Source organism: Strix uralensis, chromosome 9, assembly GCF_047716275.1.
Source record: "Strix uralensis isolate ZFMK-TIS-50842 chromosome 9, bStrUra1, whole genome shotgun sequence".
Lineage (NCBI taxonomy): Eukaryota > Metazoa > Chordata > Aves > Strigiformes > Strigidae > Strix > Strix uralensis.
The window spans coordinates 14,391,916-14,497,012 of record NC_133980.1 but is presented as its reverse complement, the minus strand read 5'-3'; the positions used below and the strand labels follow the sequence as shown (position 1 = coordinate 14,497,012).

The 105,097-nt window shown below is 44.3% G+C and overlaps 1 protein-coding gene across 1 annotated transcript; it reads left to right on the top strand.

Moving 5' to 3' along the window:
- Nucleotides 1-35,624: 35,624 nt before the first annotated feature.
- Nucleotides 35,625-99,046, top strand: MB21D2 (Mab-21 domain containing 2). Its single transcript, XM_074877449.1, has 2 exons — nt 35,625-36,028; nt 95,366-99,046. The coding sequence occupies exons 1-2, from the start codon at nt 35,818-35,820 to the stop codon at nt 96,628-96,630; spliced, it is 1,476 nt and encodes a 491-aa protein (XP_074733550.1). The 5' UTR covers nt 35,625-35,817; the 3' UTR covers nt 96,631-99,046.
- Nucleotides 99,047-105,097: the final 6,051 nt, after the last annotated feature.

Genomic DNA, 105,097 nt, shown 5'->3' with positions numbered 1-105,097 from the left:
TCTTTTTTTCCTTTCAGACCTGGTTCAATGAGACATTTAAGAACATTATCGGGCAGGCCTGTGTTTTGCCCTGTTGATCTCAGTGAGCCTAGCCAAAGCCTCAAGTGCTTTTGAGCTTTCTTGGACATTTTGCAGACTCCAGCTCTGGGATGTTATGAAACTAAGGATAAATCTCCTTAATGTTTGGCAGACATTTTTGTTTCCACACCTGTTCACAGTCCTTTCTTCTCTTTCCTCCAAATTTTAGGGCTGAATTTCACAAATACCTTTCTCTCTTTTAATAGACTGAAGCAAAATCCATGGAGTAGAATACCCTGGCATCAAAACTGCAGACAGTAATGGAGGAGAGACAATAATTTCTCTAGTCTACTTGTTTGATGCTATTCCTGATCATTTTTGTCACCTCTGCTATCTCTGGACACCACCAGACACTGAGGAGGCTGCCTAAAATGAAATAAGGGTAAGAGCATGGTGAGGGGGCATCCGTTAGGGCCACTCTGCACTAATGCCTGGATAATCCCAGTGCTGCAGATGATGGTCACTGCTGAACTGAGCTGTGGTCCTTTAATTAAAGACTTTCTGATGCCTTAGGCTGTAGAAGAGATATCTAAGGATGTATTCAAAGAGACACCCTGCTTCTGTAGGTCTGACAACTAATATTTCTTTGCATGATCATTCACATGCTGTGAATACCTGAATAACCATTGTAAGTATAGATACTTTTACATGGTTCCTGCCTGACAGCCAGTAGAGTTTGAAGTAAATGAAATCCTCTAACAAAGCCACATTTTATGTGCTATGAAGAAAGTTTTTTGGGGAAAAAGTTTTCATTCTTGAGGAGTTCCTTTACCAGCTCTATTATTTGCTAAACCCAGAGGGTAACTATAAACAAGGGATTATCATAGTCTGGGTGTGTAGCTTACGCTCAGTTCTTGGGCGTATGCTGTTTAATATTCTGAGCAATAATGTGGAAGAAGCCATAAAATCATGACTGATGAGGTGTGCAGGTGACACAGATTTACGGATATATTAGATAAGGAAGCCTATAGAACAGTGATACGGAGATCTGTAGCACTTGTAATATGCATGCACATTCACTTAAGGCAAATACACAGTTGTATTTCTGTTATCAAAATACAGGCTATACTTAAAGGAAGATGATATGGCAAAAGTTTTCCAAAAGATTGGGTGTTCACAGTGTGAAATCAGTAGAATTCAATATCATAAACAGAAGGTCTGATCTGATTTGAGGAGGGAATGCTGAATCAGCTATGGAAGCTATAGTCAGCTAAGCATTTTTGCTCATTTGGAGTATGTTATTTTATTCTGGAGTCAAAGTTTCAAGAAACCTGCTGAAAATATCAAAATGATATGAAAGAGAACAGATAGAAGAAGCTTAGAATATTGAAAAACATTATATTGTTGGATAAATTATGTGCAAAATTAACTTAAATGTCACAATGCCTACAGAGAACGAGGCCAAAGTAAAGGAAGTAGGAAAGATAGATTGGAATTGTGTCATTATGAAATTACTGAGTCTTGGATTCTATAAATTGTATAAAGGTGTAAGGTTTCTTTGGTTTGTTTGTATGTGGTGGAATAATTTTCTTGTTAGAGCACACTAAAAAGAGAAATACTTTCTCAGGTTTGTAATGGTACCTTGAAGTTACCAATGAGGTGGGGCTCATTAGCTCAGCTGCCTCATGGCATTACCAGTGGCTTTTGTTAGTTCCTCATGCTTCAGCTGTTTCAGTACTTGCAGATGATCTACTCACTGCCATCGCTTTTGCTGCTGCTTTCTAGGAGCAGAGCACAGCAGAGCACAGTGCTTGCTTCCACCTTCTGTCTGCCTGAGCCATCCTGCCCTTCCCTTCGCTCTGGCCCAGGCTGCTCCTTCCTGTCATCTCACTGGTTCCAGACTCCTCTCTCAGATGGTGTTCTCACTTCTTGGACTTCTAAGCCCACATGCATTTTTCTTGGTCTTTGCCCAGGATCTGTCTACCTCACCTGGTTCTGTTTTTGCAGTTTCTCCACAGTCATATTTCCAACTCCTGCTGCTTGCAGCTTGGTTTCCTTTTCCCACTGCCACACTGGTCTCTGTTCCAATATGCCTTTCACATGGCTCTATGTCCAGATCTGAACTGGACACTGTCATTCTCCTACCTGTTTGTGCCCAGTGGTATTGGGGCAGCAGCTTGACAGTGAAGAAGAATCAGGATGCCAGATCTGGTTCCTCGTAATTTACCTGTTTAGTCCTTAGCAATACCTTGGTGCTGGGTAAATGAGGCTTTGTTCACATACGGTTGGTCTGGAGCTTGCTGCGTGCACTTAATGCAGTCAGAAAAGGAAATTCAGATCTGACCAAACTGTATTTTGGCCAGAAGTCTGATTCTTCATGAAGTTGAACAGACGTGGTGTCAAAAGCACTGTTTTGATAAGCGCACTTCCCCACAAGCAAATTATAAGCCCTTTTTTTTTAAAAGGGAGAGAGTACTAGCCTCTAATGAGGAAAAGTTCACTAGAATTTTAAAATACAGACTAAATTGAATTTTTGTCTCTTTTGGGGCTAGTTTCTTTCAAATGACCGGTGTTCTGCTTGGAGTACATCAAAAAAAACAAGCATGAGGCTCATAATCCTATGGAAAGTGTTGTTCCAAAGTGTTCAGTTTGGTTATATCATCATTAACGAAGCTGGTGAAGGGTCTGGAGCACATGTCATACGAGGAGCGGCTGAGGGAACTGGCGTTGTTTAGTCTGGAGAAGAGGAAGCTGAGGGGAGACCTCATCGCCCTCTACAGCTACCTGAAAGGAGGGTGCAGAGAGCTGGGGATGAGTCTCTTTAACCAAGTAATAAGTGATAGGACAAGAGGTAATGGCCTCAAGTTGCTCCAGGGAAAGTTTAGACTGGATATTAGGAAGCATTTCTTTACAGAACAGGTTGTTAGGCGTTGGAATGGGCTGCCCAGGGCAGTGGTGGAGTCCCCATCCCTGGAGGTGTTTAAGAGTCGGGTTGACATAGCGCTGAGAAATATGGTGTAGTTGGGAACTGTCAATGTTAGGTTAATGGTTGGACTGGATGATCTTCAAGGTCTTTTCCAGCCTAGACGATTCTGTGATTCTGTGATTAGTAACAGAAGACAGCAGTGGAGTTCTATTTTTAATTGCTCAAATTCTCAAAAGTAAGTAGTCATTCTGACTGCCTCCATTTCAAGACATTCAAGTGTTGAGCTCCTGATGGCCTCTGAAAACCAAGCTTCTTCAGGGTAATTTTAAGCTGGACAGTAGAAGTGAAATGTCCTGATCACCTGACACTTTAAAATAGAAGGCTTTCAATCTCTACCAGGTATATGTTGGTCTTTTAGGCAGCTTTTGACTAAGCACTACAAAAGGACGCCTTTTAAATGTTTGTCCATGCATAAAAATATTTTAATTCTTCCCAGCTAGTTAACAATCTCTGGTACCTTGAAAGATCCAAACTATTGTAACAGAAGTCTCACCTCTGGAATCTGTACATAATCTCATTTTTTGTAATGACTCCTGTGATTCAGGGCAAATTCCACTATGGGATGAATCAGTGGTAGCTGTAAATCTTCACATTGCACTGCATTGTGTAGACATGTCCTGAGTCACGTTCTTTAATTGCCTCAGATTGCAGCTGTAGAAAGTACAAAGATGAAAGGAATCCTCTACAGTAGTATGACTATTTTAAATGGTGCCCTTTGACAATACATAACTGAGAGCATAGTGTAAAGGAAAGCTTAGGAGTTTTCTGGTCCTCAGGTTAATGGAGCAGAGTAGGGGCTGAACAGGGGTCCTGTAGTCATTCAAATCTGAAAGTGATGGATGGTGCAATTTAGGCATCTTAAATATTTTTCAACATTTCCAGGTATGTCAAGGTAGAGTCCTTGGCATAGGAGAATCCCAAATCATTAGCCCTTCCTGAAACCTGTGGTAAAAACTAGTCTCAATATGGAAGAGACATACTCTGAGGTACATATGGATGAAAGATAGTATATAAAAGATTCTTTGGGAATATAAAAGGAGTCTATAAAAGACCATCTAGAAAATTCCCTCAAGTTTCTGACAGGGTTTTAAACTTTGAGGAAAATTAACTTTTTCTCCGAGGTTGTTTCTTCATCTCTTTATATCAGGATTCATTGAGTGACTTATGCAGTGATGGATGACGCTGAACAGTGGAATCTATTTATCTAATATTATTGCAGTGATTGTTAAAGAAACATCACAGTTTTATTGTCCAGCTATTGCCAGCAGCAAACTTTAATATCCCTCAGACTAAAACAGGTTGACAGTGAAAGGATTGCAACTGGTTATTCTCCTCTGTCAACTCTTCAACTTTGAAATATATGCCCCTTTACTGGATGCCAACTTGAAAGTTTACCTTCAGTTAGATAGCAGACAGAAGACCCAGGATTGAATCCTGGTTCTTACAGCCTGTTCACATAGTGATGAGTGGATGTCCTAGCGTACATCCAGATGTTGACTTGGCCATGCTAACTCTGATGCAAAGAAAATCAAAGAAACTGGTGGATGGAGAGCCAGAGCAGCTGGAAGCAATCTAGCCATGCTCACAGAGCACAGATCTGGTAAGTCAGGATGAGAGGTGTGCTAGCTCAAGGCAATATCATAGGGTGCTGCCCTTGCATGTCCAAATGGTGATTTTTAGCAACACCAAGCATTATCAGCTAGTTCAGGGCCCTGAGCAGCCATGTACAGTTTGGAGGTACAGCTACTCCACTGTCTGTCTATAGCATAGAGACAAAAATCCTTTCTTTCTCTCATCTTCATCTGTTAGGACTGCAAGGTCTTTCGGGCACTGCCCATCTGTCAAAGTACTTTTGTACTACACCTTTTCTGACGTGAAGTCTTATCTCAGCAGAGACACACAGTCTGTGGATGGCAATAAAGCCTTGTCTGACATGCAATTTTGCTGCAGCCTGTCATGACTCAATAAAATGCAATAGTTTCCAGTTTGCTAGCAGTTTACTCAATGACTTTGACCAAAGAATCCATTAGGACCTGACCCATTTTGCCTTACAGAACCCCTCTCTGCCAATGTGTCATCACAGCAGAGATCAAGGGGAGTGTCTTCACTAGACCTGCCCATTGGGGAACCAAAACAATCAATGAGAGCCCTGCCTTTGACCATCAAATCTTCCCTCAGTTCAACAAGACTGTGTAGATTGACAGGACAATGAACATGAATTATATTTTGGGTGAGGCTTCTGTCTGAGGGTGGGGAAGAGCACAGGTCATTGGGCGTGAAGAGCTTATTTTTGCAGCCAAATAAATGTCAATATATAAGCTGGGTTCATCTTGTTCAATGAACGTGAAAATGCTCGACCCACAAGATGACTCAATAAACAAAATTTCACTGCCTATCAAGAAATGATGCCAACAGGGAAGGAGGATGTGACAAAACTCATTGTCTAAAGATGAGGAAGGTACTCAGTGCTTGAAGCTAATGATGCTGACAGCTTCCACAAATTCCTCTCTACCCTGGAGATGACCCAAACCAGAGAGCAGGAATGCACAGCAGAAAGAAGAGCTCTTTCCTAAAGGAAGTGATGCCAGATGAGGCAGGCAGGAACCGGTCACTATTGTGGGGCAGAGAGCTGCAGCTCTGGTATGGGTCCATTCTGACAGCAGCATGTGTGGTGGGGCAACTCTTGGCCACCCATCTCTTTGCCGTAAGGATTCCTCATGGATTTCCTGTGTGGCAACTTCAGAGAGAATTCTCCTATCTATTCAGAAACTATAAACCTTGCCATATGGTTGTTATACAATAAATCAAGGCACATATCGATGTTATTTCTGTTGTCTCATGCTTACCACCCCACAACAGTTTTGTTTTTGCTTCATCCACAACACCATAAAAAGATCTAAAAGCTTTACATCTTTGGGCTTCATTAAGTTGGTCTCTGTTCAGACAGACTGGACAGAAGATGCATGTTAAACAAATCAGAAGGAATGTCTGAGTGCACCCAGCTGAAACAGATTTGTTTTCCAAGTATAAAAGAGGTTTTTTATCACTCCTGGCATATATATTTCAAAAGTGTTATACTGGAGGAACTCTTATTCTAAAGCTTCTTTGTAGCAGTAGTTGAAGGATTAAGGGCTGCTTGTTAGAATATATTTTTCTCTCAAAGAAAGTTGTAATCATAAGAAAGTGCTGGCTGTATAAGCCTTTGGCAAAGGATGCACATGTGTAGTCAGGAAATCTTCTATCTCTTGGATCCCTAGTGGGAGATGTCAGCTCTCTTAAATAACCTCTGTTCTACAGCCTTCCAATTAATGACTCTTATGTAATAATGAGATAGCAAAAGCAAACCACTATTTAAATATGGCATGTGAACATCCCAGCCTCAGCCAGCCTTGCTGATGCTGCAGTACAGATGTGTGGTGGTGGACAGCTTCCTCTGTGTCACTGTGGAGGAGAAAAGGCCAGAGGCATTGATTCACTCACAGCGGAGAAGTGGGGATGCACTGAACCAGCAATCTCTTCTGCACTAGTAGGTGAAGTCTCATGGTAACAATGATGTGAAAGGGATTCATGAACTCGGCCCAGTTCCAACTAGGCTGTGGTCTCCCCACATCCCTGACTGGCCCAGTTGGAATCTCTCTTGAAAATGCTGACGTAAATGATGGTAGAAGAAAGGAGTCCAAACTGTTGCTAGTCTGTAGCAGGCCAGCACATTTCCCAACAGCTCAAACCTGCATGAGTGCTCAGAGACCTCTTGCGGGAGACCCTTCACCAGATAAATGTAGCCATCATTTCTACTTGCCTCAGACTGCGACAAAGAACATTATCCTGAAAAGACTGTTGCCATTTCTCCTTCTGATCGTAATTTTAGACAAATAAAAGATTTTTCCTTTCCACTGGAGCTCATTTATCCAAGCAGCTTTTAATGTTCTAGTGCAGGCTTGTTTGCCTCCACTATCTATGATTTTAATTTAAGGACTGGTGAAGTCTTTCCCCCGGGACTTCTTCCAGTAGCAACCAAACCACTGATCTTGCTCAGTTGCACCGGGAGGTGGCGGTGTGTAATCCCCACTAACTGGGCTGGGACTAGCCGGATGGCAATCGGAAGGGACTATGGCACTGCCATGAGAAATAACCAGCCCTGGAGTTCATATCCACTGAAAGGCCACTCCCAGAACAACAACAACAAACCCACAAACAATCTTTTGGGATTTTAATATATCTCGATTCTTTCTGGTCCACAGGATGAAAAGAGCAACAATTTTTTCTCCTCCAGACAAAAGCCTTTGCTGTTTCTCTGGAGGCTGCTACTTATATCAGCCAGTAGCTTGCTCTCAGCCAGTGCCCTTGCTGGCAGTGGTGTCAGTGGTGTTTCTTAGAGAGGTTTCCTGGTTGGTGTCTGCCCAGTGAGCTGCATGTTTCCATTCAGGCTAAGACCCCACCTGTAAGGATTACTTCTGCTTTCCCACATATCCAGATTTGTGATCCTACTAGTCTGATCAGTTCTCAGTTCCTCCACACATTTCCCGATTCATTATTTTACTTGTCTGATGAGTTCTTAGTACCACAGTGCCATAGTGAAATAACATCTGTTTTGTCTGAGGTGTTACCATTACAATTTCCTACCACAGTTCAGCATTTATGTCGTAAAAGGGACTCGCCTTTGATGTGGCTTGTGATCATTCGGGACTTATCTGGAAATGTCAGGGTCAGACTAACAGCTGGAGACAGGGTGGAGCTCAGTGGAGCAGGCTTTCTGCTTCTTGCCCTCCTTCACCGGTCCCTACCTCTAACGTTCACAGTTAGCTTGTTGGGAACTTTCAAGCTTTACAAACTTGTAAATCACAATTGCATTTATCTAGAAGCATAGAATTATTACTAAGCTACTATATAGCTTCATCTTTGTACCTGCAATAAGGGAAAGTGACATTTCTACCAGCTAAAAAGTCAGTCTATTCAACCACAGCTAAATTTAATTTAAAAAAAATAAAAACCTAAAATGCACAACAAATTAAGGACCCTTGGAGCAAAACACATCTGAGCTCAGCTGAGTCATCAAAAGCTATTTTACTGGCTTTTTCTAAATCACAGACTCCAAGATACAGCTTTCAGTACACTACCCTGGGATGCACACTGACTACTCTGATGCATTCATGAGAAACAAACAGAGCACAGAAAATCTGAATGCAAATCAGACATAGCAGAGCAGATTGAATGGTGTCTCAGTCAAGACTTGTGGTTCATGCAAGGTAAAGTATTTGTAGAATGCTGTCAAGAATTCAGGAGTAGGTTTTAGACACCCACTGGTACAATTTGGAAAGTCTAGGTTCATTTTCCCAAATCTCATTATTTCTCAGCAACAGAAAAAAGGAACACAGATCTGGAAGGACCTCCAAAGCAACCAAACCCAGTCCCTCTGCAATCACGGCAACTAGGCAACCATTGAGATACAGAGTGTCTGAGTCCATCTCTGTTAGGAAACAGAGAAGACAAGGAATAACCCTTTCATGAAAGATAAACCTCACTCAACCAAATCTGTCTTCTCTGACTTGGGCACCAGCTGGGCTGTTAAGAGAATGCCATGGTATTTTGTTGCTAATTTTTGTCATTGGTACTAATTGGGAGCAGGGAGGGAGAAGCAACAGGGGAGGGCTTTTTCCTCGGCAGGGGGAAGGTAAAGGCTCCCACAAGTATCATCAGTGTATGGAAGTGCTTTTCTTCTGGTGAGAAACTATTCCTTTTTTTTCATCAAAAGACCACAAGCAAAGCCCAGCATTTTGTACTTTGGCAATGGCCAGCTTCCCTTTCTTAAGGGTAAGGAGAAAGCTGGTCACAATTTTTCAGAGGAAAAGAAGAACCTTGTTCATAGGAAATTCTGAAAGGAATTTCTGCAGGAAAGTGAAGGGAAGTGGTCTTATTCCTCAGCTCTAACAAATCACAGTGAGGTGATTCCTTCCAGCATTGTACACAAAACAGGGAAATTCATACCAGGCCTACAGTAGATTTGTGCCTGTCTGTTCCCAAGTTTTTACACAGAATCTCCTGTCACAAGGCATGACATCATGCTGTACACATTCATTTCTTCTCAGCAACATCCTACCAGAATTTGAGGTATAAATGGCTAATGATTCTAGTCACTGCTCTGGGAAATAAGTGTGTTCATCCCAGAAGGGCTTATGTTCATTTTTCTTCCTCATGCTGGTATTTTCTAGAGAAGTAAATGACTTTACATCTCTTATTCAGCATCTGCTTGAAAACCAGGAACAGACTTTGCTTGTCCTCGTGTTCTTAAGGCAGTGTTATATTCAGGACCAGGAACATAGTCTTGCCGTGCAGAGGAGAGCAGTAGTGCCTCCCGAAGACACTGGTGCAAATGGCACCCGGAGAGGTGCCAGCACAAACCCCTTCACAGCACTCCTGGTGCCAGTTGGGAGCGCAGCAGACATTGCAGGAGACTGAATGTTGAGCTCCATGGATGGTGATCTGACTGTTCAATCAGAAGCCACCCTAAGCTTTAAAAACTGGTGAGGTAGCCCCAAGCAGTAGAAATCAAAGATTCAAAATGCATTTATCAGCATCAGTATAACTAAATAATAGGGAAGAATACAGTTCTGCAGGAGATGGCTTTGGCATGCTGCCTCTCTCCTTGCTCCAAACGCCTGGCAGCAGGCTGGCTGGGTTACTTGAAGTGGGATTTGACTATGGCCTGTTAGCCAGAGCCTCTGCTGCTCTGCTTGACTGCACAATGTGAGTGTGTCAGGATAAGTTCACTGCAAGGGAAACTCCACTGAAGTCAAGAGAGTTGAACTAAGAACAAATCCAGCCCATCATTAGGCTTTTTTTCAGGGTGAATTAAGTGCTGATGCAAGCAGGCGCAGGTCCCACTGCAGTTGGCAGGAGTCTTACTAGAGACTCAGGCCTGCCTATTCTGTGCTGCCCTGCTCTAGGACCAGCCAAATCATTTGGTGCTTCTTGCCACATGACATTCATCTGCAGGGGGAAATAACATTAAGGACAAGTATTACAAGTGCTTATAGCTGTGGAGAAAACTTCAGAAATCTAAGAGGAGTATATGTCACTGATAAAATACTATTTTCCTGCTGCTGCAAACAGTGTGAGAAACTAGTTTTGAGACATCACGTGCAGTTATCACAACCAAGTTACTACTGTTAGTACCATAGCAGTGCATCTGTCTGTTCTGTTTTGCCACTGATCATATTACAGAAGCATCCAGCTAATTTATTTATCATCCCAAATTGCCTTCTGTGGCAGTCTGGCTAGCAGTCATTGCCTTCCCTTCCCACTGTTCCCACTGCCTCCAACTGGGAAGGCTTCTGCATCCCATGCTGAGCTACCAGCATGGACAGCAGAAGATGTGAAGCTGAATATGTGGGGTAGAGTCCAGTGAAATCTGATTTAAAATAAATAAATAAATAAACCCGGCACAGACACTTCTCTGAACATTGCATCATTTGTGGTAACCATTTATAGAGGAGAAATCTCCAGTTTTCAAAGGTATCTGCTACTAAGTTTTCAGGTTGCTGTGATCAGAAAGAGAAATCAGAGGGCCCAGCTGTAAAATGGATGCTCAAAGTACTCCATGAGGTCCTCAGCAGTCTCCCAGGTTTTTGAAGATTGTCTTCCAGGATTATTTTCTAAGATTTTTCCCTGGTTTTCTTCTCTTTTGGAAAACACTGGCTGAGACCAAATGTTCAGAAGCACCAACCTCACTGCAGGATCTGTCACCTAACGTACACCAGCACAACTGCACTGCCTCCTCTGAGGCAGCAGAAACCAGCTCCAGAAAATGTCTGGGCAGGCATGGTAGAAATGGAGATACCACTGGAATGGCATTTTTCTGGACTCCAGCAATAAATTTGGTATTCGTGTTTTTAGTGGAAGTGGCCATGACATTTTGCTCAAGATCAGTAATGCAAGGGGAGGTTTTTGTCCTTTGGTAATAATAAACCTGAAATACGGGTCACAAAACACACAAAAAAGCCCTTCTATTACCTGCTTTACAAAACCTAAGGGACTTCTCATGCAAACACTGGCTAGAACCATGCCCATAGGCTATATGAGCCTCTTGTTCACAGGCAAGTTCACCCCTTGGCAGTAGTATCTCTGAAATAGAACCTTTGCAGTTACACGGAGCTGTCACTGCAGTCACACTATGCTACATTTTTTTAAAGGGCAGAAATATATGTAAGTATTAATTTGTAAACAGCATTGACAAATCAGAGATGGGAAAAATAACTGATGTGTGCATGTGAATGGCTAAGATTGTACGTGCTGATGTGCAGTCTCTGACATTTGGGATTTCTGAAAGAATGTTGTTAAAAAGGGATCTTATTATTCAAACTAACTGTTCCTTCAGAGAGCAGGGCAGGAGGGGGTGGGAGTGTTCTCTGAATGCAGAGAAATTCAGATGGTAAGTAATGTGTGATGGAAAGATGGCAAGTGGAACCCAGCCAGGTTTTGACTATGCCAGTTCAGCTCAACACAAAAGAATCAGTGACCTGCTGGATTTAAATGGTCAGCTTTAGTGGCCTGATTCTACCTTTTATGTTAAACCCCATCAATGCTTCTTTTACACCACTTTACGAGCCCTTTGCCTGATTGAGGCCATAGAGAGTGAGCCAAGCATGCACTATGGCTCAGGAGACACAACACTGCTGATGTCAGGGAAACCCTGTCCACTCCTCCCAGCGCAGGATTTGGCCCTGGATGTCCACATCTGTAGGATAGTCCTGGGAGGTGGCAGCTTTCAAAGAGGTACTGGCTCATGTGTTAAGTATCTCTCTTACCCATCTGCAGCCCTGGTCAGCTGTTATGCTAGGAGACATATGGAGGTGGGCAGCAGAGCAAATAAATAGCAGAAATACATTTGCTTATACATGTGAACATACAGTACCCAGCATAGGTGAAATGCATGCAGCTTTGCCTGCAGGGAATGACAGGGACAGGCTTGAGTCACTGAGACCTGTTCTGCATTATCACAGGTGTGTTATATGACCACAGGCAGATTGCTTCACTTTGCTTTTTCATATTTTTACCCACCTGTAAAATGAGATGTCTGTGATCCAGTTGTGGGAAACTGGGGCTATGTACGTGTCCTGAGATGCTGAGTACAACTCCCCGGTAGAGCAGGCCACATTATCTTCATATTGACTTTAACTCAACTTCCAGTTCAGATGAGTAAGAAGAGCCTTCAGCTTCCAGTAACCTTGCCATTGCTTCACGCATTTCCCTTGCCCTGGGCTGTGCATGGATAGGGGATTTGAAGTTTGCCTTATACCTTGGCTTCTCTTTTATTAACTTACATGACACTCTTTTCCATGTTTGTACATATGTTGATGTAAGTGAAGAACAAGAAGTCTAGTACGATAAAGCAGTCATTTCAAAGGACTGTGCATTTAAATAAAGACAAGACAGCTGGTCTCAGTGCCAGAGAAATGAGACTGAGACTTAGGAGTCTTAGGCTGAATTCCTATTCTGCTGGGCTCTATACAGAGGCTGTGTTTTAACAATTTTCCTTCTACTGTCTGGCCTTGAGCAAGACAGCATTTCTGAGGCTACTTTTACAAAATGAGATAAATGTATTAATTCACCTATTTTATTAAGTCCGGACTGATTAATTCCCAATGAGATAGAGGAAACAAGTTAGGTGTTGTTTTACTAGCTAAGAGGGTTAGAGTGGCATGAATTTACATGCAGATTTGTACATATGCATAAATACACACATATACAACTTCTGCTCACAGCACAGAAGGGAAGGATGTGGCATATGTCTATTTCTACAAATAAGGATGAAGAAATTTTTTTAAGCTTTCCATAAATAAACTACAACTGGGAGCAGAGAAAAAAAACAGAATTTCATTATAAAAAGGATTAATTTTCTAAATCTCTGAGGAGAATAAATGGAGTTGTTCTAGACATGTAAATGAATGGTTTTACTATTGTACTTGCTATATTAAGTGTAGCTGGATCAATATGATAGGCTGGCTTGTAAATATATGCAGTTCTTGTCTGTGCTTTTATACGTTTAGTTATTTTGTGCTGTGTCCTGTTTTGAATGCAAATATATGGCCAGATATGTAGTTAATGTTTTTAGTGATTGGTCTAAAAAGCGCTAGAAGCTGTCTCCCCTGTATCTGAGTTATGGCTGAGTAGGTTAGAAGGATCCCCAGATTATGAATGTCCCCTAAATCCAGCAGGTCTCCCAGCAGCCTCGCTGTTCATGAAATCTGTCTTTGTCACAAATAGCAAATCTTGGGCTATGGAATATCACAATCTCATTATGGGATGTCATCCCACAGCACAAATACATTATTCTCAGTGGATTTACAAACAGCATAGCCAACATTGCCACCCAGACATGACAGATGTACTGGGTCCAGATTTACACCGAAACATGATTTACACTTGTCAGGGCAGTGGCAAGAACAGGCTGCAGAGAAGACTAGAAATACTGTCGAGAGAGTTTCTCCTTCATGGTTCCTTAGACACCATAATCCCTGTCCTGAAGCATGGGGAGGGGGAGGGAGCAACTCTCCCTTGCTCTTTCAATTACAGCTGGATGTAGGGAATAATATTTTGCTCAATATTTCTGTCTTCAGAGCCTGAGCTGTGCCTTCCACCTGTGGGAGCAAAGTGTGTTGCCCCCCAGCAGTAAATAAACCTTGTAATGTCCTTGTCAGCCCAGTCCATGGATCCTAGAAATGTGTCTTAGAGCGTGAGGGATAGTGTCTGTGTCTGTCCAAATTGCATTGACTTCAGTGCAAATGGAGTAAGGATTGAAGATGTACCCTCTGATGGCTCCATAGCAGCCCCAGAAGCACGTTCTTGTCTCCCATCTGATCTACCATTCCTTGCACCCACATCCAGTGAACTGTCCAAAGGGCTCAGGCCACCCACGGAGAGCAGGGAGAGAAGGTTGTGCTGCTCTGTGCTGACTGCCTACCCCTAGGCAGTTCCATCCTCACAAGCACATGCCCTTCTCCAAGGCTTTGCAGCAGTATGCAGCTCCCATTACACAATTGTTAGGAGCAGCAAAGCACTTCCAGTGCCATGTAGGGAATCACAGGCCTTTAGGACAACAGGCTAGAAGCTGAGCTCTCCAAAGGCAGAACCGTATGGGTCTCTGCTCTTGCGGGGCTATGGGAGTGGTCTGGAAATTCACTAAACTAGTTGCTATATTGGGCTGTCAAAGGAACCAGATTAGGCAGGAGACAGGGTTTTTGTCACCCAGAGGGCCTCAAACTGTACTGTGTGGAGTGTGTCTCAGTACCACCCCGCACCCCCTGGGGAAGCACCCTCAGTGGCTTTCCAGGTGCTCATTGCGTGCCAGGGCAAACATCCCATGGCCACACTGTCTGCTCCCTGCTTGAAGGCAGAGCTGTGAGCTTTCTTGATGCTTGAAATCCATTCTCCAGCTCAAGCTCTGTAGGAGCCTGCAATCCGGACCTGAGCTGCACAGGGAACCATCCTCACAGCGTGTATGTCTACATAGTTAGGGTACCCTTTCAGTCGGTTGTCAGTTTACTGATGGAGGCAGGCTGTCCAGCTTCCCAGTGAATGAGGAGCAAAATGCTAATAACAAAAGTAATACAAGCAAGAACAGGTAGGTTTTATTTAATCCAAGAACTGGCCTCCCTGAGAAGGGGAAACATAATTGTCTGGGTGTATGAAGGTAAATCAAACTGAAAGAGGGAAATCAGCTCCATCAGAGCCTAAAATGAATGTAAGCAGACCTCCAGGGTTCTGTGAGATGAGACAGATGAGAGGGGAAATGATCCACTTAGGGCTAGAGGAGTCCGGATATCATATCAGCATAGAGGATACTGCAGGAAAGGCCTTAGGGGATGTCTGCAGAGCTCTGTCACCCACAGAGCCAGCAGGGCTGATGGTACTCAGTATCATGGCAGTCTGTAAGGCCAGCAGGGACTCACTGTTTCTAGGACACAGGGAGGAGACTTTCACTGTTTCTTAATGAAGGGGGCAATCAGAACATCCTTGCACACGCATATGGGGCTGGAGTGTGGGGTGCTGCTGAGAAGAGGATGTACTCTGCTTTCTGGAGGTAGGAGCAGTGAGGGCTGCGCTGAGAGAGTAGGGAAGGAAATGAGATTGTCTGGGATGTATGCAGGATTTGGAGAAAGGAGTGCGCATCATGGAGCATCTCAAATGGGACCTAGTCCCCAAAAAGGGGGTACTCTTCAACCTTTGCTTAAGGCTTGGATTACTACACATCCCTAAAACACAGTACCCTTTCACATGAGCAGCAAGGCACAGTGAAGTGCTGAAGTGAGCTCTCGATCCAAATTCAAGGCCACCCTGGGTCAACGGTCCTCCAGACCAGCAAAATGGAAGCAGAGCAGAACAGAGTTGGCATATCTCCAACCAGTAACTTACAACCTAATTTCCATTTCACAACTATGGGCATTTTAAGCCCAAAGCCTTTCTGAGTAAAGTGTCTGTGAAAATCAGGGCCTTTCCAATCCAGAGAGTTTGTTTATAGCTCAGGTCTGCATGAGTCTAGTGCTTGAATTTCCCATCTGTGAAATTTTAATGGGTGAGCTGTAGAAAGAAGAGAGTTCTGCGTGCTTTTACAGTAAAATCATGGATTTATGTTTTAAATATGAGATATCCACTGTGCAAAATCACAGTCAAGTACAAGGTAAGTAAATGAAAAAGTGAAAAGAAAATGAAAATTAAATGAAAAAATACCTGCAAGAAAGTGAAAATCTGTTGAACAGATTACAGTTATGTTCCTGTGATCACCAGTGCAACTAGTCTGTCTCCTTGGATAGAAGTTAGGAAGTTAGATGATCACTTGTCTCTTCATTTCTACTGAGGATACCTTTTTTTGCAAAGTTCGTGCTATCACGGATTCATTCTAGGCTTTATGTATAAAAAAAAAGTGGAAGTGACTCTTGAAATGCTGAAGAAAAAATTAATACAGAGGAGAAATTCATGGTGTTATCTATGCAATGGCAGTGTGATGTCCATTTACAAATTATGCGTATCAGACACTACCTCTCCCTAAAACAAAGCAGGTTTGAATTCAGTGTATAATTACATTGTTTTTCTAACCCAGGGAAATGGGAAATCACATGCCCACCTGGGAAATGAGCACCTCTAACGATGAGGCAGCTGCAGAAGCACCACACAGACATTGCTGTATCTCATTAGGTCGGACTTGTGGGGGAAATTTCTAAAATTAAATCTCTACAGCCAGTGTTGCAGCATGATTGATATGGGTCCTGGCGCAGGGAACAAAGTGCAGCTCCTGTCCAGCCAGTCCCCAGTACTCAACTCTCCATTTGCCATCTTCTTGGGCCAGCGCCCAGGCTGCTGGACTGGGGGTCTTGTTGCTGTGTGCTTCATGGCTGTATCCTCCTACACAGCTTTGAAATTTATCTGAACCTGTTTCTTTTGACAGATTAATAAAATTGCTTCTGAATGCAAAGATACACAAGATACAGCTGTGAATAACAGCTGCCCTTGAGCCTAGTATTTCACCTCCTTGCCTAATCAGTTGGAAAGAGAAGCAGGAGCCTTCTTGATGGTTGAGAGACTGAAATATTGATGTTTCTGTGCTGAATTCATGTTTCACCATAGCCTAGGCATTTCAGCTCACCCAGGATGTACTGATATTTACCTTCTCAAATCCATTACTCTTTGGCTGTCCACGGGAGCAGCACCTCTTGAAATTTGGGTGATTTAAGTAGGTATCCAGGTATGAACTTCCTTTGATTTGGCTTCATAAAATGGTTCAGGGTTGCCCAGAGGGAGACACTCTGCTTTTGGGTTAGCAGCACTTCCACCTGGAGTGAATCAAGAATGGCTTTTTCACTTTCACTCTGCAACAGTCTTGCAGACTGCCTTTCAAAATCTCACTGACTAGCAGTCCTTGAGGTCATACACTACATTGTTACCAGAACAAGGGCAAAGACCCAGAGCAGGGGAAGAGTCCTGTGAAACTGCTTGGCCATATGGCTGTAGGAAATAGCTGCTACATTGCTCAAGGCTATTGCTTAGAGCCCAGTTTTCATGTCGAAGCAACTTAGGTCTCATCTACCTGCAGTGCTTTGCCAGGAGCCCCATGTATCCTCTTCTGTTATGCTCTCTCGATCATAACAACACTCTGTTACTTCATCCTGGGTTCTGCCACATGAGAATCCATCCATGGCGGAATGGAGTCAATGCATTTACCTTGAGGTCTTCAGCCCGTGTTAGATCAGCTCCAAAGTGTACTGGTGACTCTTCCTAAATAACATGTGTCTTAACTTTGCCAGGCAACCTTTCCAAGTGTCTCTGCTTAAAGTTAGTCTTCTAAACCCTCCTTTCAGCACCTGGCTGAAGCGCCAGAGCCTTCTGAGAGCTTTAGCTTGCTGACATTAGTGACACTGCAGCCATGTCTCCAAGATGTCAAAATACACATTTCTTTTGGAGCAGGAAACTGTTGGGCTGAATTCATTTGCAGCAGGAACAGTTTTGCTATGAAGCTTGTTGTCTGTAGTACAAGGAAAGGCTATGTTTTCTTTATGGGTGATAGGCCTGTGAATAAATACATCATGAGTGCCCATAAATCCAACATTTACTTCTGCTCTACAATAGAAGTGAAACATTTCATGACAGAAATACAGCAAGGCAAATGTCCTTTTGAGACTCTGGAAAATTTCCGAGGTCTTTCACTCTGTGTGTATGCCTGTGTTTTCACTGGCTGTGGCCAAAGCCTAGCTTTCAGCATTTGACTTTGAGAAGAGATGAGAAAAATGTCTGCAGAGTTATCCATCTTGGTCAAGGGTAATCAGACTCAAATATGGTGAGACTGCAGGACAATGCCTACCTGTCCCTGATGCCTTGAGTCTCACAACAAAAGGTTTAGACAGGTTGAAGTGTTCACGGAAACCATGCCAATCAGCCTGTGACACACGATACAAATCTGAGATTTCTACAGACCTTACACATGAAGGGAGAAAAATAATATAAACTTGTGATTTTCACTTTGAAAGTCTCCCTTCCTGCAACACCAATAGGAATGTGATGCTGGGTGAATGTGGGTGCAGGACTCTCCATCTGTCATGCTGGCCCATATTGCCTTGTTTCTGTGTTTCTTCACAGACTTATGCTGTGTGAGAGCTCTCTGAGGCAGAGATCCTCCTTTTCTTTTTTTTTTTTTTGGCACAGCATCTGACACAGTAAGGCTTGAATTCATAACCCGCTCTTGTGTGCTAGCATAAAACATTCCTGACATGAGCACTATTTAAGAACAAATCAGACTTTGAAAACTGCATGTTGCTCTTGCACTAGGCTTCTGTGTACAGATAACTCCATCCTTTGAGATCTCATTTCAGGGCAGGGTTTCATACTCTGAAGATGTGGCAAAGGCAATGATTTAGGGAATTCTCGTGCTCTATATCTCACCCCACCTACCCACTTGGTTTTATGAGTGCAACTGTTTCTGAGGTCCATGATAAGAATCAGAATAGGGAACTGATCCTTATGAAGAAGCAAATGGCTAAAGACTGAAACTGTATATTCACTGCTGACCTACTAAGCAAAGTCTCAGACCCTTGTACAACCGAGGGAGTTCTTTGCAGCAAGTGAATGGAAAACAGCAGTAGTACTGGCTTGAGTGTGGGAACCAGTATGATGGCTAAACACTTGATATGCTGAAATGCGATTTGGAAGTGATGCTCTGAAGTCTTGTCTTCCTTCCAGTTTCTCTTTCACCCCATTAAGGTAATAAAACCTCCTACCCATTTACTAAGAGCCAGCCATCTTTGCTCTTAAGGGAGTGTTGGTTAGGAGAGAGTAGAAGCACTGAACTTATTACCTGAATTGACAAAGGTACAAATCTGGGTCTACAGGGACCAGTCAGGTCAGGCCAGGCCAGGGGTGTTGCAAGACTGTTTCAGTGCTACACTTAGTTGTTCTGCTTCACAAGCACTGATCTACTTGTCTTTTCTTTCATTTCATGCAGAGCACAGAGTGCAGGGGGACAGGTGGTCTGGTATCTGTGATGATCTGAAGTTGATGACTCCTAGTTTGCTCATCTGGGCATCAAAGAAATCAGTCAGTTGAGGTAAGACACTGACATGCATTTTGCCCCAAAGCCTCTCCAGCTAGAGCTGTGAGAATGACTTCTGTTCTGCCACAGTGCACAGGGGAATTCTCATGTATATTTTAAACAGCATGCTGAAAACAAAGACGGATCTTCCTTGCTAAATCCAGATAAATTCTATTGAACTCAGTGAAAATTGCATCTGAAAACTCTGAGTGATAATAGGATCAGGTCTTGCAAGCTCTCTGTTATGTCTATAGAGTTAATTGCCACTAGCAAATTAATTTTCATTTGCTTCTGTCTAAATGAGCCATGAGAATCTAGCCATCATTACAAATAAGTGTACTAACACTGGTAGCATTGTCCTTTCCTGTCTACCACTTCTTTCCTGTCCTGAGCTGATTTGGACACAAGTGACATCAGTCGCTTCTGGAGCAATTGCAGCCAGGGTAAGTGGATGTGGCAGAGAAAGGAAACTGCAGGAGACCTCACGCAGCAGAGAAGCAGGGAGTCACTGCCACGAATCACACCAGGAGAGGACTGTGCACATCTGCCAGTCTAATGGAAGAAAGGATGTGGTTTTATGGCATCACTTGTAATACAAGAGACTGTAAATTCAACCATAATCTGAAGTTGACTAAAAATTTTAGCAGACTGTTGACATAGGGTGTGTCCATTTACCTCATGCTCTTACCTCACATATAACTACAGGACACCTGATGGCTCCTGGGTATGCATAAAATTGACAGGTCTTCTTGTGTTGGTTGTCTGCCTCACCATTTTAGCTACAGTTCCATTCCATCCTTAATTTTGGTAACTGAGAATGTATAAATTCTTGCATCTGCAGGGATTTGCACACACAAAATTGTATTTTAAATTTGGAGGCCTCTCTTCACGCTCTGCTTTCCCTGAAAAGTGCATGGTTGCTGACTTTGTTTCCTTCTGGGGTGGGGGACCCTCAAGTAGACAGATAAACAACTTTGAACCTTCTTTTCTCTGACAGGCTCACATGGATCTGCTTGAGGAAGCCAAACTGCAGTGGAATGTCCCATCACAATGTAGGCTGGTTAGAAAAAGCAAACTGATGTAGTTAGAGAAACCTGCCAGCAAGAAAATTAGATTTAACTTACCCCGACATCTTCACTGTAGGGGGCTATATGGGGAGAACTGGTGACAGCTACCCAAATTTTACAGTAAATCGTGCTGGTGTTATGGAGATGGACAGACAGCTGACTGGCTGACCAACCTTTTGGCTTTAATACACATTCATCAGTGTCAATTCCCTAACATGCTGCAAGGCAGTTTCTATTACAGCTTTCCTGCTGGAAATTGAGTAAATATACTTAAAACAAAGCAAACTAAAAAGTCACAGGCCATTGACAATAACTGAATAGAACTGAGAAAGGAAGAACAGGATAGCTCAAGGAGTCAGGAGCTAAATTACCTGCAGAGAGCAGAGATAGATAGGGATACACAGATCAGACAGTACCATAGTCACCAGCCACTGTGTATTACAGCCAAAATGTTGGTCAGCCAGCCATCTATCCATCTCCATACCACCTCTGCATTATGGATCTGCCCAGCTCTGCTTGCTTGTTATACACAATGCAGTGGGTGTCAATGACTCAGTAACTTTTGCTTATAATACACCTGGGCTGGCCTTGCTGAAGGCATGATTTATTGTAGTTTTATCCATAACATTTTGCAAACTGTTCTTGTGCCTCTGTTTTACTCTTCCATGAGCAGCTCTTAGAGTCTTTCTTCTGCATACTTAAAGTCTTCATTTTATTCTCCTCTAGTAGCATGTTGTTTACATGCCCTGATTGTAGTAATCAAAGAAACTTGAATGATGGCTGGTTCAATGTTTGATTTTCTGCATAAAGGTAGGCTCTTTCTTTAAATCTTGGAGCAACATTGTACGGGCTTCCTTAAATCTCCCCTTTCCCACAAAATGAAGAAACCAGTTTTGCACAGCTCAAGATGCTGTTTGAAGTCAGATTGTAGCTGTATATACATCAGTGGAAAATGCAAACATCTGCACTGAATTGCTATCGTGCTGGGCTCACTGTCTAGTTTCATCCACCTGCTTCATCTACTTCAGAGCTCTGTTGAACTCCTTTTATTTCCTGCATACATAGGGTCTAGCTGTCATACATTAATCTAATACAAACTATAAAAACACAGTACAATTTACAGCTAAGTTGCTGAGGTATCTAAACCTGTTCCAGTGGATTTCCTGATGTTGAAGCTGATGTTTTAGCAGAGCTTTTGTTATAGCTCTATAAAAGCATCTCTGCACTATGCCAAAGACAGTTCTAAGTCTGAGACAGTTTCCCTGTCATGCACTTGTTTCAGGGTACAGCCACTTGAAAAATACATGGTGGAAGGAGGGAACATGTTGGTGACATCTGGTCACCCAATATAATGCCTGCATTTAGGACATGTCATTGTGCACATAATACACATTGTTTCATTAGTGGAGATAGGCAAGCAAACCTATCCTGTTTAATCAAATGTGCATGCATACTATTGTTTTAGTCACAAGTGGGCCAAGATGAAACCATGGGGACCTTCCAAGGTCTTCTGTAAGCAGTAGCATTCCTCCTTGGCAAATAGATTGGGAAACAGTCCCGTGGACACCTTTCCTCATCATTTTCTCAGGTGAAAGGAGGCGATTTCTCAGCTCTGGTATGCCTTCTGGAATAGATTAGCTAGCCATTGCTCTGTAGTTACTCCTGATGCACTTTCAGGACTCTTGTTCCACTTTGGATTTCCTCTAAGCTGCACATAGCGAAACAATGCAGGAGAATGAATGAATGCTGTAGGAAGGTCCCATGGGACCCAAAATTTATGAAATTCAGGCTGGTGAGTGGGCTGGGATGCTGACCTGGGTCAGGATTGAAATCCTGGCACTTAGCGACATCTCTAGGAGCTAGCAGCTAGGGCTGACATTAAGTTTTTTGCTATTTCTCAGGCAGCAGCTCCCAGCCTCCAGTGTGCATTCTCCTGTACCAGAGAGTTTTGTGATGTTCTGTATCCATTTATTCATGTTTATTTTCTGTCATCTAGACTGTGTGCAAGACACAGACAGTGCTGTGGATCTGTTTCTTGTGGCTTTCTCCTACTTTGACCATGTATGCCAAAACAAGTATGCCAAGGAGTGTGCCCCCTCCATAGGCACCTCCACCCCTCACCATCTGCAACATAAACACCTACCTGGGCTTCTCAGCTCTAGAGCAGAGCACAAGGGGGAAAGGGCACGCAGAGGTATTGTTAGACACCTCATTCTTCCCCACACTTCTGGCCTGAATACCAGCTCAAACAACAGAGAACCAGGCTATGAGAGGGACAAAATCACATGGGAGAGGAGGCATGTACAGCCATATGCAGGCAAGGCTCATGGACAAGGTATCAGATTTGGTGTCTTACATGAATGGGATAGGAAATTTCCTTCTTGGTTTGCAACTTCTCTCCTACCCTTACTGCTAGCATTGCCTGCTGCCTTACTGTGTTTCACTGGTGGACAAGGTTATCCCTTCCTCTCCAAACCACACCATATGACTTGAGCTACCATTAAAGGAGGACAGACATGGGCCAAGCACTGCAGACCTGGATGGAGTCTGTGCCAGGCAGTGGAAGGTTTTCTCGTGCTAATGCCTCATGTTGTCAGCTGAGGACTTCATCTAACAAGGGATTCTTTATGTTTTAGTACCAGGAAGCAATGTGTAAAAACACAATTAAAACAAATACTTCTCTGAGATATGTTGTACAAGCCAACCTGGAGAGGACAACACTGTAATCTTTTTGGTGCTATTGTCACATATTGCCCATAAGGAATAATAAATATCAACTTCAAATTAACTATGATACACACACTGAAAGCTAAGTGGAGTGAATGAGGAGAGACCAGAGATAAAACAGGCTGCTCTCCAGATATTATTCTGAAAATTAAAGTGAGTGGATGGAAGATATACATCACAAAAATAATCTATTATGCTCAGTGTACTAGAGCAGAACTTTCACCCTTTTAAACTCTCATTAAAATGCAGCCATTTTTGTTTCAAAGGATTAATATGTTGGCTCTAAAGAGAGAAGAAAAATGTGATTCATGGTGTGCTTGGAATTAGATATTGTTAATTGAAAATAACCCTAGGCACTTACACAGTGCTTTTCAGCTCAAAATCTTTTTTTTTGTGGATAAAATGCATTCATGTAAACGGGCTGCTGAAAGACTTCTGTGCAGCAAAAAATCTCGCCAAAAAGTACTGTGGGAGCTCTTGTATGCTTACACTGTGCACTGAGGCAAACATTACCTTTGGGCAGAAGGCTTTTGAAAATGTGAGGTCTCACTGTCACATAGGAACAAAATACCTGTCTGTAAAAATAGCAGAAAATGATTTATGATGGTTTGGCTACAGCTGAATGACTATTTCTACAGCTAGCTAAAACAAACCCCCTGGAAACTCTGGAAAAAACACACTGGTGCAGTCTGACTTCTGTCACTCTGAACATGGAAAAACATTCATTGTGAAATAAGGACTCTGTAGCCATGTGCAAACTCCCAACAAAATGAACATAGAGAAGCAATTACTAGTGGTGGTTGTTGGCCATGGTAGACTTTCTGATGCTCTGAATCCTCCAGTTTAACAGGGGGGTTCAGAGCATCATAAAGTCCACTGTGGTCAGCAGCCACAGCAGGGTTCCGCAAAGGACTTCCCCAAGAGCTCAAAGGTAGGCAGACTGTTAAAGAACTTGATGAATTAGGGTCAGCATCACTTAACTCACTGGCACAGGAAACAATGCTTCTGCTTGGCAAGTGGGGAAACAGGCACACAGTGTGGTGTCTTGCCTAAGGTCACAGAACAATTTAGTCTGAAGTAAAATGAAACACCCTTGAGTCATGTCCTTTCCCCCACCCTCCCAGTGTCAAATGAAGAAGGAGCACTATTTGTGAGTTACGGTAATTTCATAAAGCATCAAGCAAAAGCCATTAAAATTAATAGAAGCAGAAACAGCTAATTCAGAGAGTGCTCTATTCTTCTTTGGTCTCTGGAGTATTACAATGACATTCTGTAGTGGTGCTGTGAGGATTTACGGTTTGCTTGCTTGTATAGTACTGGCATTGGCGTGTTGGAGTGAAGATTTAGCTTTGTAAGCCATTTGTTTCTGAACTCATTGTGACCTACTTTAAGTTTGTTGCTAAGTGGCTGAGATTTAAAGTGGCTGGGACAGTGATGTAATCAAAGTCACACTTTGGTACATGAAGGCAAAATAGGTCATTGGTATCAATGCCAGGCCAGGAAATTTTGCAATGTGCCACCAGATGAAATAAATCACTCTGGAATAAAGATGAAGAGGGCACCATGCACTGAGAGGAAGGATCTGCTTGAAATGGAGAGAGCAGGATGACATTTTTCATGCGGCTAATTGATGCAGTAATTCCAGCAGCAAGTCTCGTTACTGACGCGTGTATCTAACACCCCCCAAAACCCACCTGGGAAGCAGAGGTGATGAACGCTTTTGATAAGTCATTTACTGCAGGCTTCCATTCTTTGCTAAGGCAAGGGATGGCTTTATACAGCCCTCCTAGCCCCTCATGACCTTTTTGTACCATCAGCTGGAGTCTGCTATATATGGCTCCTGGAAATAGGAGTAGCTTCCTTTCACACTGTGTCTGGGAGACAGGTAATGAGATAGGGAAAGATACAGACACATGAATCAGTGAAGACAAATAAATCCAAAGTGCTATATTCTGTACCCAGCTTTGGCTTTGGCTTCTTCAGGGAAGAGCTAGCTATAAGCTGCATGTAAAAGGCCAGTGATATTAAAACACTTTGCTCTGAAGACATCTGGGAATGAGAAATGCCACACAGTAGAAGCTATTACTGTTGTCATTTTACTGTGTGCAGTTTGCTGTCAGCCTCAAAGAGTGGTGGAGGAGAAAGCTGGAGTGGAGGAAGCTAAAGGAAAAAACATTAGGGTGGGCAGAAAGGGCACTGCCTGGAGTGGGGTTATGATAGCGCTATGGACAAATCTGTCATACCAGAAACCCAGGGAAGTCAGCAAAAAAGCTCTTACTGTTGTCAGCAAGGTCAGGATTTCACAGAGGCCTGACCTGCTGCTTTATGTAGTCCAAAGTATAGGTCACAGCTTCACAAGGGGAGTGCCAACAATGCATGGCACAGGAGCAATTTTTGCGTTTAAGTTCTTCGATATGTCACCATGGCTTTTATGACCCATTCTTCTCTCATATGTGTGACCTCTTCCCAAGGCTCTGCAGTGAGTTCCCTGCAGAGGTCATTAGTGCCTCTCTTGGGGTAGCAAAGGTAGAGACAAGGGACAGTGAAACTTCTGCATTTCACAGGAGCTCAGCACAACATGCTAGAAATATCATCTCTGCCTCCTGGGCCTTCCTAGATATAGGTAGGCACAGAGCTGAGTTGGTCCTCAGATGGCTTTCCAAGCACATGATGGGAAAAACACTAGCGGTGTTTCAATTAGCACTCTGCAGCTCTCCAGACATGCCACAGTTCTCAGAGCTCTGAGTTCACTGCAACACTGAGCCTTCATGTGTTAATGGAGTGGGACCTGCTGCTGTGTGCAATGCCTTCTCAAAGTACACGTTCTCTGCCAGCACAGAGGGAAGAAGTGGCAAAATCACTGAAATTGTTTGGCTCTAGCAGAAGGTGGATTTTGATGTCCTGTTCACAAACAGGGAGCCTAATCCTTGACCCTTACTGTCTCCTGAAATTCAGTAAATTTCCCACAGAAATGAAGAGAAATTTTATCTGAATAAACCTCCAGAATTTATTGGCTTTACTTTGCTTAAGTAACCAAGGAGAATTTAAACTGATCATTTATTTTCCTGTGGAAAAATCCCATGAACTGTAGTAGAGGAGACCCTGAAAGGCTTTTATCTTAATTACTGCAGAAAATTACAGAGAATTAGATCCTTTCTAATGGTTTTCTGAATCATCCTTTGGGATTTGATAGCAGGAATATAATTCGCTATTGAATTGTATAGACTAGTGGAAAAACAATGCCTATAGAAAAGTGTTCACAATCTATTAATGTCTATAGGGCTTCCTTATAAAAGGTTTCTAAAAGCCTTTTATTTACAAATACTTCCAGGGGGTTCTATTATGCTGTACACCTCTGTTTATAATGCACACTCATTAGAGTAAGAAAAGCGAAAATAGACAGCAGAGACTAGTGATGTGGCTTCTGGGAAAAAGGACAGAGTGAAATCACAGGAGGCCATCCCCATAACCCCATGAAAAAGCATCACATAGCCAAGAAAGGCAAGAAAAAAAGCTAAGGTTTTGGTCCTGCATGGAGTTACTCCTGGCAGACCCTTGTTCCCACCTAAACTCTGCAGCTCTAGGGAGGAACAAAGGGCTTTATTTTGGATTACAGCTTCCTAGACTAACACTGTAAATGATAATGGAGTTTGATCATACCCTGGAAGCTTGCATGCAAGAAACCATGACTGCATGTGTAGTGCAGCAATAACTGATCAATTCCTTGTTTACTTCCTTTAGCTGTGCAGCCTGGTCTTTCAACTGCAGTTACAGACCCCTCCTGAGTAGACTGCGCTGTATACAGCCTGTTTCTTACTCCCCTAGCACTTGTCACACTAACAGAATAGGACTCCCCAAATCCTGCTCTGCACCCTCACTCCCACCTCACAGACACCACTTCTGCCACATAACTATTAGGAGAACTGGTCTTAGTCATGCAGTCATTTGCTACAGATCCAGTCTCACTGTTAACATGCTCAAGCTTCTGAGGAATTCTTCCATTTGGAGCATGGTGGGGCGCTGTCATGCACTTCGTGTATTTAGGGGTGATGCTAAGCTCCTCTTTGAAACTCCTGGTCAACAGGCTTTAAGTAATGGCTATGCAATATCTGCTTTGGGACTTTACCATTTCTGATGGGCATTTCTGTTCCTTCTGCTTATGCTTTTGCTCTGTTGTTATAGAACCTTGAAGGAAAAGACCTTGCTGAGTGTAGCTGTATGCTTTTCAACAGATTTGTTATTCCACCACCTGATGGGGGACGTGCTGAACAGTGCCTGACACTAGCACTCTCTGCCAGAGTTCCCCTGAGTTTAGGCAGTACAGCTAAGGCTGCCAGATGCAAGTGTTTGCAGAGCTGAGAACAACAGAAGTCATAGCAAATGTCTAGGCATCTATCCTCATTCACCTCTTGCAAGTTCACAACAGGGAAAATGGAAGAAAGATGACAGCAGCAATGTCAGGATTTGCCTGTGTCTGCAAAAGAGCTGAGGAAAGAGGAAACACAGTGACTTTATGTGACTTTCTTCCCTTTCAGAACAGAAGTCACAGAGGGATTCTAGCACCAAAGGATATTGTGGCTTTTTTTGAGAGAAATTACATTAGGAAAATGTTACAAAGGTCCTTCTGTGGCAGGTATCCCAACACTGCATACCCATGCATTGGAAGTCCACATGACAAAAGGTGTTTGGTAATCTCAGACTAAAGGATGTTTCATTTCCCAGGTACTCGTTTGTATTTCAGGTATTTGTATGTCAGCTCCTGGCACAAAACACTTAACAGTAGATACAGATCATTCCAGCAAGCAGAAGATGGCATGCCCAATACTGGAAGTAGAAAATAAATTATTTTAGTTATTAGATTTATAAGTTGAACTAAAGCTAGAAAAACACATTCATGCGTGTTGCAGTTCTGGCCAAGTCCTGGCTCACTAATATCTTTTGTGAAAAGCACAATTCCCTTGATTTTCCATAACTTTCCTTCCCCCTCGCCTCCAATTTTTTAATTATTTTTCATTTGCAATTGTCTGTCTTGGCAGACAGACAAGTCCTGTGTTCAGGACACAAACTCCTACTCCTTATTATAGATCACTAAAATGTTTTATCTGACACATTTGCAGTCTGTCACAAGCATTACAGGAGATTTTTTTTATTATAGATTGTTGCTGCCTTTTGTTTATCCCTCTCAGATCTTCCCTTTGTCAGATATGAACTCATCTACCAGCCAGAGCTGTGCTGAATGCTGCTTCTCAGAAACATAAAAACAAGCTCTTAAAAATCTGTTTGCAGTGGCCAGATGCAGAAAGGTTTTTAGTGAAGTAGGGCAGTTAAATACAGTACAGAGCTCAGGCCTCCTGGATATGATTTTATGTTAATGTATTTTTGTAGAAAGACACTCCAGAAAGATCTTCATGCTAATGAAAGGGAAATTGATATAGAAGTCAGTGGTTTGACAATCAGTTACAGATTGGGATATTCTAACAGGAAGCACAATGTGGGGAAAGGCATAGGAAAGGGACTACAGGCTTTCGACACATGACCAAGGGACTGTGTTTTCTCTTTGTGTGGATGCTGCCACAGGGAATTTTAGTATTTCCTTTTTCCCACTGCTTTATGACAACTTGTAAGAATGGTGTTCTCCTGGGACATAGGAAAGAGAGGCTGGACACTTTCAAACTTGGAAAAATATCCATCTTTTACAGCTACAACCACTACCCAATGGTCTGGAGAACTGTGACCTGTGAACTCAATGTGGGATTTTAAGTAACAAATTATACTGGGATTGGTACATTATGAGGCTCCAAATAAGTAGCAGGTATGTCTGAATCACAAGGACAGTTGCTATTTTACAGGGTTTGTGTGAAAAGTGCTGTGTTGAAATCTGCTCAAGAGCTGCAGAATGTGATGTGGGGTTAAACTGCTGCTGGTAGCCACCTTGTGAGCAGAGGGTTGGCACAGGAGAAATCACAGAATCGTCTAGGTTGGAAAAGACCTTGAAGATCATCCAGTCCAACCATTAACCTAACATTGACAGTTCCCAACTACACCATATCCCTAAGCGCTATGTCAACCCGACTCTTAAACACCTCCAGGGATGGGGACTCCACCACCTCCCTGGGCAGCCCATTCCAACGCCTAACAACCTGTTCTGTAAAGAAATGCTTCCTAATATCTCGTCTAAACTTTCCCTGGTGCAACTTGAGGCCATTCCCTCTTGTCCTATCGCTTATTACTTGGTTAAAGAGACTCATCCCCAGCTCTCTGCACCCTCCTTTCAGGTAGTTGTAGAGGGCGATGAGGTCTCCCCTCAGCGTCCTCTTCTCCAGACCAAACAACCCCTGTTCCCTCAGCTGCTCCTTGTAAGACATGTCCTCCAGACCCTGCACCAGCTTTGTGTAATTGGTTCTTCTCACCCTAGATCTATACATCTATACATCACTGCAGGTACAAACCCACTGGTAACTTTTCTAAGCTCCTGGGTAGGAAGAGAGTTGCTGAGTGAAGTCTCTGAGCATACAGTGAAATGAAACAGAAGTGCTAATGACCAGTTCTTCATTATGTTTATATCTGGTTTCCAGTACAATAGGGCCCTGATTCTCATTTGTGGCTTTTGATTATTACTGTAATATAAGTAATTAGCTACAAATGAACAACAACAAGTGTAGTCAAGCCATACACAATGCATGTAGATGTGTAAGGGAGAATGTCTTGCTGTTTGTATTCTCCAATCTGCCCCACCAGAATTTATTTATTATATATAGAACCAAACCCAAACACCAAAGCTGTATCCTCTCCATATAGGGGGAATTTGCATATAGATCAGGGGTTTCATGTTCTGGACATATCCCTGTACCAGAGCATTAGCTCCAGTGCAGCACTACAACACTCAACCCTGCTCAGATGTGAATCCAAATTTTACTATTTGAGACAACCCCAATTTAAAAATAAAACTAATGACAGAAAATTGACATAAGCCTAGGAAATGAGCAGCAGAAATATTTCCAAACATTGTTTACAGAGGCCCTGAGCCAACACACTTACAGCTATGAAGTTTATCAGATCAATTTCAAAGGCGTCTGTGTACAATCTAATTACACTTAACAACAATGAGATAAACAGATCACCAGTATATTTTCACAAAAAAAAAAAAATGGACACTGAGGCAAGAATAATAAATGATCTGGCTCGGGTCTTTCAATAGTCAGTGTCTGAAGCTGAAGTTGAGAATCAGGAGTCTGCTTCTTAGCCTTACTAAACCTTACTTCAAAAGCCTTGGTGGATATATGAGCTAGATATTTTTCTAGTTTGCGTATGCACTAAGCATCTGCTATTCTTTTAGAAAACGTTTTGAGCATCCTGAGTATAGGTACTTTGAGGCTGGCTGTGACAGATTCAATGCCATTGTTTCAAAAGATTTTAATGAGCACAGCTCCACTGCCATGTGGACGGCTCAATGCTGTGTTCTGCTGACAGGATGTAGGAGATCACAACTCTTCACAGGGGGAGGCATTTATTTTTTTTTAATCGGGAGGAAAAGTTTAAGTCTGTCAAGGAGGCAACACCCCTTTTTAAAACTGTCTCAAGATTGTGGTGTGTGCTGGATGCTATTGATCTGTCATAATCCTTTGCATACGGAAATTGTGGCTGTAAATCACCCAGATTTTTATTTACAGACACTAACTTAGACAAACTCTGTGGTGACTGGTGGGGAACAAAGGCAGGCAGAGCTTCTCATGGTCTCTAGGAAACATCTGGGACACACTAGGTGTTTGGAGAGGAACAGAGTTGAGTATAATCCATGCTGTTTTGGCTGGCAAATTTCACAGCTGGGACCACACATATCCCCATGTGGAGACAGCTCCAGGTGGTGAAATTAATGGGGTTCATGGGCCAGAATGGGACTGGCTTTCCTCTGTAAATAGGGTAAGGCAAGGGGGAGTCCTGGGTACAGAGCAGGAGCCCAATTCCTTGCCAGCTCCAGATCTCCAGAGTCTGGGAGTGCTCTGGTGGGGCTGTGTGGCTTCATTACAGTTCCTTCAAGTCTTGCCCATTTGAAGCATGCAACTTGAATAACAGAGCCAGGGAGAGATCATGAGGCCAAACTTCCTCTGAAAGACTCTTTGCCCTGAGTCTGCACTAAACTTGGCCTTTGTTGATCCTAGCCTTGTGGAGCCTGTAACTGCTGTTTTGAAGACATTCTTGGGGTGTCTGAAATAGAGGAAAAGTTTCTGGCACCACAATGAGGGGAAGTCCTGATGCAGAGAAGCACAAGGATTGCTTTGGTGACATCATGGCATGCTGTGACATTCTAATCCTGTTTGGGAACCCTAAAATTACTCACTCCAGAACCAGACGAGGGACTACTAGTGGAGGGAAAGACCTGAAGAGCAGCGAGCAGCTGAAATACATAAGGATATCACCAGAGCAGCTTAATGAAAGTGAGGTCCTGATAAATGTAAAACTAGGTTTGGTGCTACTCTGGGCTCCTTCCACCTGGGACTGTTGCAGATCTATGAATTAAGGCCACAAAGAGAGAGTGTGCAGGGAGGAGAAAAGGGAAAAGAGGAAAATCTTAGCCAGGGTTCAGCTATCAGTGGGAAGACCAGGGTTGGGTGCAGAGCCAGTGAAGGAGAGGGAGGAGGATGGCACAGCAGGATCCTTGGTCTGCTGCTGAGCTACTCCCTCCCTGTCCACAGCCCACTTCCCTGCTGTGTGCTGCTCTTCTTATCTGCACAGACAGCCTGTTCTATAGGCCAGGACCAGGTTTCTGCAACACAAGGCACAAAGGACCCTTGAACAGCTTAGAAGGTACCGCAATAATATGAAGGAGAAATTGCAGCCACCAGATTGGAAAAATAGAGCACTTCCAGTCAGTAATTTTGTTCCTGGTGAAGCCCCTTGCCCCTCTGAGCTACAGCTGCTTCAGTCCTAAGTACAGAAAAGGAAGATGTTTCTCAAGTCTACTTTTAGCCTTGGAAAATCTGGGTACAATTTCTATGAAATGAGGGATAAATCTAGCTCATTCTGCATCATACTTTAATTACAAGCTGCAGTGAAATATCTTAAGATGATATATCTGAGGCTCCATCTTATTTCTGGGTCTTCGTCCAATTAATTCCCCCTACCAGGTTGCAACACCTAAATGAGATGCACTGAGTGTCAGACCCTGGGTTGCCTGGTCTTTCTCCATTGGTATCGCAGGCCAATTGCTCTTCATAGCTACTATAGAACTGTTTCACCAGTCTTAGAATGGTGGTATTAATACTCACTTGCTGTCCAGCAGTTTTTTGAGACAGCCCATTCAAGTGTGAAAAGCATTTTGAGGTCTCAGGTCATGCTACAGAACAGTTATTTCTTCTCTTTCGCTTAATATCTCTGTGGCCTGTTCTATTTCTAAATGGTAGAAGTGGTGCTGAGCAGAAAAGAGGATATCTGTTCTGCAGGAGAAAAAGAAGAGGAAGTCTATTTTGCAGGAAAAAAAGAGGAAGACTCTTTGAAGGAAAGAGAAAACACATGGGAGAAAGGAAGAGTGCATGTGAGGGGGGAGTGCAGATTCCAGTGCAGGTGAGAAACAGTTTAGTATTCAGGGTGTTCAATCCCTATCCTAATTAAGGTGGATGTCCTCATTGTGCCCAGTATGGCAGAGGCCCCAGATAATTCTCACAGAAGGAGCTTTGAGGATGCTGCAATGTTTCCACAGAGAGTTCCATTTCAGAAAGAAAAAAGATTTGGTAGAAAAACTCCTGGCCAACCGTACTTGCAATCTCATTCTCATTTATTTGCTCAAGTAATCCCCAGTGCTTGATTTATGTAAGACTTGAATTAACTGTGTATTTATTCAGAGATCTTAAATTGCACTGATGTGATGAGGTAAAATTGCAAGCTGATGCAGTTTCAAGGGTATTACCAAGCATATGAGTGTGGCAGATCCCACTTGCCACTGAGAGACCCAAGCCCATTGAAAGGTTTCCAGAGAAGGTGGTAAAAAGCCTCCTTCTTTTGCAGGTACAGCTGCTTTTCATGAAGGAGAATTTCTCTTAGCACTGAGGTGGGGCAGAGAGGTGCAATACCTCTTAGAGACCCTTGAAGAAAATTAAAACTGTTTGCTTGATGCTGCTCTTGGTGAACAATGTTGGTTTGAGCTCAGACACTAAATGAAGCACATTCTGTGGTTTTGAGCAATTTCTGAATGGTACCACAAATGAAAGAAACTCCAGATGAGCAAGTAGCATGGAGGACTTAACCCCCTGATCTAACGGAAACTTTCTGCAAATATGAACGTGACTATAACTTCAAGCAGAGGTGCCATTAAAAAAGGCAATCAAACTGAAATCTCCATTGTTTTGGCATTAGCTGTTTCTGAAACACTTTATGTTTCCAATAGGTGTTTAGTGAATTCAGGCAATCAAAGCTAGCTATGAAGCTGTTACTGAATGGATATAAACATTTTAAATGAAGAGTGGGAAAAATGATAAAGTAAGTCTGTGATTGATGTGGGTGGAGGGTCAGTGTGACCATTAGGAGACCCATTGAAAGACAGAATCTGAGACAAAATGCTCATGAAGAAACTACTGGAAGTTCCAGTATTGAAATATGATGCAGCAAATAAGATGTGGTTAGGAAAGCAAGCTATCCAGTCCATGAAGGCTGTGGAGGACATCAGCTTGAAAAAGATGAGGCAAGAGTGTTGGGGATGATAAGTGCAGCTGATATCAAAAGGTCCAGCTGCTTCGCCAAGTGGTGCCAGTGATGCACACCTCATAGCTGCTAGCCGTTGGCACCGTGCGAAAGTGAAACAGGGACATCCACACAACTAGAATGGTTATGGCAGGCACACAGGGGACGTAGAGATGTTCAGAGATGGACAGGGCAAAACAGAAGGTCTTGAAGTGCTTTGGGGTTCAGGAGTTACTGTGACTTCTGTGGGAGCGGTGTTATCACAAGAGGGAGCTGTCCGCCTGTACGAGATTGTCACCCCGGACAAAAACAAGCTGCAGAGAAATAGCAACAGGGCTCTCAAAGCCTGAGAGGGGCAGGAGGCAAGAGGTCTTGAGTGCTCAGCCAGGCAGTGACCACAGCAGGCTAGCATGGGAGGGCATGGGCCGGGCCGGGTTAGCAGAACTCATCCTGCAGGGCAGGCAACCGACACTGAGCATTGCTAATTGCTCTCCTGCCAGTCAGATCTTGCATTGTGTTAATGCTATCAGTCAGTTGGGTTTATTTGTAGGCTTTGCTGGGGAGGGAGATGAAGGAAAGGTGCTTGGGCAAAGTCAAACATGGTGCCAGTCAGAGATTGATGTGACACTGATCACCAGGGCTCAGACGGTGAATGAAGTCGATGCGTGTCCGTGGGCTGCGAGCAGTATCTGAACACAATAGGGCCTGTGTACCCAGCAGAGGGCATGTGCATGCACACACACGCACTCCTACCTTTACCTTTGGGACATCATTTCTTAGATAATGAGCATATCAGTGCCCTCAAAAGCTATGTAAGTAGTTACAGGACAAAGCCAGAGGCATCAGCCTTTCTCCTTTGAATAGGCTGTGGTTTCTGTTACAGGGTCCAAACCTACCCTTGATTTTCATTGATTGTTGCAGATAAGGTCCCACTTCAAGAAGTGCTGAACTCCCACTTCTGATCAAGAGTAGCGGACCGGAGGAACCAAGCCACATCCCCGAGCTCAGGTCTAAACACTAGCATCTGTGTTTACTATGCATCAGGGAAACCAGCCTGTAACCTCTTCACACTGAGCTTAGTTTCACCTTCCTGGTTTTTTCTCTGAATGCCTCATGCCTAATCTTGGTAGACACATTTTACCGTAGTCTGGGACTGAGCTGAAAGCTTTGTTTCCTGCCAAGAATCTTGAGAGGATAATACATATCCAAGCAGTTTGCATCAGTGCCATAGCATCTGAAACGCCCTGTAGAAGGCTAACACAATATATTTGTACGCTCCCTGGGCAGGGAGACAGACAGTTCTTCCAGTGGATGCACTAAGGTAAATAATGGATTGTTCTATATATGTTCAATGATGGAACAAGGCACAGAAGATCAGGCTAAAGGGAGAAAAACACTCCTGGTTGGAAAGTGAGCAGGCATTAAAAATACACACAGAAGAAAAGCATGCAGTCTTGATGATGGGGGAACGGATGGAGATCAGAGGTCTGGGCTCCTTGCCACAGGCTGCTTGACCTCAGGCAAGTCTGAGATCCCGCTTCCCCTTCCTACCCTTTGTCTAGGTAGCTCTCAGGAGCTTCTGGGCAGGGTTGGTCTCACGTGCAGCAGTGAGGATACTTTATCTTGGACTTTGCTTCCAAGACATACGATAAAATTACTTCATATATATACACATGTATATATAGAACAATCTTCAGGATGCCTTGTGGAGCAAAAAAGGCATAACTGCGGAATGCCTCGGGAACATGTGGGAGGAGCAGAGTTCCCAGCCGGTTATTAATCCACTTGCAGGACAAGGCTTTTGCTGAAGTTTAAAATTAAATTGAAATTAAAAAAAAAAAAAAAAAGGTAATTTTATCCCGAGCCAGAGGTCTGGCTCCAGCCTCAGCACCCGCCCGCCGTGACGCCGGCAGAGGAGCGAGCCCCCCCGCGGCCCCCACTCCGCGCCGCTCCGCTCCGGCCCGGCCCCCCCAGCGCGGCGGCGGCGGGCGGCTCCGCGGAGCGGCGGGCGGGCGCGGCGCGGGCGGGGGCTCAGCCAGCGCGGCCGCTTGTTGATCGCGGCGCCCGGCGCCGCTCCGCGCCTCCCGGGCCCCGCTCCGCGCCGCGCCGCGCAGGCAGCCCCCGCGCCCGGGCTTGTCGCTGCGCTGCGGCGCCGCTTGCCTTCTTCCATTGCAACATTGCAAACCCCTCCTTTCTCTTTTTTTTTTTCTTTTCCTCCCCCTCTCTCTCCCTTTCTTTCCTTCTTTTTTTTTTTTTTTTTTTTTTTTTGCATGAAGATGGCGGCGCCTCTCGCCAGCAAGGCAGGGTCCGCCGGCACCACCAGCAAGCCTCCCTTCCCGGAGCTGGATTTCCGATCGGGAGCCAGGGTGGAGGAATTGAATAAACTCATCCAGGAATTCACCAAACACGACCAGAGGGAGTACGACGACCAGAGAGCCCTGGAGATCCACACGGCGAAGGACTTCATCTTCTCCATGCTGGGTAGGGCAGGGACCGTGCGGGGCGGGGACGGCGGCAGTGCCGGCCGGGGACCCCGGGGCAGGGGACCCCGAGGCAGGGCTCCCCGACGGGGCGGCACCCGCGGACCCTTTCCCTGCGCCGCGGCAGCGCCGGGCTCAGGGGTCCCCGGCCGCAGGGCGGGTCTCGCCCCCAGGAAACTAATTTCTCCCGTCCTAGCCAGCTAGCCTTCAGCAGCGATGTATTTATAAGCACAGAGGAAAGGCTGGGTCTCAGAGCTGGCCGGTGCCCGAGAAACACGCCGAGCCAGCAGGGCTGGAGGCGAGCCGAGCCCGACCCTTTATTGTTTTTCCCCCCTAACTATCAAGGCCGTAGGAAACACAGATGTTTTTTGCTGGACCGCTTATTTTGGTTATTAGAGCGGCTGATGCCTGTAAAGGAGCATCCTCTGAACTGCGTTTCTTGCTTAGGTTGCAAAACTTGCTGCGAGTGGAGCAAGTCAGATTGTGGTGGGGGAGTCCTCATCGGCGTGAAACTTTGAATCGTGGGCAGGGATCCGTAAACCAGGGTGAAACGTGTGTTAGCCCTTGCAAAAATCACCTGGGCTCTGGTATGACTAAGGCTTCTTAAGATTAACAGAGGAATGACTAATAATTCTGATTCTCTAGGTAGTCAGTTCCTGATAAATATTTACCTTGTTTGACTAAGAAATCACTCACACGAATGAGAGCCTTCAGGATACGAAAGGATGCTCTTTAACATGCTGGTTGGACCTTGAAATCAGTCATCCGAGTTTGAATCATATTGATTTACGTTTTTGCAAGTAAAATAAGAACATGGGTAAACAGCAGGTGTGGCCAGCGAATGGTTCTTTGTAGCTTAGAGGTACACATACACCCTCGAAGCATATTTGGCACAAACCGAGTGTATGGTCTACATGTACACTGTGAATAGCCTACATCACTTTTCTCATTCAGAAGCACAGAGCTATCCTATTGCAATAATAATTATTTTCTGTACCAGGGGTGTAATCACTATAATAGACCACTTCCTCTATAGCCTCTGTAGCCATGCACTTACTAAATGAGAATCTACCTGTCCAGCTGGTTATCTTGTAAGGTACCTGAATAAATATAATTGCCTGCTGTGGGATTTACACAATTTTGGGTGTGTATTGCTTTTTCACCAAGGGCTAGACAGGATATAGCGGACTAAATTTAGCTTGAGAACAAGGACAACAAGTTGAAAAGTCAGTAGCATGTATATTTATAGTTGCTGTTATAAATATTTTTCCCTTCCTGTTTAAAAAAAAAAAAAGATGGTGGTGAAGCCATGGTTGCATCAAAGCCTGTAGGACTTTTGTTGTTGAAAACCTGATCCTGTGGAAGTCATCCTCTATTATGATCTGATACTCATTTTTCAATCAGGGCTTTAAATAACTGGCTGAGGAAGCAGGGCTGAATGGGATGAAGCAAAGAAGAGTGGAGAGAAAACAGCCAGAGCAGCAGTTCTGGGTGTGTGGCTAGCAAGTAGAGAAAGCTTTATCTGATCCCGTTTAAGCATTACTAGTCTTTGCAGGGGACAGGGATCACAGCATTTCTTCCTGCCTCCTGCAAGAGAAGGCAATAGAAGAAAGACAGAAGAACGGGCTGGAGCATGCCTTGTATTTCTGCAAGTGCACCCTAATGCCTTGCTGTTCATGAAAACAGGGAGCCTTAGGCTGTTTAGAAATAATATAAATTAATGTGACTGTCTTTGTTAGTACAATGGCTGGGAGATGAGCATTCTTCAGTTTTAAATGTATGGACTAAAAAAGGGGTTTAAACAAAAGCTATATTTCTGTTTAAGTTATATCCAGCGATTTTCAATAAGACTTGTTTCTGAATAAAAGAAGAGACTTGAGGACCAAGCCCAGGACAGAAACGGAGATGGGTTGTCTGATTTGTCTGCATTAGACCCAGAAGTTGTGTTTGTGGATCAGACCCTTCTTAGCCAGAGAGGCTCTTAAATCTAAAAAGATTTAACTTATTAATAAATAGCTCTTTCCCCTGTGCCTGATCCCTCCCATACATACTGCTTTTATCTTACTGGGTGATGATAGGAAAATTAAACGTAGCTTTCCTGATTTAATTACATTGTTGTATAATTGGTGGATGAATGATAGGTGAGGAGACTTTGTGCAGATTCTCAGATGTTTGTACTCTGCATGGCTTGCCCTTTAGGTCAGATCTTTGCTTTCTATTTATATTAACTTTTTTTCATCTGTGTGGTCTTGCCCTGACTATTAGGAACTGAACTCTGGGAGATCTCAAGAGTTGGGCTATGATAAAATTAGGAAGAGATACTGCTTGTTATGCCTTTGTCCAAAATCTTGTGCCCCAAGCACTAGAATAGGACTGCAAATGACCTACTTCTGTGGTGGGGGAAGTGAGTATTTTCTGAATGTGGGCAATTCCTGGGCATCCCATTCCTAGTCACCAAGACCATATAGTCTTGCTAAGACCCTACACTGAAACAACAGGTGTCTTTTGGTGCCTTTCCTGGGTAACTTGCTGTACTCACACTGAGCTGTGCCTGATAATTAGTTGTCTCTTTGACATAGGTATAACTGAGCTTCAAAGGGGAAGGCTGGATTAATCAAAAAAAGGAGTGGAGAAAGACGACCATGTGTTCTGAGCAGCGGGCGTGACTGAGAAACCAAGTCTGCCTGCCAGTCATGAAAGGAGCTAATTACTCTCCCAGTGACTCGGTTTTGGTTTTTTTTTTTTTTTTTTATGCTTAAAGAGTGATAAAGTATTTTTTCAAGTGATGATATTATAGTCAGTGCTATTTTGATTTGTAAAACACTTGCTGCTGTTGTGATGAGAGGTGCATAGCACTCATAAACCTTTTAGGGGTACCTGACCTAAAGTGTATTGTTCCTCCAGTACAAGTACTTACAGGAAACCTCTTTAATAAACACTACCTGTCTCTTTCTGTTCAGCACCTAAGTAAAAAAGTGTTGTAATGCACAGATGTGCTAGGCTTAAAAAAGCCATATATTATGCTCTTGGGAACCAGAACATTGCATATTAAATAACCCCTGGAAATTTCTAGTGCTATTGCTGCTTCAAACCAGCTCATGTTATAAAGGATACTGACTCTTGTGTTTTACTTCTTAACAAGAGAAGAGAAAAGATTAAGTAGATATGAATAAATAACAGACTATACAAAGCTGTTTTCTCCACTCCAAGACTCCAAGCACACATTGGAATTCAGTCATCTAGACCAGTTTTCAAGCTCTTCAGGTTGGTATTTTGTTTCCCTTTACTATAATGAGACTTTTTCTTCTCTGTAGAGTCAGAAGAGGGATGCTCAGGACATTTCATGCCATTTTCTTTCTTCTCATTGCCCTCTCCACCTTCCACTCCTCCCCCCCCAACCAAATCAGGGGAAGGACTGGTTTAAATTGATGCTAAAGTGGGCTTTTTTTTTTTTTTTTTTTTTTTTTAAAATCCTCTAGTGTATCTTTTTGTCACTTCAGTTGTTGCATCTCACTTCTGCGGGAGCTGCTCACCAGGACAGGCCACACTTTGAGGATCTGCAGTCAGCTGCAACTTAGAGCTGTTGACAAGACCTCTAGAGAGCTTGTATCAGCACCTGATACAGGAGAGGTGGTGAGCCTATTCTGAGAGCATTTCCCTTTTCTCTGGTGTCTGCCCAGTGCTGAGCTGGGTGTGCTAGCAAGTGTTTGTGATAGAGCTAAGTCTCATAGTGGAGGCACAGCTGGCATCAGCAAAACATTTCTGCTGCCAATACCAGCTTCCCAAACGGAGCGAGTTACCCTGCTGGGCCCCTACATCTGTAGCAAGGCTTCCAGCTGTTGCTTGGACTGATGGGCCCCTAAAATATGTGCAGTGGAGGTGCAGATTGCCGTGCTGAGAACACAGGTGTCCTGACAACAGCTTGCTTTTATTAGCATCTTCTACAAGAGAATATGCTGGTACCTGAGGTCTGTGTAGCAGAACAGCATTGGTAGTGTGACTGTTGTGTGGGTTTGTGCAGGACTTTTTCTCCCTTTCCCTATCTGGCATAACTTGCTGATGAAACCATCTATTGTAGATTAGATTTCAGGCATTGTTGGAAGTATTACCTGTTTGTCTGTGATACATCACGGAAATTCTCTGGTTTCTCTGATGAAATGGCAACAGGATTGGAGTGATCTCTCTAGGGTTAAGTCTTTTGTGTGTGTGCGCCTTTTCTCAAGAGAGGCCAATCATGATAGGAGCACACTGTACTCTGAGGCCTATGTTAATAAAGGCTCCCTGCTGGCATTCCCTGTGCTGCTGAATGCATAATGCACAGCTGTTAAAAACAACCTTACTGTATTGCAGATTTCATTTCTGGCTTCTGTTGGGTCTTCTGTCCCTGCAGGCCACATGTTTCTGTATTTGCATTTGAGGTTGTGAGGGTTTTGGGGTGTTTTTTCTTAAGGGACAGGGTGCTAGGCTGGTGAAGTAACCCTAGTAAGGCATTGGTAGCTTCTAATTGGTTATAGCTACCAGAAGTCAACCAGTTTCATCTAACTGGGGATTCTTTCTGTGTTACTAGTTAGAAAGGAATGGTAGCCTCCTCTGTCTCTTTGTTCAAAGGAATTGCTGCTCCATTTATCTGTGCAGTGAAAGTAGATTGAAAATCTTTCAATTTCTTTTAAGATGCTGGTACTTCACTTGCTCAACTACTGTTTTGAAACATTAGGCTGTGATACAAAGTATTTAGTGTAATAGCTAGGAACATGTCCTAGGGGCACAAATTCTCACGGCAGGCTTGTCAGACTGCCCACCGCCTGTTCCTTCAGTCTGTGGAAATATTTGTAAAAGATTTGGGTGAATACTTGCCAAGCCCAATTATGCAATTATGTTTTAAAGGCAATTTTATGATTATAGTGGAGGATGGTAACCAGGATACGTGAGTTGTTGAGGTTTTGACTTTTCCTTTTTTCTTCCACATGATGTTGCATGAATGCTAAAACATTTGGAACTATTCTAGTCAGAAACCAGTTGTTCAACTTTCTTTCAGGCAGCTGGCTATTTTTACAGGTGAAACTAAATTAAAGACAAATACAACATTGCTCAGGAAGGCTGGAGGACATGTTTTATTATAGTTTTGGTAATTTATAAAATGGATGTGTACTCAGAGACCCAGAACAGCCCATAGGGAGAGTCCAGTCTAGAAGAGACTCAGGATGTAATAGTCCTGCCTGTACTTCTCAAAGGGAATCTCCAAGCTGTGCAGGTTTTTTGGATAGTTGGGATTGTCTGTCTTAATTTTTATTTGACAAATGACAGGTTCCTGCTGGCTTTAACCATCTCCTGTACAGCTAAAACTTTTGCATCTTTTCTTGAGCCTTGACATGTACACTCTTCCCCCTGTGCATGTTCCAGTCCTTTTGTTGCAAAGATGGTTTTCCCAAGCACAGCTGTGCAACCCTTCCCTGTGTTCCCTTCTCTATCCAGGTCAGACCCTAGCTGTTTGTAGTCTGCAAGATCACTTAGATGAGAAAGTACCAGGAAGAAATGTGGTTGAGGCCAAGAGATTAGCTCTCACCTCCAGTCAAGGGGGCTTTTGTTGCAAGGGCTGTTTCATTTGAGATGACAACGGCATCTCCAGGCATGTCTTTGTGAGACCCTCTGGCACAGACCTCTCATCTCTCTTTGAGTTTAAGAAAAATGACTGGCCATTGAGTCCATTACCTATGGCTGGGTGATGCTAGTGTATGAAACTAACTTGAGAAGCAAGAGCTGTAGCTTATTTCCTATGAAAATAGAGGCAGAAGAATTGAATGCATTATGTAGTGACATACCTCCTGAGCCAGGTTTTCCCTTAGCAAATTACAGCAGGGATGGGTTAAGTTCCATATCCTAAAAGAAAACTGTTAATTCTGCCCATCGGCAGTTTTGCCTGCTATCCTCTCAACAAGGAGATAAAAGTTCCCTAAGAGTAACAGTCCATTCCCCTGCACAACATACTGTATTACATTTAGACTTTCTTTAATTTGCCTGTCTTTGGGGTATGACACAAGTACTGGAGTAGATGGAGTTCTGGGGAAGCGAAGAAGGGTATCATCTGCCCTGCTTTTTAACTTGGAAAAGCAGAGGAGCTATCATGGGAGCTAAAGCAGAAGGCAGCTTTGGATGTTGTACTCGCAGAATGTCCCTTATTGAGAAAAGAGGAGTGTGCCTGCATGGGAGCAAGGGTGAGAGAGCTGAAAAATACCTTTAGGTGGATGTTTGAGTTGTTTGCCCAAGTCTTGTTCTGATCGCTAGTAGTGTGATACGAGTTCAGGAGACTGAACTGTAGCTTTATTGGAACTTGTAACCATGCTTCATAGGTTTCCCATTCTAACTATGGATTTTGTATCCAGTGAAGGTTTATGACTTCTGTTAGCACAATCCTGTCTTCTGTCTGACTAACAAAAATGAGGGTTGGCTTCTTTTTTTGTTAATGCAACTGAAAGACAACTTAGGAGACATTCAAAATAAGTCATGAAGCAGCAGCTGATGTTCCAATTGACAGATGCTGTATAGATTTTACTCTCTTTTTATTAAAGAGGACTCCACTGTTTGCTTTCATTTCTACCATTCTGTTGCATTCCCTTTTACTGCAAATAGTAATTGTCCTGGACTGAGTGGATTAATCTGCACCTTAAGTACTTCAGCCAACCTGACAGGTCCCTGAATCATGTACTTCTGCATTAAATAAACTTTCTGCAGTCCTTTCAAAGCACCATTTCAGTGACTTTCTGGTTGTAAGGGAATCACCGTGTGCTGTAGCATTCAGCTTGAGGAAGACAGATTCCCTTCTCCCCAACATATTTGGCTTTTGAGCTTTTAATAAACACTTGATGCTAAGAAAGTTACAACAATCCTGTTAATTCATTATATTTCACCTGTCAGACAGTATGATTTTAATCTAATTTAAAGCATTTAATTAGAAGATTGTTAATGCATTTTGTTATGAGCATGCTGGTGTTGAAAGTACAATTTGCATGCCACAGAGTGGGGGTGATTAATTACTTCAAGGTTCATAATATCCATGTCTTTGAAACAGCAGTGGTAGCTACTTCCACCTACACATGTTTAGGGCTGTCGGCAGAAGTTTGCACAGTACTGGGTGGCTTCAGCTTGTAGAACAGGAGGTGGGTGGCATCCATTTCATCCTAAGAAAATCTCTCCATAGGTAAAACACTGAGTCAGGACCTATGTTCCATTCTGAGCTGCCCCCGAATTTACACAGACCTGCGCAAGTTTCTGAATATAATATTACATAGTGGGACCTCGGTACTACCTGAAGCCTTCTTCATCTCAGGTGCTTCAGCAATTTGTGAAAGGTGGGGTGGTACCAGAATAGTGGAACATCGTGGTGTTGCTGTTCTTCATGATAGGATGGTTTAACCATGCAACCCTCTGAGACTGAAGCTGGAAAAGGAAGTCTTCTTTTGAGAGTCTAGCCTCAGAAGTATTTAAATAGTGAAGGCAAATAGTTGCTCTGTTATTGGGTGTCGATCTAGTGGCTTCAAGATCAAGTACAGTTCAGCAGCCTCTGAGAGAGAGATTACAACCTGACCCAGTTAGGCAGTCCTAGCAAGTAATCTTATTTTATACTGAAGGGATCCCAAAGCAAAATTGGGACAAATTAGTTTAAGGAATGCATCCTGGCCACAGTCCGCATGCTGATCTAATTTGGCAGAGTCAAGCAATGCTAAGCAGTAGAAGGCAGCAGTCTGGGACAGAAAGCAAGGGAAAAATATAAGATATGGTCAAAGCTAGAAATCCTGCTGGGATAGCTATAAGGAATTGTCAGAGAATAATTTTTTGTCCAATGACATCTTTCTAAGGTCATGATTTAGATGAAAAGTAGAGGTTTATGTGTGGGATGTCGTTGGTCTGTTTAGATCTTCTCTACTGTGGCTTGCAGTCAGACCATGTGGAATTTCTTCCACCCACTGACAGAGTGAGAGTTCATAAATGATTTGGTCCAGAACTGCTGAGCAGCTAGGGAACACTTGCAGTTGCATCTACAAATAACAAAGTCAGTTCTTGCTTTACTGCATAGTCTATAAGGCAGTGTGCTTTTTCTGTTCTAAAATGTCTTCTCTCAACTCTCCTGTTCATGTTGTGGGATCTTTTGACACGCTCCACACCTCTCTCAAAGAAGGATGTTTTTATTCAGTGGTGCATACATCACCTTGTTTAGAAAATCAGGTGCTGAGGTTGTAAGGAAGGAGTTGTATTAAAGAGCTATCAAGAATGCTAAGACAAACATTGCAATTAGCTTCTATGCTTTTCCCTTCAGCACTTATACTCTTTGCATTTTAATGGATCTCTTGAAGAGCTGCTGCTGCTTTGGGTGACTCCTTGGAAATGAATCCTGTGCTAATAGCTCTGGCTGGGCCTGATCCACAGGCAGATGCTTGGAGATTCATGTTTATTTTGTACCTCCCTAATTAATGTATAACTTAGTGGTAGAACAGCAGGAAAGCTGCGTTTGCTGACACTTCATGATATAATGATTTAATCCTTTGTGACACATTCCTGCTGAGTGTCAAAGCTGATAAGTCTAATCTCTGTCCCTAGCTCAGTGCGACAGGAACCTGTTCTAGAGGGCGTTTTGCAGGAGCTTGCAAGCTCTTGTAGGTACTTTGCGACCAGTTTGTGTAAACTTGTTTTGTACCTTGCCAGTCTTGAATGTGATTGTACAGGATTGCCTGGTGCACTGAGGAATCTAGAGCTGAGTGCAAACAAAGGAGCTAAGTGACTGCGTTAAAATTAAATAAGGCTTGTCCTGGGAGGAGGGGGGAAATACCCTAATCTCCCTCTAAATACACTTCTTCCTTTGCCAGCATTCAGAGCGGTGTGGTTATATTGATTCAGAGGTGCCTAAACCCACTGTGTTTTGTTATATATAATACTGAAGCCTGAGTATGGATGCAGATCTGTACACAGGGATAGCTGTGCAGCTACTCTCCAGAGGTTAGTCCTTGTGGTACGACCAGCACAGCTTGCTTCTGTCCCAGCATGGACAGTGAATTGCTGTTTATTTTAAACTTTTGGTTGAATGGTATTCATAAAACAATTTGCAGCTCTGCAAATAGAGGAGGGAATGTCACTGTAACAACACTTCAGGGGCTCTGTTGCCTTCTGTCTCTGAAATTTGCCTTTTGAAAGTTGCGTACAGTGTGCTGAATGGCAGATCAGGTATTGATATTGGCCCCTTGATATTAGGCCCTCAAAGCCTGAGTAGCTGAAATGTCTGTATTTCATAGACAGTAGAGCAGCTATGTGCTAAGCAATCAGTAACTTGAGGAAAATAAGAGGAATGCAAGTCTCTGCAAATGCAGCATGTCTCTGAACAAGCTGCACCTTCTGAATTAAATGCCTGGGTGTTTTTCCAATGTACAAGCTGTAATGCACATCTAAGTGCATTATTGAGAAAAAAGGAGCTATTACAATTTGACTGAGCATCTGTCAGAAGCTTAGTTTATGTGCTAAGTTGTCTATAAAAGCTTGACCCTGTAACCCCAATTTTTCCCAATACCCTGTGAATTTTGTGAATGTGCAAAGCATGCAGTTGAGACAGCAGTGTTATACTGAAAATAACCACTTTGACACAGGCTTGTAATATCAAAGAATTACTATGTCTGTGTAGTTAATTATCTGGCAGAGGGATTCATATGTGCTATGTAAGCACTTAGCAAAACTATCTGCACATTATCAGAGCTGCAGAGTTAAGTTAAAAGTTAGTCTGAAAAATCAAAGTTAAAAAAAAGTTGTTTTGATCTTAAACCCAAATTCTGGTTCTGGAAACATAGGGCACTCCTGAGTTACTTTAAAAACTAGACAGTCCCTCTCACTCCTTCACCCAAGCTGCAGACAGGAGGTTTAGAACCATCTTTTTATCTAAGCTGCTTCTTAACAATGCAGGTAAAGAAATTGGTGTCTAAAAATCTGCTCTTATGCTGAGACCAGTCTTGTAAGACATCGTCCTGTGTATATGAATCACTCTATTGTGCTAGTCTATGTCACTCTGAGTTCTCAACTTTTTTTAACTAACCCTTTCTTTACCTTGGAACGTGTATGTGACTTTATTTTATTCTATTTTCTGTCTTACTTTGCCCCAAACAAATAATCTAAGTGGAAAATACTTTGCTGTTCAAGGGCAGTGATGACAGTGCTTTGAATTGTAGGGAAGTGCTGTTGAGAAGTGATATAACCTAGGTTTGCAGGTGGAGGTCTCATCATCTCCCGGCAGAGCTGTTCCACTGTGGCAGGCTTCACTGGACCAAGGCCAGCCCTGCTCGGCGAGGATTGTAGGAGTCCTATGGAAGAGATTTCTGTCTGAGGGAGACAGGAGTGGGAGAGACAAATGAACAAAATCCCTAGACCCACAGCATGTCGATAGACCTCCTGTTGTTCTTAATTTGCCTCTGTAAATGGCACTAGTTTCCACTGTTGTGCACCAAGACAATCATAAATAACAATCCTTAGCGTTTATATACCACTTCACAATTTTCAGTGTTCAACACACATTAACTAATTCAGCTGAGATGCAAATATTCTGTGAGTGAAGCTACTCTTCTTGCTGCCCAAGGGAACCTTTCATTACAGCTGGGACAAGGCTTTTCTTTTTCCCCTTAACTGGAGCTGTTGGCAGGAATGTTCTATACAGGGACAGTGTCTTTCTTCCTGAAATTTTTAAGCCTTTGCATGTACCCCCGTTTGTACAGGAATTGGACTACTCCCAAGTCATATGTGGTACTATTAAGAAAATTATGCAGGAGACTTGCCTGTACATTCTGTGCCGCAAATATGCAGACCCACAGTTAACAGATTTGTAGTTTCAGTAGCTATTGAGTTAGCAAAGATGTTGAATGCATTAAGTGCATCTTTCTGTGCTTGCATAAGGCCTTGGGAGAACATCATCTCCAGTGGACCTCAAGGCTCAGAAGGGGAATAAACATCTGTCAGTTCTGACTGCGCTGGATCATCAGACCATGTGCTGAAGAGAATTAAGGATGCTTGGTGGATGGCTTTGGTCCATGTTTCACTAGATCCAGCACCTGCTAGAGCACCAATCTGTCTTTTGGGGCAGGAGAAAGCCTAACAGAAGGCCGATTGCCAGGTCAGAGATGTGTTTTGAGGGTGATAAAGGACATTATGTCCTATTGTTCATAATCCTGAATCCCAAACATGGAGTAATACATGCATTGGCATGAATCTAATTTGTCTGGCATTTGACTCACTTTCTGCCTTGTCATTTTGTGTATGTGTGTAGAATTGGTGAGAGAGAGTTTGATGCATCTCTGTCTGTATCTTTGAGCTGGGCAGGATTAGTTCTACTTTTTATTTGAGAGAATAGCATCGCTTTTTATCATTCCGTTAGGGTAACTAGAAGATCAGTATCTTTTTTTCTCAGGTCACGTAACCTGGGATTAGTGGTTTACCTTGGAAATAACTATTTGGTAGTCTTTGTAAACTGATGCCTGGTGTTGTAGAACTGCCCACATGCTTTGTATTTATAACCCTTTTTCTAATCCATGAAGTTTAATTATAACTAGGTGGCGGTGATTCTGGATTGCCTCTTTGTCTAACCTTTTGGTAACTTTCTTTTTTAGAAGTGATGCCTGCAGGTTTGACCTGAAACTGATTATGAAAGAACAGCATAGATTATAATTTTCATATAAATGGTTGTATGGACAGGAACACCATTAGCCTCTTAGTGACCTAATTATTCAGGGAGTTACCAGCACATTTTGAGATCAAAACTCTCATCTTGCTACAGCTCTCCCTTCAGCTAACAGTGCATGGGAGAAGAGAAGCGTGTTGCTTGCAGGTGATGATTTCTCTTTCTGTGGCTTTGATATCCTCATTTTCTGTTTGAAGTTAATGTGCGGATTGCTAGGTGGCGTCACTCAAAGTGACTGACTGAGCTGCTGTTCTATGTGAAGATGTCTCCAAGACAACTAATTTCCTGGTCAAACAGCACATCAGCTTCTGCCACAAGGCATTTTAAGGGAGCTGGTCAGCTGAAGGAGTAAGATATTTTATCAGTTTGTTATTAGCACTGTAGCTGCCAAATACAGCTCAGAGTCTAAGGCTGAAAATGTTCCTATTAAACACTGCAAATGAGTATCTTAAAAAAAAGGATTGTGTATTTGATGGGTGAACCGATTTGTCAGAGAACTTCTACCAAATAATAAGAATTAAATCTACCTTCACAGTTCATTTTCTTCAATTGCTATATGTGTTCCTATGCTGGAAGCACAGGGCATTCAGGGACCTTCTTTCACTCTTATATTTTGTTGGTTTATGTCCAGACTTCCCTGATATCTTTCAACTCTGCTTTTTTAGTATTAGTGTGCCATATTTTTTGTAAAATACACCCAAAAATCAAATATTTGCTTCCATTTCTCTTCTGCTATAAAACTCGGAAAGGTTTAGTGACTCCTTCCTGTTCTGAAGTTAGGATGAAATAAGCTTGAAGCACTGAATTTTTTTCCCCCTGTTTTGTCCCCTCCTCCCAGCCCCTTTTGTCTCCAGAGGAGCAGTGTTACCAGACAGGTGTAGATTGCTTACAAGTATTTTCCTTCTTCGTTTCCAGTTTTTTACTTTTCTTTAAAAAATACTCCTATGTCCACCCTGTTTCAAGGGACTCAGTCCAAACCAAAATCAAAAATACACACTTTTCCTGCCTTCCTTGCAAGGCTTGGCTGTACTGCCTAGCTGAACAAACCCCACCTTTGTCTTCGCTTTGGAATAAGAAACAAGCAGGCTTGTTGATTCCTGCTGCATTAACACTATCCTCCTCCCTCACGCTGATGTAGTGGTTATCAGGGGGGTAGGGTGGAAGCTGCTTGCTGCTGTTTTCATGAGACCTCCCAGGAGGCTGCTGCAGTGTGGATCTCCTGCACTCCAGCCCCAAAGACCTTACGGCGCTTACTCAGGCCATAATAACTGGAGGAATGCAAGCAAAAAACACTTTGTGCAATAGTGGGTGGAGAGAGAACACTGAGGGTGCTATGCTGAGAATGCTTGAAGATTTTCAAATGAAAGTCCAGGAGAGACAAGGAGCTGTATCCATGCCCTGACCTCTGTCCCATGGCACATCTGAACCTGAACTCTCAGCTAATAACCCCTGAGCCACTAAGCTGCCTTCTCTGAGCACGCCTGCATGCGCTGGGGAATTTTAGGAATGCAGACTTCAGCACGGTGTGGGGTTGCTACTGCTCACCCTCTGTTCAACCAAGACCTTTAGAAGCTGCAGTGGCGTTGGTATTGCCATGATAAAGCCCCATTGTGGTTGTTTGCAGCGTTCCTTAACTAAAGATTTATTTTCCTGGGTAAGGTTCTGTTAGAACAGCAGGGGCCAACATCAAAGAGCTGGAGAGAGGCCTCTTCCCTTCCCTGGCACAGCACATCTTCACCCTTCTCCCTTCACTATTCTCTCTCACAATCCCTTTGTTTTTAAGGCATTAAAACTTTAGTGACTGGGATATCGAAGAGGCTATATTTAGTGGTGTATTGCCCCAAATTACAGGGTCAATTGATCTAAGGAGGTAAGAGGAGAGAGTCTGTGGGAGGATGGAGCTGGTATCACTGATGCAAACCTCTCTCTTTTGATGTCCCCTCCATGCAGAACCAACCCTATCTTTAGCCTCCAGCTACTTGAATTGTTCCTGTTGGAGGATGTGGGAGGTCTGCTGTTGACCTATATGGGAGGAAGATGGGAACTAAGCTGGTCATACAGGCTCCACTGCTTGGCTTTGTCCACAGCTTTGTTTCCTGTGTATCTTTGCTCTGTGTGTGTGTCTCTCACAGCAAAACAGATTGAGTCTGTGGGTTTGTTTTGTAGCAGGTACGGTAAAAAGAGGTGAAGGAATGCACTCCTTAGTCCCTATCTTTGCTTCTGGTGGATAGTAAAAGGTCCTCCTATTTGCTTTGAAAACCTGCTGACGAAGGCAAAGTGATTTATGTCCTCAGCATGGCAGGACAACCATATGACCAGCATCTCTGAAAGATCCCAACAGTGTATCTTGGAGTCCCATCCAAACTCTGTTAGCATGGAGCTTCTACACATGCAGGCTTCAGTGCCACACTTGATAACTAGGCGATGATTCAAGCTATTTGGATGCTAAGTGCAGTACAAGAAGCAACCTGGACCCAAATGATAACCCAGTGTGATTCTGGAGGAAACTGTAAGGTTATTTTCAGGACTGTTGTTATTCTGTTCTGCACCAATGAGGATAATGCTCCAGTTTTGCACTACAATTCAGCATTGTTCTGCCTTATTCCTCATTTCTTGGTCTCATCTATTTTAACTGGCAAATATTTGTTGCTTGAGTACTTCCTTTCCTGACCCTTGGTCTTCTCATCTAGGTGCTGGACAAAGCTGTGGTTTGAGACAATCCAGGACTTGTGTTCTTTACAAAATACACTTAAAATAGTTCCTGGTTGCCTTGCAGCAAATCTATTTCTGCCCTGCTGATGGCCTGGCTTGCAAGCTGAAAATGTCTGGATAGGATTTATTATGCTCTGACCATTAAATTTTAAACTGCTTTTAATGGTAGATGTTAAATCACTGCTGTCCCAGTTCCAAGCTCTGTGCAAAATTTCTGAGTTCTTAGGAAGACATTTCCCCTGCCAGCAACCTTTGGTTTCTGAGAAGGACAAGAAGAAGTTACAGGGCTGTTCACAGGACAAGGAAGCAGTAGTTTGATGAGGGACCTGTATGTTGGCCAGTGTCCAGGCATCTGCCTGGCTCTAGAGAGCAGAGCCAGGCAGACCAGGTACGGCTGTGATGTGAACGAGAGATGTTTGTATTGGTGTCTGGGTGCAGATACTCTGCTGGGACGCAGTGATTGAGTGGCTCTGCTCTTGGCTTTGTTCCTCCCCGACTGAAGCGTCTTTGAAGCAGCGAGAAAACTGAAATTCAGTGTTTCAGCACTGAGCTGCTTACAGCAAGCTATTTTATTTTTGTACATGTCTAATAAATACTGAACTGTTCAGTGTTGTCACTCAATGTGGCTTTGTCCCTTGCTGCTGGGAGCCTCTGTATAGATTTCCCTTGAGACTGGTGAAACATAGCCATAAAGTCCTGTGACTCAGTGTACGATGCAGGCTGCTTCCTTGAGTAGGACATGAGATGTGCATGCTTCTAGCTGAGGCTGTTGTCTGTCACCTTTGCCTGGAGAGCACTAAAACCACTAATCCAGAATCTAATGTTTCTCAAACCCCTTAATAGTCTTAAAGCCCTTTTCAGCTACTTGCAAAGAGAGCTGAGGCAGGTGGGCAGGAGATGACTTCCTTGCCAAGGAGAGGGAGATGTCTACTTCTCTGTTGCATGTGTTTGCACCAGGGGCAGAGAGCCACCCAAAGCTTCCCACTCTCAGGCCTATGCGTTTCACACTGCTTCATCTTCCTCACAGTAGCCTGACACAAGGCTTTCCTTTTCACCAACAGGAGTACTGTTTAATCTGTTTTGCCTTCTTTGTCCCAAAGCTGGACATCATAAAAAGCAATCATCCAACTCTAGGCAAATGTTTGAGATCAGCATATCAAAAAAGGCTGCAAAATTTTACAGTATGCTGTACAGTGGCAGTTCTCCAGAGCTTGTGCTTTACAGAAGCAGGATAACCCCAGACCTCAATGCAGTGTTTAAAACCACTGTTCATAGCAGTGTTTGCAGTGATGGCAGCTAGAAGCAAAACTCTGGACCAGAGTAGATAATCTTCCTCTTCTGGAAGATCTGTGCTCTCTAACTGTGGTTATTTCCCTTCCCTGACAGTGGGAGAGGCAGGCTGTCATCAGTAGAGACTGGTGATACTGGACCAGGGGTTTAAGCAAAATCACTTTCAGCAAGAACACTTTCCCCAAGTGGGTCTGTCTGTCTCAAGATAAATGGAAACTCTGATTTTTTTCTCTGCTTATTTTCACACCTGTAAACTTTGAACAGACCATTTTAACAGTGCTGCCGTATGGCTTCTTCCCATATTAGAAAGGAAGGTGCTGAATATGGACATCCCAGTGTGCATGCGTCTGTCTGTCTGGACCTGTCCCATCAATTAAACAGGAGCTGACGTCATATTTGAAGGTCAGCTGTTTTATAACCTAATATTACCATTTTTTTTCCTCTGGGTTTATTATCTCCTTCCAACCTGCAGCTCGGCACCATCTGGTGCAGGCACACAAGGGAGAAAGATTAGAGGAAAGTAAAGCAGCTTTGTTCGCTTCCCCCATTGCTTCCGATGTATAGAGGAGTCGTCAGTCTCTTACAGTATTGAATTTTAAGTGGTGGGAAGGGCTGGATCCTGTTAGCTGTCTAAGGGAGGGAGAAATATCTGTGCTTACCAGCACAGGAAGTGTCTCATGATTCCTAAGGGACTTACTGTGGCCACAGAGTGCACTTTGCTGCATTTTATTTTATATTTAAATAGTCTTGGTTTTTTATGACCTGTTTTTCCCAGGACCCATATTTTCCTTACCTGTAAATTGTCAGAAGCACCCCTAAATGAGGTACACACAGTGCTAAGCCAGACTACAGTATGTTTTGTTAGTGAAGTGCTGTGGACACCTGAAGTGCATTTACACGTGAAAGATCCACCACACTGACACACCACAAGCATGTTCTGCCACACAGGGGGAGCGTCATCTTCCCTGATGGCATCTGTCTGCACAGACCAAGGAGATGTGTATTTACTTGTCCAGCCTCAGCCTAGGGTGAAAACACCAGTTGTTTCCATTTCATAGGCAGGGCTGGGTTTGCACTCAAGCTTCTACCTCTTTCCCATCCTCCCTCCCTCTTTTTCTCCATCCATCTGGAGGTGTGATTGCATGATGATTGTTTTCTGTAAAAGCAAAGTTCTTTTCTTTCCAATAATAAAATGATAAGAATTCAGGAATGCTGATCTCCTAAACCAGTAGGATTATTTGCAAACTAGTATCTTGTTGTTTCACTTCAATGTTGCAAATTCTGCATCGGGCTATTTTGAAACAAAATGTCTCTAGACATAGATAACTATTGTATTTAGCTATTTGAAAAGGATGGCTAATTGGTGTGCACTGGTTGGATACAAATACACAAGCCAAGTTATGAAAACATTTGGCCGACTGATTCATGGTATGTACATGGTGGTGTATCATACAGCATATAATGTGCATATAGACTCTTTTTTGTCCACCTTTTCTTTGCTGCTGTGTAGCATTCTTCTAAACTGTGATTTTATCAGGTCAAGGTTGCTTTGTACAAATTCCTAATTCCTCGAGAGAGGGCAAGCTTGGAGGCTTTTGGGAAGGTTTATTTTTATTTTTTAAGAAAAAATAAAATTAGTTTCTAGTCCCTCCCATTATATAAAGAATCTTGAACTAACAACAGTAGACATTCAGAAGAGGAAGATTTATTTGGAAATAAGGAGAGAGTTCAGAGTTTTCCAGTGCTTTAGGTTTAGCTCCAGTTTGAAATGGAAAAGTGTTTGTCTCCTTTCACAAATGTTCTGATGCAGTTCTTTTCTCCGTAGTCTTTGAGGATGGGATTGGACTTTTTCCTCTTCTAAATCAGTGTAATGTACAGTATTTCTTCAATATTTGATTCAGCTTTTCCTGTCCCCAGCATCTTGATTTGTACAAGTTCTTCCTAGGAAAGATCCATAGTAAATGGAGCAATGGTTCCTACATTTCTTGACAGGTTTGTAGGTTTGTAAAGTACACTCTTCAGAGTAATGAGACAAACTGAAGTCTCTGCACATGACAGTTGAGAAGACAGATGCACACAACAGAGGGTCTGACCAAGCCACCTCAGTCTTCTTAATGGGAAACTTTGCCTCCTTGAACTGAGCTTGAAAATTATATGATAGATTCTCATTTGCAGATTAACTCTGAAACCAATTGTGGTATGTCCTGTTAATTGTCTAGAAAGGTGTTTGCTCATTTTTTCCCCCTGTTTTTAAGACCATTCTTGATGTAATTTTGATCACTCTGTCCACAGCAGTTTACAGCACATTTTGTTTCCTGTCCAGACCGTCTCAGTTTTCTCTATACCTTGGCACTATTGTGCTAGCTTGCCACGAGGGAAGAGTAGATCTAGGATTCACTGAAATGGTGGTTGAGGAGAGAGAAGGAAAGCAAGTGGGAGGTTTGACTCTTTTTTAAGTTTGCTTAGTTGGTTTTAGTACCCAAGAGAAAAGGAAGGAGGAATTTTTTTTTTTTTTTCAGGTCATAATGTGTCCTTTGCAACCTAAAATGCTCCTAGACTTACCATTTTTGTACTTCTAGTACTCTCTCTGAAAAGATGTCTCACTTTCCCTTTCAAGGACAGCATAAGACAGCAGTGCTTGACTTGCATCATTGCAAAATCCCCTTATCTGCCTGTTCTCACTTTATTTTTCTTCTAACTCTTGTCTTCACTGGTATTGGAAGCATGCAGCCAAGGTTGATGAGGACAAAACTTACGCTAAGGTCAGTCTCTACTTAACTCTTTGCAGCTTTTCTTTAAGGAAGAGTGTGAGTGAGCAAAGCTATTAAATCTCCCTCTTTTTTCTTTGTTTTTCTTTCTGTCCCAATGCAGCAAGGAGTTTTAATCTGCCTTTTGAAGAGCTGAGAGCTCAGTCACTGATCTGAAATGGTGTACTGTGCCTGGTTATACGAAGCACTCTGCAAGGAGCTCAGGCTCCTCCATCTCTTAGTCTTTTTTTCTGGATGTCAGGAGATGCATACACCTTATGATTACCGCAGGCAAGGATGTACATGCCAGATTTCCAAATGTCAGACTTCAGAAAGAGGCAACATGATAGCTGGATTTGCTACCCAAGATTTCTGCCCCAGAAGAATGTTCTGCTGACAGACATCTTCATGGAGCTCCTGGTGCTGCGGCCAGAGCTGCACCCACCCTATCTGGTGAGGTCTTGGCAGGGAATGAACCAGCAGTACTGTTTCATCTAATACACATCCAGCAAAGCCATCCCACAAGTGTCAGGTTAAAGGTTGGCAGTAATACTTGCATTTCATGTTGGAACAGAGGCTTTTGGTTTATATTGCTGGTACCTCTCGGAGTTCTTCGTTGGGGACAGAGCCCTGTAGTACTGAAGTCTGTGCAAAGATTTAATGAAAAACTACAGTCTCTGCTTTGAAGATGTCTTTAGTATATAAGCAGCAGAAGCATTTTAAGTAGTCCTGTGCCTTTTGCTACTTTGTTAGCTTTCATTTTCATTGGGTTGTTTTAACCATTGCCTGGACTGTTTGCAGTTGCTTGTTTTTTTTGATTGCTCCTCTTTGCATCTCAGCAAAAATCCCTGCTGATCGTCTTTCAGGGTTTGTCTTATTTGTTTCTGGAAGGTCCCCTGTTGAGGAGCTTGGCAGGGGTTTGCTCACTGTCTCTAGCAATAATTGAGCTTGTTTAGTGAGTTATGGAGAAGAAACTGGATTGATTTCCCTTTTGCGGTCTGGACTAGAAGAGCTGATTCCCTTGGTCTGCTGCGCACTCAAGGCCTCAAGCCAAGCTGCTATCAATTTTACCTTCTCCTCCTGTGAAATTGCTAAAGAAAAGGTGCTTTCCAGATCATGTGTGTTGAACAGATGTGGCTTATATTACTAGATGATTCAGCTAAAACTGGTGCCAAAACATCTTCCAGAACTCTCAGCTGGCTGTTTGGTAGAGAAAAGAAATATCTCGATAGAAATGCTGGGCTGGCTCTGCCATCTACGTCTGTAACTGCAGCCATGTCAGATACAGTTCCCTTTGATTTAGCAAAAGTCTACCAGAGTGATGGGACGAGGGGTGCATACAGAGGTCTTGTGTCATGAGACCAGGGAGGCACTGGAGATGTGAGTCCAGAACTGGGTGCTGGCAGACAGGGACATGGAAGGAATACAGAAATGCAGTTGCAGTAGGCTTGGTTAATATGTGGAGGTGCTTACACACAGCCTGTGCCCAAATTACACACTGCTGCTCCCACTCCGAGTGTTCCTTTATTATCAAATACTGTCAGTGTAGAGATCACTGGGGTCTTCTTGGCGAAATGTATTTCCTTCCACCTTCTGCTGAGGTGGAGGAAATTCTGTTTTCGTAAATAGGAATGTGATTAGCTCACCTATTTTCCCTTTGCAGTCACACTTGGCAGTCTCCCAGAAAGCCACTGGAATAAGCTTTTTTGAGGCTAGATGTATACACAGACTCATGCCAGAGATGGGACTGGGCTGCTGCCTGAAAGTCTAGCACTGCAAATGTATATTTGTTTGTTTAAAACTTGCTTATATGTAGACTGAGGAGTGCAGAGCATGAACAGAAGTGCTTGATCAAATTCAGTTAACATGTTTTAACAGCAAGTCTCTTTGGACTTTACTGCTAATGTTGTAAATTGGAGCACTTTAACCCTAAATCAGGTTAAACTTTTATACATGGATGAAGTCCAAGTGAAGTGTGCTGCTGTTGGTGCCTGGGGAATCCAGCCCAAAGAGCAGAAACTGGCTGTTTTGTAACCCATATTAGGGAAGTATTAATCTCGATTGATGAAAAGCTGAACCAGACGTGTTTTGCTGCACAGAGGGCATTTATGGTGAATATAGAGTAGCAAGTCTTGGCACTGGAGAATGTGGTGTCTACAGTGTTGTGCCTATGACTGTCAGAAATCACAGTTATGCAAAATGATTGCAGGGTACCAGCTGCCTCCAGCAGCCTCCAGCAGCCAGAACACCGTGTGCTAGTAGCCTCACTCATGGTTGCATCAAAGGAAAGAAATGTCTACAGGTTATAGTGGTGGTGGTGATTGTCTCCCCTCCCTGTTAGCAGGAAAACTTAAGCTCTGTCAGAGCTGTAGAAGAAATCTGTACTGCATTCTGCCTTAAAAAGAGAACTAACTATAGGAAAAGCTGTGATTTGTTTCTGAGACTGCTGAGTCAGGAGGGGGTGGAGATGAGAAACGCGGGGTTGTCATTCTGTTCCCATGGGAAAACTGTTTACACCTTGGCACAATAGTTCCACTCAGTATCTGTCCTCTGGGACCTCTCTATGGTTCAGCAGCCCTACCTGCCTTCCATTAGAAATCAGGATACCTCTCTATCATTGATTGGTTTGGACTGTAGTCTGTAAACCGGACCTCCTGTGTCAGTGAGCAGAGCAGCCAGAAAAGTAGTCTCTACTCAATGCCCTGGTACATCTCCTGGCAGTTTGGCAGAGGTCAGGTGTGACGTTCTTGGGCTACTGCATACTATTGGATGTAACCTTGGTGTTCCATGGGAGATGGTAGTCCTTTAAACAGTGGGTGGTGCTTCCCATACTCTGTGCCTGTAGAGTCCAGCTGCTTGGGGAGCAGGCATTGTTTGCACCGTCTGGCTTGCCTCTTTCTATGTAGTTATTAAATAAGACAATTGGGATCTCAGCTGTGCCTCTGGTTTCTTTTGTACTTGATGTTGTGTCTTCTGTTCTCTACCCAGCCACTGAAGATTTTTCTGCAGCTCAAAGCGCAGGGGCTGGTGCTTTCAAAGCAGAAGGCTTGACATCCTTTCTGGTAGTAAGGGCAGGCTCTGCCAGCAAGATCTTGGCAAGATGCTTGTAGTTTTTACCAGGAAGGCTCTTTCCTACCTTTGCTGTATCTGAGCAAAAGGCGGCACCAAGTGGCTCATACTGCAGGGTTTCAGTGGCAACACTTTGCTAATCATAAATTGCATCTCTTGCACTTTTTGGCAATGCTGACAGAAGAGCTTGCAATAGAGGCTGGGTTAATAGTGCTTTTGTGTTGCTACCAAATTCTCTTTGTGGTCCCTTGAATTTCACTCAGAACTGCATACATGCTTTAGCACTAAACCGTAAAACGCTGCATATTGCAGACTGAGGTGTGCCTTGGTAGGTTAAAAACCACCCAGTAAACACAAACCCAAGCCCAGGTGGATGCAAAGGTGAAGTAAAATATATTTACCAAGCTTTTATTTACTTTTACCACAAAGATTTTAAATAGAAGCATGGGTGCTAATCAGATAAAGAGGCTGTTTTGTATATTCAAAGTGTAAAAGTTTTTAGTCACTTGCACTCTGAATAAGTTGCTGCAGTATCAGAAGTTTGCAGTTTCCTCCCTAGCTCTGTGACCATTGAATAGTGGAGAGGATACAGTAGGCTAAAAACATAATTTGGAGGAAATTAATTTCTCTCTGCTCCACCTCTTCCTATAAGCAAAAGGAGGGGGAAGGCACAATGAAGACATCTGTTCCTTTGAACCCACTCACAGACTTGCTGGGTAATAAAACTGGGGGAGAGGAGGAGAACCTATTGCTGCTGTTCAAGTGGTTGCTAATCGCTGATTGTTGAGTACTGAGGGGGTGAGCTTTTATCATGTTGACCTTCTTAGGGGATATTGAAAAGAAGCTGGCACTGACCTCTGCCAGGATTTAAATCTAGGAGTCTCAGAATCCCTTTGTGCCCCTTTCAAAGAAGAGGCAAATCTCCGTGGTAGCCACGCTCTCCCCTCCGCCGCAGGGTAGGTGCCTCTGCTGTACTGACCCAGATGCTGCACTTTCCTCTCCTGGACGAGCCCTTCACTGACAGTATATGACCACGATCTGGGCTGCAGCAAACTGAACAGGAGCCCTGCAGAGAAAACAAAATTACCTTGTCCCCTGGACTCAAAGCATGCCCTACCTCCCATCCTCATTTTGCTCTTGTTATGTGTAGTGCTTAAAATCTTGTGGCCATAAGCACAGGGCTGCCGGGTCGCCCCATCCCCCCGCTCCTCCTGCCTAATCTCATTGTGCTGCTTAGTCACAGCGAAGACCACTCTAATGGGTTTAAGTGGCCCTGCTCCTGGCTGGGTGTGTTGTGCTCTACGTTCAGCCTGGGATGGTTGATGTAAGTAAGAGATCAGGTTGCACACATGTACTGCCTCAGAGTCCTCCTGTTGTGTCAGCAGGTGCATGCATGAATATTAGGTTTCCCTCGAAGTATCATATCTGGAAACAAAAGCTGTGTAGTAACCAGCATGTTAAAAAATGCCAAGGGGGTGATACATTGATCTCAAACTAATAAAATGAGGCCGACAACACTTTTATGAGCTCAGTGACAGAATGCAGGGGCAGATGGTCCCTTAAAAGTTTTCCCAGGCCCTTAGAAGTGTCTTAAGGCATAAACCAATGGTTGTGGCGCCCACTGACACCTGTAAGGTTGATGGGGGCCATTCTTAAGTTGTGGTTTTCGAGTCTCCTGTGTACTCTTCCATTACATTCTCCCTTAGCAAGTGAGGACCTGTCACAAAAATGGCCATCTGGGAGACGGTATAAAGTCTATAGACCTGGGATGTTTGTTCAGAGTGGGAATGGTTCCACCTTAACCAAAGGTAATAAGCAGGCAGCTGCTAGACAGAAGAAAGATGGCTTTGTGCAGTGATGTGAAAACTGTGAGCTGGGAGCCTGCTGGTAGGTATTTGCAGAGCTAACTGGGTTGGACAGGGGAGGTCTCTTAGGGGTGTGATGGACACAGAGGTATCAATGTATTAGTGAATGGAATGGAAACCAAGGCTGAGGTGAGCAGAGGCATTCAAGATGAGAGGCAAGTTCCAGGGCACAGAGTGAAATGGCTGATGTCTTCTTTGTGAACATATCCCTAGTGATTGTGGCTCTCAGCACAGCTGAGAGCTGCAGATACACAGTCCCTGAAAAAATTCTCACACAGCCTTATAGAAACAGTCAGAAATCTCTCTGGCCTTTCAGTTTCTCTCCCAAGGTGCAAGTTTGATGAACCTACACAGTGGAGGAGGAGTAGGGACTTTGTTATTGTAGGTGACACTGGAGCATGATGATGTGATTTAAAGTGATGAGATTCTTTAATTTGTGGCTATAAACCATAGGGACAGACATGTTATAGAGGTGAGAAAGGAGTACAGGAGCCCCCAGACACCTCCCTAAACTGTAGTAGGTGACATAATGTGAAGGGAAGAGACAGCACCTCGATATAACAGTACATGTAGTGTGGCCTATAAAGTTGAGCAAGCTAGCAGGGCTAAAAAAATATGAGCACCAAGCACTGACAGAAGAGATGCAAGTGAGGCTGGTAAAGCAACAGGCAAGAGAAGAGGCTAACACTGAATTAATCTTAGGAGCTAAATAGGAGTTTGTTCCAGAATTAATTACTTGAAATATTAAGCAATGGAGACTGCTAAGGTGTTAAATGCTGTGTCCCTAGTAGGCACAATTGTCCCACACCTCAGGGACCCTCTGAGTGCAGGGTTGAAAAAAAAATCACCAAAAAAACCCCGTGTATTTCTTCATCCAGTGTTTTTGTCCACTTTCTCCCTCTTATGGTATGGAGCATCTTGAGGGAAGAGCCTTTGGAGACAGATTCACCCTTAGCAAGAGGCATAGGAGGGAAGCCCCAGCACACATATATCACTAAGATCCAGAGTAGGCAACAAGTGCCTCTGAACAACAGCAGACTGCTTGATGCCAGCACAAAAGGGTGTATACGTGCAAGAGCTCATCAGGGAGAGGAACACAAAGCCAAGGATGTAATTGATGGGAGGTAGCCCTCAAAAACGGCATGTGTGTACTAGTCTGTGGGTGAAGTGAGCATCTGAGTGGAGAATGATGCAGCAAGAAAACCTCGTGAGGTCAGGGATGGAGCTGGTCTGTCATTAAATACATGATAGTACCACAGGCTGATCTGATTATGCAGATGGATACTCTAGCAGTATGTTTGCTTAGTTTCAGTGCAAAGCTATAAGCAGAGACAAGCAGGAAGGAAGCAAATGAAGGTCAAAGTAAGTTCCTTTATAATAAATGCATTAAGATGGTTAAAGGGGAGTGGCAGATCTTTTAGTAATAGGTTGCAGCACATTCCCTAGGCTGGGTTAGTTTTAGTTTTAACAGAGACAGAAAATAGAGTAGAGGAAAGAACGCAGGTTAGATAAAAAGGTATACTCTGTCTACCCAATGAGTAGGAATTCAGGCTGATAGACTTTAATGGGGTGTCTGGGAAAGGTTTGACCACATGTGCTAACATCAGGCGCTCTCCTTGTCCTTGAAACACATTGCTCATCTGGAGTAAATGTGAACACAAAAATGCAAAACTTGGCCAATTTTACTCATTTGTCAGGGCAGTAGATGGGAGCAGACCTTACAACTGCATTTAGAAGAGGTTACAAGACCATCTAGCAGAGGTTATAATACTGCCCAATAACCTTCACGGAAAAGAGGTTTTTACGTTGCAAGGTAGCTTGAATAAATTATTTGATTTCCTTCACTAAAGTAGCTTTTCTGGCAACAAAAACATTGTGCAACATGATTGTACAGCATACTATGTTCCATCATAGATGCAGAGGAAGAGTCACCATGGGTTTGGTTAGCAGATCATGTGGGATTCTTCTAAGTTCACAGCAACACCAGGAATGCAACCTGTACTGAGAGTTTGTCTTGGAACAAGCCAGGTTGTTCTTTCTTTTCTCTATCAATCCCTATCCAGTACTGAGTCAGTGGCTAAGATTTGTATGCAACACTAGTAAGTATGGACTCCACTGTGTGCTGGGACTTAGAGGACACTTGAAAGGCTGGAAAACAGAACCTGTGGAGTATTGTTCTTCTTTGTCCTTTTCTTGAAGTGCTAGCCTTGGGCCTGAAATGTCCTGGATGGAAAAATTGCACGTAATAACCCACGATGCTATTGGTGTCATGGAAATGAAATCTCTGTGCAACACTGCTCTCACTTCACCCTGCCTTTCAAGACAGAGTTTGGTGCAGACCCCTGTGATGCTGCTAGGAAGAACAAACAAAGGGTTGCAGTAGTGTCCTGTGAGCCACTCCCTGGCCCTGCCATAGTCCAGCAGGCTGAAGACAGGGATCTGAAACCATTCATTAAGGCTCCATGTGCTCTCAGGTGTGAGTTTCGCTGTTCAAACTAACCAGGGTGTGATGAGCAGAGGGACATCTCAGCACCCTGGTTGCTATTTGGCTGGTTCTGTGAAGAGGATGGGTTATTTCTAATTTGAGAGTTGCGTTGAGTCTAGAGTTGTTTCTGGAATTGCTTCCCATTACTTGGCCTGAGCTGTTCAAGGAAAGCGCTGCAGTGCAGGTAGACTTGGTCAGGAGCCAGGGAAATGGACCCTGAGAAATGGACCTTGAATTTATGATTCTGCTTCAACAAAGAAGAAATAAAACTGCTATGAATGTCCTATTAGGGCACAGATTATTGCCCACAGATTTCTCTCTAGTTGGGAGCAGAGCCCACGCTTAGGAGCTTGCACCCAGATTCCCAGTGAGACCCATGTCAGATGGTTCCTCAGGAATGTGAGTAGCTGCTGTCTTCCACAAAGCATAAGGCCCCAGCCACTGTGTAGGGAACCACAGAGCTGTCGGGCCCTGCTTTGGATGATGTTGATGCTCAGTGCTGCTGTCAGGCTGCCTGGGATCCAGGACAGAGGCAGGTTGTGGGGAGTGCCACCTCACAGGCTGCCAGGAATAATCCTCTTCTGGTGTCTTGGGATAGTACAGTTAGAAGAAACCTCAGGGTCTTGCATCCTCTCCTGAAACAACCAGACAGCTGGTTTTACAGGCAGGGTGGTGGACTCAGTAGGCAGTTGCTTCTGCTCTGAGTTGGTTGTAGCTCTAGTCTGACTGATGCTTAGCTATCTGTGGGGTGGGATGGATGGAGAAGTGTTTTTGCTAACAAATCCCCCTATCTTCCCTTTCATTCTGACAGCATTCTTGTATTACAGCTCTTCTTACTAATCTCCCATACATCAGCTTTAATTTAGCAGTGCACAAACCAGAGAGACTAAGTTTGTCAGTTCTTTCCCCTGGAGCAGGATTTATTAGCCAGCAGTGCTAGAACGGATGCGTGTGCCCTGGTGTCTTCCTCTCGTTGCCCCGTTCTCTGTTATGCAGTGGGATTTGTCTGGACTGATCATACTGATATCACTTACAGAACTTGCCCAGACCTGTCATTGGCTGGTAAAGAAGGAGTTTTTTTCTGATCATCAAGCCTGGGCCAGAATATAATCTTTCTTTTCCTTCTAAAGCAGCCATAGAGCGGCCCAAACTGTTGCAATAACACTCTAGGAAAGAAGCAGCTTAAAATAATGAACTCCTGACCCATGGCATTTGCTACTGAGTTTTAAGAGGAGTTTCCTCTTTGTGCTAACCTCCTTCTTCCCCCTGGCAGTGAGTGGGGTAGAAAGCATGATTATGATATGAATTCTGGTCATCTTCCATGCTGTAGAAGAATTAGAGGCACCAATAAACTTAACAGGTGGCCACTGAAATGAAAGCATTTCCCATGACCCATAGTTACAGCATGGAGCTTGTTGCCCCATGACATGTGAAAGCCAAAATACAAACAGGTTTAAAAGGTGTTGTGCAGATTCATTGAAAATTTGTCTGTCAGTGGCTATTTAGCATTTACAAGTCTGCATGCAGAAACCTCTAAGCCACACACTGACGAAAGCTGGGGAAGGTGTAACAGAGGAGGTATTGCTGTAGGCTACTCTGCCTTTTTACACTTTCCCCTGAAGTTTCTACTCCTTGTCACTGTCAGACAATCTGTGGTAGATGAACTGACCCAGGATTGTTTTTCTACTGTTGTTGAACACTGGCTGTTGCTTTGTCACGATCTCTCTCCCACCCCTATCATTTTTGCCTTTTGCACAGAGGCTTGTCACGCAGGCATCCCAGTCGGAGCCTGCTTGCGTGAGGCATCGTCCTAATGAGTGCTGGAGCTCAGAAGTTCCCTTTTCACACAAGTAGGGCAGCTGCTCCAGTGTGGGTGAGAGAGGAAAGGCAGACGCAAGTATCATGAGCAATGAGGGTGTTTAAAAATAAATGGCACAGCAGTTCTGTTGTGACAGATTGGCTGGTTTGCTTTTTTCACCTGTGTGAGCCTCTCTGATGTGCCCGCCATTGTATTTTGCAGCTTGATACCTTCTCTTTCCACCTTTGTTTGCTGAGCCCATGTCTCTGGCACTTTGACTACAAGGATTTCAAAATATGTTAAAGAGATAAATGCTACCCTCACTCATAGCGGTGGAATACAAAGTATATTATTCAAGACCCTTCTCAGCCCCTCTTTTTCACCAGACCTGGATATGAAACTCAAGAGTTTTGCTACTGGGAAGGTGATGCTGCTTACTGTTTGACTAGTGTCTTGTACACCACAGGTCCTTCTCTCTGGGACCAGCCAGGAATGTGCTCTGTAGCAGTCTGCAGGACAGGCTTTCTTAAGGATTTTAATCCAGAACATATAATTCACAAAGCTTCTCTTGCTGGAACAAATGTTATGACCAAACATAAACAGCTGTTAGTTTGTGGGTCCGGTTGGTTGTTCTACCTTCCTCTCCTCCACCTGGTATCCTCTCTGCTAATTGCTTTTCATCAAGTTTATCTGATATTTCTTAGTAGACAGGAATATTGTCAGCCATTCATTACATGCTTTGGATCTCTGTTGAAATGGCTTCTTAGCAGGGGGTCCAGACTTTGGTGTCCATCCTGCAAAACTTCAGGGTGGAGAGAGACTTCCCATGTTGAAAATGCTGGTCTGTAACACCTGCTGCAGTTGGATACCTTTTGGCCTGAACTCCTAGGCGACGGCATCCTGACAGTGTTCAGTGCCGGCTTTTTTCCTCCTACCAAACTCTTCACACAGCACACTAATGTTGCTGGGTTTCTATTCCAGCTTTTTTTCTGATGCATGCACCTCTCTCTTCCCCAGCCCTTGCTCTGCTCCTGTCACCTCAGCACCCACCACAGGGCTTTGGGTGAGACTTTCAAATGCACACTGCGTCAGCCTCTTCACCCCCAACAGCAGGTGAGACAGACACAGATGGCTGGGTTGATTTTTAAGGCCATACGTATGTGTTAGGTTACCTTACTCTGTTTCTGTGACTTTAGGGAGCCTGTGTGCTCAGAGATAATACAATGCTAGTCTATGCGCTACGAAAATTTGCAACTTAAAGCCCTTTCATTAAGAAGAACTGTTGTGTCCCTTTAGGACTACTTGTACGTTTCATCTAAACTCCCTTCTCAAAACATCACATTCAAATGTGACTGTTCTCAAAAGCTGCATGCATAGCCTTTCTGGCACGTGCAAAAGAGGTGCTATTGGTTTTACCTTAGCTTTATTCCCTAGCTAGTCACAAGTTCATTTATTTATTCATGTTTATTTATTATTTGCAGTGCCCAGCTATGTAACCTCATTGCTTACCCCATTCTGTAATCAGTTCTCTCCATCTAGCTGGAAGGAAAATAAGCACATACTGCAGTTTGTGTTACAAATTGCTAGTGTGCTTGTGTATCTCAGCATTGCCTGTGTGGCTGTTCTGCACCTTCATGTCTCGTGAAAGCTCACAGGGTAAATCTTTTATAGGATCCAATCCAGTTCCCACTTAATGGAAAAAATCTTATTGGTTTCAGCAGTATATGGATCAGCCTTCTAATCCTATGAAGGAATGTAGCTATATTCTTCCGTGGATTTTAGCATGACTGTATGCTGAATGCCATAATGACTGCTGCAATATTAGCCTGCATACTTTCCATTGGGGTGTGAAATCATCTTGATGTTTGGAACTGCTCAGATATTTTTCTAAACCATTGCTTATCTCTGCATGGGAGCACTGTGCTGTAATAGCCTTAGGACTGACGGAATATTGCATGCTACTGGACTGTGAGTTCCCCCTTAATTCAAGGGATTCCTACAGTCTTTCTGAAAACTAGGATAGGGAAAGGGGAGGAGGATGTAAGAAAGATTTTAAAAGGAATTTGTAATGAACCTTTGCAGACAAACAGTTAGGTATTACAGGTCTGTTGGTGTGGTTTTCTGTATAAACTGGCTGATGTCTTACTTTGAAGCCATTCTGTAGATTTCCATCATGTTTTTAAACTTTGTAGTATTACTGAAGCCTATCTAAATGCTACTGAGAAGTTTTCACTGACTTGCAGATATGTGAGGTCTCCAACAATGTTTCAATAGATTATTTAAATATTTTTGGCAAGAGTGCTGCATATACAGAGATTTAGAAAGGAGTTTAAAAATAATTTTTGTGTGTTACTAACACCTCCTATATTGAGACACAAAGTAGAATCCTATAAGGTGGTTTTCCTTTCTTTATGCTGTCAGGTTTAACTTGCTGCACTGGATTCATTCTGAAGAACTGGCTACTTTCTCTGCTTCTACATTGAGCCTATTGCTTTCATGCAGTGCCAAAATAGTGGCTGCAGAATCTAACATCATATCTTATGTAAAGAACAATCTTCTTAATAAACCAAGTCCATGCAACTTCCCCTTCCCTTTCCTCTGGATATAGCTTTTCTTTTTTGTATGTAAAAGCTAGTTACTTTTTAACCTTGTTTAGTTTTCCTTGGAACTTACAGCTCCAACTACTGATGTGCCGTTTCTCTGGAACAACTTTGCAAATAATTTCCTTTACATGCCAGAGTGGATGCATGTCCCTTCAGGGTGGTGGAGGGCACAAGCTACAGTATGCTGGCAGCCTTGTTTTGGTTCCTGTTTCAGAGGGATTTTTTGCTGTAGTCTTGCATTTCTGCAGACCACTTGTCAACCTTCTTGTATCCTTTTGCATGACAGTGGGAGAGCCAAATGCCACTGAGTCAGAGGTTTAAACAAATTGTGAGGATCAGCTGCAATGGCTGAGTGGGGTAGCTGAAGCCCTTGGCTGAAAATCTGGTACCCTGAAGTCTTAGCGACCTTGTGCAGCTCTGCAACAATTGTTTTGCAGAAGGGGACCTATCATTGACTTTTTCCTATGGTGAAACAGAGCTTCTTTCAGGGGCTTATCGCAGTATGCTGGGATCGGGACAAGAAGATGTGTCAATAGTGTCTTCCCAGTCTTTGCTGGCAGATGAGAGCAGACCTTCCTTAGGCAATTCCTGCTTTTTCTGGCTTTTGTTGCTCTGAGAGACCCATCTACCCAGCAATGGCAATGAGCTGTAGAGCCCTGCCATCCATCCTGTGTGTGGATGTGGAAATAGGAGCTTCCAGGCCACCAATGGTGACAGGTTGGAGAGAGTTGTCTTGGCACAAGGAGTGCAGAAGTGCTTCATTCACATTTGGTGCCAGATGTCTGCTTATTTCTGGCTACTGGAGAAATGCTAGCTCTGGGGTGGGTATGGAAAAAGGGATTTGGGCAGTTAAAAGCAGGATGGGGAAGAGGGGTCAGGCCTGGCTGCTCCTCAGTGCTTTACAGGATCTTCTTACAGCAGAAGCCTTAAGGGGCTGGGTGTCCTGCGGCAACACCCAGGGGCAGCCCTATGATCTGTCCCCAGATTCACTCCTAACTACTATCCATTTTTTAACATCCATGTGAAATATGTAGGGGTCTGGCCTTACACGTGCTTAGCATGAAGAGAGCCAGAAACATGCCTCTGAGCATGGGAAACACGCCTTTCCTGGGAAGTCTGGCCAGGAGCACAATTGGAGCCAGTCAGATATGGATCGCAAGGTCAGGATAACGATTAGTCCTATGCTTCCCCTTAGCTGTAATTAGCTGTGGTGATGTCACCCTCTGTTCTGACTTCTTGCTGGCATTAATTACAGAGCTGCAAATTTCCTGCCTTTCCCTTTTAATTGCTCTCTGGGAAACTCAGAATTTACACCCTCTGTTTAATGTCTGCCAGCAAACTTCCTCATCACATGCTACAGAGCCTAGCCTCTGCCTTGTAGCACTGCCTGGAAATAGACTTGATTGGGGTGCTTGCTCAGGTGCCTTTCAGAATGTGAACACTTCTGGGTTAGGAATGCTCCCTCTGCTTCTCTTGAGCTTGTGTCCATTTTGGATTCGGTCCTGAGGAGCAAGAGATATTTAAAACCCACAGTGATGTTACCCCTCCCTTTAAGGGAATTCTGGCCCCTCTAGGAAATGCAATTTCTCCATCTAAGCTGAGCTGTAACCTTAATACTAGTAACTGAGGAATTGGTGTAGGAACCGCTAGATGAGCCTGTTTCTGTTGGAGATATCCTCTCAGCTGGTGGGAGAGGGTTTGGGAAGTCTGAACTGGAGCTGTTCTGCATAGCTTGAGTGGCCTGAGGTCTCCTAGTTCTGTAAGGACCCTTACAGCCCTCCGCTTGGACTGCACCACTGATGGACTCTGCCTTTGCAGCTTAAACGTTGCTTCAGGGACTGTGGCTTGAACCCAACCAGGAGTGGCATCTCTGTCACCCATGGACCCTCATGACCTCTATGCAGCCTCTAATCATTGGGGTCAAATGGGGAGGGCAAGAGAGTTCTGCTAGAGGGATGCAGGAAGGAGGTAACAGTGATTGCACTAAGAGTTGTCAGGAGAGAGGAGGATTTGAGCTGTTGAGTGCAAGTGAGATCCTGGAGGCAAGGAATGTCAGCATGAGCTGGCTGGATTTATAACCATTTCATCCTGGTTAAGTGCTGAGGCTCCAGATCTGGTCTGTCAGCCCCTGAGCCAGGCTGGTGCTGAGAGAAGGAAGGGAACCTGTCTCCTCTGTTGGGGTGCTCCTCTTAACATGTGGGTATGCAAGGCTGCCTGTATCTCCAAGCAGGCTACCCTAGGCAGCTTCTGTGCTATACATAGAAGCTGATGCAGGATGTGAGGAACCAAGGATCTGCACTAATACTCCTCCATTTAGAGAAGATCATAAAAATATGGTTCAGATCCTGTTCTGAGGAAGCTAAATCCAGACCATCTGTAATGGCATTTGAAGGGTTTATTTTGGTATTGCTGTATGATATTTGCTCCTGATCTTCATACTTGTTTTGGAGCCATTTATTTTCCTGGATGACTTCTCAGCCTTGTGCATTTTGCTCTGTACAGACCTCAGCAAGGTGGCCTCGTGGCTTCTTCAGTCAAGCATCTCCCAGTCAATCCTCCTTTTGTTTTGGGTGTCTCTCCCCTTTCAAGTGGGGTGCGTCTATCACAATGAATCCATCAGTAACATGAGGGGGAACATATCCCATAATCAGGAACGTTCTGTCTAGAGAGAAGTGTTTATTATACACAACTTGTTAGGGACTGTCAATCAAGCAGACTCCCTTTGTTACTCCATAATGCATCATTAATGATGGCTGCTGCTGTGCATTTAATTTCATTGCACACAAGGGCCTTGTCTCTGTCTCCCCATCCCCTTCCTCCTCTTTATAATCACCAGCACAGAAGAAATTAATAAATCGATCCAGGGAAGGAGAGCTACAGGCTTGCTATAGGCTATGTTTGGTGTCCTTGCTCTCACTGAATTGTACCTTACTCCTGGAGAAATCTCTTGGATGTCAGTAGAGCTATTTTGGGATTACTACTTGCTCTGCATCCTGAGGAAGGGGATTGGTATCTGCCCACACATAGATGAGCATGGATAACTGACCATGTAAAAAAAAGCCAGATGTATCTCATGAAAGTGATCTGTTGCGTGCTGGGGATGCATATGTCTCATCCTTTTCAGCTCTTCATTTCTGCCCCCACCCCTGTGGATCTTTGAGTCCTGAGAACATGCTGATGCTTTGCTGATTGTCATTTTGCTCATTCAGCCCAATTTGCTGAATTAACTTGAAAGAACAATATTCAACTCCTCCAGGGCTTGTGAAAGGTGGCTGCGAGAAACAAGCTTACTGGAGGCTATAAATTCGCTAAGAAATTCAGTGCCTCCCCTGGAATTTTTTAGGAAACCACAAATAGTGAAAAAAAACCCAACCCTGAAAATCCCCAGTTAAGACTGCTGAGAGAAAAGGCTAGTTGTAGTGTGTTTTGTTTGTTAAATAAACCTGACTATGTGGTTTGGGATTGGCCTGTTGGAAGCCCTGAAGCTGATTTTTCCCTACTGTCAAAGTTTGCAGCCTTCATCTGCAGCTGAAATTCAGCACACCAGTAACAGCTAGGATAATTCTGCCTTCTGGCTGGAGTCTGCTAACTGGTTTTGGTTGGTCTCCCTGTCTCATTTCTTTCTGTTTGAGTATCTCTAGGGCTTTTTTTGAGCAGTGAGGGCCAAGCCTTGGTGTGAGCTGTGGATAACAAACTCTTTGGTTTTGTTGCACTTTCCAGGATTAGAAATTACTCGGATTGCCTGGGTTCTTTCCTGCTCTGTAGAAAATCCAGTCCTGTTTTGTGGTCCTGAACCAGCTTCCTGGTGGCTATCTCAGCACCAAATCTTGCATAAGTCTTTATGTGGTACTGCCTGCCCATATTACATGTTGCTTAGGTGCACAAGACATTGACATGTTTGTTCACATGGAAACAGTGGTTTGTTGGTCATTCCAGCATGAGAGCAAGGATGGCTTGTGTTGAGGGTAAGACACCATCACAAATGTTTCTGCTCCATTCTCCTGTTTTTTTCCAAAGGAGGTGCCCACTTTGTTCACAGGAAGACCTGTAGTTACTTTCCATCAGTCCTGAAGACACTGCATAGCAATTGGAGGAGAAGGAAATTCAGTCAACTTCAGATGGACTTCTTTAATTCTCTCTCCCCACATCCTTGGCTCCAGGCCATAGTCTTTTGGGATTTCCCCCTGGCAAATAGCTTTGGCAGAGTGCTCCCGGCTGGGTTCCAGCTTGTTCGCCTTTGTCCCGTGTGTGTTGGGGCAGCCAAGCCTGGCTGTGGGTTTCCGGTATTGCTGGATGGGATCCCACTCCTGTCCATCTGCATGGGCACGACCTCTCCCTTGTGTAAAAGTGAGGGAAGAGGAAGCTATGCGCATGTCCTCTGTTGGTTTACTAGAGGGAAGAGCTTGCATCTACTGCTCATGGCCAACAGTTTGGCCTTTCAGTCAAGAAAGCATCCTGTTTGGGATGACAAAGGCCATGAGTGGAGCTGTTTTAAACACCTGAGAAGCAGAGCTGTTGCAAAAACCTTTGACCATTTTCCAGCTGAAAGGAGTAACACACAGAACTGCTTTGCCTCAATTTTCCATTGTAAAGAAAAAATAACAACATTGATGTTTCTTTCTGGAACAGAGTACTTGAGGTTTTTTAAATGTTTTGCGTATTTCCTATTTGCTGTTCCTGTACTCAACTATCTGAAATATATTTAGATTCTTCCTCTTGTGCATAATTTCAGAGGTTTTATGACCTTTGTTTCAAATCAAAAGGAAGTCAAATTTCAGAATGTTTAAATCCTTGTCTTAATGGATTTCTGTCTTCTGTACTGCTCTGTGGATTTGTTTGATATTTTACAAACACAGAATGTAGCACAGAGGGGGATAAATTTTACTTTTTGTTCCAATTTTTTTCTAAGACCCACCATTTTATTGGAGTCATGTTTCTGGAATTGTTTTTTCCACTCAAAGGTTACTTTTTCCCTCCAGTCAGCGCTAATTCCGAGTGGCCCACCAATGGAGCAAATGGTCTTTTGGTGCTGGGCTGTGAAGTCATTTTCCCAGGATAAGAACATGCCACTCGGGTTAATGGAGTCACCGTGCATTCACAATGGTGCTGAGGGCATAAAGTGGCTCTCAGTGTGATAACTTGTAGAGTTTATACAATTTGGTAGAGATCCTAAATGCTGGGAGGAAAGTGTGAAGATGTAGTGACCAGTCTTTCCTAAGAGAAAAAGAAATTGTTGGCTTAAAATTTTATTGTATTCTTTGGTTTGACTGTAGGCTGAATTCAGCCCTTGGATTTCAGTAAATGTATCTAGTAAAAAGGATTTACCAATTTACCTGCTAATACTTTCTTCTCCTTTAGTGGAAGGTTCTTCAGAGAAGACCTTGCCATGCGATAAACGGGTGCTGAATTTCATCTACAAGACCTGCTGTGTGAGAAGCTTAACTGTCTAGGTCTTTGTGATAGTAAGAGACTGAGCAAAAAGTTGGTATGAGAATGAAACTCTCAACTTTGCATTCTGAGTTCTTTGCTGAATTTTGTTCCCTTACATCCAGTAAATTTTCAGGCTTGCTTTATCTTAAGGATAGAGCTGTAAACCTTGATACTTCCCCCTCATCCATGGCTAGTGTAGAGCAAATAATTACAGAGTCTTAAATCACTGCTTGAAGCTGTAACATCAGATCATCATTCCCTTTAAATGTCTCTGGCACAAGCTCACTATCTCTGATTTTCATGTCTCACCAGTTGCTATTTTTACGTGTTTTATATGGAAGAGGCTGCTCCAAATAAAGCTATGTGTTGTAGTAAGTGCTTGCAGGCTTTAAAATGGCTCCCACTCTGCTGTGTACCTTTTAACCTGAATTCCCAGCTCAGCTTTTTCCCCATGCCAGGAAATGTCTCCTACCTTTGAAACTCCTCTGGAGAGATGAAAGATTAGCTTTATGCTGTCAGGAGCTGTCATTTCTGGCAATTAGAAATAGATCAGCTGACACCTGGTAGTTTTGCAAGTATCTTGCTTTCCTGCAACTGCTTCATTTCTGGCTGGTTTTGAAGATTACATGCAGGGTAACTCTTCCTGCTATTTTCTGGCTTTTTTTTCACTGTTGGTGAAGTTTTTGGTAGCTAGTAATGCTGCTGTGAGGTGGCTTTATTTGTAATGTAAGAGGGATGGAAGTGGCAAATTTCTCCCTCCTAGTTAACCCAGTCTCTGAAGAAGGAAACAGAGAAAATAGAAGTTGTTATTGCTGAAGGCAGAGACAAATAAAAAAGCCACTTTTATTGCCCTAGAGATCTGTCCTGTACTAGGACTAGGAGGAAATATGCAGCAGGAGCTAGAGAATTGCATCGATAGAGTGAAACTCTTTGCATGCCCTTCGGCTACATCTTTCATTAGGAAGTGCCTGCCAGCCCTCTGCTGAGCACCGATCCAGACCCACCTGTCTGGTCTTGTGCTCTCTCCATATAGATGCTTCTGCTTTCATCTGTTTCTAGGTTAAATAGTCACCTGAAATGCACAGTTCCCAGAGGAGACACAGTCAATGTTAGTGAAAGGCTAGGATCTGTTTCTTTGTATTTTAGATTGAATTTGGATTATAAAGTTAGTGTGGGAGCGTGAGAGGAAGACTGAACCATGGCACTAGGAGGAACACAGCCCTATTTGGTGACCTCTGCATTGCCTCCAAAGCATCCTGTATGTATGTGAAATTACAAACTCTGGGGCATGGTTATGCTGCCAACTCCATTTTGGCTTTCTCTTCTGTCTCTGAGCCGGTATTTTAGCTGAAGTAGAGCTAGCAGGCAGTTAACCTGAGTGCTCTACCTTGGAGATGTGCTACCCTAGATAATAACAGAGTTTCTACCAAACTGTTGTTTGAAGGAGGTCTCCTTGACAACTAAGTTTCTTGGCAGGGATCTGTTATCACTGGATGGAAGCTAAACAGAGAGCCTGGAAGGTAACCAAATGCCAGGAGCTGGCCTGTCTGCTATGTCAGACATCTTCAATGGCAAAGGCAGAGAAGGGTCTGCCCGCATCCAGAAATAGCGAGGCAGTGAGGCTCTTGGCTCCCTGTGTGCACATAGATGGGAGGAAGGAAAAATGAGTGGTCTCAAGGAGCGCTGTGTTAAAAACTTTGTTTTGTCACAGGCTCTGAGCCCCTGAGGGAACCTTTTGTGAGAGGAGGGTCTGAAGGGTGGAAGACTCTGGGCTCAGAGGCTGAGTGTCTGTGCCCCTGATGCATCAGCTGAGTGCTGAAAAAGGCCAGGACTTGGACAGATGGAGTAACGGAGATTGGAGGCAGGGGAGCCTGGCCTTGAGCCAGCCTGTGGAATGGGGTGGGCAGATCACAGAGAGGAACTGAAGGGGGGTCAGAGGAGGATAATCCTGAAGTGGCAATGAAGGCTGCAGCTGTTGATGTTAGAGAATGGCATTGCAGAGGTTTGCTGCTGCTGTGCTGTGGGTATCAGCAGAAGTCTGCCAGCCCTGAGAGCTGGGTGAAGTAGGATGCAGATGGGCTTGTCCCCTTCCTTCAGTCAGTGTCCCAGGGATGTTCTGGGACATTCAGCTGAAGGTGGAGGAACCTGGAGGTGTGCAAAGCCCTGGACAGAGCCTTGTCCAACATGGAGTGGGGTTGTAAGACCTATGACAGTAGCTGGGAGGGAAGGCAGTGTGCTGCTGGAGCTGGCATTTGGATACCTGGTGTGTGTTGCCTTAAAATAACTGCTGAACTCAACTTGTGTTTTTGTCTCCCTTTGCACCAAGTCACAGTACTGTGACCTGTCTGAATGCTTCTTCCCAGATGTCCCAGTGGGGCAAATGGGGCACTCTGGAGGGAATGGTTGACTCATGCTGAGCAGGGAAGCAACTGAGAAGCCCAGCAGTAAAGCTGTTGAGCAAGTGAGGGCTCTCCAGGCCCCTGGAAGCCACTTGCTACTGTCCCTGGCAGACCCATCCAAATTGTGCTGCACTGCAGGACCTGGCAGGCAGGCAGTGGTCCCTGTAATAAAGCCTTTCACTCCTGCTCTCTGTCGCATTTCTAACTCCTCTAGTACAAGTGTATGTTGCTGCTGTTTTACTTTGAGTCTGCAGAGAGTTTGACTGGGTGAAAGATGTGTGAAGGGATGTTAGAAAATCCAGCAGAGTTCCTGGTGTGAAAGTGGGCGCCTAGAAGATCACAACAATGCAAGGACCATTAGGAGCTGGGATGACTGCATCCCTGCCCTCCAGAGAAGGGAGATCTCTGCCCTGAGAAGAATCTGCCCTGCCCCTGCCATTCCTAGGGCTGCAGACAAGATATGTTTTGGAAGTGTTTTCCCAAGATGTCACTGTCCCAGAGAACAATACATGGGATCCTTCTATTCCTTTCTTAGCAGAGCCATCTCTCCACCTCCCTATATGAGGCCCAGTGCATTTTACTTTGCCATTGTTTTACCTGGTAAAATTTGTAGAGAGAGCTGAAGCCAAAGGGAACCTCAGATGGAAGAGCAGTCAGCTCGTTTGCTAACCTTGAGGCACTCAGAAGCTGTGAGTTGGACTCTAAAAATAAAAACTCCTGGTGTATTTTTATTTCTGGTCTGTTTTCTTCAGCTTTTTAAGTCTTTCTGAGCTTCATCTCTTTCGGGGTATTTTCAGTTATTTGCAGCTGTGATGGACAGGATTTACTAATTTCTTTTCAAATATTTAAGCTGAGACTTTTGCCCCATCTTAGGATTCCAGAAACTGGGGTCTTCAGCAAAAGGACAGACACAGAAGACAAGTAAGAATTGGCAATATGGCCAAATGCTGAGTATCGAACACTTGTCAAGCACCTCCAGCACATCTTTGCTTAGTGCCAGGACCTGAATGCAATACAAACACTTGTCTGTGGCTCAGGATTTGGAAGCTTTGGGAGGCACAAGTCTGTAGGTGTCTGTTAGGTTGGTACGTGGAGGTGATGGATGAGGATGGATCTTCTTCTGTGTCATAGCTAAAAAGGGTTTGTAACAAAACATAACAGTCATTACTGCCCAGCTGGCCGGGGCTATTGATAGCTACTGTCTCAAAAGTGCAGACAGGTCTCCATCTTCCTCTATTTCTCCACTGGGAAGTTTGAGATCTGGCTCAAATTCTGCCAGCAATTCTGTGCTAGAGCTGTCTAAGACCATCCTCAGCCCTGCTTGTTCTCATTCTGCAACTTGGGATATGCTGAAGCAGGCAGATCAAATAGTTACGAAGGGTGTGAATAAGCCCTGGGAAAGAGCAAGCAGGCGGCTTGTTTTATGTTTTCTTCCCTGTGTTTGTGTGAGTCATGGAGCTGGCGGTGGTCCTGCTTTCACCTCGCAGAGAGCAGAAGTAAGTGTGTAAGAGCCCCACGCTAATTTGCTGAAAATAGCTGAAAGCCAGGCTCTTAAGAGACTCACAAGAGATTGCAACTCCTCTATCTATCGATTCCTTTTCTCCCCCCTTCAACTTAACAGCTTTTAAAAGACAGTAAAACAGCGGAAGAGCATGCATGCAGCCCACAGTGTGTGGCTGTCCCAGCCCTGGCCTGGATGGCACGTGTGTGTGACCTTGCAGGGTGCACATGAGTGACCACAGGGCAGTCAGTGGGACGGTGTGTGGTGACAGACATTTGAAGCATCAGAGAAGCGGTAAAAAATGTCTTCCCCTGTTACCCTGGAAGCTGCTGGCATGCCATGCCACTGTCATGGCAGCAGAGGGGCTGGCTTTCCACCATCACACACCAACTCTGCCCTGAGCAGTCAGAGGCCAGGGTGGTTTACACCTGAACTGGTGCAAATCTCCAGCAGTTGCAGCATGCCCCTGCTGTTCTCCAGTGCAGGGGGCAAAATAGCAGTTGAGTGCCTTGCAATGGTGCCAGCTCATAATTGCATTTTTTTCTCTCTGTTTTTATTCAAAAGTGATGTTACATTTTATGATCTCATTAAAGCTCCAGTTTCTGGAGCCAGTAGGTGATGCTGTGAGAATCCCAGCTTTGTTTCTGAGCAGGGGAAGGAATCTAGAAAGGCAGTCTAGCAGCTTGTAGCCTGGGGGCAAAGGTAGCAACAAACACCATGTTCCTTCCATGTGTCCGTGGGCCAAGTCCTTACATGAGCTCCTGTTACAGGTTTTGAACACAAGGGTTGGCAGAGCAGCCCCCGATCTAGCTGGCGTGTTGGGAAAAGCAGGAAGAGTGCTTTGACTTGCAAGGGATACAAGGCTTGCGTGATGGCCATGTATTCAGGTCAGCTCAGCTGAGCAGAAGGGGAACTAAGTGAGAGAGGCTGCTGTCACTTAAGCCATTGGTGTGGGGAATGCAGCTGTGGTTTGGGGGCTCACTGAACCAGGGCTGTTTATGTGCTGAGCATCTCAAGCAAGTGAGAGAGCCAGCCGTCTCCCAGCGTTTGTCCTTCATGCAATCAAGTGATTGCTCTTCAGCAACACAGGCTGCCCTGAAGCCTAGTTCCTGCATTTCCTCCCTGCCTCAAGCAGTCTTTGCTTCACTTGTTTCCACATTTGTTTCTTCTGTTACACAAACTCTGGTCTCAGGCCTCTGAGCTGAAATATTCTGGGCTTTCAAAAGCATGACTCTGAATTGCAATCTCTGGCTCCTCTCTGCTGTGTGCCCAGCTCATCTTACCCTTGTTAGAGTGAGCAACAAAATCAGGGATCTAGTGTGTGTTGCAGTTCAATGCTTAAAACCCATGTGTGTCTTATGAAGTGCAACAATTTTGCTTTAAACCCAGATTACTCTCCATTGGTTTCCGCAATTATTCCTCAGGGAATCTGCAAGCTTTGTGGCCATGTGAGGGCTCTGTTTGCCACTTCATTCACTTCTTCTGGTTCCCCTGCTATTTTGCAGAAGTGTTCCTGGCCTCAGAACTTTGTTGTCCCTGCTACCCTGACTTCCCCAAAGGAGAGGATTTCCTTCTGTGGTCTGCAAGCTACCCCTCCACCCAGTCCCCTTGAAATAAGTTATCTGCCCCTCACACTGTCTGACTGCTGGGGCTGGGCAGACATGCTCTACACACCACCCCTTTCCTTTTAACTGGGGTGGAATGGGAAAATGGGTATGGATATTCGGAGTTACCCATCCACCTCCGTTTTCCAGACTCCTGACTGAGGATGAGTTGAAAAGGATGAGGAAACAAGAACATGACAGGACCCCTGCATCCTGTCCTGGAGCATCAGTGTACCTATGCCATGTGGAGTGCTGTCCAGGGGTTATGTTCCAATACCTGGAAACCAGTTCTGGAGCTTGAAATGGGCTCACTGGTGGGGTTGCTTCTGGATATGTTCGTCTTGAGCCAGCAAGAGGTATCCCAGCAGTATCTCCCATGAGAGCCTCTGAGCAGTGTTTCCAGGGTGGGGAGTATTCTGGGGTACATCTGCTAATGAGAAATATGTGTTTGTGTCATCCATTAAGGTTTCTGCTGGCTTACAGCTAAGGTGTGGGTGTGACAATAGCTATGTAAATGCAGCTTCAGAAGTGTTTGTAGGAGATACCCAGCATTCCCTGAGAGCTGATTGTTGTTGCTTGGCACGGTGCTATAGTGCGCATGGTGGCAACGTTACTAACACATTGCTTGCGGTAGCTAGTTTGCTATTTCTGTAAACTCAGAACTCAAACAAAACTTGGCTTTGTTCCTTTGAAGCTCCCTCATCCCAGATGTGTTATGCATTGCCAGATGCTCACAACTGTCTGTGTTAGAGCACACACATCTAAGGCCGCATTAAGTGTACCCACTAACCACTCTGGACTCGTTCCTTCGCTTGCCCATAGCTCAGCAAACACAAGGACGATTTGATGGATCCCGGTACTACTGGTGGAGTCGTGCTGTAACCTCCTACCTATTCTACAACACATTGCTCACAGCAGAGAGTCTGAATCTCTGAGGAGTCACACTGACAAAATAGGGATAAAATTTTTTTTGAGTAAGAAGCTAGTTTTGGCTTCCAAATGTCTCTGCTATTTAGGTCCATTTTATATTTATTTCGTTCAGAAATTTTATACACTGGTTTTAAACATTCAAATACCACTTTACAAGAACACTGGGTTTTTTTCTTTTTCTTAATGCTTTCTTCCCCTCCCCCATCTCTGGCCTCTCCACTGACTGCACTGAAACAGCTCCAAAATCCCAGTCCTGCTCTTCAAATATATAGCATGGATGTATGTGTATTCCTAGATGACCCCCTTTGCATTTAATTTTGGCTGCTCCTAGATTAATTTTGCTGTATTCACTCTGTCCTGAGGATGAAAATAAATAAGGAAAACTGATTAGTTAGGCATTGATTTCACCTTCACCTTTCGTCTGAATCACTGGAGGGCTCTGTCCTTAAACTGAAGTACCTGCTTCCATCGAACATAGGAACTGCTCCTCTGCCTGTGTGCAGGTGTGTGCTTGCTGTGAGTTTGCTCGCTTTTCAAGGAAGAAATAGAAAATCTTAATTTTGAACTAAATTTACCTGCAATGATTCATTCAGAGCACTGCTCTCTTCATAACTTATTAACGTGCGTTAGCAATAAATTCTTAACAGTGCTTCTATAAACAGCAATTGTTCTGCTTTGAAGCTGTGATGCACACTGCCTGCTCAGTTATGCTGCTGTGTAAAGTGGCATAAATACTCAAAGAGAAATGACACAAAAGGAGCCCTGTACAGATGGCTTAGACAAAACACTGGCCTTTCCCTTCAGTCATCACAAGCTGGAAATCTGGCATTAAATAGGATTTGTAGACAGGTTTGGTGTCTATCTTCTGGTTTATCCCCTCTTAAACTTGCATCTCGCTCCCACCCTGTACGTTGTATACTATCAGAGGACTTCTGACATACAGTAGATGAAAATTATGTACTAAATCTGGTTTGATAGAAGATAGCCTGGTACTGGTGATATCTAGCAATAATTGTGTCAGAGCTGGCTTCCTCTTCGCTGTAAACCCTGTCAGGTGGTGGGGAAGGATCTTTGTATGCATGTGTGTGGCTTCTTCCCTTGCCCGTACTGCCGTGTGAAAACTCGTATCGCCTTTTGTTTTGAACGGCTCTTTTTCTTTCTGCTCACAAATCCCATAGGCCTGCTGAGCTCTGCAGCTCAGACACGCTGATGCATTCGTGCCATCTGCTGTCAGAAGACATTATTGCATGTACCAGTTTTGCTGGAGTTTTTCACAACTTCTGCGGGGATCTCATATAGGAAAGGACAATGAACATGCCCATAGAAGGGGAGAATGTTTCCTGTCTTCTTGTTACTGTGACTGGGCAACTGACAGTAAAGTTTGAAATAAGATTTGAAGCTCAATATTACAATCTAAAGAACCAGCAGCAAAGTAGAATGTCCTAAGCTCGGGAAAGCAAAGAGAGTGTTTTAGTAGCAATCATGATTTCATAAGCCACCTTTCTGAAAAGGGGTAAAATGGTGCTTCTTCCTCAAACTCAGAGTTCTGTGGAATATTTCTTGCTTAATTTCTCAGTACTCAGAATATAATTTGGGTCAGGGAGTTGTGGTTTAGCAACCAATTCTACTTTACAGGGTCTTCCTAGTGGTGCCCTTATCTATAGGCAGAGAATGCCAATGACATGTTGGAGCACAAGCAAATGTTGCCTCTTTGGGAATCAGCATACTTTTGCCCTCCTCTGGGCTGTGCCTGTGGATAAGGGCTGGCTGATGTCTGAGCTCAGTTTGGAAGCACCCCAAACCCCATTCAGCATGGCACCTTCCATCCCTGGTGGGGAAGCAAATCTGAGAGGTCTTTTTGCCTGATGGCAACACTCAGGACTCCGGGTGGGTTTTGTGAGCCAGGGAGAGCAGAGCAGCATGTATTTGGGTAGAAGAGCTTGCTGGGGCCTAGGCCTGGGCCCAGCCAGTCATACAAGATAGATCTCCATGGACACAAGTAGAACAACCGCAGACAGAAAGGCAGTGCAGATCAGTATGTGACTTATGCTTTGTTGCTGATTAGCTTCAGCTACAAATCAGTATTTCTCTATCTCTGCCACTGCCAGCCCCTTCCCCAGTTGCAGCCAGGAACAAGTAGCTAGGATTGTGCTCAGATGTTTTCTGGACATGAGGTGTATATCAGCTTTGTCTGAGTTCAGGGATGAACATCCTTGTTAAAAGGCCAGCTCACACCCTCTTACTCCTGCTTCTACCTTGTGCAACTAATACTATATACTGTGTTAGCAAATTTAGGAGGTCTGTAATCCTCTTTGTTTGTCTGTTAATCACAGGGTGGGGGGGCCAGCTGTCAGTGGGAAACTAATGAGGACAGTATTAGTCGTTGCTTTCTGTGTGACAGGACTGTATTCAGACAATATCTATTCGTCTTGTGCTGGGAAGTGTTTTCATGCAAGGGATAGCAAGCCCTGCAGGAGCTGAGCATCCATGGGGAAATTTTACGAGGTGTTTTCACAGCAACATCTGTAAAATATAGGTGAGATTTCTAATTAATGAATGTGTTGGAAGGGTCTGTATTCTTCATGTACCTGCCTCTTCTAAGCCTAACTTTATCAGCACTTGTGAACAAAGCTTTTTGGCATTTTTCATTATTGCTACAGATATATTAGGGAATTTGCAGGATTAAAGATTATGCACTGTGTAAGAGTACTGCTACAAAGGTAGTTTAATTTTTGAGAGAAACTTCAAATGCAATAGACCTGCTAGGAGAACATCTACCAGTATGCTGTTGTTTTCCTTAAGGCTTATTACTGAAGTGAGATGAGGTTCCCTATTAAATAAAGCAGAGTGTAAACAGAGTATTTCTACTTCTCACATTTTCAGGAGAAAGCTAAGTGAACTAACTGAACTTACTACATTATTGGGCTTGAATTTTCAGAGGTAGCTGCCTTTTTCTGTCTTCCTTGCTAAAATGCCTGAAGAAAATGAAACTTGAAGTTATTGCTATGATTTCAGGGCCTGTCTCTTACTTCACGGATGTTTGGGTTGGTGACACTGCCTCCTAACACTTGGGGGGGATTAGTGAATAGGATCTTGCTCCCCTGAGCTTTTCAGAGTCACCAGGGTGAAGCAGCCCAGATGGGAGAATGAGCTTTGATTGTCATCAGCTTTCCATTACAAGAGGACTTCAGGATCCTACTCCATGAGGTCTTTTGCATAAGTTTCTGACAGTTCTCTGGACCCAGATCTTGCTTATGTCCTTATTCCACTAGATTTTTATATGAGAAAGGACTTTGGAATTAGGCTATTGGAGAGTATGACTTCCTGGAAAATACTTTGTGAATTTTGTATTTAATAAGCAACAGTTTTGCTTTCTCTTCTCTCCTTCACCTCACAATGTAACTAGCATCCTGATGAGCTGAGGTATCACCAGGCCTGCTCTAAATAAATGTGTGTGTGAGGCTCTGTTTCATGCCAGGTAAGCACAAAAAGGGTTTGCGACAGATGTGGGGCTGGTCTCCTGGAATTTCTCCTGAGTGAGCAGAGCAGGTAAAATGGGATGAGAGTCCTGTGCAGGGGACCATGAGTGCTTCATGCCTGAACTGTTACTCATTTCAAGCCCTGTTCCTGGTTAACAGAGAACTGCTCCAAAAATACAGCCCTCATCTCACTGCAAATGCTTACAGGGCATCAGCTAGCTGTGAGCACTGCCAGCCCCTGCCTCAGAGCTCCATCAGCTCCTCCTTCCCACCAGCCAGTTCACACCTTACACGGGAAGGAGGGCAGTTGCAATACCTGGATCTTGCAGGGCCACCTGGCCACATCACTTCTTACTGTTGCTTTCTTAAGATCACAGTGCTTTTCACCTCTGGAGTCCTGTGCTAGAGTGACAGTGGCATTTTACTGTGTGCCTTCATGCAAGGTGGCCCAGGTTCTACTCTGCTGTAGCAGTGGTTGCTTTTCCCTTCTCTTTTACTCTGATTGTTCCAGTTCCTGTGCTTCCTGGCCACTGCCTGTGCTGCAGGGATAAGAGATCCTTGACAGCTGCTGGGGCCCTGAGCTTGGCGCTTGATGGAGATCAAATCTCCATAGTGCTTCCTGCTATGCTCTTTAACAGATGACAGTGCTCAGCTGCACAAAAATGACTATAAAATCTGAGAATTTAGGGACTGACAGTTCCTGTTAGAAACTTCTGCTGGCTTTTGTGCACTGTCAAATATGACCTCTGCAAGATGACACTGGGGCAGGAGGGTAGGAGTAATAGGACATGGACAGGCAGGTTTCGAGGGCTTAGGTTTTCCTCTGTCTGTCTGCCGTGGAAAGGGAGGAGGAATACCCTTGAAATTTCTGCCAAGTGTTCCCATTCACTTCAGGGGAGCTGCTCTGTTTTCTGCTAGAAGGAAGTCTGGCCTCTAACTTCTTCCCCTGGCAACGTGGACAAAGAGGAATTCTGTATGAATGTCACAGCCAGCCAACACTTTTCATACAGCTGATGCTGTACCTGGGACGTTAACAAATATATTCCATGTAGGTGAATAGATCTGGCTCCACATGGCTTTGGCAATGTTCTTGGTGGGGGATGGGAAATTGGTTAGTACTGCAGGAAAGTTTCATGATCTCAAGACACAGTTGCATTGTTTAAGCCTTTTTGATTTCAGCACTTTCTGACCAAGGATCTGAATTCCCTGCCTCATCTTTCTAGTCCAATCCATGCTCATCTGCAAGAACAGAGAAAAATGATATTGTAGTTCTGGCATTGGGTGTCTCCGATGTGTTTGGCCTATCTGTCCTGGCTTCCCTCAGTGTTTAGATATAGGATCTGTCAAAGGGGCCAAGCCAGGGCTGTATGGATAGAGTACAATGAATTCTGGGGGCTGGAGAGAGGATTTGTTTCATGTCATCTTCTGTACCAGATGTCTCGGAGGGGCTTCTGGAGATGCCTGCTTTCCTTCTGCACTCCAAGAATGGATTTCCTCTGTGTCCAGTGCTCTTTTGGGGCTTGACTAGCTTCCTGGAATCATCCTTCACTCCCCCTTTTTCTGACCTGGGTGGAATTCAGGGCGGAAATCAGGAGGTCTAAAGCCCAGCTGGAAATTAATCTGGCTTCAGCAATCAAGGACAACAAGAAATGTTTCTATAAGTATGCTAGACGCAGGAGGAAACATGGTAACAAGTGATGAGGAGAAGGCTGAGGTCCTTAATGCCTTTTTTGCCTCAGTCTTTAATAACAAGACTAGTTGTACTGAGGGAATCCAGCCTCCTCAGCCAGAAGACAGAGACTGGGAGAACGACCTCCCCACAATCCAGGAGGAGATAGTCAGTGACCTACTGCATCACATAGACACACACAGGTCTATGGGACCGGATGGGATACACCCGAGGGTGCTGAAGGAGCTGGCTGGGGTGCTCGCCAAGCCACTTTCCATCATTTACCAGCAGTCCTGGCTGACCGGGGAGGTCCCAACAGATTGAAAATTGGCCAATGTGATGCCCATCTATAAGAAGGGTCGGAAGGATGATCGCGGAAATTACAGGCCTGTCAGCCTGACTTTGGTGCCCAAGAAGCTTATGGAGCAGCTGATCCTGAGTACCATCACACAACACATGCGGGACAACCAGATGATCAGGCCCAGTCAGCATGGGTTTATGAAAGGCAGGTCATGCTTGACAAACCTGATCTCCTTCTATGACAGGGCGACCTGCTTATTGGATGAGGGCAAGGCTGTGGATGTTGTTTACCTTGACTTTAGTGAGGCCTTTGACACTGTTTCCTACAGCATTCTCCTGGCAAAACTGTCTGCTTGAGGCTTGGATGATCGCACGCTTTGCTGGGTAAAAAAATGGCTGGATGGCCGGGCCCAGAGAGTTGTGGTGAATGGAGTTAAATCCAGTTGGTGGCCAGTCACGAGTGGTGTCCCCCAGGGCTCGGTTTTGGGGCCACTCCTGTTTAACATCTTTATTGATGATCTAGATGAGGGGATTGAGTGCACCCTCAGTAAGTTTGCAGATGACACCAAGTTGGGTGGGAGTGTTGATCGGCTCGAGGGTAGGGAGGCTCTGCAGAGAGAGCTGGACAGGCTGGAGCGATGGGCTAAGGCCAGCTGTGGGAGTTTCAATAAGGCCAAATGCCGGGTGCTGCACTTGGGCCACAACAACCCCCAGCAGCGCTACGGGCTTGGGGAGGAGTGGCTGGAGAGCTGCCAGTCAGAGAGGGACCTGGGGGTGTTGATTGACAGCTGGCTGAACATGAGCCAGCAGTGTGCCCAGGTGGCCAAGAAAGCCAATGGCATCCTGGCTTGTATCAGCAATAGCGTGGCCAGCAGGGACAGGGAAGTGATCTTACCCCTGTACTCGGCACTGGTGAGGCCACACCTCGATTACTGTGTCCAGTTTTGGGCCCCTCACTACAAAAAGGACATTGAATTACTCGAGCGTGTCCAGAGAAGGGCAATGGAGCTGGTGAAGGGTCTGGAGCACATGTCGTGTGAGGAGCGGCTGAGGGAAGTGGGGTTGTTTAGTCTGGAGAAGAGGAGGCTGAGGGGAGACCTCATCGCCCTCTACAACTACCTGAAAGGAGGGTGCAGAGAGCTGGGGATGAGTCTCTTTAACCAAGTAATGAGTGATAGGACAAGAGGTAATGGCCTCAAGTTGCACCAGGGAAGGTTTAGGCTGGATATTAGGAAGCATTTCTTTACAGAACAGGTTGTTAGGTGTTGGAATGGGCTGCCCAGGGAGGTGGTGGAGTCCCCATCCCTGGAGGTGTTCAAGAGGCGGGTTGACATAGCGCTTAGGGATATGGTGTAGTTGGGATCTGTCAGTGTTAGGTTAACGGTTGGACTAGATGATCTTCAAGGTCTTTTCCAACCTAGATGATTCTGTGATTCTGTGACCTGTCCCATGGGATAAAGCTAAATAGATTTAGTCATTGGTAGATGAAGAGAATGAAAGTGATTGAAGGGTATGACATTCTGATCATGTCATTGACCTCAGGAGCCAAGTTTGACAAATTTTAAGGGAAAATGAAGAACATTAGATTGAATTAAAGCTGTGGTTATCCATCAACCCTCTAATGGCTGTTTGTTGCCATGTATACTCCACATGTAAGTTTTAGCTTTGCTGAATGATTTAGTGAAGAATTTTTAAATCAAGGACAAATCTCCTGCTGCTCTGCAGCAAGGTAGAGATGTTAGAACAGGCAGACACTGAGGATGGGCAGTGCTGGTTCAGGCCCAGTTCATAGGAATAGTGCTGTGATTTGCTCTGGCTGTGACTTATGCTTTTAGAAAACAACTGTGCTACAGGAACAGAAAACAAGTTGGTAGTTAAGCAGCTGGGGAGAGAATTTCCAGTGTGTTAGATAACTGTCAGCAGGAGACTTGGCAGAACAGCTCAAAGTGCATTTACGATGGAGGCTCTTGTGTTATTTACAGGATGTGAGGGTGTGGTGGCATTCCTCTGGCACCTGGACATAAAGTGGTGTAGCAACTCAGCCCTTTCAGGACAGGCAATCAGATACCAGACAGTAACTGAGAACAGAAGACCATCCCAGAGGAGCCCGAAGTGTTTTTGCAACCTTGGAGTCAATTTCTGCCTGATATGTACACGTGCCCCTCTGGCCGACTTGAAGTGAGAGGAGAATGTGTTCCCGGGTCTGGAAGGGAACGGCTTTGCTCATCGCTGGAGGGCTGCCACGTGTCTTCTGCAAGAGGCACCTGGTGCTGACTAGTCAGATTGAGATGAGAACTTGAGGGAGGCTGAGGACTTTTTTCTCCTTCACAGCTTCCAAAACCTTCCCCTATCCTACTTCCACTGTTCTTTTCCAGTGTCATCAATGCCCTGTGTAAAGTGTTGGCTTCTTCAGGGGGAATATCCTGAAGGTGAAATTAAATTTTGGGGAGGAGTACTCCATTATATTGAGCAAACCAGCAGTAGAGCAGGGGTAATTTAGCAAGCAGGGCTGTTGAGGTATTTCCCAGAGGGCTGTGAAGACATGTACACAGAAGTCACCTTTCATGTGACATGCAGTGTTGACCACCTCATTTCACATAGACCCTAGCAATACTAGGACCCATGCAAGTGCTGAGAAGGACAATCAGTTATATGAAGTTTAAATAAGTTGTCATTTTCAACGTGGAAGAAAGGTGACTGAGTAAGCCATGTGAAATCTTAAGTGATCTGTGGAAGGTGCCATGGTTAGGCGAGTTTCTTCATTTCCTAGCAAGTCAGCGAAAGGAAATCCTTTTTGACACACCATGTACTTTGTGAAACACAGTGCTACAAGGCACTGACTATACCAAAACTAGAAATGATTTAGAAAGCAATGAGAGACATTCCCAGCAGATAAGTCCATCAGTGCTGTTAAAGACAAAGCTGCAAATAGTGCCTCTGGTTTGGGAAGTCCCAAAGCCAGAGACTGCTTGAAGGTTGCAGAGGGAAAGTTATTATGCTGTACTTTCTTTGCTCGTATGCTCTTCCCCTGAAAGCAGTCAGCAGCAGTTGCCTGAGGCAGGATGCTAGGATAGATGGATGTGTTACATACCTCACTGAGGTTGTTATGTTCTTGTGAAGAGCACAGTAACCATGAAGGGACTAGGAAAACAAGGGCAGAACAGCCTCTCCTGCAAGGAGCTGCATGTTTGCACTCAAGAAGCTCAAGCTGGTTTGAGCCCACTGTTATCACCTTGTAAGCAAATCCAAGAGAGGAGTCCTGGTGAATATCTCTCAATGCAACACCTTGCTGAATACTTAACAGTGCTCTGTAAGGGTGTGAGCAGAAATGGCCCATGTAGACCCTCTGTAGCCCTTGCCAAATATGTACTTTCAGTCCCAGAGGGTGGAACTGATAAAGCAATCTGTCCCCTGGCAGATTTTATCTCTGGGATTGCATTTCCAGGATAAATGGCATCTTGTGCCATTTCCAAAGGGAATTTTGTGTGTTACACATGCTTAAAAATATGGACACCGCATGGACACAGTGTACAGTGTTAAGTGGGGTGTAGCAGCAAGCTGTTCTTATTAAGTACCCTTTCTGTCCCCTCTTCCTTCTGTTATGCTTGTCAGCTGCTCTCAGACCTCATCACCCATATTCTTCAGACCCTAAAGCATCTCTTTGACATGCTTTTCATATTTTTTGTAGGCTTTCAGCTTTCAGACACACTTATCTTAGTTTGGCTAATATGACTCTGGAGTAAGTATGTTGGATAAGCAGACTGCCAGGCTGGAAACCCAACATCAGTTTGGAGGGTGACTCTTAAACTCTTCACTAACCAAATCAGAGATGCACAGCCATGTAGGGGCTCTCTCCGAGAATGCTGGTTTCAGGTCTGGAAGCTGTCTAGCCCTGCTAGTGTGGTCTCCAAGACATGAGTATTTTAGCCAAGCACTGCTGGTTTTGGTGCCAGGGTGGGTTTAGGTGTTTGTGACAGCACTGCCCTTTGCTGTACAGGCACACCTGTTGAATCTGAGCTTTTTTTTTTTTTTCTTTTTTGCTTTTTTCCCCTTGCACCATGAAATAGCCCTCTCCATTGGCATACAGGATTTCAGCTAGCTGGGTGTCATCCACCAGGGCACATGAGAACTGGAAAAAAACTATGATGCTACTTTTAAAATTGTTTTTAAAGAAGACTTTGGAGAAAGAAGCTGATTTCTTTTACGAGGGGGTGCTGGCTCCCAGCAGTGTGTTCTGTCACCATGTCACAAGATTTCTAAAAGGAGCAGAATCAGTAGGACACTGGTGTATCAGTCTGCAAAGAGCAACTTTCTTCACTCACTTCCCGTATTTGACTAAACTGGTATCAGTTCAGCCTCCCCACTCCCCTCCCACCCCCTGCCTGCTTCCGCCAACAGTCCTCTCAAAATGTGCCTTGTAACTAAAGACTCTCCTAAATAGCTGACTCTTTCAGTTCTTCTGCGTAACAAAAACTTGTTCTGCTCATAAATAGATTTGCAATTACCAAGGGAAACAGAAGAATCAGTGCAACCCAGCTGCATCAGAGCCGGCCTCCCATCCTGTCTTAAAGAAGCCCCTGAAATTCAAGACACGTCACGCGGGCATAGCTGGGAGACCTCTGCGGGGATCTTTCCTTTGAACAACATTCCTCTTCTGCAAGATCTGCTGTTTGCAGCAGAATTGTCAAGAAACTGCAGAGTGCCTGTCTGGTGTCTTTACGAAAACTGCAAAAGCTTTTTGTTTTTGACTAGCCTGGGTTTTCCTGTATTTCTTTTAGCAGTCAAGGGTAAGAATTGCCTGGCCAAAGTGGAGGATCCTGAGATTTATCGTGAGCTTAGAAATTGGTTCTCTGCTAATAACATCTGGTGTGTGGCTAGTGCCATCTGAGCAATTCCAAGCACTTTCTGAGCATCCAGGAGGTCAAACTTCCTTAGCTTTTGGGGCTTACAGGAGGGTAATAATTTTATACAGAAGAAAAAAAGGCATACCCAAGGTTATACATCAAACTGGGTAGACCTGGGAGGAAAAATCAAGAGCCCTGCCTATGCTGGGTCCTGTAGAAGGATTAAGCAGTAGAAAGAAGGAAGGAAGTAGTATATATGGTTGATCCCTGGCCTTCTGTATAGAAGAGATCACCTATATAAGGAAGATCCCTTCTATATGTCTTCTCTCTAGGCTGCCAGGGGGCACAAGGGGGGCATACACCCAGCATAGTGCTTTTTGGCTGCCCTGGTGAGATGAATGGGCACTACCCCTGCCTTTGACAGGAGGTATGTCAGCTCCCTGCAAACCTGGGTGGGCTCAGATTGTCTTAGATCCTGAGCTCAGGCTCTGCATCCCCACAAAGTGTGGTTAGTTTCCCAGTGATACATTTCTGCATATCCCAGAAAACATGCCTGGAACTGGGGCATGCAGTGCCACAGGGCAAGCTTCCCTGTGCTGCTTTTTGGTCGTTTGCTCAGCGAGGGCAATTCAGATCTGTTGAATCAAAAGGAATTCCCAGCATTTATGGTCTCCTCAGAGACATGATTGCTTCCTGGAACCCCTCTGGAGAGCTTCCCTGCACGGGAGTTCACTTGCCCCAGGGCCTTGGATGAGTCTATGGAGGAATTAAAACATGCAACCCTATTGATGTCAGTGGGGACTTTCTGATTTCTTTTATGAGGGGTGTGTACCTATGTTTCTTCCCAGGTGCTGCTGCAATAGCAGCAGCGTGATGCTCACTTTCTTTCAATATGATTACTAAAAACGTTACTTAAGACAGGTCTGTGCAAGACTGGCTGCAAGTAACAGACTTTGGTTTGGAAAGAGCACGCTTTAAATGCGAGGTCAGCTGATGGTCAGTGCCAGAACACCACATCATTGCTATTGAATGAGGAAATGAGCATCCAAACCTCTTGTTTTGTGAAGATTGTTACCTGCAAAGTAAGAAGGAACAGGGGGAAGAAGATATCAATGAGAAAGCCAGCTCAGGTGTTGGATTTCTCTAGAGAAAATCTCAATTTTAATTCTGTAGGCTTTCTCCTGGTGTGTGAGGGAGAGGAAATGAGAGAAGGACACTTCTAATTTTGTCTAGTTCTCCTTTCCCTCTCTTCTGTCCATGTGCACATGTTGAAGTGTGCAAAGCATCCGAGTGTCCCAGTTCTTCTGATCCTTCACAGACAACACTGTCCCTAGGCTGAACCCACAGTGCTTTGGATCCTTGAGCAGGGTTGGAGAGGGTACTCTGGCATCTTCTGAACTCCAGTGTGGGGCTGAAGGGCAGGTACCAGGCATGTTTATTCTGTGCTGCAGCTATTTTTAACATCTGATGTTACACAGACTTGTGCTTCTTCTCAAATCAGATTAGATGGCAAAGTCAAGAGGTAAGCAGAGAAGCTCGGTAATGAGGAGCAGCAGCTAACTTCACCTTTACTTGCTGAATTCACTGCACAGCTGCCTGCAGGCTGCAGCCAGCCCCCTGCCATTAACCTTGGGCCTTTTCCTTCTGGAGAGAAGGGGCAAGCTCCTGGCTGTGTACTTCACAGATAAACTTCTGTACACCATTTGCATGTGTCTGGGGATCATTATGCCCCTAAAGGTCTTCGGCAGCCTGGCCATGGTATCTTTATGGTTTAGTAGCCTCTTGCTTGCCTCCTGTGCTGGTGATGTATACAATACCTTTGTGATCTTAAGAAGTTGAAGATGATCTGCGAGGGACCACATTAGCTTTCTGAGCCAGCTTGCAAATACTTCCTGTCACAGAAAGTCTGCAAGGACAGGGATGTTACAGTAACCCATGGTCCCAGCAGCTTACAGGGAACCTTGCAGGCTGTGCAGGAGGAGTGGATGATGCAGGGGTCAAGGAAGAAAATCAAGGCTGTGCGCTTGTGGACTGCCTCCTCCCCAGCAGGCTGATGTGGAATGTGAGCAAGGCTACTGCAGATGCTGGGCTCTAAATTGGAGAACAGGAGCAGCGCAGAGCTAGTGCCTGGGTCTGACTTGGCTCCCAGAACTCCAATGACATACTTCTGCTGTGTGCAAGGTTCTGCAGATCCTCCTTTGTGGAGCCTTCCTGAGCACCCCACTACTCTTTTGATCTCTCTCTATGCAACAAAAGTGTCTCTTAATTCAGCAACTGCCATGAACATCACCCCCTTCAGTTTGATGAGACCAGGTTAGATTAACAGAACAGCATCTGTCTTTGCTTACATTTCCTTTTGGTGGCAATGGTTGTGTTTCTAAGGCATCAGGAAGGAAGCATCAAGAAGAAACCCAAAATTAGGAAATACATATGTTAGAAATAAGTTTTTGTGTAATTTTTTCTTGTGGTCAGTTTCTTCAAAGACAAGTCTTTGTGTTCCTCCTTATTTACACAAAGCTGGTCATGAAATAGCAGCAGATTACAGTACACACTGCAATGGTCATGAAATCAGTTCATCTGAAATTCTGTAATGGATGGAGAGCATCTCAGCATTGCTTTTTTTTTTAATAGGAAGAACAGTCTCTGTGTCATGTGAATCAGAGTCCCAGTTCATTCAAGGATGTATCCCAAATGTAGGTATTATGTAAAAGTAAAATCTCTTTTCTCTGTCTTTTATTCTTCTTGTATCACAGTGCTTGGAGTAGAAATAAATCCTATTTTCCTGCCACTGAAGGAACAACAATGGAATGAAGTTCTGTTTGTAGAACTCATTTGCTCACCTGTGTTAGTCTGAACTGACTGTTCAGTAAACTAACCAGCAAGCTTGGCCTACAGGTGCAGCTTCTAATTCTCACATTCCCTGTTTTCTCATGCTTGTAAGCATACTTAGCTCTTTTTATGCCAAGTTTTGTAGCTTGGGAAGGTCTTAAACTACTTACACATCTAGGAAAACAGAACTCCTTTAAGGTGCTTTAGATAGAAGTGGTAACTAAACACCAGTCTCTTGGCAAACTACCAGCTTTGCCAAACAAACTTTTCAAAAGAACGTGTCACACAGGATATGACTGCAAATTATGTGTTTTGCCTGGTAGCAGCAAGAGACTTCTTAAATATCGATGAAACTACTTCAATGCCATGAGAGCTGGTCCTTCAGCTAAAATAAATTTTTTTGTGTTTGACCCTACAAGTTCTTGGTTCGGTCTTTACAGAGAACTCCACAGGGCTTCTACAAATTTCATAAGGTTATCTGTAACCTCTATTCCCTTCTCCTCCCAGGTGGTCCTGGTACTGAGATGGAAAGAAGAGAACTCAAATGGCCCACTGGTGTTATTATCTTAAGTACTTGGGTCAAGTACCAATCTTGATATTTTTCTTCTTTGTATTTGCACTTACTTGCTTGCTGGGCTGGAGTGCCTGCTTCTCTTGTACGTACATGTGGTTCTCTCAGCTTGCATTTGGGCTGTTGAAGCTTGGGATAAAAGCTTTGTGCCAGGGTAGTGTGTTCCATGCAGTGTTGGCTAATGGGATTCCTTGAAATCCCTTCACATTTCAAATAGATTTATGAATAAGGGGGGCAGTCTGAACACACTGCAAACCCCTAAAGCCTTAGTGAATCCTGAATTTGGCCATCTCAACTATTTATAGAACACTCTATGCCTATTCTAAATATATTTTCCTCAGGGGGACCTCATCTCAACCCCCTGCTCCACAGCTTAAATTGGATCAGCAATGCTGCTATGATCTGTTAACAAAAATTCCTCCTCTAGCTCTGTGGCAGGGCTGCAGGTGTTGTTGGTCCAGGCCTTGGAGGGGAAATTCTGTGCCAGGCAGAGCTCAAGGGTTTGGATTTAAACTTTGCAGCCAGCCAGGTAGAGAGATATTGATGATATATTTGATCATTTCCTGTAGCCATTTCCTGATTATTTTTTAATATTCCTCCTCTACTGGTAGGTCTATAGTTCTGGAGGGGGAAAAACAGGTGACATTGGTAGTGTACTACACCTTTCCCTTTCAGGAGTCTTCAGCCTTGCAAATTAGGCTTAATAGTGAGCACACAAAACCTTTTCTTTCTAGAGAAAGTGTAGAGTGTTCTGTGGGCAGAAAGCATTTCCTATTGCAGGGATGCTTGAAACTGGTGTTCTCTTTTTCTTTCTCTGCTATAGGGAAGAGAAGTGTCTCTTCTGTGGGAGTACTTACACGACAGTACTTGGAGAGCTGTGCCTCTGATTCTATGGGATGGTTCTTCCTGAAATGTTTCCTACCCACCAGGGGCAGAAGCCTCCTCTTTGCTAGCTGGCATTTTGTAATCCCTCTGGCAGTAGAACAGGCTGTGCAGGCTTTGTCCAGTGCAAGCTTTAGTATGTGTCAGTGAAGGCAGGAGTGCTGTAAGGTGGTATAGAACTAACGTTGCAGGAGTAGCTTCTGCTCTTGTCTGGCTTTGGAGGTTGATGTTCACTGTTTTTTTCCAGGCAGATTAGCTTGGGGCATTTAGAAAGCAGAGCTTAAGTCCCACTTGCTGTTGACTGAATGGGGTCAGACCATCAACTCTTGCTCCCACATAAGGACAGAGGATCTCTTGAGGCGAAGGAGAGCAACTCATCCACAGTAGATTTCATAATGGAGAATCTCTACCTTTTAGAAAAATTGTATGATATTCTTTTTCAGTCAAAGGCTCTGGCTGTACCATAGGATAGAAGTTTTGGTGCAAAGGGCACACTGCAGAACTTCACAGGACATTTTTCATCCTTCAAGTTTAAAAATATTTAGAAAAATACATCCTTTATTGAATTCTACAGGTTTGAACAGTTTCTTCTGTAGGATAGTTACATTCTGTCTACCTCTCTCAGGAACATTTGCAGATCTGCATGGCAGATGCTGCAGATCACAGTCCTGAGTGGAAAATTTTGGGTCAGTGTAGAGGCAGGATGGGCCATCAGGACCCTGCATGTCCTGAATAGCTGTGTTGCCCCACAGTAAGGGTCAGTACTGACTTTTATGCTTGGAAGAAAGCAACTATTCCTTGTCCCTATGATGTGATTGACCCAGGCTCTACTTCATGGGTCTTGGACTCAAAACTGGGGTGTAGAGCACCAAGGATGTTTGCACTGGTTCAAGGGGGATTGCATGGTTACCCTGAATATTGCCCCAAGACACATTCCCCTTCACACACAGGCCTCTTCCTACAGTCTCCTTGGAATCAATGTCAGCGTAACTTTAGATTTTGCTCCGCTCATGGCTTACCCATGTGCATGCAGGAAAGGACAGGTGAGTCTCTCTAAAAGCACTGCAGTGCCATTCAGCCTAGTGCAGCACCCAGCACCTTGGGGTGCTGCTGCTGCACTCTGCTCAGGAGACATGTTCAGTTGAGGCAGTATCTGTGATCCCATGGGGATGCATTAACTCAGGAAAGGCTCTGCAGTACCTGGGGCTATGCCAACATGGGTGCTCAGACACTACTGCTTGTGTTAGTGTTTCAGTAAAAAAACACTCCTGATGTGTCTGTCCGTGGTTCCTGGGCTGACAGTGTGATTGGCAGCTTTCTGGCTCACCTCATCGTGCCTCTGGCTAGTTATTCCCACTGATGTCTCTCTAAGACTGGCTTCCTTGCAGTGGAAGGTCTCCATTTGACCACTCTTGATACAAGCAAACTATAGTGCCTTTTGAAAGCTGGAGTAAGTAATGCATACCAACAAAATGTAGTACTTTTGTCTTGTAAGAAATAATGACATATCCCTCTTACAGTGCTTATAAGAGATTCAGCGTCTCCATTCAGGGTCACTGGCCTTAGTTCCTTCATGGCCTAGGTGTGTGGTGTGAGCTGAGGCTGGGAAGGAATCGACAGCATTTAATCACAAGAGGAACACCAGGAGTGAAATAGCCCAGATTTTAGAAACAGACTACAGGGCAGCTGAGGTGCAGAGCTCCTAAGCCTAATTTGACCATTGAATGAGGTGCTAATATCTCAGCGACTGTGTGGAGTCTCTTTTCAGTCTGCTTTCACCCTCTGTGAAGATAGTATAGTGGTATATATAGAATACACAGTGAAAAACTGGCTTTGTGCAACTTGTATGGGCAGTGCAGGGTGAAGGGAAGTGTCTGGTTTTGGTGATGAAAATAGAAATCTGTTTTCATGTCTGTGCTCTAGGAAGCTGATCAGATATTTTATGGCATGATACCGTCATTACAGCTTGAATAACAAATTTCAGAGCTGGCTTCTGAATTGCCTGATAGTTTAACCTGTCTCCATTCCCCCATAAGAGGAGGACGTATTGCCTTTGTTCATGTTGCCTTGTTCATCAGTAAATGTAAAGCAAATTGTAAAATCAGACCTCCTCAAACTAACATTTGTAGCTATTGATTCACTCACGCCCAAACCAACCCCCTGATGCCAGTCCAACTTTTTTCTTATACCAGAGAGAAAATAAGAACAGTGAGTCAATTAATATTATCTTTTCTTTTTGAAGTGTTGGGGAAGCATTTGGATACCATGGAAATGAGCAACACTATGGTGAAGAGCTGGTTTAGAAGGTGTTTAAGAAGTTAAATTTAGTCCCGAAAGTAGCTTTGCTGTGTTTTACTAGAGCCTTCTGCTTTTTTCCATTGCTCCCAGTATGATGTTTAGGATGGACTTCACCCATTCCCAAGAATACAGGGAAGGCCCTGAGTCAGGTGGGACTAAAGGTTGGCTGAGTGCTGGGCCTGATGTACGTTTGTGTCACACAAACAGTGATAGATAGCTCTGGTTGCTTTTTTTTCCTGATGGGTGTGGGATGGGTTTTAATCCTGGTTAAATCCTGTATCCCAGATCTGCTTGCCTTCTCTTGAAAGGACTTCCCTTTCTCTCTTTTGCAGGTATGGTTCAAAAACTTGACCAGAAGCTGCCTGTAGCCAACGAGTACCTGCTGCTTTCGGGTGGTGTGCGGGAAGGTGTGGTGGACATTGATCTCGATGACCTGAATGTTTATGCGCGAGGCACAGACTATGACATGGACTTTACCCTGCTTGTGCCCGCGCTGAAGCTACATGACCGCAACCAACCAGTCACACTGGACATGCGCCACTCGGCTTTGTGCCACTCCTGGCTGAGCCTGCGTCTGTTTGATGAAGGAACCATCAGCAAATGGAAGGACTGCTGCACGATCGTGGACCATATCAATGGAGCTACCAATTATTTCTTCTCTCCGACAAAAGTCGCAGACTGGTTCTATGACTCCATTAGCATTGTTCTCTCTGAGATCCAGAAAAAGCCTCAGCGAGGGATGCCAAAGGTGGAGAAGGTAGAAAAGAATGGGACTATTATATCCATCATTTTGGGAGTGGGCAGCAGCCGCATGCTGTACGACATTGTCCCTGTGGTGTCCTTCAAAGGTTGGCCAGCTGTGGCCCAGAGCTGGCTGATGGAGAACCACTTCTGGGATGGGAAGATCACAGAGGAGGAAGTCATAAGTGGATTTTACTTAGTGCCTGCATGTTCCTACAAGGGGAAGAAGGACAATGAATGGAGGCTGTCATTTGCCAGAAGTGAAGTGCAGCTGAAAAAGTGCATCTCCAGCAGCCTCATGCAAGCCTATCAGGCCTGCAAAGCTATCATCATCAAACTGCTGTCCCGCCCCAAAGCCATTAGTCCATATCACTTGCGGAGCATGATGCTGTGGGCTTGCGACAGGCTACCAGCCAACTACTTGGCCCAGGAAGACTACGGAGCCCATTTCCTCCTGGGTCTCATTGATGATCTCCAGCACTGCTTGGTTAACAAGATGTGCCCTAACTATTTCATCCCCCAGTGCAATATGCTGGAGCACCTCTCTGAAGAAACCGTCATGCTGCATGCACGGAAGCTGTCCTCAGTCCGCTCAGACCCTGCCGAACACCTTCGAACTGCCATCGAACATGTCAAAGCAGCCAACCGACTAACACTAGAGCTCCAGCGGCGGGGCAGCACCACCAGCATCCCCTCCCCGCAGTCAGATGGAGGGGACACCAACCAGCCTGATGACCGATTAGCCAAAAAGTTGCAACAGCTAGTGACTGAGAATCCCGGGAAGTCCATTTCTGTCTTCATTAACCCAGATGATGTCACAAGGCCCCACTTCAGAATTGATGATAAATTTTTCTGAGCTTTCATCAGTGTTTCTTGGATTTTTTTTCCTTCGTTTCGTTTTTTAAAACTCTTGCAGTGTGCAGGTTTTTTTTGTTTGGTTTTCCTTGATGACTTAGTCTCTTGTTTTTTACATATCCAGCGTAGATTGGATCTGTTGAGAACAATCTGAATAAATTATAATTCCTGGTTCTGCAGGACAGTGCAGATTTTGAAACAGTATATTACTATTTCATATGCTGCTTTGATTTTTTTCACCCACCCAGCCCCATTGTCTGTGAGTAGTTTCTAAAAGAGAACATGCACCGTAAACACACATGCCACAGTGTGATATAGATTTCTTTTCAAGCTTCCATAATTTATGTACATTGTTCGGCCTAGGGAAGGTACAACTCACCTTCTGTTGGTTTGGAAATTCACTTCTTTTTCCATGAGCTTCCATCACCTTAAAAAAATGAGGAGAGACTCTGGGTTGGAAAGCACTACTGGTAATTTGACAAGGCCAAATCTACTGGGCTGAAGCCCAGTTCATCTGTTCTTTATACTTCTCACACTAGGGGAGAAAGTTGACTTTAAAGATGATGATGCAGCTTTTGGGAGAAAGAGTTGTTTCTGTTTTGATCTACTTTTTGAATGTAATTGTTCATAATTGGACCTTGTACAGTTCAGAGGGTTGTTTCTGCTGCTTTTCCATGCGGAATAAGGTTATGGAATGTTAGTTTTAGTGTGTGTAATTATTCAAAGCCTTATTTAAATTCTATTAAAGAACATACCATTATAAATGTTAATTGCACTAATGAAATCTCTGCCATTACCTCAGTCCCACTGTTTGTGTTTCTTTCATGAATTAGCATCTGTTATTAGGTCTTAGTATTGCAGATTGCTTGAGGCCCCTTGGGTCTCAAAGTTTCAGGTGATTTCTTGATTGTCTTTTGTAAAAGGCTCTTCCTTGTTAGCCCTGCTATGTGTGAGAAGTCAGATTTTTGCATTGGCATATTTCTTTGGATGCGTATTGTGTGTTGCAGTGCATATTGCATTAATATGTATTGCATGTTGTTGAAACAGGTTTACCATTAGATAAGGATGTAATGCTAAAGCAGTGGTATGTGCAAAGTGAATCAGCCAGACCTCGAGCAAAGGAGCTACCTTGCTTCTGTAATGCATGTATTAGGCCTGATCCTTTATGGCAGTTACCATTCCCTTGACTCCTGTGGACTTTCTGACTTACCCTGGGACACATGAGATCTTACTTTGGTCTCGTGTTGCAAAAGTTGTGTTTGTATGTAAACTTGTGGTGCAACAGTAGCCTTGAAAAACACATACGCTTTCCTTTTGTGTGTAGGATAAGATGTATGGTAACAAGGGTTAGTCTGAGCCAAAAATAATTCCAAGAGTTCAAGGATAGAGTGGCTTTTTGTGGCTGGCTGGCCAGTGACTGATATTTAGGCCTTAAATCAGCAATTTGGGCTTACTGATTATCCCAGAGAAGCTGTTCTGATCCAAACTTGATGCATGTTTTAAAATGTGATTATTAGAGCAGGTTGAAGTATTTTTTAAATATTTGACAGACAAATGAGGCACATATCTAGTAAATTCTAACAGATAAAAATTGTGTATGAAAAATGTGTCATTTCTTTTAGCCCAGCCTTTCTGGTAAAGAAACCAGGCTGGTGGAGCAACACACCAGCAGCTTTGGAAACTGCTTTCTTAGATATCAGGGAGGTTTTGATACCTGATCTAGTGCCCAAGTCATGTCTTAAAACAAAACTTTGACTCCTCCATCTCTTGGGCATATTTGAAAATTTCACCCCATTGCTGTAGCCAAGATGTTCACATTTACCTGAATTTACTGGTACATACTTACATGAGCCTGAAGAAGCTCTCAGAAATTGCTGGTTAGATGGAGTGGATGAGGATTTAACTTTAAAGCACAACTGGCTAGTGATCATGAGCCCCGGTGCAGCTACAGTTATGGTCCAGGGAAGGACATATATTGACTTCAGTGGAAGCAGAACTGGGTCCTACCTGTGTGGCTATTGCCAAAGATGAGTCTCCATTCAAACCTGTGTAACCTGTCATGGAGGCAGGAGAACCAACTGGGAATTCTCTCCAGGAGTGCTTGGAAAATGCAGATTCATTGCAATGGTCTTTTCCCCATTCTCCGGGACTTCTGTCTGTTGGAAAGAGTTTGAGCTCCAAGATGAAGTTTCCCATCACCACACGAGAGAGATCTGCTCAGCAGAAAGCAGCAGTAGCCTGGCAGGCAGAGTACTTTGCCAGGAGTCCCAGTGTCCGTGCCGGTGCTCCTGAGTTATGCAGAAAGACAGCCTTCCTCATGCCAGTTCAACGTCCCAATGACCAGCAGTTTGGCTAGCCCATGTCAAGCTCTGGTGTGTGCTCCTTTTTTTGGTTTTAATTAAAAAACATTTTGAAAAGTATACATCTCATTCTTACTGCATTATGAAGAAAATGTGTGTGTGTTGGGTTTTTTTGTGCGGGAGAGGAGGCTTGGCTTTTTACTGGACTGGAATGCAATTTCCCAGGTAGGTCTGAGAGAACATTATATCCTCTGCCTGGACCGTCTGTCTTCCAGGGAGGCAGAATCCTAATCTCTGGTAGGTTTGGAATCTCAGTCTAGTATTTGCTCCTTTCCACATACTTAGCTCAACTCAATGAAGCAAGTTGCCAGCCCAGAGAGGTGATGTGTCCTTTGTATATTAGAGAACACTGAAGGCTCTATTTTCTTCCTCTCCTATTGTCCCCTCTTGCCTTTGAGTATATGCTGGGACAGACTCACAAAATGCATAGGTCTCTGTGGAATTTCAAAGTAGTGAGTAGGTTTAGATACCAATGGCCCATTATTCTTCACTACCCCCTGCAAGTTTCAAGGGGACCTCAGTGCTTTTCCTATAGGGGGGTTCTTGAAAGTCCTTCACACAAGCATTTTAGAGCACCCAACCCCATGGGGTTAAAGACTTGGCCAATCTGAGTAAGAGGGCATTTGCTTTAAACTAGCAATGTAGCCATCTTCCCTACTGATGTCAAGAGGAGACAAGTTAGTGCTGTGAGCCCATGTCTCAATGGGAGCTTCAGTTCTGCATGCACTCCTATGGGGGATAAGTTTTTTTTTTTTTAATTTTTCCCATTAACTACCTGCCCACTGGCTTCTCCCTGTTGGCGGGTGATGTTGTAAAAGGACTGGGACAGTTAGTGAGGGGCTGGCTGCATGTGTGAGAATGTGGGAGGTCTCCTTTATGTGTCTGCATATTACTGCCTCCTACACTGTTCAAAGGGAGGGGAGTCCCAGCCAAGAGGGTCTGGCCTTGAGGCATCAGAAAGGTGGGGAGGAAGAAAAAGTGCTCTTCAGAGGCTCCACTTCCATTTTCTCAGTGTGACCTTCCTTGGACATCCTGGCTGTGGTCCTATTCTTGGGACAAGCTTTTCCCTTTTTCCATAGGGCTTCTGGCCAGTAGCACAATGGGAGGAGCAGCTAATTTGACTGGTTCCAGTTGTTACTTCTTCAGGGAGACCCTGGAGAACCTGTCACTTCTTCAGGGGGACACCTGAGCTGCTGCAGAGGTGACAAAACCACCAGCCAGTGGTGGGTTATTCTCTGTGCTGTGCTGGGGGGGTACTCAAATTAGAGCAGAAGGGAACAACAGCCCAAAAGCTTTGTGAAAGCCTGCAGTCTACTCCTTGAAGCATGTGAAGCCTCAGTCACTTCTGGCTGGCTGTGATAAATTATAAGTTTTTCCATGTTTTCCAGTACTTTAGCCTGGAGAAGTGTTGGTGCTCTAACCAGGAAACTACAACTGAGCATGAGAGTCACACTTCGAAGGAGATTCGCAGGAGTTTAACCATCCACTGCCCAAAATAGAAGCCAGTCCCCAAAAGCCATTGAAAGAGCTGTTTTTTAACAGTCTGTCTTTTCTGTTGTCCTTCTGTCACTGTGAGAAATAGCTCTAATTTTGATCTAAATTCTTGGACTTTTCCTGATTGCCGTGTTCCAGTGAAGAGCAACCTTGTTTTGGCAGCTATGGTGGTTCTGGGCTCGACAGGGACATCCGAGCTCTGTGCCCTTCCACTTCTTCATCTCTTCATGGAGGGTATAGTATGCGACAGGCTTGTGTCTCACAGTGACTGAAACAGACACCAAAAGACAGCAGTCACTCAACGTGAGATGTACCCTCAGCTCAACTTCTGTTGGCCGGTGTTGTGGGCCATATGAAATGATCCCCAAACTCTCTCTGTGGCCAGCGTGCTCTAAAACAAGTACAGGGTGACTGGCTTCATGCAAGATGCTGTCCTGGTGCCAAGCATCCACCAGTAGCTAGCGGTCTCCAATCAATTGTTTAAATTTTCTAGTAAATCTGGAGATAGAGGGAAAAATGGCTACTTAAAAGCTTAGAAGGGCAGAGATTCCCGAAGGTCGCATTGCTCTGCTCTCCAGAGGCTGTGACTGGTGCTTAGACCTGGCTCCGCTGAAAGAGGCTGCAGCCTCTGAAAACATTTCTATAAAGAATGTTTATTTAGGTGTTTTGCCAATCTGCTTACTGTATGGTGATGAATGCACATGGCAGCTGGATTTAATCTGACTAAAAGTGTCCATAAGGTGGTGGTTGGGGCTAGAGGGTCACAGAACAGGGCCCAAATCCCATTGAAGTCCATTGGGACCTGAAAATATGCTTGAAACTTCGTGTGTGCGCTTTGCTGGATCAAGCTGATTGTGATCAGACCAAAAGTAAGCAGATCTCTGTCATATTTTATTAACCCATTCATAATACAAGCAACCATGCATAATGCAAGTGCATGTGGCAGAGGCTTTGCTAATGATTCTTTCTCGAATTTTTTTTTTAGAAGGTGTGCATGGTTGGTGCCTAGAATTGCTTAAAAACATCCATCTGACTCTTTTTGCAGGTTCAGTGTTGGATACATTTTGCCACTTTGTTTTTTATTAAAGCCACTGTGTTTGAAAGGTCACTGGGCAGCTGGGTGCAATAATGTTCAGATTCTCCTGGCATTGCTCAGTGATTAGAAATATTCAGCGTGCAAATAGCTTGTTCAACTTCAGCAAGTACATCATCTCCCTCCTGCCAGCCTTGCTTGGGGTGAGCTAATGGACTTTTAACATTATACAGCTTAGAGAGTGACTGTCTCTAATAGCTTCTGATTAAACTCTCCGGAAAGGCAAATAACCATCATGGGGCAAAGGCTAAACAAGGGGAGGGGCACAAAAAAGTGTAGATACTAAAAAGTTGCTGGCCAAGGGACTCTTACGGACATGTTTTGTGTTTAGCGAAATTCAGCATTATATTTAGCACGTTTTGGCTTTTGAGAACTGTCTGTCGAATGGATCCCAATTTATTTCCTCTGAATGCTTTTAGAATAGTGATAAAATAGCCCTCCATCCCTTCTCCTCCCCCTTTGCCCATTTATAATCTATTATTTTAGGGCTGCTCTGAGGAACTATTGTGTTTTCCTATTATCATTGTCCCTGGCTCAGCACTGTGCTTCCAAGCTGAATGTAGGCTTTTGGGGGTTATTTTTATCTTACTGACCTTCTGTGGTTGAGGAACACGCTCTCATTCAGTCTCCAGACAGCCTGATTTGCTGAGCAGAGAGATGTGGGTGCATATTGGGGGCATCAGGCTCTCTTTAAACGCACTCAACCTGATCTTTCCCTCTCAGTTTTGTGTGTTAAGAATATCAACGTGGAAGACATGACTGAGGTCTTGCTAGGCACAGAGAAGACATGATACGTGATTCTGAAGTGAAGCAAGCTCTAGTGCAAAGTGCAAATTGAGCCCAAACAGCCACTTTTCTCTGTGATTCTCAACCCCTCTGCCCGCTTTGTTTTAGCTTTCTGTTGGGCAGGTGGAGAGGACAGAGATGAGCTGCTTTTGTCCACTTCAGTGGGTACAAATCATAGTTTTGGCTTAGGATGTTAGATACATCATTCATTAACGGCTCCATCTCTAGGGCTCCCTATTGCTTTATGCCCTATCATGACACTGGCGGGACAGGGAGGGGGTTTTATGGTCTGTTCAGCCAATTCACAACAGAACTGTGTGAAGAAAGGAATGGGCTCTTTTCATGAAGGGCTAGTGACCTTATGTCCTTCTCCTGCCTCCTGTGTGCCAAGGCTCATGCACACAGTATGTTAGTAGCCAATTCTGAGGGCTTCAGCTGATCAGAGAATAAAGGCCAAGGTGCTTCTGTGCAAACCAGCCAGCCCCCTTGCCCGGCCTTCAGCATCCCTTGCAGGGCAAGCCTGCTCCTATCTGAAGTCAGTGCCCTCAGAGCAGACTTTGGCTGGTTGTGTTTGCAGGGTACAGGCTGGGTCTGCGTCTGCAGATGATGGCAGGCCAGGGGACAGTTTCCTACAACTGCCACATCAAGAGATAACTCCATGTGGCTGATCTGAAAGAGCACAGAGGAGAAAATCCTTTCTGCAGAGAGGCCACTGCAAAGTCTAACCTTTCCCATCAGCACTATGACTTGTGCGGTGACTAGGAGAGGACTCCGTGACTAGTGCTACCATAAAGGCAGCCTTGTGTCTAAGAGCTTATGTCATGCAGCAGCCACTATCCCTGAGAAGTACTGGGGCTCTTCTGCCTCCTGCCACCATGTGGGATGGAGACCAGGACTGTCTTAGGACTATCCCAGAAAGGATGGCAGAGGGGGAGCTGGAGTGGTTGGGGACACACTCTCCCCTCACTCTGACCCCCAGTCTCTGCAACACCACAATGGCTGGAGCAAGTGGTTGCAGCTTCCATGACAAGATACCATTTGTGAAGCTTTCAGGAAGAGTGGATGGATCTTACCTGGCAAAGATGGCTCTCAGGCAAAGCCTGCAGCGAGCCCAGTGATTCCTGTGCCTCCCTACTCACTTAGGGAAGCACTTGGTGCCTGCAAGGCCCTTCACTCTGCCTAACACCTTCTTTGCAGCCATGTAAACTAATGCAGATGAGTTGGGCCAGTGAGGAACAAGGACAGCAACAGTGTCTCTGCAAAGGACATGTTTCCCCTCTACCTCCCGTGGTGCCCAGTACATGCGCATTCAGCTGTGATTGTCCTGTGAGGATCCTCCAAATCTTCCTCAACTATTCATTATTGATACATGGCTCAGAGGAGCCACTTCAGTCACGGAGTTCATCCATAACTATAGTCAAAAACGCTGACACTGGTGATTTTGATATTTAGGATCCAGAAAGTGTTTAGTCCACACCCAGCCCCACACTTCTTAACACCCTGTAACAGGCAAAAGGGCTGTAGCAAGAAAAAATTCAAAGCTGCAACCTTCATTTAGAAACCTCAGAGGTTTCTTCTATTTGCTAATGGTTCTGACTGGTCTTGATTGATGTACACAGTGCAATTACATTATTTTGTTAACCACTGGTGGCAAAATTGGAATTGACAAGAGTTGTCTTTAACCCCTGGACTGCTATGAGTACATATAGATGTTATTTTGCTGACTACTTGAACAGGTTGCACTAACATCATGCCTGCTACTAATTAAAATGGAAGGAACAATGGTGGGAAGTCATTACAGAAAGCCTCCAGAAAAAGCATGAGCCTATCAGTTAAAGGAAACTCTAGAAACTGAATCCAACAGTTCTGAATGCCACCAGCCCATTGTGACTAAGGACTGGTAAGTCTACCAAGGCATATGTTACCAGGTCAGTAGTACAAAGCTAGTTCCTCACTTATTCTTTCCCCAAGGCATGGCTCTATTCAACATCAAAACCCGCTGAAAGTAGAGTGTGAAACCCAGCCCACCAGAAGGCATGGAAAGAAGCGCTGCTCAACTGGTTCCTCCAGTCTGATTCTCTGTTGCACCCAGCCTGCCACATGCCCTTCTCCAAAGCATCTTTAAATGAACTTTCCAGAGGTGTCCTGCTACACAGTAATGAACTAAAATGAAATAAAATGCCACTGAAGGGAGCTGGATAAATGCCTTGTCATATTTGGTTATGAGCAACATCCTCATCTGTGTCATCTGTCTCTCTGGCTTACTTGTGGAGTGGCCAGCATCATGGTGACTGTGCAAAAAGGGAAGAGAAATGCAAGTTCATGTGAGTTAAAGTAAATAATTCAGAGGCACTGACTTGTTGTTCTGACACACAGTACTACCCAGGGCTGCCAGGGCACACTGGTCCAGCATGCACAGAAACCATGCTCTCCCAAGTAAAAGCAAGCTATGGAGAAAACTGAGTGAATCCTCCAGCCTGTTAACTTTCCATATCATGGAGCAGGTGGCAACTCAGCAGCGTGACTCTGTGGAGGGCTGGAGTGAGGCTGCAGAGTGTGGAACAGTGTAAGTACGTGCAGATGGTGGGCTCTTCAGCTGGTGCTGCTGTACCTGCACACGGGCACCTGCGGTCGCACTGCTATACACCACTGTGCAACTGATTGAATACAGTCAGTGCTTGAGCTTTGGCTTTGAAAGTCATTTCTGAATAACAGCTCAAGAAACAAAGGGCCAA

Bases quoted from the DNA above. Each gene is read 5' to 3' on its own strand.
- MB21D2 (XM_074877449.1), top strand. From the start codon at position 35,818: ATGAAGATGGCGGCGCCTCTCGCCAGCAAGGCAGGGTCCGCCGGCACC. The intron at 36,029-95,365 runs GTAGGGCAGGGA...TCTCTTTTGCAG, and splicing joins CTTCATCTTCTCCATGCTGG to GTATGGTTCAAAAACTTGAC.